This window comes from Rattus norvegicus, chromosome 20, assembly GCF_036323735.1.
Source record: "Rattus norvegicus strain BN/NHsdMcwi chromosome 20, GRCr8, whole genome shotgun sequence".
Taxonomy (NCBI): Eukaryota; Metazoa; Chordata; class Mammalia; order Rodentia; family Muridae; genus Rattus; species Rattus norvegicus.
The window spans coordinates 23,286,229-23,430,407 of record NC_086038.1 but is presented as its reverse complement, the minus strand read 5'-3'; the positions used below and the strand labels follow the sequence as shown (position 1 = coordinate 23,430,407).

At 37.4% G+C, this 144,179-nt stretch overlaps 1 long non-coding RNA gene across 1 annotated transcript; it reads left to right on the top strand.

Annotated features, from left to right (window-relative positions):
- Positions 1 to 35,452: 35,452 nt before the first annotated feature.
- Positions 35,453 to 114,107, top strand: LOC102552717 (uncharacterized). Its single transcript, XR_362201.5, has 4 exons — positions 35,453 to 35,612; positions 47,311 to 47,380; positions 73,177 to 73,259; positions 112,685 to 114,107. It is a non-coding gene; the product is annotated as an uncharacterized LOC102552717 (long non-coding RNA).
- Positions 114,108 to 144,179: the final 30,072 nt, after the last annotated feature.

Sequence of the window (144,179 nt, the reverse complement as noted above, 5' to 3'; positions counted from 1 at the left end):
TATATGTGAAATAATATGAATGATACTTTGTTCAAAATGTTCCCTGTCCTGCGTCTTCTAAGTGATGTTCTCATTGGCTTATTATACCATCAGGAAATCTCAGCTACCCCACCCAGCTCCCCTTCCACCAACAGCTACATTCTACTTGTAATAAATTGTCCCAGTTTCCAGGTCTTCAACTTCTCACTAACTGTATTCAAACCATTGCATTTTGTATTAGTTTCTTGACATTGTAACAAAATCTCCAAGAAAATAAGTTAAATAAGTTAAATGTGTTAGCTACATGTAAATCAAACAATGATAAAGTTTGCATCTGCATTATTCTAAATTACCACATCAGAACTTGATCTTCAACTTCTAATGCATGAATCAAAGTTATATTTTCTCTTCTCAGGAGAATAGACTTGCATTTGCTAATGCTTCCACCTCTCCATCTACCTAAGTCCTGTTGTGCCATAATGATCTCCAAATGTAGATTCTTTCTTGGAGTAGGAAGTAGATTCCTAAAACACAGGAAGAAAACAAAATGTACAAGACCCAGGAAGTTCAAAAAATTATATGAAAGTCTTGAGCCCAGGCTACAATTTAACCAGCTAAGCAAAGGGATTGTAGGGTAAAGCTCCCTTGAGTCATCATTCACCCTGGGGTGCTGTTGTCGTAAATAGTATAATTATCCACAAACCCTCACTAGCTGGCATCATCAAGGCATATGGCATTAGCGGCATATATTCATCTCAGTGTCAGCTGGTTCTAGGGCACCATGCCCGCTACCTCTAGCTATTCTCTGATCTCAGTGGTGGCAGCCCTCCTTGCTGTCTGCTGCTGAACTCTGCTCACATTCCCATCAACTTCCCCATGTGGTTAAAGTCACATGTCCCAGGTACCCATTAAAATCAAAACTCAATATGCTTGTAATTTAACAATCAGATATATCTCAGTAATTTATCTCAGTAAATTTACACTCCACAAAACATCCACACAATAAACTCAGAGTCAATTGAATTGATAGAATTTGCCCACCTAGACAAGACAAACTGTCCTATAATAATCCATCCTTTATATGATATTCATAACTACCTCTGGTTCATCAAAGCCGCACAGCAAATTACCGTCACCATCTTCCGTCTTGCCTTGCTGTTTTTCTTTTCCTCTCTCTCCCCTACCTTCAAAACTCTGTGCCCCCCCCCCCATTTTCACTGCCCAAACACAGGCCTGGCCTTAACTTGTGCCATCCCTCACCTGAGAAAGACAACAATATACAGGGTAGCACATCTGCTTTTGCTTTATCGAAGTTCTAAGTAATGCCTCACTAAAGCTCTGCAAGTAAGCCCAAATAAATGCTGGAGTTTGCCGAGCTTGATTTTGATGGAAATGCTCCTTTATCAACAAGAAGAGAATCTGATGAATATAATTAGTATTTAATTAATAAAGAATATTTTGATCCAGCACTAAATTTTAATAAGACATGGTTAAAAAAAACAATCAAACAACAACAATATATTTATGTTATATTATGTTATATTATGTTATATTTAATTCTTAACAAAGGAAGGACATGTAAATATAGTAGAGTTAGCAAGACAATAGAAATAACATGTATGGAGTTCTGTAACATTTGATTACAGAGTGTTTAGAAAAACCATTAGCAGGGGGAGAGAAACCACCTGCAAAATGACATTTCTGATACTTGCCTACAGACAAAGAATGAAATAGACAGGAAAAACATACTCATGTGATCAGAAAAAAATCTTCTTTGCAATTTCTTTTGATCATACAATTTGCCTATAGCACTGACAGAATTTATTTCATTCTAGCATTAATATGCATAAATGAGCTGACTGTGTGTGCATATCAGAATAATCAGTCACTCTGATGGCCTTCAAACACAGCCCTTAGGTAAACACAAGACAATTAGCGGAAAGCAAAATGTCTTAAAAGTAAATCTGTCAAGAACTGGCATCATATTTATGTAATCATTTTTCTTAAATCTACAATAAAATTCCTTCATTGATTTACTCAAAGATAATAAATCTTGACAGAAATTACTCTTTGAAAGTCAAAATATTCTTCTTCTGGGTTCAGTCATATTCCAAAATTCATATATTTAATGTATCTACTGCTACTGAGTGTCAATTATTAATTAGAAATTATCTTGGCTCCTACAGATTATCTCTGAGTGACACTAATTATTTCTCAGATTTCAAAAGATTTTTACTGTACTTGATTTGATAAATTTCCACATTCCTTTTTTAAAGAACACATTATAATATTGTAGTGCTTTATTTTTCTTTACATAATTCACATTAATCATTTGCTTTTTTCAAAATTGTCAGGAGAACCAACATACATCAAGGAAAACAGAAAAGATATTTAAGATTAGAATTCCTTCACTTCACTCGTGGTAATAAAGACTGCATAATGAGGGGAAGGAGGTTAAAAGCACTGTCCATTCTTTGAGCAGATAGAACTTGGTTCCCAGCACACTTATAGCCTTTCATGACTTCAGTTATAGGGAATCCAACACTGTATTGCAGCCTCCATTGGCACCAGACACACATCTGGTGCACACACATACATATGGGCAGCCTCTCAAATACATGAAATTAAAATGAATAAGCAAATGTACTTAGTGATAAACATATATATATATATATATATATATATATATATATATATATATATATATCAAGTGGTTCTTACAGTCATTTTTAAAGATTTATTTAATTTTTACTCACATTATTGATTCTAAATTTTTCCTCATAACATTGTTTAGTATCCATTCATAAAACTATCATGGCTGCTGTTAGAATTCACAGAGAAGGGATTATCAAGCCAGTCTTGTGAAGTAGTTAAGGACTGATAGATGGCCCTCTAAGACTACAAAATTCTTTATGAATTTAGGGTACTGTAAGTCTTTCAGTGTCCCATTATAGAAAATGTATGTAATATCTCTGAATCAAGCTCATACTTGCCACAAACCATATGCTCTCCAAACTACAGATACATAAACCACTGGATTTATTAGTTGCTTACAATGAGGCAAGCACTATTTCCAAAGAACTTAAAATATTTATGTTAGAAGGGCTCACAAATCACTGTGACATTATATATATATATATATATATATATATATATATATATATATATATATGCTTCAAAATCAGAGCTAGGACAGTTATTGATATATTCTAAATTATAATTATTGAGGTCTGGCCAGTGGGCTCAGTGCATAAAAATACTGGTCCACTGGACATGCAATCTTGAAGACATGATTTTTACTCTCAGGATGAATAGTTATTACCCAAAATTGATTCCAAAAATGGTGCTATGACCATACATGTGACTCTACACACACACACACACACACACACACACACACACACACACACACATACACACACACACAGTGGGGGGGTAAAGGTAGGGAGAGGGAGATAGTGAGAGAAAATAAATAATAATGTATGCAAAATAAAACAAATTAAAAAGAAATATTGGTCTCTTTTTCCAAGGATGTTTCTGCTCATTGAATCATTAATGCCCTTATCCTTGTTCTAATTATTACAGTTATATAATTAGGACATGAAAAAAACAGTTAAATAGTAGTTCCTAATAGCATTTAAGGTAGTTTTAATCATAAGTAAAATGACAGATTCTAAGCATCTTAACAAAGCATTATGAAAAAGAAATTCAAATTAAACAAATGTGGTATTTAATGAATATCTATTGAAGTAAAATCCACAAATTAAATGCTTGGCAAAGTATTGTTGGGGGATATTGTATTTGTTAAGGTTTCTATTTGTCATTGTAAAAATATAAAAATAAAAAAGTATGGGTTGTCTTTTACCCATCTTGGTCCACACCGCAGTGCCCCAAGATATCTGCTGGATATCATGGCGGAAACACATCCCAACTCCTCAGCAGCCAAGTGTCTCCAGGCGCCGCACACTTTCCTACACTCAAACTGTCACTTAAAAGAACACACAACACAATAATCTTAGATCCAATTGATAAGATATAATTGCCCATTTAAACATACAAAGCCCGGTACCATCCATCCCTTAGGAACATTGATAACAACCTGTAAATACACAGAGCAGAATCTTAACATCACCTGCCATGGCTTCTCACCCTCTACTCTTCCTGTCTCCTTTCTGTTCTAGTCTCCTCCTCTTCCTTCAAACTTCTCTCCCGCCCATCCTTCCTTCTCCTCCAATGACAGGTCTCCTCCTCTCCTGTACCTGCCCCTCGCCTGTACTTTACAAATTCAATGGGGAGGTGATTCTGGTGAAGTCACCTGAGTTCTGAGTAGTGACTAGGCAGCTGTCCTAGGGGCAGTGGAATTAGCATCAAAATACAGTAACTTCAGGGCAAACCACAACATCTATTGTTATGATGAAATGCCATAATGAAAACACAAGTTGGGGAGGAAAAAGTTTATTTGGCTTATACTTCCATATATTGCTTGTCATTGAAGAAAGCCAGAACAGAGAGGCAGGAGGTGATGCAGAGGCCGTGGGTTGGTTGTTCCTTTCTATGCTAGGCATCATGGCTTGTTCAATGAGCTTTCTTATAGAACACAAGACCATTCGTCCATGGATAGAAATACCCACAATGAACTGATATTCCACCATCAATCACCAAGAAAATTCCCTAAATCTGGATCTTATAGAGGTAAGAAAAATGAGCATAGAAATTCAAGTAATTCTGATGGCTAGAATGATGTTTTTGGAGGAAAACTTGATCAAAGGTAAAAAAAAAATCTATGTGAGATGATTAATATCTTACTACAACAGCAATGAAAAGGCATTTCTATAGAAATCAGGTTGACCTGATGAACAGTTATTTCCCTATTGTATGTAAAAAGAAGAGTTATTTTCATTGATATTGACTAATGTTGGATCAAATATTGACACAGACAATAATACTAAATACAAAGAAAAGGAGGTAAACTCATAATTAAATTTTAAATGTTCATCACAGTTGTAAGAGATACAAAAGGTCTAAAACAAGATTAATAAGATTACAAGAAATTTGTCATTATTTATCTAAAGTATATATAAAAATGTTTTCCCTGAAAATTGAAAATATAATATTTTGCTTATGAAACTTAATTTTTCTTTATGAAAAAGACACAACAGAAATGTTATCCAAAAGGATAATATGCAGGTCATATAAGAATACATTTGAAGATTGTCCAACATCTGTCCACCTGAGTGAGCGCATAAAACAAAATAAACCTGGCATATATTAAATATGATTAATCTCAAAACGTATTTTCACTATCTGTATGATAGTATAACACTCAAGACACACAAAGCAAAACTGTCTCTTGACACAGATATATGTAAAGACATATTCTGTAAGTATAAAGTGAAAATGCATGTATAAGACATTTATTTCATTTTGGTGAGATGCTTCAAAGAGGGATTCAAAGACACTAGAGTTTTGAAAGGTTGTGTCTCTCAGCATTGCTTCCCAGTATGTTTAGTTCCTATTTTGATAAGTAACTTCAAAAGGCAAATGAAATGAAGAGTCTGTTAACATTGTGATTATTTAAGTCCAACTGAATCCATATAAATCAATTTATCTGTAATTATTAGATACAACATTAATACAAGTCTTTGAGAGTTTTAAGGCCTTCCTCAGATGAGATGAACTTTACCAGGAGACTAAATGGTTAAAGAAATCAGCCGTGGATTCTGGTCTGCACCTCTACCAGGGCAGATAGGTGTCTCTGTCCCTCTCAACATTCCAAAGTCTGCAAGTCTCCCAGGAGATCTGCTGTAACCAGGGCAACAGGTGAGACACCTGTACAAATAAGCACAGTAACTGGGACCTCTGAAGAGCCCAGTGGATCCAGGACTCAGGACACACCTTCATGTTAAAAGTATTAGAGAGATTAGGAATTCAAGGCCCATACCTAAACACAATAAAAGCTATATTCAGCAAACCAAGATACAGTATCAAATTAAATGGAGAGATACTTGAAACAATCCCACTAAAATCAGGGACAAGACAAGGCGGGTGACTTTCTCTCTGTTTATTCAATATAGTACTTGAAGTTCTAGCTAGAGCAAATGGACAACAAAGGGAGACCAAAGGAATCCAAATCAGAAGATATCACTATTTGTTGATGACATGATAGTATACATGAACAACTCTAAAAAAATCTACCAGAGAACTTCTACACCTGGTAAACAACTTCTCGATATAAAATTAATTCAAACAAATTAGTAGCCTTTCTCTACACAAAGGATGAGTAGGCTGAGAAAGAAATTAAGGAAGAAACAGCCTTTACAATGGTCATGAATAGTATAAAATATCTTGGCATAACTCTAATGAAGCAAGTGAATTATATATATATGACAAGAACCTCAAGTCTCTGAAGAAAGAAGTCAAAGAAGACCTCAGAAGATGGAAAGATCTCCCATGCTCATGAATTGGCAGGATTAATATTGTAAAAATGGCCATCTTGCCAAAAGTAATCTACAGTTTCAATGCAATCCCCATCAAACTTCCTATACAACTCTTCACAGACATGGAAAGAGCAATTCTCAATTTCACATGGAAAAACAAAAACCAAAAAACCTTAAAATTCTTAGGGTAGTAAAAAAATTCTTAACAATAAAACAACTTCTGGGGAAATCACCATCTCTGACTTCAAGATATGCTACAGAACAATAGTGATAAAAATTGCATGGTATTTGTACAGAATCAGACAGGTTGATCAATGGAATAGAAGACCCACACATTTGTGGACACTTGATCTTTGACAAAGAAGCCAAAAGCATACAATGGAAAAATTACACATCTTCAATAAATGGTGCAGGTGTAACTGTCAGTCTGTATGTAGAAAAATGAAAATAGATCCATATTTACTGCCTTGTACAATGCTCAAATCCAAGTGGACTAAGGATCTTAATGTAAAACCAAATGTGCTCAGTACAATAGAAGATAAAGTAGGAAAAAAACACAAACTCATTGGCACAGAGAAATTTCCTGAACAGAACACTAATGACTCAGGCTCCAAGATCAAGAATCGATAAATGGGACCTCATGAAACTAAAAAGATTCTATAGGAAAAGACTCAGTCAATAGGAGAAATTAGCAACCTACAGATAGGGAAAAATTCAGTAACCTCACATTCAACATAGGGCTAATATTCAAAATACTTAAAGAATTCAAATAGCTAACCTCCAAAAAATATAAATAAAATAGCCCGATTGAAAAATGGGGCACAGGGCTAAACAGAAGATTTTACGTCTTGAATGGCAGAGAAGCATTTAAAGAAATATTCAAAGTCCTTAGTCACCAGGGAAATGCAAAACAAAATCACCCTAAGATTTCATCTCACACCAATCACAATGGCAAAGATCAAAACTCAAGTGACAATACATGCTTGAGAGGATATGGAGAAAGAAGAACACTTCTCTACTGCTCATGGGATTATAAAGTGGTACAACCACTCTGGAAATCAATCTGGAGGTTCCTTAACTGGAAATAGCTCTACCTGAAGACCCAGCTATACCACTCCTGGGGATATGCTCAAAAGATGCTCCACCATACCACAAGAACATACCACTATGTTCATTTATAATAGCCAGAAGTTGGAAAACCCAGATGTCCCTCAAAGAAAGAATGGATACAAACATTGTAGTCCATTTACATAATGGAATACTATTCAGCTATTAAGAATAAGGGCATCATGAGTTTTGTTGTCAAACAAATAGAACTAGAAAATACCATTCTGAGTGAGGCAACATAGACAGAACATGCATGATATGTACTCACTGATTAGAGAATATTAACCAAAAAGTACAGAATACCTAGGGTACAACCCACAAAACTTGAGAAGTTTAACAAGCAGAAAGGCCCAAGTAGGATACTTCAACACCATGTAGAAGGAGAAAGTAAATAGTCTCTGGAGACAAAAGGAGGGAGGGACCTTCATGGGATTGGGGAGGAGAAAATTGGAACAGGAACAGGAATTGGCTGGGCTAGGGGAAACAATATTGATGCCAGAAGTCCAGCACAATGAAGAGAAGTACATAACCTCGGGAGTGGGAAATGGAGAGACCCTGTAGAAAATATCAGGCACCTTGGAGGTGAGATACTCTCAGGACTCAATGGGAGTAACAGTTGATAAAATACCCAATGGTGGAGAGAATCCACCTCCAGAAGATAGACAGGGCTTCAAGTGGAGGGATGGGGTTACCATCCCACAGTCAAAATTTCTGACAGCATTGTTCCTATAAAAGAACTGCAGGGACAAAAATGGAGAAGAGACTGAGGGAAAGGAGGTCCAGTGACAGGCTCCAACTTAACACTTTACTGATGCTATAGTTTGCTTAGAGACAGGAGCCTAGCACAACTTTTTCTCCAAGAGTCCCAACAAGCAACTGACTGAGACAGACACAGATACTTACAATTACAGCTAACCATTGGACTGAAGTTGGAGACCCCTAATGTTGAATTTTCTTCTGAAAGAAACTGAAGAGGAGGGCAACTGCATAGGGAGACCAGCAGTCTCAACCTTTCTGGATCCCCATGAACTTAGAGACACTGAGCCCCAAAACAGCCAGCATTCAGGAGCTGGTCTGACTGGAAAGCAGAGGACTGTCTGGTCTGGCCTCAGTTGGAGAAGATATGCCTAGAGAGACTTGAGGTTCCAGTAGAGTGGCTTGTGGGGATAGGGAACATCCTCTTGGAAATGGGGTAGAAGGGAAGGATGAGGAACTGTGGAAGGGGGAACCAGGATGGAGGGCAATGGGCTAGATAGCTGGATTGTAAACAAATTAAAAAACAAAATGAAACAAAAGAAGAATTAGGAAAAAAATCAACAGTCCGTGCCCCAAGGTCTCTGGAGTTTGTTTTCTTTCACATGGATGAGACATAAAGGGCAGGGACACTGAGTAAGCAAAGTAATTGTGTTCAAAAGATCAGAGAACCCATAGAGGTTTCTCTGCTGAGCTTTATTTGAAGGCTTTTATGGGAAGTATAGTCAGGCTTCTGCAAATCCTCCACTAATTTTTTTGAGGTTGCTTAGTTCTCTGGGTATGTGGTAGATAGCACCAATGGGAAGCCCACAGGCCCTGTATCTGGCTCTCTGGTACAACCCCAGTGATGATGATGATGATGGTGATGGTGGTGGTGATGATGGTGAAGATGATGATGATCACTGCTGCTTAAGAAGTGCTGTTCACGCATAGGTCATACATTTAGCTTTCCTTGGTCCATCTTTGACTTTTGCCCTGTTAGTCAATGACCTTGACTCAATTACTTCTTATTGGACCTTAGTAGATAATGTGTGCTTAATTATGACTCACCATGCTATGGTGAAACCTCAGTGGTCCATCCTGAATTGTCAAATGTCCCATTAAGTCATAAAATTGGATTTCATGACATCCATCTATCATTAAGAAGGGAAATTAGGTTGATTTGACCCAAGCAGGTTCTGAGAACGTAGGTAAGAGATGCATATTGAAGGTTTCCAATGCCTCAGTATATGTCCCTGCTGTTCTGCTTTTTCTGATCTACATTTACAGCTTCATGGGTAATGTCTTATGGCCAGTGGCACTATGAAGAGAAAAATCAGGCTCAATTACAGATGTTTTTACATGAAACACAAATATCCAATGGGATATATCTGAAGTGAGGGGAAAGACAAACACACCACACTCCAGAACTCAGGAAGGGCAACTCTATTCAGTTGGCTGAAGAGGAGAGATGCCTGGATTTTAAGTCTATACAAATTCTGAGCTGTGTCTAGTGGTTTGGAAGAATAAAAATGGGAAATTGGTGCTAATGAAATTTGAGAATCCCATTGACTTTTCTGAAAGATAAGAAAGTAGTGAAGATATCTGTACAACATGTGGACATTCATGTTGGCAGAGGAAGATTTCTGCAGCCAAGAGAATAGGACAACCTGCTCTCTTTATTTCTGCAAAATTCCATGTAATTAGGTAATGATCTCGTGAGCCAAGTGGTCAGTTGTAACCACAGTGGAGTTTATGTGTACGCTTAGAGACATGGTCTTTGACTTACTGTAGTCAACCTGGAATAGCCCCTACTACAAGCTCAGCCCTGTATCCTATACCAGGCACTGTTGTCTGGAGAAATCTGCCAGCTACAGGGGAAGATGATTATGGTAAATCAGTTTTATCTGGGAAGTGGATGTGTTCTATTTCTACCGGTGTAAGCATTTATTCTGGATAATGGATGGACATTGCACACAATGCTTCTGTGCAAACTGCCTTTATGATATCATCTATCGTCATGGTTCTCCATGCGGCATTCAATATGGTCACATAACTCATTTCAGAACCAAAGTAGTGTAAAACTTGGCACATGCTTCTCATGCCCCAGATGTTCTATCATTCTACCTATATCTCATTATGAGTTTTGGGCATCATTAGGCTCCTCTCATTTGATCATGTTCCCTATATCTGGTCATGTTCTCTGCATCTTCCAACAGACAGCTTGTCAGAAGGCAAAGCACTTGAGAACTGACTTACAGTCCCATCTGAGTGACAGTGCTTTGCTGATTTGGTTTATGTCTTCTCTGAGACTACCTGTGCTGAACCAACATTTCACATGGACATGTTTTCCCACAAGGGTTCCCAGGTCCTGGAATTAAGGGGTAGAAGAGAAAGGAATGTTTTTCACTGTTGTGTATAATGACTCGTTAGAAAATTGCTGTTCCTGCAAATGTATGTTCTCCTGAACTTAAACATGGATAGAACAACAATACCACGTCTCTTGGATCTCTAGTTTGTAGATGGCAGGTCCAGGACTCCATAGACTCCATAACAGAGCCAGCCAATTGCCTATAATAAATCTCTTTCTGCTTTTGGCTCTGAGGCTCTGGAGGCCCCCAGCTACCACAACTATGCTGGCACCTGGAAGGCGAAGCCTTTTGTCTTTGGGTTTATTTTCTTCAGCAATTTTCATTTTAAACTGAGGATCTTTTTATATTGTGACATGTTTCATTTTCGCTCACAATCATTTTTCTTGCCTATTGTCCTTTTTTATTCAGTAAGAATGATTAATTGGTTCTTGCTATGGAAGGCGCCATACTAAAATGTGCAGGGAGGGAAAAAAAAACATTAAAAACTAGCTTTCGCATTTCACAGTGGGGATTTGGAAACCGTGAAAGAAGGATGATTTCTCAAGGAGAAATGCTTTGTGTAATAAAAACCATGGTTCATAATATCTATGGATATAAATGGATCATATAGGTTGACTAATAGCACATGCATGCATTATTAGTACTTGTCAGTTTTCTCATCCATGTAGAAATAGGTAGAAAAGCAGAATCTCATAGCAAAGAATGGTAAGCTCATCATTTTGTGTTTTCATGCAAAAAGAAGCATTATTGGCCTACTCTCTCATTATAATCCCCGGGTAGAAATAGATGAGCTAATGAGTTCACCAGGTAGTTGTGAGGAGGAGATTGTACGAAGTTTCATCTCAGGTTTTGAGTGGAGTTTTGAAGGAGATTCTTACACATTCTTTCCTCTCAGTAAAGATCCAAAGGCAACGGCACAATGTATAAATAGCATGAGAAAAATGACAGTTTTAAGTTTCTCCTCATAGCCCTAGAAAGGTGGTGGTTAGCAAGAAAGCACTTCCCGTGTCACTACCAGAGCATCAAATTAATTGAGCAGGACTGAATCTGGCCATGAAGTTAAGGCCAACGAGAGGATCTGCGAACTGTGTGGGCCTCCTGAACCAAGGGGTGATGGGAGTTGGTGTTCTGATGACTTATTCTTCCCACGAAAAGATGTGCTCCTTAGAAGAGGCTTCCTACCAGTGGTTCTTGGGGGAACAGTAAAAAAGACCAGTTATCTTGGAGGATTTCCTTCTGGTGAAATGAAGGCATAGGTGACAAAGTGCAATCCAGAAAAAGGAAGGTGCAGTTGATTACCATTGTTTTAGTTTGGTGTTTTCAAAATAAAACTGCTAGAGTTAGTGAATGATAAGTATACATTCTCAAGGACCCTGGTGTTCTTCCGTTCACAGCCAAATTCTCTGGAGCATAGTTTTTGGGAAGCAATTAAAAAAGAAAGAAAGAAATCCAGAGACTGTCCCACATGGGGATGTATCCCATATACAGTCACCAAACCCAGACAATATTGCAGATGCCAAGAAGTACGTGTTGACAGGAGCCTGACATAAATGTCTACTGAGAGGCTCTGCTAGAGCCTTACAAATACAGAGGTGGATGCTCACAGCCAACCATTGAACTGAGGACTAGGTCCCCAATGGAGGAGTCAGAGAAAGGACTGAAGGAGCTGAAAGGGTTTTCAACCCCCATAGGAAGATCACAGTATCAACCAACAAGACACCCCAGAGCTCCCGTGGGCTAAACCATCATCCCACGAGAATACAGGGATGGACCTCTAGCTCCATCTGCATGTATAGCAGAGGATGACCTTGTCAAGCATCAATGTCCTGTCAAGGCTTGAAGTCCCAGTGTAGGGGAATGTCAGGGCAGGAAGGTGGGAGGGAATGAGTGGGTGGGTGAGGGAGCACCCTTATAGAAGCAGGGTGGGTGGGATAACAGGTTTCTGGAGGGGAAACCAGGAAATGGGATAACATTTAGAATGTAAATAAAAAATGCAATTAGAATCCACCCCCCCAAAAAACCCAAAATGGAAAACCCCAAATAGAACATATAAACAAAAACATAGTGCCAATATTAAGATGCTTAAATCTCCTTTCTGTTTAAACTCAATTAAAAAACCCTTATTTTATCTCCTCATTGAGCTGACAAAATGGCCAGCTTCTATGTGATATCATAATACATATTTTGATTTATTGATTCTCTCCCTCCCACACCAGCACCCCACCCTGCCCCCTTCAAATTTTATCCCCCCCATTCCCTATTGTGCCGGCACCCTACCCTACCCCTGCATATCTCTCTCTACTTTATTCCCACCCCCTAGCACCCTACCACCTGCATTCGTCTACTTCCTCCTCCCCTACCTCACCCTTTCAAGTTGTCTTCTACTCTTCAACTTTGTTCCATTGTCTTTTCCAACTGCACTTCCTTAAAGCCTCTCATTTTCCAGTCTTCTGTTTCTCTTCTAGTTTCCTGGTCTTCACCATGTAGATATGCTTTGCAGTGAGTGGAAACGTATCTTCAGAAAGCATAATTCTTTGTTTTGAGTCATGTGACCTCACTTAATATGTTTTCCATTTACATCCATTTTCATTAACTCTGTGGCTGACTGCAGGTGTGTGTGCGTGTGTGTGCGTGTGCGTGTGCGTGTGCGTGTGTGTGTGTGTGTGTGTGTGTGTTTGTGTGTTATCATCCACTCATCTACTGATACACATTTAGGCTGTTTCCATTTTCTAATTAGTGTGAACAGAGCATTGCTAAACATGTATATGTAGGAATTCTATGCCTGGCAGTCCTTTGGGATTATGCTCTGGAATGGTGTAGCTGGGTCATGATGGTATTTCCAGTTTTATTTTATGAGAGCCTCAGATATTATTTTGTTTTATTTTATTTTATTCTACTTTTGCCAAAACCTATCTGTAAGCACAGAGCTCCTTTGCATATATTTCATTTAGAAACTGGGAAGCAGTTAACAGATTATTTGCATTTGATATTTTTAAGAGTCAGTTATTTTTGTGAAACATGTTCTAACTAAAAGTACTATGAGGCCGGAGAGATGGCTTGCAGGGTTAGCTGCACAAGGTGGAAACTCTAAGTTTGAATACCCAAGACCTACGTAAAGGGAAGTTTAGCTGTGCATGTTTGTTATTCTGGTTTAGCAGGGGAGAGGCAGGTCATCTCCAGGTTATTTTTTGCCTAGGCAGCTTAGCCTAAGTGCCCAGTTGTAGATTGGGTGAGAGACTGTCATTAGGAAATAAGGCAGAGTAATGAAAGAGAGGGCTTGCCTCTACACGCACCATGTGACTGCCCATTCCTACCAACAAACTCCTCACACACATGCAAAATAGTCATGAGCAGAAATAAGTGTAAAACCAAATTACACACACACACACACACACACACACACACACACACACACACCACACACTACACTTACTGGGTTTTCTACATCACTAATGAAATTGTCATGGAGCCCCTAAAAGTGATGGTAGGTTTTAGCAGTCTTTTGTATGGGAAAAACTTGAACTGTGTCAATAAAGACAAAGCATAGATTCAGCAAGATGTTAATACCTATCCCAGTTCGTCGGCCCATCGGTACACAAGCACACACATACATAATGTTCTATTTATACATAGAAAAAGGAAGTTCACATATGTTCACTTGTACACACACACAATTGTGTTCTCACAGCCTCACACATCAAAGCACACACTCTCAAGCATGAAGAATAGCTACACATATCTCACATACTCACATACTAAGATATTAATAATCACTCACACAAATATACATTGCCCACAGTAAGATACTTAAATAGCCTAAATCCTCCATGTAAACTTACTAGCTCCTTAAAGCCAAAGTACAGAAACAATAGTGGAATACTCTCAACATTTCACAGTAGAGGTACTTCGTAAATAATTTCTCTTTAAAGTGATGCACACTTTATTGCAACATACTTGGAATGTTCTAGTTTTCCTATGTAGAAGACACATTTCACATACTGAGTGATCATATAGCTACTCTCTTCACTCATAAGTCCCTACATCCTAGGTAGGTTACATATGCATATTTTAGGTTTAAAGAAAAAGTTATTCCGGCAGGTGGTGAATATTTTGGTGACACCACTTTCTTTGTGTAAGCATAACTCAATTAATTACCGACCTAGTTAATGATAGATACTCCATTGGTGGAAAGATCCCCACAGGTTCACAGCAGCTCAGACACCTTCATTCAGTCTTTCCCTTCCTGCTTCATGACGAATACAGGGGTGCACACACACAAGGTCTAGTTTTATTTTCGTGATGGAAGAGATGTGCTCAAGTTCAGGAATTATTGCTGCAAGCCATCTGCACCAAAGCAGTGCAACCTTTCCATGCAACGAGTGCATTGGTAAATATATGTTGCCACTCAACACAAGCTAGGGTCACCTTGGAGGAGAAACTTCGATGAGGAATTGTTCAGGTGAGATTGATCTGTGGACATGTCTGTGGTGGCATTTCCTTGATCACTAATTTGTGATAGGAGACCCCTAGCTTCTGTTGCCCCTGCTACCCTTAAACAGATATGCCTGGGCTATATAATCCATCCATCCATCAATCAATCAATCAATCAATCAATCAATCAGGTCTGGAGAAGGGGATATCTTATTTTGGTTCCTGCCCAAGTTACTGCCTTGACTTGTCCAATGAAGGACTGTGCCTTGGAAGTATAAGCTGATACAGACCCTTTTCTCCACAGAACTGTTTTTTTGTCATGGTGTTTTATAAGAACAACAAAATCCCAATCAGGACATCAAGGTAGGCCACCCTGCAACTACTTGGGTTTGAATTTTTCATAAACAATGCAGAAGCAAAAGTACCTCCAAAGGACAGCAGTCTTTCTGGAACATCAGGACCTAGACTGTTCACTGAATGTATTTTACAAATAGACAGTAAAACGAACTTGGCATTGTTGACTGGATTCAAACAGTGATAAGTATCAGGAAAGAACAAAACAGCTCTGTTCAAAGCAAAATGTATTCATTCTGATTTATTATGGAGGAATGGGGAACGTATGTTCTAATTAAGTTTTCGTTGTCATTGCCAGAATGAAATACACTCACCTTTCCCCAAATAGGGAAGAAATTCTAGATCATACTTCATCATCAGTCAAGGTAGGAACTTGGGGTACCATGTTCAGAGTCAGGAGTAGGGACAGAATAAATGCATGCATGCATGGGTCTTTTGACTGCTTGCTTGCATACTCACCTTCTTTCCTCTATTCTTTTGCTGCTCCCACCCATGCCTGGCAAGCGGTGCTGACCATGATGACCCAAGTCTTCCTCCTCCAATTAACAATCAAAACCATCTCTATCAGTCATACCCACAGGGCAATCTGAACAGTTCCTCCTTAAACTACTTTTGGATGATTCTATGTTGCGTCAAGCAGGCAATTCAAAATCGCCTGCACAAGGTGCGACATGTAGGGTTTTTGTTTCTGTTTGCTTGCCCCCATTTCTTGGTCTATGGGGAAATATATGTGAGAATTTTCTTGAAAATTACTCTCTTTGGATATATGTTCATCGTAGAAAAAATCCATAAATTAAAAATAAGTATGCTCTCTTGGTTTAGCTGAATTATATCCAGGGATGAGTTATACAGAACAGAGGGGAAAATCAACCATCTTTTCACACTTTAAAAAGGAGGTCTCTGTCTATTCCTAGTCAAATTATGAAATGATGCTTATATTTTTTGTGAATCTTTCCTCAAAAAGAAAATTCTGATGTGATTCTAGGACTTGTTCGTACCATAAAGTCACAGTGCTTGGTAATGATGAGGCAGGAGGGTTGCTGCAAGTTTGAAGTCAGTCTGAACTACATAGTGAATTTTAGGATAGACTAGTCTACAGAGTAAGTTCGAGGGCAGCCTGGGTTTACAGAGTGGGATTCTCCAAAACACACCTACCAGATACAATGAAAAAATGTGTGGCATATGCTGAAAAATGAAATCTGGGAAGCCTCTGCTTTAGTGGAAAGATTCCATGCATAAAGATATTGGTGTACCAACAGGTATCTGTTGTCCCTACAATGTAAAATAAGACCGCATATTATCTGTATTCACTTAGGAAAAAATTCGTGCTAATGTCAAAGAAACTAGAACTAATTGAGTAAATCTAAATTGGTTTTTGCTTTTCTGATCTAACATGAACTGGAAAATATTTGGTTCCAGGTTAATTGGTGGTTTCAAACTGTGGTTACTGTCAACATATCTGTTCATTATTTTTTGAATGCGGTTTGAGCACTCCATATTGCTACCTCATGGTTCTGTAATGGCCACTTTCTGGCCAACAGCTCCACTGTTTCAGGCAAGAATAAATGACAGGATTTGTAGCTGAAATTCTCCATAGTTACCGTCTCCTACTGATTTTCACTTTCAATTCTTATTAAAAAACAAAACAACATAAAACATGTAACTACAGACATTCTTGCCACCTTTTGGAAAGCAGCTAAAATCATTTAATAAGTTGTGCTAAAGGGTGTTATGAAGTGTATATATGATTCCAAAATTATAAAAGTGACATCATGCATTAGCAAATTTAAAGATATAACATAAAACTAAGGATTTTAAAATTGAGCTAAGGAAGGCTGTTATAATATGCATCGAAACAATTTACCTAGAAATATGCAAACTACATGAAACCAAAGAAGACTTTGGAGTGGAGACCGTGAAAGACGAGGAGGACTAGCTCTATACTTTTAAAGGCCTTTGGAATATGATTTAAAGTTGTGGGGAGAGTGTTGACTACTTAGTTCAAACATTTCAGATTTATTTATTTAAATGAGGTAATGATAAAAGGTTGTCCTCATTGAAGTTTAGAGCCTTGTTCCCTATTTAGGGCAGAATTTGGCTTGGCATTATTTCTCTGTACTCTTTCTTAGTATTATTTTATGTAGCAACAGGCAATTTTATAAGTACTTATTTTACCTTAAGGATTAAATGTGTCATTAGTATATTATCTGGGATGTAATTTCAAGTTGTTCAAGTGACATATCTTGAATATAATTATCAAACAAATATATAAGATACATGGTATTCATGTAAATACCATATTTACTAAACGTTGTCCTATTTATAGAGAGTTGATTTTGCAAACAAAAGTGTCCTAGGTTTGATGATTAAGGGGTGCATTGTTTTGAGGCAAACAAATTATGTTTGTTTATAATTTTCACAAATGTTGTAAAATTTATATATACAGATATGTCTCTAGAACATACATTGAAGATTCGCAGTGCATAAAGCTCTATATTAATGTAGCCACATTAATATAATTAATTAATTTAATTTTATATCCAGTTTTAATATGGTCCTGGTTTTGCTTTTCTGAATTAAGTTAACTTACATACATCATGCCCTTTTTCTTTTGAATAGTTTGATCTGTTAACTTGATGCAACCCAGAATTGCCTGAGAAGAGTTTTATTATGGATTATCTAGATTTTAGTGGCCTATGGAAATGTCTGCAGGGGATTGTCCTGATTATTAACTAATGTAACAAGATGCAGACTTTGTGGGAAGCACCATTCCCTAGGTAAGGCAAGGGGTCTTGAACAAAATCAGTGTGGAGAAAGCTGTGTGAGCGCAAGCCTCCTTGGGGTTTTTCTTTCTCTGTTCTTGACTGTGATTGACAGCTGCTTTCAGTTCTTTGATGTCTCTGCAGCAGTGAACCAGGACTTGGCATTGTGAAACCAACAAACCCTCTCTGCCTCTAGGTTGTTTCCTGTTAGGCTGTTTTACCACAGCATCAGGAATAAAGTCATGAAATTCTCACCCCGGCTCTTCTGTGTCTACGGGTTATTTTTAATCATGAGTTTAGAAGATTTTCTCCACACATCTTTTAGTGCTTTCCCTCTAAATGTTGTAACTTGTCCTTTTCTCCCTAATAAGTTTACATTATTGTAATTCTTGAAGTCTACTGTTTTCAGAATATCAATCTCATACCTAGCCATTCCTGGTTTCAATATTATTTTTATACTTGTTCTATTATTATTATTATTATTATTATTATTATTATTATTATTATTTTGTAGAATCTCCTTAAAAATGTCAAGCCTGAAAACTCATGGCATCTAGAACGAGCAATTTATCTCCTGTTTGACATGCTTGCATGTTGCATTCTTTTCTTTCTGTTTACCCTCTAGGCTAGCACTTTCAGAACAATATAATCCTCATGCAGAGGATTAGTTTTTGAGATGATAGTTTAATTACAACATTTCTCCCTTTCCTTTGCTCTCTCCAAACACTCCCATGCATCCCTGCAGTTCTCCTTCAAGTTCATGGCCCCTTTTGTTGCTCACTATTTGGAATACAAATGTATAGATGTATAAATGTATATATTCCCAAATATTACCTGTCCAAACCATTTAATGCTACATGTGTGTGTACTTTCAGTGTTTAGAACTGGACAACTATTGTGCTCTTCCATAGAAAGGTCTCTGCTTTGTTTTCAGCTTTCCTGAGTTATGAGTTACGTTAGGTAATTTGTGAGGGTTGAGAACTCCTGGGCTTTTCTCCCCTCTCCTTGGTATGTCCTCTCCTCTGGCGTCATCCTTGTTCAGTTCATACTTGAGCAGTCATGTTGGTGAGACTTTATGTGTATAGCTTCTGAAACTCATAGGAGACGGTCTCAGCCACTGCCCTGATCCTTTCTTTGGTTCTTACAATCTTTCCTCCCAGCTTCTGCAGTATAACCTAAACCTTAGGGGCCAGTGTGTTCTATAAATGTACCCCTGGGGATTGGGCTCTGTAGTTCTGTCTTTTGATTAGTTGCTCTCTTCAGTAGTAGTCTCCATGTTGCAAAGAGAGTTTTCCTTCATGAGGAAAGATTACACTTACCTGTGGATATAAGGACAAATATTTATGCATAGTTCTTATGGTTTATGCTGGTTTTGTAAATTAGTGATTGTAGATTCTCCTACAATAACCACGACTTCACTAGCACTGAGTAAGTAGTTCGCTATATTTCCAGTACCAGGCATGGCTTCCCTCTTGTCCAGCAAGACGAAAGTTCAATTAGAGAGTTGTTATCTATCACCAAGGTATGCCTTCCTCATGTATTCTTTATATTGGAAGGAATGATCGTCAACCTTTAATGTATTATTTTTAAAAGGCAACTTCTAGTGCTAAGCTTCATTGTGTTGAAATCAAGTTGTTACTTTCCTGTCTTGCCTAAATCACCACAATATGATACATAGCTCATGTCTAATAGCTGTTTGTGTGTATGAGAGTTCATGTGAGCATGCATATGTATGTATACATGTGTGTGTATGTGTGTATGTATGAATGCATGCATGCATGTAGTTTATAGGGTCTATTTTTCCAAGGAGACACTACACACATGTCGACTTATTCTAGATAGGGAACAGAAGACTTAATAAAGTAACCATTGCTTCAGAGTTTAACTTGGCAAACCAATGTGTTTATGGGGTTGCTCCAGGAGTATGGATGAAGAGTTACTAACAGGAGCAGACCTGACCCATAAGCAGCCTCATCTCTGTAAACCTCACTAAGCACAGGAGACGAGAACTCCTGATAGAGTCTTAGATCTCTGCAAGACTTTCAGGCTCTCCACCAGTCAGGGCCTCTTAAAGGCATTTGGGTTTCTCAGGCTCTTCTCTCTCCATTTGTTTGCTGCTTCTATAATGTTGACAGGATTCCTTATACATTTTGTAACTTTCAGTTTTTACAGATCTGTGACATTTGTTTACTTTCTGGGTCTCGAGGGAGTCCACAAGTGAAGTGTTTCAACTCAGTAGAGATTGCTATACAAATCCATATTTTAAAATATACTTATTTTTACTTTAACACTTTCAAAATATGCGTTACATTCACTTCCAACTCCCCAAAATATGTATTTTGAATGAAAGAGATTACTTTTAAAAAGAGTTCAATTTAGAATCCCTTCCTATGATCGGACTCTAGCAGACTCAATATTTAAAAGTATCCAGTGGTAAATAGCTTTGTTTTGGTGCAAAAAGAGATCTGTTCTCTTCCCTTCTAAATTTTATACTGGAGGCTCCCAAAGAAGGTCTCTCATGAGTCAGGCCTTATACTATTTCCAGCTAGATTGCTCTGTATCACCAGTTAAGCCCTTAGACAGTGAATGTGGAGATGGACACATCCCAACAAATGGCTCCTGCTCTCAGATTCAAAAGTCCCATTCCTTGCAACCAAGTCTTTCTGGTATGCCTCCGAGGCATGGCAAGTTTTTTCTTCCTATTGGCTAGCTATGCCCGCTTATCAATAATTCTAATCTTCTAATCTTCTAATATATATATATATATATATATTCTATTTACAAAATATATCCCACCCTCCTTTTTTTGAGACTTTATCAGCATCAACTCAGATCATTTGGACAGAATATTACTTTCTGTTTCCTGGTTTTGTTTTCAGTGAAAGTTAGATTTTTCTTTTTCATTAAGAACCTTACCAAGCTTTACAAAGGAATCGCCTCATTGCTGATTAGAAGTGAGCCTGAATTTTTTAAGATTTATTTATTTGTCATATAGAAGTACACTGTAGCTGTCTTCAGACACACCAGAAGAAGGCATCAGATCTCATTATTGATGGTCTTGAGCCACCATGTGGTTGCTGGAATTTGAACTCAGGACCTCTGGAAGAGCATTTAATGCTATTAAACACTGAGCCATATCTCCAGCCCCACAGTCTGAATTTCTTATCTTTCTCTGAACTGTGAATATATTTGTTTTAATACATGTTCATTATTGACTCGCTGCCTTGAACTTATGTTGTCCATGGAAATGTGAGGTTTTTCTCACGCTCCACTAACAGTAATATTTTGCCTTTAATCATTCTCCCTATTTAATAAGAAGCTTATTAGCAGAAGATGACCTTACCTGGTAAAAGTGAGTGGGAGGGGAGGCCCATAAGGCATCAATAGGAGGGTAGGCCCTTGGCCCTCTGAATACTTGATGTCCCAGCATAGGGGAATGCTAGGATGGTGAAGCAGGAGTGGGTGGATGGGAGGGGGAACACCCTCATAAAAGCAGGAAGATCAAATGGGGATTTGCAGAGGGGAAACCAGGAAGAGGGATAACATTTGAAATGTAAATAAATGAAATAACCAATTAAAAATGTCTTAGAAGGGTTTTGGGGGTTGTTCCTTCTTTTTAAGAAAGGGCTTAAAATTTTCTGTCTGTGCATTTTATTTTTAAGAAAGAGCCTTTCTTTTGTTCCTTTAAGACACCTGCGGTGTTAACCCTACATTAACAAAGTCTCAATTAGGTTAAGCTTCTGATTCCCTCCAAAACTAATTAAACTGGAGCTCTATAAATAAGAATTGCTGCTTTCCAGTCATGGCAGAACAGCTCCATTGAACAGACTCGTGTCCGTCCAGCCCATCCCTTGATCCAGGCCTGATATGAACACTACACACAGGGGTTATTAAATTCCAGTCACACCATGCTGTCCTCTCCATTTCATTCAGCGAGCATGAAAGCTGTGTTAGTGACCATAAAATGTGACAATAGTTTCTTTTCATAGCTAATAGAGAGCCAGTCCTCCATATATCCCCTGAACCGAGCCTCTGCTGGCATCTGGGACTATGAGTTTCTGGTCTACAAGGTGATTTTCTCAGTCAGATTTTGGGACACGTGTGATGCCTACTTGTGAATTTCCCTTTCTTCATTATCTCACTCTGGGCCTTTTGTCACAGCTTACCAGCTTCTTCTTAAAAGAACTTTTCTCAGCTGTCTTTGTTGAACATTATTTTTTCGTCTGCTAGGGAAATTCAACGAGAAAATAGAAAACTCTCTGCTCTTAGTTTGCATTTAAATGTTTGGTTCTTTGAGAACTTGTATCCTGGAGTGTAATATAAGTATAAATTGGTGGGTAACTTTTATTTTCTCATATGTCCATTTTTACTTATTGTGGACCAACATAGTAACTCATCCCTTTATCTTATTTAATTTTACATGTTTTTTGATGCCAAGTTATTACATATAATCGAATCAGTATATAGACTTTTTCTTCTGTTTCTTTTTGCTTTCATATCACAAATCCCGATCTTCCCCATTATGTTTCCTTCTTCTTAGTCCCCATGCCCACTCTTTTCTGATCATGGCTTAGCTTTATGTTCACATGAACCTACAAATAGATTGGCCATGCTTTAGGAAATAGAAACAAATGGTATTTTAAGTAAGACTGTTTTAATTAATTCTATTTCCTCTTCGTGTGATAAAATACTAAATCAAAGCAACTTAAGGGAAAGATTTATTTGGGTTACACTTCCAGGTTAACGGTTGATGGCTGTGAGGAAATCCAAAGGTCTGGAACTTGAACCGGATAGCCACAGAACATCCAGTCAGGAGTAGAGAGCAGTGGTTTAATCCATACTAATGCTCAGCTGACTCCCACCTATTGATTTGGTCCAGAGCCAAGCCCATGAAATGGTGTAGGCTATGTTCACAGTCAGTTGTCCAAACTCATTCAAGCAAATTAAGAAAATCCCTACAGTCATATCCAACTTACAATAGACAATTTCTCATTAAGAATCCATTGCCAAAAGTTATACATTATGTCAAGTGGACAAACAAAATGAACAGTAATAATAAGCATGTTATTTTTTACTAATAAGTTTATAATTATGAAATGTATGATATGCTCTATATGTTGCATAGAAATTTCATGTTATTACATATAAACACTATGTATAAATTTATATACATACAAATTTATACATATATCATACATATTCATATATGTATTATATAAGTTTCACATATATGAATGTAGGGAAAGTTCTTTATATTTTTGATACTGAGGGTTTTTTTATTGCATATTTTCTTTACTTGCATTTGAAATGTTATCCCCCTTCCTGATTTTCCCTCTGGAGTCCCCTATTACTTCCCCTCTCTCCCTCCCTCAATGAGACTGTTCCCCCACCCAGCCACTCACCTACTCCCTCCCATCTCCCTGCCCTGGCTTTCTCCCTACATGGGGGCATTGAACATTCACAGTGCCAACGGCCTTTCCTCATATTGATGTCCAGCAAGGGCATCCTCTGCTAGATATGTGGCTGGAGCCATGGGTCCCTCCATATGTACTCTTTGGTTGGTGGTTTAGTCTCTGGGAGCTCTGGAGGGTCTGGTTGGTTGATATTGCTGTTCTTCCTATGGGGTTTAAAACCCCATAAGTTTCACATACATGAATATAGGGGAAAGTTCTTTTTATTTTTGATATTGAGGGTTTTTTTAACCCCTAAATATGAGTTTTCCATTTATCAAATGTCTTGTGTTTATCTTAAGAGCTCTTCGGAATTTATTTATTTATTTATTTATTTATTTATTTTTAAAGCCTTTTGCTGTTGTGCATAGACTCTTTCATATTGTGTCCATACATACTATTGATATTTGTTTGTTCACTTCATGAACTACTAATTCATTAAATTGTAAGAAAAATGAAATTTCCTTTTCCATTATTCTTTTTAAAATTGAAAAATCGATTTTTTAATATAATATATTCTCTGATAGTTGTGCTGCCCCCAATTCTACCCTGATCTTCATGAGGTTACCCACCCAAATCTCATAGGAAAACAGACGTTAAGAAGGAGGAGGAGGAGGGGAGGCAGCTGCAGCAGAATAGGAGGAGGAGGAGACCATATTATACAAGCCTAACCCAACAAAACAAACAAACAAAGCAGAAGTAAGTACAAAGGATGAAACCTACAAAACACATACAAAGAGACATGCACAATGGCATGTACAGAAATCCCCCCAAATACATAAATACTAAACCATAATATGTAAGCAGAAGACATGTGGGGTAAGAAAAAAAAGATACAGAAATAAATGCCCAGACAAAGTATGAGATTAAAAAAAGAATTTGTATATACCATTGAGTTGGTGTTTTTGTTTTGTTTTGTTTTGTTTTGTTTTGCTCATGTATTTACTGAACATGGGGCCTGACCTTAAGAGTGGTTTGTCTATGCAGTGTGATTCTGTTGGAGAAAACTAACATTTCATTCCTGAGTGGTAATCACCTGGACATAGCTTCTAAGTTAGGGATGGAAGCTTGAGCCCAGATGCCCTGTTAGTGCTGGATCCACACTGGGCACAGACCCGTGCCCACCCTGTACATTTTGCCTCAGTCTCTGGTGTTAATAGGTGCATCAGTCTTGCTGTGTTAGAAGACCTTGTTTCTCTGGTGTTCTTCATCCTTCCTGGCTCTTGTAGTATTCTGCTTTCTCCGCTTCTTGGAACCCTGAGCTCTGAGAGAAAGGATTTGATGGAGTCACACCATTTACTACTGTGCTCCAAGGCTCGCACTCTGCACCTTGGCCACTTGTAGATCTCTGTATTTAAGCCCATCTACTTCAGCAGGCAGCTTCTTTGATGATGGCTGAGCAAGACATTGATCTATGAACATAGCAGAGTGTAATTCTTCATGATAAAACTTTCATATAGATATCATCTTTTATTTTTTTCAAATTTCCTCTCTGTTTCTGTATCTTTGCATACACTACTGGTCTAGGAGTAGTCTAGACAGTTTAATGTATATTCAGTTCTAACTTTTCATAGATATTTTAATCTCTTGTTAAATTATTATTTTTTAAACCATATAGTTTAGGAAATTAAAAAATAATCCACAAATTATTTAACACCATTTGATTGAGGTGTGATTCATTGTCCCTTCTTTTGGACCCAGGGCGCTCTGTGAACACTTTGAACTGTGTTCAGGGAAGAAGTAATGCTTACCTACTTCACAGACACCGTCTTTAAAAGGAATGGCATCCTTAAACCACAGTGAAGTCGAGGTAATCAGTCTCCAAGGGAGAAGTGTACAGGAGCACAGAGAATGGATTGCACACAGGTGATTCACGGTCTTCTAGCTCTCCCTGTGACCATAAACCACTATTGTCACATTTATGTGAGTGAAATTATTATCAATCTTGTAGGTGAGGCCAGACAGAAGATGAATTCTCCTGAGTGAGACTAGACTAGGATATGTCTCCCAACAGATCCCTTCTTGTTTTTCCTGGAACGTTATTTCAATAATAAAATGGTTATTATTTCAGCCGTCAAATGATAAAGTGGCTTGTTACACAATGCTAGCCAATCACAATGGAAATACTGGTATTTACTTTATTTCTTATCGCTTTAATAAAAACTTGCGTTAAGTCTTATCTATATTTTTCTGATATCAATTTTACCGAAATTGGGTTTTGTCTTTATTAGTTAATTCCATTTGTTTTCTAATTCATTATATTTTTATAATAAAATTTATTGAACTTTGTTTATATAGGAATGCTATATCATGCATGATCATTTGCTTACTGTCTGAAGACAAATTTAGGAATTACTGTAGGTAATTCCTTTGTTGTGATTGAAATGGGTCCCAGGGACGTGTGAGAAGCTTTACCCACTGTTCCATAGGACACCATTTTGCTAACCTTCAATGATTGCTTTGAGATAATGATTTTGTTGTCGGGCTGGGATTGTTGTTATTGAGTGGGAGTTCTAAGTCACAATTAGGATAAGACATTTGTCTTTGGGTTTCCATTGCTGAGAGGAGACACCATGACCAAGGCAACCCTTAAAAGGGACAACATTTAATGGGACTGGCTTACAAGTTCAGGTCTTCAGTCCACCAGCATCACAACAGGAAGTACAGCTGTGTCTAGGCAGACACAGTGCTTGAAAAGGCACCTAGAGTTCTGCATCCTGATCTGAAGGTAGTCAGGAGATCTGCAGGTAGTTCAGGCAGCTTGGAGGAGGTTCTCTTCCATAATAGGTGACCTGAGCATAGGAGACCTTCAAGACCCACCCCACACTGTGACATACTTCCCCTAACAAGACCACTCCCTATGGGCCAAGCATATTCAAAGAACCAAGACACTTAGGTATTGTGTGCTAGTGTGAAAAGATGTCTTCATTATGTTCTGTAAACTCTGTCATTTTTGACTAAACTATGATCTGGAAATTTCCATGTAGATTCCTCAAGGGAGAAATATTGAGAAATGAGGGTTTAAGTGAAAAAAATAGGTGTATAATAGCTAAGTAAACCCTAAGAATTTTTTGTTCTTGAAGACAGACATGAATTGTGTGTGTGTGTGTGTGTGTGTGTGGTGTGTGTGTGTGTGTGCGTGTGCGTGTGTGTGTGTGTGTGTGTGTGTGTGTGTGTGGTGTATTTGTACAGGTGTGCTAGCTTGTTCATAAACCTTTGAATATCAAAGGTCAACTTAGAATTTTTCCTCTTTTTCTTTTATCATACTCTACCTTAATTTTTGAGATAGTTTTTTGCACTGAACTCGGTATTTATTATTTCAGCAATGCTTAGAGCCCCATACTAGGATGTTAGTAGATACTAAGGACTCAAATTCAGGGTCTCATGCTTATACAACAAGCCCTTTACCCACTAAGACATCTCCCTAGCCCAGAACATGAAGATTTACCATTTGTCATCAAGAGAACTGAACAGAAATATATTTGACACAGTTTACTTTCATTGGTAATATATATTCAGCAGCGTCAATGTAGCTGCATATTTAGTCCTTATTTTAAAATATTGTTTATTTTAAAACATTCTCAAGTAGTTTTAAAATTAGTTCAGAAAGGTCTTTATGAAGGATTAAAGATCACTTTTTTTTTTAGTTGTCTTGAGTGACTTTAGCAAACATAGCATGCTCTCTTATTGGTTTGCCCTATAATAGTTGATCCAATCCTTAGCCTAGATCTTTGAGTAAGTGAATAAACCTGGTCTCTATGTAGAGTGTCAAAAACTCGCATAGGAGATCAGAAGGAGGGGAGGTTTCTGTAAGCTGGTAAGAATTTTCTTCATCTTATAACTATATACTGTTATATTTTCTTCAAAGAAGATGGTTTTACGTCACATTTTAGAAAGATTATAAGGCTAAATGTTGAGGTGCTTGCTTTGTATCCTAAAATAAATTGTTAAGGTATGTAAAAAGTGAAAAATTTGAACTAAGTGATGTGATATTTTATCTATCTAACTTTACTAGTCCTTCAATCCTCCCAGAGTTAGAAATGTGAGCCACCTTTCACCTCCTGCAGTTAACAGAGCAGAAGAAAGTAGACATGATACACATCTAGTCAAGGCTCACCCTCTTTTCTCCGTTCTGAGCTCACGGGGACAATACTCTTGGAATCAAGAGGTACGTTCAGAGCTAAACAAAGAATTCACAGCTGAGGAATGCCAAATGGCTGAGAAACACCTAAAGAAATGTTCAACATCTTTAGTCATAAGGGAAATGCAAATCAAAACAACCCTGAGATTTCACCTCACACCAGTGAGAATGGCTAAGATCAAAAACTCAGGTGACAGCAAATGCTGGCGAGGATGCGGAGAAAGAGGAACACTCCTCCATTGTTGGTGGGATTGCAGACTGGTAAAACCATTCTGGAAATCAGTCTGGAGGTTCCTCAGAAAATTGGACATTGAACTGCCTGAGGATCCAGCTATACCTCTCTTGGGCATATACCCAAAAGATGCCTCAACATATAAAAGAGACACGTGCTCCACTATGTTCATCGCAGCCTTATTTATAATAGCCAGAAAATGGAAAGAACCCAGATGCCCTTCAACAGAGGAATGGATACAGAAAATGTGGTACATCTACACAATGGAATATTACTCAGCTATCAAAAACAACGAGTTTATGAAATTCGTAGGCAAATGGTTGGAACTGGAAAATATCATCCTGAGTGAGCTAACCCAATCACAGAAAGACATACATGGTATGCACTCATTGATAAGTGGCTATTAGCCCAAATGCTTGAATTACCCTAGATCCCTAGAACAAACGAAACTCAAGACAGATGATCAAAATGTGAATGCTTCACTCCTTCTTTAAATGAGGAAAAAGAATACCCTTGGCAGGGAAGGGAGAGGCAAAGATTAAAACAGAGACTGAAGGAACACCCATTCAGAGCCTGTCCCACATTTGGCCCATACATATACAGCCACCCAATTAGACAAGATGGATGAAGCAAAGAAGTGCAGACCGACAGGAGCCGGATGTAGATCGCTCCTGAGAGACACAGCCAGAATACAGCAAATACAGAGGCGAATGCCAGCAGCAAACCACTGAACTGAGAATAGGTCCCCTATTGAAGGAATCAGAGAAAGAACTGGAAGAGCTTGAAGGGGCTCGAGACCCCAAAAGTACAACAATGCCAAGCAACCAGAGCTTCCAGGGACTAAGCCACTACCTAAAGACTATACATGGACTGACCCTGGACTCTGACCCCATAGGTAGCAATGAATATCCTAGTAAGAGCACCAGTGGAAGGGGAAGCCCTGGGTCCTGCTAAGACTGAACCCCCAGTGAACTAGTCTATGGGGGGAGGGCGGCAATGGGGGGGGTGTTGGGAGGGGAACACCCATAAGGAATTGGAGGGGGGAGGGGGATGTTTGCCCGGAAACCGGGAAAGGGAATAACACTCGAAATGTATATAAGAAATACTCAAGTTAATAAAAAAAAATAAATAAAATGCATAATGAGAGCATTAAAAAAAAAAGAGGTACGTTCCTGATTCAAGGGCATGAAAGTTAGACCTCAGTCTTAAATTCTGCTCAATTTTATACCACTTTTCAACTTTTGACTTCCCTGATGTATTGGCAGTATTCCTTACTAATCTCTACATTTCTAGTTATGGAATTGAAACACACCCTGCGTGTTTTGTCTTTTCTTCCTTTGAACCCTGTTGCCACTATCACTTCCAGGCTAATAGGAAGTTGTCTGCATGCCACAATTACCTCATTCCAGGGCTCGTCCTGTCAATCACTGGGTCATATTGCCTATAACTTCATATCATCCATTTTCCTTCAGAAAATAAATCTGACATAATTTTTACACTTCTAATGTCCATTCATCTCTTTAATTTTCTGCAAAATAAATTCCATGCATTTGTGCAACTTTCTCTTACCTAACCCAGATTTCTTCTAAAAAGTACATACCGACCTTAATTCACATATATTTTATGGCCTTTAGAAAGCATCTCACTAATTTCATTTCAACTGTAGTAAGTTATTCCCTATGGCCTATTACCTTCCTAGCCATATGTTCCGTTATTAGCAATAGTGGACTCTATATGGTTTGACTTGTAGACTAGGCCTCAATACAAATTAGAAAGCATTTGGTTACTCCCATGATGTTCACGCCACTAGTGCACCAGTGGGCATGTCTTACCACGCCAATAATTATTGTAGCTCATAAGGTTCATGGCTCAGTGTGATTGAAACTTACTTTTCTCCTCTAGAGACATGCTCACGTCTTTGAGTTCTATGAAACCTAGCCAATACACATGGAGTTTCCAGGTCAATACAAGCTTAATTTGTCTTTGATCTATGACTTAAGTATGTGATACCTTCAGCAAAAAGGTTTTACCATTATATTCTGGAAGGCAACTAAGAACGTTACATACCTTGTATTGTTTGAATACTGCACATACTGAATAGCAATTAAAAAATGAAATAATTCACTCTTGACACTTGGCTTTTTATTTGTTAATATTTGTTGTCTAGCACAGGTATGTTGGCTTTGTTATAGGTTAACTATCTTTTATTTCTTTAATGAATTTATAAGGATTTATTTTAGGAAGACTTTATAGTAATGGGTTTGTGTATGAATGTTTTGTTTTATGTTAAATTTAAGTCTTCTGTCAAAGTAAAGACTTGTAACACATTTTTTGAGGTAACTTACAGCTTTCATAGAAACTAATATGGATTTTTACCAATTCTATATAGGAAAAAGCTACAAATATTCCGTTAGTATTTTCAAAATTTAATTTTAAAAAATTATCAGCCTTCTCAAAAGTTAAAGTTAATGTTTTAAAAAAAACAGTGTCTCTGTAAGGGAGAATCATTATATTTTTGGAAAAAGAAGCAAATAAAGTGGTTTATTTTTGTACAAAGTAAGTTTAGAAACATTCTCCCTTCTTCTTTTGAAGAGTCATGGTACATTTCACTTTGTGGAATAGTTCCTACTACCAAGAAAATTGTTATTCATTCTTTTATTCTAACATCATCCCTAGATCATTGTAATTACAGAAAACCCAAGAATATTGCATAAGAATATTGTTGTCTCAAGAGTCTTGAGTAAATAGGCAGCTGGTTACAGTACACGTAACTGCTTCTCCTTCGGTGGAGGACCATGACCAATAATAGTGTTCAAACTAGATTACACGATAATCTGCACATTAAAGTTTAAGAGGAATTTTTATCTATCAAAGCTGTACTGTGCTGGTTTTCTGTCAAGACTGAGACTACAGCCATCCAGCTGCCATCTGCTTCCTAAACACATTGCTATTGGAATACAGCCACACACATATTTGTTTGTGTGTTTTTCATGGCTGTTTTCATGCTGTGCCTGAAGAGTTGAGAAACTCAAAAGTCTAAAATATGAGCTGATATTTGTCAGAAAGAAGTATGCACAACTCAGATCATACATACATAATATATATGTATATATATATATATATGTATATATATACTATTATAGTATTTGTTGTGGTGCTGCCATAAAAGGCAAGGTATATTCATAAACAGGCAACATGTATATTTTGAAAACTAGGTGTAAAGCTATTTTCATGCATGTGAAAGAAGTATGACCCAGAAGGGAAGTTCTGAGCTCAAATATCTTTTATTTGATGGTAGAGTCTCTTGCATGTGACCTTGAAATTTAAAGATAGGGAACTTTCATAAGCAGTATCTGTTGTCCCAAGGCCATTATTAAATTCAATGATACACTTGTAAACTATCTAATTTAAATTTTACTGGGTGTTAACCTTAGTATACAATTATGCCATCTATTCTGACCTTTTAAATACAAATGCCATGCCCCTGGTTGTAATAAATGACAAATGAAAAGTAATGTCTCCCATGTCTCTTATGTATTTTGGTATTAAACTATTAGGCTTGTTTCAAAAGGTCATCTTATAATTTGTAGAATATGACATTTGTTCTGTTTTATATCAGTTTAAATAAATGTTTATTATATCTGTCTATCAAGAGGCATATTAAGATATAGCTTCTGAGGTAGTAAAAAGAGAAGATATATTTGTACAAAAGAAAATAAATTGGTTTTGGATAAAATGATGCAGTAAATATAAATATCAAGTTCTTATAAAAATAATGTCTCACAATAAATTGTGTAGATCTCTGGATGTAAGATGCTTTTTATACAAGTAAATCACATCAATAAAAGGAACATAGACAAAAATGTATGCCATATGTAAAAGAAATATAAGCATTTCAAAAGTGTTTTCCATTATTTTTATTTGAGAGTAGTTTGACAAATTTTAGACAAAAGCCTACTTTTCTTATTAGGAACTTATTATACACACATTTTTTTACAAAATAAAAACATTTTAACACTTCATTTAATAACAGCATGATTAAGTAGTTCCTTTGACTCCAGTGGAATTGATAAATTTGGCAATCCTTTTTCTGATATGGGATGCTATTTGAAGAGTCTTTGAGCAATCACAAGGATGAAGTGAGTTTAGAATTTTGAGCATATTATGTGCAAAACTGGTTCATACTCTTCCAAGCATTTAACTTAGCTTATCAAAATAAGGGACAGAGTATTCGTCCTGACAACAATAGAACAGTCAAAAATAAGAATCAGTTGATATCTTCCAAGTAAATATTTCTTTTCTAAAGAACAGAAAAAAAAAACGTAAAAATGTAGAAGTAGGTCTATATATTTTATTTTCAGAGAGGTTATATTTGGCCTTAATTTAACATATTCAATTTGTCCATTTTCTAGACATTTGTAGATAATGGGGCAATGAGAAGTATGTGAAAATTTCTGCTTATTGTATTTATCTGTGACTTTAAGTATGTCGTCCCGGTTTGAGAACAGAGTCATGGGCCATCACTAGGCAACCTTGGTAAAGCTGAGATAAGCAGACTTAGGAAGTGTGCTATTCAGACAAGAGTCTGAGGGACTCTACCTGACCAGTGTGGTAATCAAACATTTAATATCTCAGAGCCCAAGTGTGTATCCCTGGATCCTGCCAAAAGGTAAAAGCATAGAATGTGAAATTATTCCCCAATGAATAAAATATGATGACATAGTCAAAACTACTTAAAAATTAAAAAGGGGAGGCAGGATGTCCCTTATGCTTAATTTATTTCCATGTGGACCATATCATTGCAGTTACCACATGGTGAAACACCAGGATGCTGTGGAGGAGGGATTAGGATTGTGCCTTTTGCCGAATTCAGCAAAAGGCATCAAAAATATTATGTATGCATGTCTCTGTTATTTTACTCTGTCATTTAACACACATCTATTTTATGCTAGAGGTATAAATGTATACTTTTTAATAGAGGAGAAAGGAGTTATCGAAGTGTTAGAAAGTGTAAAATGTGGGGTGTTATTAGGTTCTTTCACAGGCTAAAATAATGTAGTTCATCTTGTCTTGAAAGTCAGGCTAAAGGAGGCTAAATGGAAGATACCAGGACCTACAACAGCACTAAATGATTCCATGTAAAGAATATAGGGTACATCTTTCTGAACTATTTTATGCCCACACAGAGGGTTTATATCAAGCAGAGGCTATAATAATCTTGCAGTACTTATGATCCAGGTGCTTGCATACAGTGAAATTATAAATATGATTCGTGGCCCCCTACTCTGCAGATTGCTTATTTATTGAGGTGCCTTCTGCCACTTTTCCAGTGACAGTAGGTAGAGTTTGGCCAGGCCTGCAAAGATGTGGCCCTGTAAATTATACAGCCCTGTAGACAACCAGTTTAAACTTATCTTTTCAAATCAGAGTTCAAAACACTGATAATGAGATCTGGTAACAGACAGATGAAGACTTAATAAGTCTATCATTTTTCCAGTCTTACAATGTTGGTAGCCATTCACTTTGAATATATTTCCTTATGGAGAGTAGAGGAAGACTCATAAGACTCAGAAAAGCCAAGGAAGTATACGAGGCTTCAGATCTCAGCAATTTGTAAGATTCACCCAGTGGTACAAAAGTAAAAAAGAGCTGTGAAGGAGAGGAGACTGAACCAAGTCGAGCTGCCTACCAACTATGCTGCCTACAAATTGTGCAGGGAACTGTAGAGATGCGGTTGCCGTGAGCTGCTATGCACAGAGCTGTAGCCTCTTCAGTCAGGCTCTGCATTTATCATCCATGATCTTTTAAATGACCCTTGACCATTCTGGTTATAGACATAGACCAATACACTTGTTGTTTCTCCCAAGACAGACTGGGTGGAATTATTTCCGCAGAGAGGTGTGTTTGTTGATGTCTCCTAAGGAAAAGCCATGTGACAGCCACACAGCTAAGAAGAGATGACAGATAGTCCAATTTCAAGCTCGGAGCTTATCCTCTCTTGTGGCTTATTCAAAGTTAATCAGAGATATGAGCCATAAGTGTCCTAAAAAGAGTACCATTCCCGTGCTGAGAATCAGCCAATCAAAGACCAGGTAGAGTGAAGGTAGAGACTAGAGCAGACCAACTGCAAACATAAATGTAGTAAGAAATTTGTGTAAAATGCCAATAATAAGAAAGGTCCACTAGAAACGGATGTAATTGTTTGCGAATGAGTGATTTCATCTGCAAGACCTCAGGGCGCCTTGTTCTGCAGCATGTGTGTGCTGACCTTCTGTTCTGCAGCATGTGTGTGCTGACCTTCTGAGTTGTCCTATTATGCTCCTGTTGAAATTCCAGTTCCCTCTTCATTGTCAGCCTGGGATTGGTTACCACAGAATCATCCTGGTGTGACCACTTAGTGTTGGTTGCCAGGGTGACCAGCCTGATGTGTTCAGAGGGTATCATTATACACTTGGGAAACTTGATGGAATGCAAATTATAGCTCCTGTAGAGGTGAGGCCTCTCAGCTTCACGTGGTATTTCCTGGTGGGGGGAGTCAACAAATATTTGAGATTATTAAGTTTCAGTTGCATTTTAATAAGCTAATAACAGCATCTGACATGAATACATTGGTCCTTAACATGTTATTAAAACCCTTACCTTGTAAATACATAATGTAAGTTAAAATATATCATTTAAACTGGTTTTATCATATTTCATACATGTTTCTTTGATAGCTGACATTGGTTTTAGATAATCTCTGAAAATTTAGATGTCAGTCTCATATTGAGCATCAGCTCTTCTGTCTGTTGAGTCTTTTTTCTGAATTCTAGGTCTTGTCATTAGACAGCTTAGATCATAGGCTTGTGTCAGCCTATTTCACTGTATGCCTTTGCTTTCTGTCTAGATTTATTTGTGTTTGGCTTTATTCATTTTTTTCATTAACACTTGCTTTTCATTAGTTTTCTTCTTTATAATTTGGCAGGAGTCGCTCCAATGATAGATTTATAGTAATGAATACATACTTAAATACAGTGCCTGGCACAGTGCCATCTTTGAAGTAATTAAATATTCTCATGGCCAGGGAAGAATTTGATTTTCATAAAGATAACTGTACTTTTTCTATATTTATTAGATGGTTGAAGAAGAATAATGATACTCTTAATGGGGATGATTAAAATGATCATAAGTAAAGTTTGCTTGCCCTTTGGGTAGCTTTCTAGGACATAAAGTCATAATGATTTTAACATTTTAGACTCATCAGTTGTCCATAAGGATGTTACATTTCATGAATGTTGTGGTTTGCCTTGGAGTTCTCCCTGAATTTGTAAAATAAAGGCAAGAGCGCGAGATTTGGGCAGAGGGAGGAGTCGGGAGTGAGAGGGGGATTAGATTCAGAGAATAGGGTGAGAGAAGACAGTTGGCGACAGTTGAGCCAGTAGAACCTGAGGAGGGGGGGAGGATTGGACAGTTGAGGGAGTTGGGAGAGGAGTAAGGAAGATAGGTGGGAAAGGGACAGTTTAGACACAAGATGGGGAACTGAGAAAAGTTAGAGGAGTCAGGGGAGGAGAAAGGAAAGAAGCAAGGAGAGAGTCGTAGTGGGAGAAGAAGAAGCTGGAGACTCGGCAAATAAAAGGTGCAAGGGATGAGGGATTTGGGAGCTAGGAATAGGACAGTGTAGGGTGGATCTGCCCAATCTAGACGCTGGATTGTTTTCACATTAATTGAGTTGCGTTTTCTTTGTACGGGCCGATTCGGGTTGGAGAGGAAACAACAACACATGTGTCTTCAAAAGTGTGATCTAACTAGTCTAACTAGAAGCAAAGCAACACTTTCCTAACACTTCAGTAGAAGCTGGTGATACCACAAGGTAGAGAGTTTCATCAATATACACTAAAATCAAATTTGCTTACAATAATGAAAAGATTAGTGTTTGTGAAAGGAGAAGGGAGAAGGTAGGACTCCTTAGGGAAACAAGACAGATTTTGACATGGATCCAACAGAAGTAGAAAGGGCCAACTAAAGGGGATGTTGAAGCCAGCACTACCTTGTTAAGATTTTCAAGCTCTGGGCTGCCCAGGGATAATCAGGGCCTCTAGCAGGGCTCCTAGTGGCAACTGAATCTGGTCTGAAGGACTTCTGAACATTACTATAGAAGGGCAGCCTTCCCATCAGAGAGACTTAGGTGGCACCTCTAGTTGTCTGCAAACTTAGAATAGACTCTCTTTAAGATGTTAGCTGTGGATGCTGGCGAGGATGGGGAGAAAGAGGAACACTCCTCCATTGTTGGTGGGATTGCTGACTGGTACAGACTGATTCTGGAAATCAGTCTGGAGGTTCCTCAGAAAATTGGACATTGAACTACCTGAGGACCCAGCTATACCTCTCTTGAGCATATACCCAAAAGATGCCCCAACATATAACAAAGACACATGCTCCACTATGTTCATAGCAGCCTTATTTATAATAGCCAGAAGCTGGAAAGAACCCAGATGCCCTTCCACAGAGGAATGGATACAGAAAATGTGGTACATCTACACAATGGAATATTACTCAGCTATCAAAAACAATGACTTTATGAAATTCACAGGCAAATGGATGGAACTGGAAAATATCCTGAGTGAGGTAACCCAATCACAGAAAAACACACATGGTATGTACTCATTGATAATTGGATATTAGGCTAAATGCTCAAATTACCCTAGATGCACAGAACACATGAAACTCAAGAAGGATGACCAAAATGTGAATGCTTCACGCCTTCTTTAAAAGGGGAACAAGGATACCCTTGGGAGGGGATAGGGAGGCAAAGTTTAGAACAGAGACTGAAGGAACGCCCATTCAAAGCCTGCCCCACATGTGGCCATACATATACAGCTACCAAACTAGATAAGATGGATGAAGCAAAGAAGTGCAGGCTGACAGGAACCAGATGAAGATCTCTCCTGAGAGACACAGCCAGAATATGGCAAATACATAGGTGAATGCCAGCAGCAAACCACTGAACTGAGAATGGGACCCCGGTTCAAGAATTCAGAGAAAGGACTGGAAGAGCTTGAAGGGGCTCGAGACCCCATATGAACAACAATGCCAAACAACCGGAGCTTCCAGGGACTAAGCCACTATCCAAAGACTATACTGGACTGACCCTGGGCTCCAACCTCATAGGTAGCAATGAATAGCCAGTAAGGGCACCAGTGGAAGGGGAAGCCCTTGGTCTTGCCAACGCTGAACCCCCAGTGAACATGATTTTGAGGGGAGAGCAGTAATGGGGGAAGGATGGGGAGAGGAACACCCATCTAGAAGGGGAGGGGGAGGGATTAGGGGCATGTTGGCCTGGAAACCGGGAAAGGGAATGACAATTGAAATATAAATAAGAAATACTCAATTTACTAAAGATGGAGAAAAAAAAGATGTTAGCTGTGATAGATCCAATGAGATACTAACAAGTAGGTATATTTTGCTAAGAGAAGGGTAACAGAGTCAACGTTTTGTGAGAGCTAGAACCACCTAAGAAATTATAAATCACTGGATTCAAGAGAAAGAATAGAGAGGACAGGTGCTAAAGAGGTAGACAGCTAAATCAGTAAAAATGGGTACTGTTCTCAGAAAGGACCAGAGTTCACTTCCCAGCACCCAGGTCTGGTAGCTCACAACTGCCAATAGCTTTGGCTCCGGGACATCTGATGTCCCATTCTGGACTTCAATAATACCTGCTCCTACTTGGTCTTTATCATATTTTAAGGCTTTTTTTTCTCTTCTTGTGTTTGTTTTGCTTTGTGGCTCACTAAGTATGACTATAGCCACTTTCCTGGAAACAAATATGATGCTGTTTATGTCCATATCACTTAATAGCATTCAATGTCAGTATAAAATGACTAGAAAAATTGTAAAATTGGATTGAGGTAAACTCAAGATGATTAAAAAATTAACTCTATGCTAGTAATAACTGATCTAGTCAACCAATATATAGGCATTGGAGCTTTAAAAAATCATGAAGGTTAGACAAAAATACAATTTGCATTGCCCAATAACTTGTAAAAACAGCTGAATGCTCATTTTATGAATTCCCTTCTCAGGTTCCACCTCAATGATTTTCAGTCACTAAGTAGCATCACTGAGCCATGAAATATTCTCCCCAGGCACACGGAGCTCGCCAGACTTTTCCTGCACAAAATATTGATTTCATGATTAAACTTTCTATGAGATAAGAACTCAAGGTCTGAGCTGTAGACTTTTCACATTGTCCTGTGTTTATAGTTTGAAAATGTCTGAAAATTGTCTATTTCCATTAATAAAACATAGAGCTAATGTTCTATCATGCAGGAGATTGGATTTACTCCATAATTCTGATGGCTTACAAGTAGCAAGTAGTTTGTAAAATTCGTGATTATATTAAATACTAAAACTTTATAACATGCCCCTATACTATGATTTACACACTGGAAAGCTAAGCCTGAAAGCAATCAGGAGGAATGATTCACATATGACTCCTTACGAAAATGCTAACTGTTTTTCAGGCTATTCTGTTTGTCTGTTCTCATAATACATACCAAGTATGCTGTTCAAAACGCTAAGTTTCTAATTTTATCATTCATTATCTAATGCAATTCTAGTGACAGGTGTTAAATAAAGTCTGGGATGGGATCCATGTTGGTGTCTTCACTAATTAGCATTCCATAACACTTGAGAGCTCTTTCTTGATCTGAAAGTCTCAGATCTCCCTTCTATTTATATGTGACGCAGTTGATCACGAGACCAGGTGACATTCATTGCTCTAAGTGACTGATGACAGGGCAGTTCGTTACAGCAGCAGGAATTTTACAGGGGACTTTTTCCCTCTCCTGTCAACATTTGTCAAGATTCTGGACATGTGACACAGTGAAAGATGCTAGGAAAGAATGCCCCATCTCCTGAGACAACAGAAAGACTGACAACCTTAAGCTCACAATAGATTCTAAGATGTAGTAAACTCTTCTCTATTGCTTTAAATCTGAGGCACCTAGAACAGAGTTTAAATGTATGTTACATTCTATTTATTTTCCTAAACATGAAAACACTTCACCTTATATGAAAAAGAAATACAATACAAAGAAAATTGATTTGTAATAGGTATGTATAGTCTGGTCAAAGGTGCGACTATATACTTGGAGCCTAACCCCTTGGCATCTACCAATATGCATGTTACAAATATGCATATGTGACTGAAATGGAGGAAGAGACAGGAGGAACAGAGAGAGAAGCCATGCCAGGACAATATGGAAGCTTACATTAAGACTCCACGCTGCACCTTTACAGGTTGTTATGAATGTTCTTAAGGGATGGATGTGTATTGGGCTTTGTATGTTTAGGTGGGTAACTATCTTATCAATTGCATCAGAAAAAAAGAAAAAAAGACAAATATGCATATGCAATATGTATTTGAGATAATCGTTTAAACAATTTATTATCACGTTCATCATTAATATATCACAGCATTGCATCCAAACTTATGTTAACTGACCATACAATCTGTCATCCAAACTAATTAATTAAGATAATAGAGGGACAAATCTCGAAGTAAGGAACCCGGCCTGCACTGGAAGAACCAGGACAGATAGAGATGAGCTCACTTGAGATGAGCTGATACACTAGAGCTTTCCATTCACAAGCCATTTTCAATAAAATGATTACTCCCTACTTATTTGTTTTCTGTCAGCTAGTAATGCAAATAGCACTATGGCAGAGAAGTATTTAAATGCCTTCATCTGCATTAGGCTCATGCATATTTATTTCCCCACAATTTGCATACTTTAGACCCAAGATATTTTCCCTCTGTCTTGTCTTTTTTCCCCAAGTTTTGCCTTCTTTGTTGCACAGCCTGTGAGGGTTGAGTTCTATCCCTCTCTGTTAGTTACCAATCTCCTGAATCGCATCCTGTATGTATGAGAAATAAGCAAAGCAGTAAAGTCCTGCTTGCACACAAATACATTGAAATGTATTTAATCTCAGCACTTGAGAAGCAGAGGGAGATGGATTTCTGTGAGTTCAAGTTTAGCCTTAGTCGATATACGAGGAGCCAGTCCCACACAGTAAGATCTTATGTCTGAAAAAAAAAGAAATAAAAAAAATGAAATAGTGTAGTCTGGTCAAAGATGAGACTATGCACCTGGAGCCTAACATCTTGACATCAAGAGTATCTCATGATCTAAGAGTGTCCATACAGGACCTATTCATTGAGGAAAAGAAACATGTATCATACATCAATGTAAAGGAAATCTAGCCTGTACTTACATTGTCAATTGATTGCAGCCCATTTTTTTCAGAATGAAATATTGTATTTTTCTCAACTCTTTTTTATGTTTTAAAGATTTATTGATTATACATGAGTTTTCTATATGCACGTATACCTGTGTGGCAGAAGAGAGCCTCAGATCCCATTATAGGTGGTCGTGAGCCACCATGTGGTTGCTGGAAATTGAACTCAGGACCTCTGGAAGAGCAGCCAGGGCTCTGAACCTCTGAGCCATCTTGCAGCTCTTCTCAATGGTTGCTCATTGTCCCCTTAAGCTATCCCATTAAAAATAACTTTCAAATTTTAAATGAACACACATGCAGAAGGATTACTAACACTTCTTTCCATTGGTTTATGGCTATACACCAGCCAAGTCGTACACTCGGCTTGTATTACCCTGAGGTACACAGCCTTCTAGATGTTCTGTCTTGATATATGCTTCTATGAATCTATAAACAAGACGGGGGAAATGTTGGAAGATTCATCATTTCTTAAATTTTCTCTAAGGAGATAGTAAATACCATGTGTCCTTCACATTTTATTGTCCAGGAGAAGAAGTTTTATGTCTATGCCTAAGTTAAACAGGTACAGACTGGGCAATTTTTCCACAGAGAAGGTCACCAAACAATACATTCAGTGGACTTGACCTGATTGCAGTGGCATGCATCTTCTTGACCTTGCTATCAATAGTTCTTCTATCCTATGAGGCTAATCAGAAATATGTGAGCCTTCCTATTCTCACATGATTATTATTTCTTAGAGTAAGTCAGTGGTCATTGAGCTGAAAGACTGTTGTTTTCTAAGAATAGAGTCAAAGGTGAGATTCTGATTCATGAAAACTAGATGACCCCTTTAAAGTCTATTTTCATTTGTCTATTTGGCATGACATCTAGACTCAGTTTTGGAACCGTAGGTAGAGGTCTGCCAGTATCCCCTCTTAGCATTTAATTAAGTATATAGTTCGGGGGAGGGGAAAAAAGTACATAGCTCAATCATTTCCATTAAGGGGATATCGCACTTTGAATCATATCGTGTCACAATGAATCAAACCAAGGTCAGGCATCAGACAAGTAGAGACAGATGTATGTCCTGGGGTCTGGAACTTTTCATATAAACTAATTTACAGGATTCAAGACAGCTAGCTAAGTCTGCTCACTTGTTATCCAGGAGGTTCCTGTCTCTTGGTATAGGATTTTGTGTAGTCCTATCTGACATCTTCTCTTACTTAGACATTTAAGATAAAGAGCACTGATGTGTTTCAGTATTGACTGGAAGAATGCTATTTTGGCCCACGTGTTTGTGGTGACTCCAGTAGGAGTTTTGAGTCTCCCACAAGAGAGAAGTAGACCAAGTCTGATGTTGCTGTTTCTTCTGTCCATTGTCAGTGTGGAGGGCATTTAAGCAAACGTGTGAACACATGGTTAAAATGCTTAAAGTACAATTCAGAGGACTCAAGTTTGAATCCTCAAAACCCACAAAAAGGTTGGGTGCACAACAAATCCACCTGAAACTCCAGACTTTGAAGATAAAATCAGGGAATAATCAGAGCAAGTTAGTTAGCCAAGTAGCCATTTTGATGATTTCTACGTGGAACTGAGAGAGCCTGCTTTAATATAGTTCAAGACTACTTAAGCATGATTTCTAATATCAACCCGTTCTCCACATGAACTGGCAGAAGGACCAAGTCAGCACATGTATGCACATTCATGTAAAACATGAATACATGCACACACACACACACACACACACACACACACACACACACACACACCAACAATGGGAAAATAAAGAAATTTTAGATGCTATAAAATTTGTTATGTCTGTAAATATTTTCATTCTCTCTCTTCAATTCTGTTTCTTTGGCAAAGTCATAATTAATGATGCTAATTTATTAAGTTTCCTAGTTTGCATAATGCTCGTTCAGGAGTCCTATACTAAGGCATTAAAAAAGACCAGCTACTTTACCTGCATGTCACTTGTGTGCTTCAGAACCTATGTTTGGCAAAGGACTATTTTAGTGCCCTATCACTTCTTCAGCACTGATGTGTTTTCAGTATTGATTGGAAGAATGCTGTTTTGGCCCGAGTGTTTGTGCTGACTCCAGCAAGAGTTTTGAATCTCCCACAAGAGAGAAGTAGACCAAGTCCGATGTTGCTGGAGGGGCAGGTTACTGTGGGGAGTCTCTTTCTGCTATTGTCAATGGCCACTTTCTGTATATCCTCAGTAGTCCTTGATTTGCATTCTTGAAGAACACTGTCCCAAATTTTAAACCAAGGGGTATCATGCACATGGAGATATAAGGTTACAACACAAAATTTCTTTCCAGTCAGCCTAGATTCTGCAACAGTCGCTCTAGAATCTGCCTTTATTATAATCTTCTTTTACTCTCAGAGAGTCCTTCACTGTGGAGACTTTATCTTTTTTTCTTCTGTTACTTCTTGGAATCTCTATACCATCCATCTTGGCAATAAGTGTCTCCATGGATTCTAAAGCAGAAGATTGACATTATAACTTCTAGACTATAAACCAGTGACCAGACTGCATCTTGATACTTGCTCGGTTTTCCAGATGCTAGTGACTCCCATGAACTCTAAATCTATTGTCTTGTACAGAGCTGCCATTAAGTTGCTTAGGAAAGCTGTAGTGTATGAGATTAATACAGTTATCTTGACCTTTTCAATACAGGATTTGGTACCACTGGCATATTCCTCTTGCAAGAAATAGTGGCTTTCTCTGTACTTAGTTCTCATCAGATGTCATGTGCTAAAGAAGCTGAGACCCCTTGACTGTCTGGGAAGCCACTTGTGATTAACTGAGAGTGACAGCAATTGTGTACAAGCTATACTAATGGCTTTGCCACTGTTCTCAGTAAAGGAGGCTCAGTAGATGTTGATGATTTCATCCCTCCACTAGGCTATCTCTGATATAGTAAGGACCCAAGAGTATCCCAATTAGCCAACATTGATGCATTTTTCTAGGGTTCAGGCTAAAGAACTCTAAGAATCTTACCTAGATATCACTAAATGATAGAACTCCAAGAACCTTACCTTGATATCTCTAAATGATAAATCAAAGTCACATATGTCTTCTTACGTAGTAAGATCACACTCAGGCTTCACAAGGCAAGACTCTTCCCATGTGGATTTTCCAACTTCACTGACAATACAGAACTTACATTTTAATTTTCAAAAGGCTTGAAAAAGACTGTCACTGGACTTTGGACTTCTCAATACATCCCAGGTGAGTAATATAATTAGGATGCTGAGTAAGGGTTTGAAAGAACTCCTATTTAAATCAAACATGACAAATCTCAAAGTAGGCTTTTGGAATACTTCAGTGGTTCATTGTACACTGCCCTTCCCAAAAAGATAATCATGTTACCCTTTCTTCTATTTGGAAAATGTATCAAAATCTTTATGTTTATGTACAAAGTCTTATTTTAAACCAGTTCTTCTGCTAGAAATAACATCAACTTAGATAAATAATGTCTCCTCTTTTACAGTGCCTAAGATCAAAATAGTCTTATTCAGACACTCTCTACCATTGATTCAGCTATGCCTACGACATCATTTCAAGTGATTTCAATAAAACTTACTCCCCATACTTATACCTTATCATTTATCCCAGCATTTCATACATGTTTTTATATTAAGATATAATTTACAAGCAGTAAACTTCTCTTTTTCATAATATAGGGTTTGATGGCTGTGACAAATGTATGCCTTCATGTATCTGTCATCAACAGCAAGATAGAGGACGTTTTTATTCCAGCATAAAATTCCCTTGTGCCCAATTGAAGTTAGTCTAAGCCCTATAAATCCTGATGTCATTTGTTTTCTGCCTCTATAATTTTATCTATTCCAGACTGTCAGTCACATCAAGTCACAATGGAATTTTCCAACATTAGAAAGTATTAAAGCTTAAACAATGTTAATATTTATTGGTTTCTGTTGAAAGATATTGCTATCAATTTGCCTGAAGTCAAACATTTTAATCGATACAATTAAGGGCCATTATTTCATCAAAGTAAATGTTAGCAGGATTTTTTTTTCCTAGTTTAATTTAGTATGGAAAAAAACCTATTGCAAGAGTGAATACTGCAAAATCAGTTTAACAAACCAGATGTCTTTAAAAATTCTGGAGGATGTACAGTAATCTCAAAAGATAGGCTGGCACTTTGACTTAATTTTTTAATCACAAAAAATTGTTATATTTTTACTGGTGTTGAATTGTCACCTTGAGAATTAGCATCCCCTGGGAAGGAGATATCAACATCTACCTATGCAGTGAAGGAGTGCTTCTTCCCTCCCTCGCCCACAAGCAGGAACTGAGCTTATCCAAACTCTGTAGCAAAAGCTGTATCTGGTACTTTCAGGTCATTATAGAATCTGTGTATCAGGAGAGTGAGAAGAAATTCTAAACTTAAAATATACTCTTCGTGGCACTGATATTTATTAAATAAACAAGATGATGCTATCAGTAAAATTCTGTAAAGGAGAGGGAAGAAGAAGGTAAACAAAACAAAAAGCCAATAATAAGCAAGCAAGCAAGCAAACAAACAAACAAAACAAAACAAACCCAAAATTTGTTTATACTGCTGGGAAAGAAACAGCATAAGAAACTCTGGAGAACAAATGGGTGTCTGTTAGATTAAAGAAACAGGGAACTGTAAATCCACACTTTGTACACTTTTTTTATTGGACATTTTATTTATTTACATTTCAAATGTTATCCCTTTTCCCAGGAAAGAAAATACCAGTCTTTTTCTTTGTCTACTCAAATTATAATATATAGAACAAATTTTTTCATTTTTTCTTTTTCTTTTCTTTTATTGGATATCTTCTTTATTTATATTTCAAAAGTTATCCCCTTTCCAGGTTTCCCCTACATAACCCTCCCATCCCATCCCTCTTACCCCCTGCCTCCATAAGGGTGCTCCCCAATTCACCCACTCATTCACTCCTGCCTCCCTGCCCTGGCATTCCCCTACACTGGGGCATCAAGCTTTGACAGGACCAAGGGCTCTCCTCCCATTGATGTTTGACAATGCCATCCTCTGCTACATGTGCAGCTAGAACCATGAATCCATCCATGTGTACTCTTTGGTTGGTGGTTTATTCCCTGGGAGCTCTGGGGGGTGTGTCTGGTTGGTTGATATTGCTGTTCTTCCTGTGGGGTTGCAAACCCCTTCATCTCCTTCAGTCCTTTCTCTAACTCCTCCATTGGGGACCCCATGCTCAATTCAATCGTTGGCTGCGAGCGTCCGCCACACTTTGTATATGTAGAAAGTCCATTTTCATTCACTTCAAGGACATGAGTGAAGATGTCCTTTACAGGTATTGATTTAAAGAATGCTATTTTGGTCCACATGTTTGTGGTGACTCCAGGAGGAGTTTTGAATCTCCCACATATTACAATTCCACATTTATTCTATTACACCAATTAATTGAGAGACTCTCTCCTGGGACCTTCTTCTGTGTTCTAGCCTTAATTTCTTTCCTATACTGACATCACTTATGTAACACCTTGACAATTTCTTTCTGTTACCTGGTGCCTTCAACCACTACTTTATGGATTCTTTCTAGCTGGTTCTTGACTGAGGTTTAATGGAAACTTCATCCTGGTCCAATCTGGTGTACATTTTTCATACACTGTATGGAAGGGTGTTGGGGCCAAAAGCATGAAGACTTTCCACACATCAGCTTCCATTCCTGTATATAAGCTTGTCTTAGAGCTCTCTGAGAACACAGCAGCCAGAATGTTGAACATCAGAAGTTCTGATACCTTGTCTGGTCTTAATAATCAAGTGATCACAAGGCCACCTTGAGAAGACACCTACATAAGTGGAGGCTTAAAAGACGGGATGCCCATTATACTGTTGTCACCCATTGTTAAATTTTTATCTCTTTTTGTCTTTGTCAGCTTAAATTTACAGGGAAACAGTGTAGTTTCTTTACTAGAATCGAATTTGGATTAAAATAAATACAGGGAACTGTAGGGAAAGAATCTATGGAGGCTGAACACTTACTTACTCTTATAAAAATATTCAACAACCTTAGTTTCAGATCAGCATTGCCAGTCTGAATTATTCATACCCACCACCTCACTGTTGGCATGACTTGTATTATCAAAGGGAATTAAAACCCTGGGGCACAACAACAGAGAATAAGACGGCATTCAGCCTAATTGTGTACCATGGAAGGTGAAATTTTAAAGCCAGCTTTCTACTACACACACACACACACACACACACACACACACACACACACACACACACACACACAGTTTTCGAACCTGTCAAAGAACCCATCAATCACACTGCTGACCCTTGGCTTTCCCTGACTTTCCGTGACTTTGTTCTATCATATTTCTGCATTACCAGGCTTCCCCTGATTCTCACACTCTCCTTTCATCCTGTTCCTATTCTTCCTTTCTATTATTTTTCATTTGTGACTTGAAAACAATCTCTAACCACTTGCTTTAAAATGATTTTTATGTGAAATAGATTTATTACATACATATATTCACTCTTTATCTCAAATATCTCACCATATTTAAAAACATTAGACCCGTTATAAATAGTGTATAGATGTAGTGTTCATTAAAATAGTAGATAAGGTCATAAAAATGTTGCCCTTCTCCAACTCCAAAGCAGCAAGTATCATTGTTTTATATCATTTAAAATGTATAGACTTTTATCTAAGTAGACATCCAGGATTTTGCCAAGATTAAATTAGCAGTAAACTTAAATATACAGTAACAGAAGATCAGAGCTATTTGAATATGGTGAGGGGGATAAATAACTTATAGATATTTCATATGAAATGGAAGATGAGAATTAAAAAATTGCACTGTGGTCTCATTATATGTGCTGGTTTGAATGAGAAATGTTTCTGATAGGCTCAGGTGTGTTCACCCTTGCCCTCTAGTTTGTGGAGATTATAGGAACTCTGGGACCTAAGCATTGCTGGAGAAAGTACATGACGTATGGGCTTTGAGATTATAACCCCATCCTGCTTTCTTTTTTATGTTTCCTCCTTATTCATAAAAATGTAACCAGCCTGCTTTGAGCTCCTGGAGCTATGCCATACTTCTTTGCTGTGAGGATTTTCTCCTTCTGGAAACTTAAGGTAAGTAAGCTCTCTCTTACTCAAGTTGCTTTTGGTCATATTTTATTACAGCAATATAAATGTAAGTATTACAGCATAAAATAATTTAAGTATGTGTTTGGTAAAATAAAAATAAGATGCAGGATGGTATTTAGAAAATAACAAAGTGGATGTGCTGTGTTAATAGATGGAGTCCATGTACAGAAAATTTCTGATTCATACAATATGCATATAATATTAAGATAACAAGTAGGGTTATGATGTCTGTGAGAAAAAAGGAAATGGATGAATGTATATATATATATATATATATATATATATATATATATATATATATATATGCAGGTATGTAAATATCCAAACACACATATAAAAGTCTATCTATCCATCTACCCATCCATCCACCCATCGTTCTCTCTCTCTCTCTCTCTCTCTCTCTCTCTCTCTCTCTCTCTCTGTGTGTGTGTGTGTGTGTGTGTGTGTGTGTGTTTTATGGTTGTTTCATCCAAATGAACACAGGAACTACTTATGGGAGAAACACTCACCTTGAATAATGGTTTCAGGGAGTTTTAGTCCTTCAGTGCAAGGACAGCAGACCAGAACAACTCAGTGAGCATGGTAAGAACATGTGACTAAAGAGAGCCGTTTGTAGCAGACCTGGAAGCAGCAGCAAGCAGGCTCAGGATGAGGAGGTCTAAGCTATCATCTTCAAAGACCTGTCTCCAGGCCCAGCTAGACACTAGTCTTCAAATATCCCATAATCTTTCAAAATCTTTTCATGGACTGTAATGTTATTGCTCAAAACAAGAAACGAAGGAGTTCCAGATTTAAATGATAACAGTAGGCCCAGTAGGCCAAAATATAGGAAAAACTGAATTATTTAATTTTTCTAATATGATTCAAATGTTTGATAAACAATCTCAGTAAAGTGGCTGGATATAAACTCAAACAATTCAAACAACTCAAACAAATTAGTAGCCTTCCTTTATAATAATGATATACTGGCTGAGAAAGAAAAATAAAAGAATTTTAAAAAGATAAAACATGCAATTAGTAGGAAATATTTGTGAATGTAGGAAATACTTGTGAATATAGATACTTGATGGAGAAAAAATTTAAATGAAACCATAGGAAAAAATACATTTTTTAAATTTGATTGCATGTAAATTAATACTGGTGAGATCACAAACAAAATACAGATATTGGTAATAGCACAACGAAAACATATTTCAGAAGAAATGTCCTAAGATTTAGATCACTCATATTTAGTTCCCTTTACAGTCTGCCGTTCAAATAAGTATTTGTTGTTTACTTTGCAAAAATCGACTTAGGATAAGGTAGCAAGAAAAGAAGATAAAAATATATTTATTTGGAAGAAAGACTCAAGTATAGTGACATGAGATATCAAGAAATAGCGTCAAAATTTATCACATTAGCAAGAATAGGAGAATTATAAATATTGAAATTCTTGCAAATGGTTTATGTCTTCAATCTGCTGCAGCCTTTCCAAATGGAATATTCACACTTTAGAGATGATGCCTGAAGAGAGAAATGATTTTAGAAGTTTCTCATAAGAAAGACATTGTGCATATGCAGTGTTGTTTGAATATGACTGACCCAGGGAATAGCACTATTAGGAGGAATGGCCTTGTTGGATCAGGTGTGTCACTGTGGAGGTAGGCATTAAGGTCCTCCTCCTAGCTGCTTGGAAGCCAGTCTTTTTCTAGCAACCTTCAGATGAAGATGTAGAACTCTCAGTTTCTCCTGCACCATGCCTGCCTGGATGCTGTCATGCTCCCACCTTGATGATAATGGACTGAACCTCTGAACCTATAAGCCAGCCACAATTAAATGATGTCCTTATAAGACTTGCCTTAGTCACGGTGTCTGTTCACAACACCCTAACTAAGACACAACACACACACACACACACACACACACACACACACACACACACATTAGCTAGATCTCAACATTCTCATACATCAGTTACTTAGTCCTACATCTCATGTACCATACATGTTGTAATACTAGATATTAATTAAAATGAGGAAAGAGCAGTGACACTAGCACTGGACCTGCATTTGGTATTTGAGTCTTATATTTAAGACTCTTATATTTTAGAAACTAGAATGTCCCTCATAGATTCTTGTATTTGAATGCTTGGTCACCAATAGGTGGCACTGTTGGAGAGGTAGAGTCTCCCCTGAAGAAAGATATCACCAGCAGTTGGCTAGGAGTGTTGCTATTTCCACTTTCTGTTTTCCCTCTGATTCATGTTCACTTTATCATTCCCACCATAATCTGCCTTGGTGGTTGTGCTTTATTACAACAACAGAGAGGATACGATGGAGGATATGGCCTGCATAAACACTAAAAATTCATTTCCTTGAGAGAGCTAATTATCCAGTACCTTTTTGACATGTAGTCAAGTGAACATTGCTGCTCACTAAGACTCAGGATTGTACATGTCTATATCTCTCCTTTGCCTTGGGGACTTCCCTCCAGCTTCTTAGGCCTCCTGTTCCAAGACATTTCAGGAAAAAAGAGCTTTGTATTGTCATCTATTCTATTTCAGTTGAGTTCTGCATTATCAATAATGCAGAGACAAATCTCATTTGCAAGATCACAGATAGGTGGTAGTGTACAGTTCACACAGCAGTGTCACAGGGAGGCTAAGCAAGCCTATTCCGTGAAAGCTGGAGAAGTAAAATTAAATGAGCCCATTTGCTACATTTTAAAAATTAATATTGTAGTAAATATTTCAAATGACCCTGAAGATGAGCCCTGTGGTCCTATCTACACCATCTGCACTTTTGATGATGGGGGATTGCTATGTTTATCTCATGCCATATGTTAGCTCATCATACAGCCCTGTTAACCATATAACCTTGTTTCCTTAATGACTTTGGCTTGGTTGGATGTAGAGGTAAGAGGTTGACTCATAAGTTTAGTATGAGAATTCAGTGAAGAAAAGTGTATAAATGAAACACCACACTTGACCCATACATGCTTAGTCAACTGGGGCTCATACTTGTTCCTTAGATTTCCAAGGCTGACTTCTTTCATTATATTGTACAGCACTATGGAGAGAACAGTATTCACACACGAAGGTATGGATGCTACTAGATTCTCAGTTAGTGCTGATGAACAAATTGACAGACAGGAGTATCAGGTGATTATTTTTCATTTTTGTTTTGTGTTTTCTGTTTTGTTTTTTTTTTTTTTTTTTTTTTTTTTTTTTTTTTTGTCCGGAGCTGAGGACCGAACCCAGGGCCTTGCGCTTGCTAGTCAAGCAATCTACTACTGAGGTGAATCCCCAACCTCTTTGTTTTTGTTTGTTTGTTTGTTCGTTTTGTTTTTTGTTTGTTTGTTTGTTTTGGGGGGTTATTTTTGTTTGTTTGTTTTTTATTAACTTGAGTATTTCTTATTTACATTTCGAATGTTATTCCCTTTCCCGGTTTACGGGCAAAGATCCCCCTAATCCATACCCCTCCCCTTCTATATGGCTGTTCCCCTCCCCATCCTCCCCCCATTACTACCCTCCCCCCAACAATCACGTTCACTGGGGGTTCAATATTAGCAGGACCAAGGGCTTCCCCTTCCACTGGTGATCTTACTAGGATATCCATTGCTACCTATGAGGTCAGAGTCTAGGGTCAGTCCATGTATAGTCTTTAAGTAGTGGCTTAGTCCCTGGAAGCCGTAGTTGCTTGGCATTGTTGTTCATAAGGGGTCTCGAGCCCCTTCAAGCTCTTCCAGTTCTTTCTCTGATTCCTTCAACGGGGGTCTTATTCTCAATTCAGTGGTTTGCTGCTGGCATTTGCCTATGTATTTGCTGTATTCTGGCTGTGTCTCTCAGAAGAGATCTACATCCGGCTCCTGTCGGTTTGCACTTCTTAGCTTCATCCATCTTGTCTAATTGGGTGGCTGTTTATGTATGGGCCACATGTGGGGCAGGCTCTGAATGGGTGTTCCTTCAGTCCCTGTTTTAATCTTTGCCTCTCTATTCCCTTCCAAGGGTATTCTTGTTCCCCCTTTTAAAGAAGGAGTGAAGCATTCACATTTTGATCATCCATCTTGAGTTTCATGTGTTCTATGCATCTAGGGTAATTCGAGCATTAGGGCTAATATCCACTTATCAATGAGTGCATACCATGTGTGTTTTTCTGTGATTGGGTTACCTCACTCAGGATGATATTTTCCAGTTCCATCCATTTGCCTATGAATTTCATAAAGTCATTGTTCTTGATAGCTGAGTAGTGTTCCATTGTGTAGATGTACCATATTTTCTGTATCCATTCCTCTGTTGAAGGGCATCTGGGTTCTTTCCAGCTTCTGGCTACTATAAATAAGGCTGCTATAAACATAGTGGAGCATGTGTCTTTTTTATATGTTGGGGCATCTTGTGGCTATATGCCCAAGAGAGGTATAGCTGGGTCCTCAGGTAGTTCAATGTCCAATTTTCTGAGGAACCTCCAGACTGATTTCCAGAATGGTTGTACCAGTCTGCAATCCCACCAACAATGGAGGAATGTTCCTCTTTCTCCACATCCTCACCAGCATTTGTTGTCACCTGAGTTTATGATCTTAGCCACTCTCACTGTTGTGAGGTGAAATCTCAGGGTTGTTTTGATTTGCATTTCCCTTATGACTAAAGATTTTTAACATTTCTTTAGGTGTTCCTCAGCCATTCAGCATTCCTCAGCTGTGAATTCTTTGTTTAGTTCTCAAACCCATTTTTTAATAGGCTTATTTGTCTCCCTGCGGTCTAACTTCTTGAGTTCTTTGTATATTTTGGATATAAGCCCTCTATCTGTTGTAAGATTAGTAAAGACCTTTTCCCAATCTGTTGGTTGCTGTTTTGTCCTAACCACAGTGTCTTTTGCCTTACAGAAGCTTTGCAGTTTTATGAGATCCCATTTGTCGATTCTTGATCTTAGAGCATAAGCCATTGGTGTTTTGTTCAGGAAATTTTTTCCAGTGCCCATGTGTTCCAGATGCTGCCCTAGTTTTTCTTCTATTAGTTTGAGTGTATCTGGTTTGATGTGGAGGTCCTTGATCCACTTGGACTTAAGCTTTGTACAGGGTGATAAGCATGGATCGATTTGCATTCTTCTACATATTGACCTCCAGTTGAACAGCACCACATGCTGAAAATGCTATCTTTTTTCCATTGAATGGTTTTGGCACCTTTGTCAAAAATCAGGTGCCCATAGGTGTCTGGGTTCATTTCTGGGTCTTCAATTCTGTTCCATTGGTCTATCTGTTTGTCTCTGTACTAATACCATGCAGTTTTTATCACTACTGCTCTATAATACTGCTTGAGTTCAGGGATAGTGATTCCCCCTGAAGTCCTTTTATTGTTGAGGATAGTTTTAGCTATCCTGGGTTTTTTGTTATCCAGATGAATTTGCAAATTGTTCTGTCTTACTCTCTGAAGAATTGGATTGGTATTTTGATGGGGATTGCATTGAATCTGTAGATCGCTTTTGGTAAAATGGCCATTTTTACTATATTAATCCTGCCAATCCATGAGCAGGGGAGATATTTCCATCTTCTGAGGTCTTCTTCAATTTCTTTCTTCAGAGTCTTGAAGTTCTTATTGTACAGATCTTTTACTTGCTTCGTTAAAGTTACACCGAGGTACTTTATATTGTTTGGGTCTATTATGAAGGGTGTCATTTCCCTAATTTCTTTCTCAGCTTGTTACTCTTTTGTGTAGAGGAAGGCTACTGATTTATTTGAGTTAATTTTATACCCAGCCACTTTGCTGAAGTTGTTTATCAGCTTTAGTAGTTCTCTGGTGGAACTTTTGGGATCACTTAAATATACTATCATGTCATCTGCAAATAGTGATATTTTGGCTTCTTCTTTACCAATCTGTATCCCCTTGATTTCCTTTTGTTGTCTGATTTCTCTGGCTAGAACTTCAAGAACTATATTGAATAAGTAGGGAGAGAGTGGCAGCCTTGTCTAGTAACTGATTTTAGTGGGATTGCTTCAAGTTTCTCTCCATTTAGTTTAATGTTAGCAACTGGTTTGCTGTATATGGCTTTTACTATGTTTAGGTATGGGCCTTGAATTCCTATTCTTTCCAGGACTTTTATCATGAAGGGGTGTTGAATTTTGTCAAATGCTTTCTCAGCATCTAATGAAATGATCATGTGGTTCTGTTCTTTCAGTTTGTTTATATGATGGATCACGTTGATGGTTTTCCGTATATTAAACCATCCCTGCATGCCTGGGATGAAGCCTACTTGATCATGGTGGATGATTGTTTTGATGTGCTCTTGGATTCGGTTTGCCAGAATTTTATTGAATATTTTTGCGTTGATATTCATAAGGGAAATTGGTCTAAGGTTCTCTTTCTTTGTTGGTTCTTTGTGTTGTTTAGGTATAGGAGTAATTGTGGCTTCATAGAAGGAATTCGGTAGTGCTCCATCTGTTTCAATTATGTGGAATTGTTTGGATAGTCTTCTATGAAGGTCTGATAGAATTCTGCACTAAAATCGTCTGGACCTGGGCTCTTTTTGGTTGGGAGACCTTTAATGACTGCTTCTATTTCCTTAGGAGTTATGGGGTTGTTTAAATTGTTTATCTGTTCCTGAATTAACTTCGGCACCTGGTATCTGCCTAGGAAATTGTCCATTTCCTGCAGATTTTCAAGTTTGGTTGAATATAGGCTTTTATAGTAAGATCTGATGATTTTTTGAATTTCCTCTGAACCTGTAGTTATGTCTCCCTTTTCATTTCTGATTTTGTTAATTTGCAAACACTCTCTGTGTCCTCTCGTTAGTCTGGCTAAGGGTTTATCTATCTTGCTGATTTTCTCAAAAAAACCAAGTTTTGGTTCTGTTGATTCTTTCTATGGTCCTTTTTGTTTCTATTTGGTTGATTTCAGCTCTGAGTTTGATTATTTCCTGCCTTCTACTCCTCCTGGGTGTATTTGCTTCTTTTTGTTCTAGAGCTTTTAGGTGTGCTGTCAAGCTGCTGACATATTCTCTTTCCTGTTTCTTTCTGCAGGCACTCAGCGCTATGAGTTTTCCTCTTAGCACAGCTTTCATTGTGTCCCATAAGTTTGGGTATGTTGTACCTTCATTTTCATTAAATTCTAAAAAGTTTTTAATTTCTTTCTTTATTTCTTCCTTGACCAGGTTATCATTGAGTAGAGCATTGTTCAATTTCCACGTATATGTGGGCATCCTTCCCTTACTGTTATTGAAGACCAGCTTTAGGCCGTGGTGGTCTGATAGTACGCATGTGATTATTTCTATCTTTCTGTACCTGTTGAGGCCCGTTTTTTGACCAATTATATGGTCAATTTTGGAGAAAGTACCATGAGGAGCTGAGAAGAAGGTATATCCTTTTGCTTTAGGATAGAATGTTCTATAAATATCCGTTAAGTCCATTTGGCTCATGACTTCTCTTAGTCTGTCTACGTCTCTGTTTAATTTCTGTTTCCATGATCGGTCCATTGATGAGAGTGGGGTGTTGACATCTCCTACTATTATTGTGTGAGGTGCAATGTGTGTTTTGAGCTTTAGTAAGGTTTCTTTTATGTATGTAGGTGCCCTTGTATTTGGGGCATAGATATTTAGGATTGAGAGTTCATCTTGGTGGATGTTTCCTTTGATGAATATGAAGTGTCCTTCCTTATCTTTTTTGATGACTTTTAGTTGAAAATTGATTTTATTTGACATTAGAATGGCTACTCCAGCTTGCTTCTTCTGACCATTTGCTTGGAAAGTTGTTTTCCAGCCTTTCACTCTGAGGTAGTGTCTGTCTTTGTCTCTGAGGTGTGTTTTCTGAAGGCAGCAGAATGCAGGGTCCTCGTTGCCTATCTAGTTTGTTAATCTATGTCTTTTTATTGGGGAGTTGAGACCATTGATCTTGAGAGATATTAAGGAATAGTGATTATTGCTTCCTGTTATATTCATATATGGATGTGAGGTTATGTTTGTGTGCTTTTCTTCTCTTTGTTTTGTTGCCAAGACGATTACTTTCTTGCTTTTTCTAGGGTGTAGCTTGCCTCCTTATGTTGGGCTTTACCATTTATTATCCTTTGTAGTGCTGGATTTGTAGAAAGATATTGTGTAAATTTTCTTTTGTCATAGAATATCTTGGTTTCTCCATCTATGTTAATTGAGAGTTTTTCAGGATACAGTAACCTGGGCTGGCATTTGTGTTCTCTTATTGTCTGTGTGACATCTGTCCTGGATCTTCTGGTTTTCATAGTCTCTGGCGAAAAGTCTGGTGTGATTCTGATAGGTCTGCCTTTATATGTTACTTGACCTTTTTCCCTTACTGCTTTTTATATTCTTTCCTTATTTTGTGCATTTGGTGTTTTGACTATTATGTGTCAGGAGATGTTTCTTTTCTGGTTCAATCTATTTGGAGTTCTGTAGTCTTCTTGTATGCCTATGGGTATCTCTTTTTTTTAGGTTAGGGAAGTTTTCTTCTATGATTTTGTTGAAGATATTTACTGGTCCTTTGAGCTGGGAGTCTTCACTCTTCTCTACCTATTATCTATCTTCTCATTGAGTCCTGGATTTCCTGTATGTTTTGGACCAGTAGCTTTTTCCGCTTTACATTATCTTTGACTGTTGAGTCGATGTTTTCTATGGAATTTTCTGCTCCTGAGATTCTCTCTTCTATCTGTTCTATTCTGTTGGTGATGCTTGTATCTACTGCTCCTTGTCTCTTCCTTTGGTTTTCTATATCCAGGGTTGTTTCCATGTGTTCTTTCTTGATTGCTTCTATTTCCATTTTTAATTCCTTCAACTGTTTGATTGTGTTTTCCTGGAATTCTTTCAGGGATTTTTGTGATTCCTCTCTATAGGCTTCTACTTGTTTATTTATGTTTTCCTGGAATTCTTTCAGGGATTTTTTGTGTCTCCTCTCTGTAGGCTTCTACTTGTTTATTTATGTTTTCCTGTGTTTCTCTAAGGGAGTTCTTCGTGTCTTTCTTAATGTCCTCCAGCATCATGATCACATATGATTTTGAAACTAGATCTTGCTTTTCTGGTGTGTTTGGATATTCTTTGTTTGCTTTGGTGGGAGAATTGGGCTCCAATGATGCCATGTAGTCTTGGTTTCTGTTGCTTGGGTACCTGTCCTTGCCTCTCACCATCAGATTATCTCTAGTGTTACTTTGTCCTGCTATTTCTGACAGTGGCTAGACTGTCCTATAAGCCCGTGTGTCAGGAGTGCTGTAGACCTGTTTTCCTGTTTTCTTTCAGCCAGTTATGGGGACAGAGTGTTCTGCTTCCGGGTGTGTAGTTTTTTCTATCTACAGGTCTTCAGCTGTTCCTTTGGGCCTGTGTCTTGAGATCACCAGGCAGGTCGCTTGTAGCAGAAAATTTGGTCTTACCTGTGGTCCTGAGGCTCAAGTTTGCTTGTGGGGTGTTGCTTATGAGCTCTCCGCGGCGGCAGCAACCAGGAAGATCTGCGCTACCCTTTCCGGGAGCTTCCGTGCACCAGGGTTTCAGATGGCATTTGATATTTTCCTCTGGAGTCAGAGATGTGGGCTGAGTGTAGACTCTTCTGGTGTCCCAGGCGTGTCTGCCTCTCTGATGGTTTAGCTCTCCCTCCCACAGGATTTGGGTGCAGAGAACTGTTTATCTGGTCTGTTCCTTCAGGTTCCGGCGGTGTACAGGCACAGGGGTCCTGCCGCTCCTGGGCCCTTCCCCACGGGAACTCAGAGGCCATATACAGTTTCCTCTTGGGCCAGGGATGTGGGGAGGGGTGGGAAGTGTTGGTGGTCTCTTCCGCTCTGCAGCCTCAGGAGTGCCCACCTGTCTCGGAGTTGAGCTCTCTCTCTCCCACGGGTTTGGGAGCAGTGAGCTGGAGTCAGGGAGCGTGACATTGGGACTCCCGCTAAAAACCGGAAGTGTCTTGTTTTGTTTTGTTTTTTAGATTTATTTATTTATTATATGTGAGTACATTGTAGCTGTCCTCAGACACACCAGAAGAGGGCATCAGATTTCATTACAGATGGTTGTGAGCCACCATGTGATTGCTGGAAATTGAACTCAGGACCTCTGGAAGAGCAGTCAGTGCTCTTAACCACTAAGCCACCTCTCCAGCCAAAGGGTGATTATTTTTCAATGGTGATGATAACAGAACAACTGATTTTAAAAGTCTACCTGCTCAAGTTTCCTTTGAAATCACTCAAATATTTGTGAAGTGTCAGATACCTAGAGAGTGACCTGTATGAGAGGATAAATTAGAACTTCTACATGGTGCCAATTCTGGGCAGAGTGTTTTTACAGAGTTTAGATCATTTTGCTTAAAAGCAATATCATTCTAAAATGTATACTTAGAAGTGTAGTCCTTACACTTTATTATAAAAGCTTTTCTTTAACACCAATGAAGACCATCACACAAAAGTCACACCTGGTTACAATCCAGAGACCAGCAGATCATGGGAAGCCAGTCTCAGTGAATTTATCTATACCGCATTCCTGCATCTCTGGATCAGGAAACATTGCTAAGATGGACAGAAAGATTGCAGAAGCCAGGATACATGAAGTGTGCTGAGTGGTCTGGGGTTGGAGAGCACTATGCAACTCTGTTGCATTCCCAGTGACCCCTTCTTCCCTCTCTAGAGCCTCTGCTTCTTCCTTAGCATAAGGAAAAAGGTCCCATTCCACTATTCCCTTCTTTCATGATTCACTGCCTCATCACAAATCCAAAACAATAGGTCCAACAAACTATACATTAAAACATATAAAACTATTATCAGAAGTAATCATTTTCGGGAAATCCCACACCCGCGGATCCCGGCCCGCAGCAGCTCTCTGCTCCCAGACCCCGTGAGAGGGAGACCCAACCGCCTGGTCAGGTGGGCACTCCTGAGGCTGCAAAGCAGAAGAGACCACCAACACTGCTCACCCCTGCCCACATCCCTGGCCCAAGAGGAAACTGTATAAGGCCTCTGGGCTCCCGTGGGGGAGGGCCCAGGAGCGGCAGGACCCCTGCCTGAGACACCGCCGGAACCTGAAGGAAACAGACCGGATAAACAGTTCTCTGCACCCAAATCCCGTGGGAGGGAGAGCTAAACCATCAGAGAAGCAGACAAGCCTGGGAAACCAGAAGAGACTGCTCTCTGCACACACATCTTGGACGCCAGAGGAAAAAGCCAAAGACCATCTGGAACCCTGGTGCACTGAAGCTCCCGGAAGGGGCGGCACAGGTCTTCCTGGTTGCTGCCGCTGCAGAGAGCCCGTGGGCAGCACCCCACGAGCGAACTTGAGCCTCGGGACCACAGGTAAGACCAAATTTTCTGCTTCAAGAAAGCTGCCTGGTGAACTCAAGACACAGGCCCACAGGAACAGCTGAAGACCTGTAGAGAGGAAAAACTACACGCCCGAAAGCAGAACACTCTGTCCCCATAACTGACTGAAAGAGAGGAAAACAGGTCTACAGCACTCCTGACACACAGGCTTATAGGACAGTCTAGCCACTGTCAGAAATAGCAGAACAAAGTAACACTACAGATAATCTGATGGCGAGAGGCAAGCGCAGGAACCCAAGCAACAGAAACCAAGACTACAAGGCAACATTGGAGCCCAATTCTCCCATCAAAACAAACATGGAATATCCAAACACACCAGAAAAGCAAGATCTAGTTTCAAAATCATTTTTGATCATGATGCTGGAGGACTTCAAGAAAGACGTGAAGAACTCCCTTAGAGAACAAGTAGAAGCCTACAGAGAGGAATCGCAAAAATCCCTGAAAGAATTCCAGGAAAACATAAATAAACAAGTAGAAGCCTACAGAGAGGAGACACAAAAAATCCCTGAAAGAATTCCAGGAAAACATAAATAAACAAGTAGAAGCCTATAGAGAGGAGACACAAAAATCCCTGAAAGAATTCCAGGAAAACACAATCAAACAGTTGAAGGAATTAAAAATGGAAATAGAAGCAATCAAGAAAGAACACATGGAAACAACCCTGGATATAGAAAACCAAAAGAAGAGACAAGGAGCTGTAGATACAAGCTTCACCAACAGAATACAAGAGATGGAAGAGAGAATCTCAGGAGCAGAAGTTTCCATAGAAATCATTGACTCAACTGTCAAAGATAATGTAAAGCGAAAAAAGCTACTGGTCCAAAACATACAGGAAATCCAGGACTCAATGAGAAGATCAAACCTAAGGATAATAGGTATAGAAGAGAGTGAAGACTCCCAGCTCAAAGGACCAGTAAATATCTTCAACAAAATCATAGAAGAAAACTTCCCTAACCTAAAAAAGGAGATACCCATAGACATACAAGAAGCCTACAGAACTCCAAATAGATTGGACAAGAAAAGAAACACCTCTGGTCACATAATTGTCAAAACACCAAACGCACAAAATAAAGAAAGAATATTAAAAGCAGTAAGGGAAAAAGGTCAAGTAACATATAAAGGCAGACCTATCAGAATCACACCAGACTTCTCGCCAGAAACTATGAAGGCCAGAAGATTGTGGACTGATGTCATACAGACCCTAAGAGAACAAAAATGCCAGCCCAGGCTACTGTATCCAGCAAAACTCTCAATTAACATTGATGGAGAAACCAAGATATTTCATGACAAAACCAAATTTACACAATATCTTTCTACAAATCCAGCACTACAAAGGATAATAAATGGAAAAGCCCAACATAAGGAGGCAAGCTATACCCTAGAAGAAGCAAGAAAATAATCGTCTTGGCAACAAAACAAAGAGAACGAAAGCACACGAACATAACCTCACATCCAAATATGAATATAACAGGAAGCAATAATCACTATTCCTTAATATCTCTCAACATCAATGGCCTCAACTCCCCAATAAAAAGACATAGATTAACAAACTGGATACGCAACGAGGACCCTGCATTCTGCTGCCTTCAGAAAACACACCTCAGAGACAAAGACAGACACTACCTCAGAGTGAAAGGCTGGAAAACAACTTTCCAAGCAAAGGGTCAGAAGAAGCAAGCTGGAGTAGCCATTCTAATATCAAATAAAATCAATTTCCAACTAAAAGTCATCAAAAAAGATAAGGAAGGACACTTCATATTCATCAAAGGGAAAATCCACCAAGATGAACTCTCAATCCTAAATATCTATGCCCCAAATACAAGGGCACCTACATACGTAAAAGAAACCTTACTAAAGCTCAAAACACACATTGCACCTCACACAATAATAGTGGGAGATTTCAACACCCCACTCTAGTCAATGGACAGATCATGGAAACAGAAATTAAACAGTGATGTCGACAGACTAAGAGAAGTCATGAGCCAAATGGACTTAACAGATATTTATAGAACATTCTATCCTAAAGCAAAAGGATATACCTTCTTCTCAGCTCCTCATGGTACTTTCTCCAAAATTGACCATATAATTGGTCAAAAAACGGGCCTCAACAGGTACAGAAAGATAGAAATAATCACATGCGTGCTATCGGACCATCACGGCCTAAAACTGGTCTTCAATAACAATAAGGGAAGAATGCCCACATATACGTGGAAATTGAACAATGCTCTACTCAATGATAACCTGGTCAAGGAAGAAATAAAGAAAGAAATTAAAAACTTTTTAGAATTTAATGAAAATGAAGGTACAACATACCCAAACTTATGGGACACAATGAAAGCTGTGCCAAGAGGAAAACTCATAGCGCTGAGTGCCTGCAGAAAGAAACAGGAAGGAGAATATGTCAGCAGCTTGACAGCACACCTAAAAGCTCTAGAACAAAAAGAAGCAAATACACCCAGGAGGAGTAGAAGGCAGGAAATAATCAAACTCAGAGCTGAAATCAACCAAATAGGAACAAAAAGGACCATAGAAAGAATCAACAGAACCAAAAGTTGGTTCTTTGAGAAAATCAACAAGATAGATAAACCCTTAGCAAGACTAACTAGAGGACACAGAGAGTGCGTCCAAATTAACGAAATCAGAAATGAAAGGGAGACATAACTACAGAAATAGAGGAAATTCAAAATTCATCAGATCTTACTATAAAAGCCTATATTCAACAAAACTTGAAAATCTTCAGGAAATGGACAATTTCCTAGACAGATACCAGGTATCGAAGTTAAATCAGGAACAGATAAACCAGTTAAACAACCCCATAACTCCTAAGGAAATAGAAGCAGTCATTAAAGGTCTCCCAACCAAAAAGAATCCAGGTCCAGACAGGTGTAGTGCAGAATTCTATCAAACCTTCATAGAAGACCTCATACCAATATTATCCAAACTATTCCACAAAATTGAAACAGATGGAGCCCTACCGAATTCCTTCTACGAAGCCACAATTACTCTTATACCTAAACCACACAAAGACACAACAAAGATAGAGAACTTCAGACCAATTTCCCTTATGAATATCGACGCAAAAATACTCAATAAAATTCTGGCAAACCAAATTCAAGAGCACATCAAAACAATCATCCACCATGATCAAGTAGGCTTCATCCCAGGCATGCAGGGATGGTTTAATATACGGAAAACCATCAACGTGATCCATTATATAAACAAACTGAAAGAACAGAACCACATGATCATTTCATTAGATGCTGAGAAAGCATTTGACAAAATTCAACACCCCTTCATGATAAAAGTCCTGGAAAGAATAGGAATTCAAGGCCCATACCTAAACATAGTAAAAGCCATATACAGCAAACCAGTTGCTAACATTAAACTAAATGGAGAGAAACTTGAAGCAATCCCACTAAAATCAGGGACTAGACAAGGCTGCCCACTGTCTCCCTACTTATTCAATATAGTTCTTGAAGTTCTAGCCAGAGAAATCAGACAACAAAAGGAGGTCAAGGGGATACAGATCGGAAAAGAAGTCAAAATATCACTATTTGCAGATGACATGATAGTATATTTAAGTGATCCCAAAAGTTCCACCAGAGAACTACTAAAGCTGATTAACAACTTCAGCAAAGTGGGTGGTTATAACATTAACTCAAATAAATCAGTAGCCTTCCTCTACACAAAAGAGAAACAAGCCGAGAAAGAAATTAGGGAAACAACACCCTTCATAATTGACCCAAACAATATAAAGTACCTCGGTGTGACTTTAACCAAGCAAGCAAAAGATCAATACAATAAGAACTTCAAGACACTGAGGAAAGAAATTGAAGAAGACCTCAGAAGATGGAAAGATCTCCCATGCTCATGGATTGGCAGGATTAATATAGTAAAAATGGTCATTTTACCAAAAGCAATCTACAGATTCAATGCAATCCCCATCAAAATACCAATCCAATTCTTCAAAGAGTTAGACAGAACAATTTGCAAATTCATCTGGAATAACAAAAACCCCAGGATAGCTAAAGCTATCCTCAACAATAAAAGGACTTCAGGGGGAATCACTATCCCTGAACTCAAGCAGTATTACAGAGCAATAGTGATAAAAACTGCATGGTATTGGTACAGAGACAGACAGATAGACCAATGGAATAGAATTGAAGACCCAGAAATGAACCCACACACCTATGGTCACTTGATTTTTGACAAAGGTGCCAAAACCATCCAATGGAAAAAAGATAGCATTTTCAGCAAATGGTGCTGGTTCAACTGGAGGGCATTATGTAGAAGAATGCAGATCGATCCATCCTTATCACCCTGTACAAAGCTTAAGTCCAAGTGGATCAAGGACCTCCACATCAAACCAGACACACTCAAACTAATAGAAGAAAAACTAGGGAAGCATCTGGAACACATGGGCACTGGAAAAAATTTCCTGAACAAAACACCAATGGCTTATGCTCTAAGATCAAGAATCGACAAATGGGATCTCATAAAACTGCAAAGCTTCTGTAAGGCAAAGGACACTGTGGTTAGGACAAAACGGCAACCAACAGATTGGGAAAAGATCTTTACCAATCCTACAACAGATAGAGGCCTTATATCCAAAATATACAAAGAACTCAAGAAGTTAGACCGCAGGGAAACAAATAACCCTATTAAAAATGGGGTTCAGAGCTAAACAAAGAATTCACAGCTGAGGAATGCCGAATGGCTGAGAAACACCTAAAGAAATGTTCAACATCTTTAGTCATAAGGGAAATGCAAATCAAAACAACCCTGAGATTTCACCTCACACCAGTGAGAATGGCTAAGATCAAAAATTCAGGTGACAGCATATGCTGGCGAGGATGTGGAGAAAGAGGAACACTCCTCCATTGTTGGTGGGATTGCAGACTGGTAAAACCATTCTGGAAATCAGTCTGGAGGTTCCTCAGAAAATCGGACATTGAACTGCCTGAGGATCCAGCTATACCTCTCTTGGGCATATACCCAAAAGATGCCTCAACATATAAAAGAGACACGTGCTCCACTATGTTCATCGCAGCCTTATTTATAATAGCCAGAAACTGGAAAGAACCCAGATGCCCTTCAACAGACGAATGGATACAGAAAATGTGGTACATCTACACAATGGAATATTACTCAGCTATCAAAAACAACGACTTTATGAAATTCGTAGGCAAATGGTTGGAACTGGAAAATATCATCCTGAGTGAGCTAACCCAATCACAGAAAGACATACATGGTATGCACTCATTGATAAGTGGCTATTAGCCCAAATGCTTGAATTACCCTAGATCCCTAGAACAAACGAAACTCAAGACGGATGATCAAAATGTGAATGCTTCACTCCTTCTTTAAATGAGGAATAAGCATACCCTTGGCAGGGAAGGGAGAGGCAAAGATTAAAACAGAGACTGAAGGAACACCCATTCAGAGCCTGCCCCACATGTGGCCCATACATATACAGCCACCCAATTAGACAAGATGGATGAAGCAAAGAAGTGCAGACTGACAGGAGCCGGATGTAGATCGCTCCTGAGAGACACAGCCAGAATACAGCAAATACAGAGGCGAATGCCAGCAGCAAACCACTGAACTGAGAATAGGTCCCCTATTGAAGGAATCAGAGAAAGAACTGGAAGAGCTTGAAGTGGCTCGAGACCCCAAAAGTACAACAATGTCAAGCAACCAGAGCTTCCAGGGACTAAGCCACTACTTAAAGACTATACATGGACTGACCCTGGACTCTGACCCCATAGGTAGCAATGAATATCCTAGTAATAGCACCAGTGGAAGGGGAAGCCCTGGGTCCTGCTAAGACTGAACCCCCAGTGAACTAGACTATGGGGGGAGGGCGGCAATGTGTGGAGGGTTGGGAGGGGAACACCCATAAGAAAGGGGAGGGGGGAGGGGGATGTTTGCCCGGAAACCTGGAAAGGGAATAACACTTGAAATGTATATAAGAAATACTCAAGTTAATAAAAAAAAAAAGAAGTAATCATTTTCTCTTTGCAACTTCATTATCTTAAGTACTTAGTCATTAGTAATGGAAATCTTTTAAATAAGCCATAAAATATCTGTGGCTATGAGAAACCACAAAGTAAACTTCACACCCTCAAATTTTCATATGTAAAATTTGTTATAATGCGCACAACATAGAAAACTTAATCAATTGGACACAAATCCATTTATGTATTACATTTGCCCATCATTCCCACAGAAGTATTAGGTTTTCATTTAAGCTTTAAAATTAAATTTGGAGGTTGAGGATTTAGCTCAGTGGTAGGGCGCTTGTCTAGCAAGCGCAAGGCCCTGGGTTCAATCTTCAGCTCTGAAAAAAAAATTAGACTACCATGGCAGTAGTCATATGTTGCATAACTATTAAAACAATAAATCACCATCCCTTTACTATATAATATATATATATAATGAGATTATACATACATTATATGTATATATCATACATATCAAAAATAATTCATAAAAGTGCAAACAATTTAAAAATACAATAAAACATAAAATTTGAAATTGTCACATTTACCTAAATACATATCCTGAAAATGGTTACTTATTTCTACAGCACTATAGAATCAGTATTCCATGTACACATATTCATTCCTTGTGCCGCCCAACACTCTGTATTTATGGTAGGGTCAAGAAAAATTTCTACTGATTGAAAGAATAGTCTTGGAAATTAAGACACAACTAGTTCATATGGCCAAAGGATTTAAGGTCTATCAACATCCCCATCCTAGACAGTTTCCAAGGCAAGAACCTTGCCCACTGCAACAATTGGTACTTTATTCCTTTATTGTGACGGTTTCATCATAGGACACTCCTCTTATATGTCTTTTTTAATAAGAGAATAAAATAGTATTGTATTATCTTGGAGGTTCTAGTAATATCTATTTTTAAAATCCCAGACTTTATTAAATTGCCATGGTTGAAATAGCAAGGAATTATAAAAGTTGGCTCTGAGCATTTTTATTAGTATTTTTGTGGCGTTCATCCCAAATGGTACATCTATCAGCCCCACAGGAATGAAGTTATAATGCCTAATAGAAGTGAAAAGTGTGTCACTTTCCCCAGATGTGGCAGAGAAAACTCTGACATGTCCTTGTTCAGAAAGAAGAAATAAATATTTGCTTCGGCTATGGCAACCTCTTTAGAGACCATAAATCCCGCACCTATTTTATTGTGTGCTGCAATGTTCCATTCTTTCTTCGTAAAGTAAAAACCACCTTCCAGGCTGTCTTGTAAATGCAGTTTCCAATTCATTTAAATGACACTTCCTCATCTATTATTCCAGCTCTATTATGATGCGTTATTTGTAGTTTGCTTATTATATAGCATTGTGTCTCTCTAAAAGTGAAATTATCAAAGGAAAAGAGGTAGGATTTACTTCCTGTTAGATCCCTACTTCTATGTACAGAGCGTAATCCCTCCAGGCTAGTGTGCTATCATGTATGAATTATGTGTTTAGAAACAAAGTTGTCTATTTCCACAGGAATCTGTTTTATGGAATAATCTATAGATGAGATGCAAGACTAACTTCCCACCTAGTATTTGGCATATGACCCCAGGTAGACGAGTGTCTGTCTCAAAATGTTGTTTCAGTTACTTAAAAGCCATGATGCTCTCAAGTTGGGTAAGGCAACTCAGTAGATGGAAAACGTTTCTAGCAGAAGCGAAAAGGAGTCAGAGATACTCCTATTTTCATTGTTCCAACCCCTTTCTTCCACTGAATCCTAAGCCAACAACAATAACATAGATGAAAAAACCTAGTGCAGAGCCTTCCATGTTCTGAGGCTGTTGCTCCAGTCTTTGTAATCCCCACTCCCCCATTCCCAGCCCTGGCCTCTTGATTCTGGCAGACATCCTCTCCTGGTGTCTTCAACCCCCCTGGCTCTCACAGTTGCTCTTCATGGGATTCCCCTAGTTCCAAGGGGAGGGATCTGACTGAAGCCTTCAATTTAGGTTGTCTATCTTCCTATTCTTTGGCTGTGGGTCTCTGCATCCTCTCCCAAGTGCTGTATGATTCAGCCTCTCTGATGACCATTGCACCAATCTGTGAATAGAGCAGAATACCATTAGGAATTATCTCACTGAACTTTTGTGAGGGACAGTTGTGTTTGGGTCTACTCAAGGTCTTTGTGCTATCCAGACTCTGGTTTTTGTATCTAATAAGATAGACACATACCTCATGACCTGGGCATTGGTTGCATGGGGTGTCAGGTAACAATGGGCTGCAGCAATGGGGTAAAGGAAGTCGAGCAAAGCCTAGTACCTAGAAGTATATTTGGGGATTTGGTATCAGGAGAGTGGGGTATCTAAAAAATCCTGATTTGGCATGAGACATGCTGGTCTGTTAGGATAGCTCACAACCTGAGGTTGACTGTGTGTGTTTCCCTTAGACATTTTTCTAATAGCATATTTTAACCTCAGGGACACTGGGATCCCAGTGTCAATGCTCTTTTTCACCCTAGAGGTCAGGATTGCCAGGACCAGCATGAGTTTGTCAAGGTTTTTCTATGACCCACACAGCAGGAGGTTGTCTTTCTTTGTGGTGAAAAGCAAGGGTGTTTTAAATTTCATCCACTCATGAACAAAGTTTCAACCAAGAAATTTTTCACAGTGCCCAAAGTGTCTCTATATTTGTAATACAGATGTGTCAATTAAATATTTACTTCAAATAAACCATCATTTGTTTTCAAACAGAAAAAAAAAAAGAATCATGATGCTTAGTCTTTCAGCCATGCCCAAACTACCTAAGTGCTATTATCAATACAAACTATAAGCACTGGCAGCCAGATATGCATACAGTTGTAGTTTTGTCAACCATGGTACATTTTTAGTAATTTGAGTAATCTCAGTCAAATAGCCCTATTTACATTATTGGAAGAAAACCCATTTTTCTCTCTTACTTCTGTATGATTTCCAAATTGAAAGCCACAGAACATGTTTTGTTGTAATTCAGAATGGCACTAATTTATACAGTGTATATAGCCTTTAAAAAACAATTTTGTAAACCATCTGACCTGAGGTCATTCTCAGTAACTTTAAAACTCTGCTGCAAACATCAACCTTTTTATGGGCAATAAACTTATTAAGATATCTCTCACAAGAAAGCATATAAATATCCAAGGGGTATAGAAGATATTCAAGTTCACTTCTCATCAGGGAAATGCACACGTAGGCCAGAAGTGTTGTTGTTTCACCTCAGTAAGAATGGCTGTAGTCAGAAGAACTAAGGGCTAGTGAGGATGAAAAATAAAGGAAACCTCTGTATTATTTAGGGGAATTGTTAATCAGTGCATCCACTGCACAGTGCAAAGATCCTCAAAAGTTTAGAGCAGATCTAATATATGGTAGACCAATCTCTGCCTTCAGTGTATATCTAAAGGCCATGAAATTAAAGCACTGAAGAGATGGTCTCACACCAAACATTCATTGTGGGCTAATTCACCATAAGTAAGAAATGTTAAGACCCAGAGGCATTCCCTTCATTATCTGTGAAAGTAAAATCTGTCATCATCCATGACGTCATTTGAAAGGCTTTAGACACTACCAAACTTTTGTATGGACAAAAGAATAATGAGACATATATACACAGTAGGATACTACATAAAATGCAAGGAGAAGGTACAAAAGAAATCTTGGGATTTGTGACAGCATGGGTGGACATAGAAATCATTGTGTTACGGGGATGTACACTAGTCTCAAAGAATACAATTGCATAATTTTACCTGTGTGGGATGTAAACTCATCACTGTTGTAGCCGCTAAGGATAGCTTGGAGTTACTAGAAAATTGAACAAGGAAGAGAATAGGCAACATGAGAATCCACAGTAAGTTTTAGACCGACATTAACTTTGCAAGGCTAGGGCAGAGCAGGATGTCCCAAGAGAATAGATTTGAACTGTGTGACTCACAGAAAGAAAGGTTGGAGTACTGTAACAGATTTGGGAATTATCACACACACACACACACACACACACACACACACACACACACACACACACGTGTGTGTGTGTGTGTGTGTAATCAAAGATCAGATAATAAAAATGTGATGTGTTTTAAATTTTTATATATGTTTGACATATTTAACATAATCACATCAGTCCCCCTTATTTTCCTTTATTGCCTCTGAACCCTTCCATGTAACCTTTACCTTGCTGTCTTTCAAATTCATGGCTTTCCCTCTTTAATTATGTGAGTGTTTGTATGTGTGTGTGTATATTCCTAAATATATAAATGTAACCTGTTTAGCCCATATAATTATATATATATATATATATATATATATATACATATACATATAGTGTGTGTGTGTGTGTGTGTGTGTGTGTGTGTAAAACAACAATTAAAAAACAGGTCATGAATTTAAAGTGTGTGAAATAGAGAAAGAATATATGAGAGGGTATGGAAATAGTAAGTGATGTAATTACAGTATCAGAAATAAAAAAGTATTTAAATTAAACAAATAAAATTTAATTCAGTTATATAAAAAACCTTTTTGGAGAGTAGATAACATGATAAAATAAATACATATATTTTATGTAGAAATACAGTTATTCAACCAACAAGTCTCTGAGAAACTGTTCAACATGAGCAATTTGAAGCACCCATTTTGATGTAGATACTAAAAGAGAAAATCTACAAGCATTTCTGAAGGAAATTTATCACTTTACATGAGAAACATATTTATAAGAACTTATAGAAACAAATTGACAAATATAAATTGCTTCTTAAAATCATGATCAAATTGTTGTAGAGTCTAAGGCCAAAGTTCAATGAATACCTTAGGGAAATAATTTCAGCCTGAAAACTGTAGACCTGCGTCTATGTTTTTGCACAGATATTGCTGGGATTCTTCTGTCAGCAATCAGAAACTGGGGTTAAGGGTGAATATTATCACGTTGGAGGACATCCCTTCCTGTAGTAGTTCGGCTTGATTTGATGTGACTTTTAAAGTGGAGTGAGATAAGGCAGGTAGACCCAGCAAAGCAAACAAACAAATATATATATGTATATATATATTTACATATATATGTGAATACTTGAATATTCTGGTTTTCCTTTAACATCTAGTAAAGATACTGGAGTACTAGAGCCTTCAGCTTAAAATGAATACATCAACAACCAAGAAATGTAGTGTTAATTCCATTGAAGACAGTAGAAATTCACATATGATTGGCCACAGTTATTGTGATATGGCCATAAATACATGTAGGAATTTAGTACAAGTTACTTTATGTATTGGAAGGTCAACTATGCTTTTCATTTTTAAAAGAAATCATGTTTAAAGGGAGAGTCTTCCATATTCTTTCTTATCAGTGGTTATACCCTAGCTGACAAAGTGTTAAGTCTGGATTTTGAATTTATTTTTTCCACTCTCATTATATGACTACTTTAGGTATGGATTGATAACTTCTTTTGTATCCCAGATTTCTCAAGTGTACAGTGGGATGACATTATATATTTTAAAGGGTTTTTTGACAGATAATTTGAATATATATGTATATCTTTGTATGTGTATATGTTTATACTGTAGACGGATATATAGACATATATGCTGAATTGTATATATTTAATATATATTTGTCATTATATATATTTTGTTATATATTACATTAACTTAAATTAGATGCAGTACTATTATTAGGACTTCTCTCAAATTATACATTCATCAAATGTTTTCTCTATTAAAATTTGGAGCAATAATTGATTGCATATTATTTTTGTAATTCTGACTTCTTATTTTTTAATTTATATTATTCATTTTTTATGTGAGTTCAAAAAGTGTCTTATGACTATCACATTTTCAACCTCTCTATATGTTAAAGGATAATGAAAGATATGACACATCCCAAATAAAGAAATATTGGTCTTTTAGAAAACCAGAAGAGACCTGCTTTTATACATGTGAGATATCACCTATCTGAGCATCTTAGAATTTCTGCTTTATAGACAATTATGATTCTATTTAAAAGCTAGAGAAAATGAGAGTAGGAATTCCCTTCTCAAAAGGTCAAAAGGTAGAAAGCAAAGAATACAATTGAAGTTTCTGAATTCTTCCTCAAGAAGCCTTATCACGAAGCCAACCCTAGGATTCCCAAGGCTTCCTAATTACCAGAATTGGGGAAGACTAAACTTTCCTTTAAGAGTGCCTCTGACCTGTTATACATTGTCCATCACTCTGCACTTCTACAATCCTGGTTCTTTCTTTAAAGCTCCTTGTAAATCTCAGTGATATATATGACTTTCCCTGGTGTACAGTAGAATTGTATAAACTTAGTCAGAAGCTACCTCGACTGCCCAAGCATTTGAAATGCACTGGATGCGTGTGACAGTGAATGAAGACAAGGGGGTAATAAGTGCTATTTGGTTCATTGTTTTCTCATATTACCAGCAGAAAGACCTGGCTATGTAAACTAGGAGTTAATAGTTCTATTGTCTGCACCAACAGCTGACTATTATATATTATTGACACCCACTTAAAGGGTGCTTGAATGAAATGTGGACTCTACCAATTTGTTCCAGAGAACAAAAGTGATCCATTGATGATAAACTCATAGCTCATTGTTCTCACTATTCTGTCTTGAACATAGGAATGCCCAGACACTGTTCATTATGTCTTGTGGACAACAAAGGTACATGTTGCTTTTGCTATACTGACAACAAAATAAATGTATTGCTGTATTTACACTTCAGTTTTTCACAATATTATCTTCACTTTCTATGACTAGACATTACAAAACATCCCTTCCTTATCTTATAAGATTTCCACCCTTGTTCTTTCAAGCTGGTATCAGTTTTACTTTTCCCCTCCCATCCCAGCTTTATAATATCTAAGTGCTGATACAATATACAAATTCTCCCACGGTGCTTGGGATAAAGGATAACAAAGTGATAAAATCAGATATACATTGGTTTGGAGTTTATAGAAACAGACATTGCATATCTACATTAAGGCTGGTGTCATGGGTATCTACAACAGTCAGAGGTGCTTTTTAACCACGTGTGCTGTTAACTTCTTGAAACCACATATATATACTTGCATATATGTTATTTAAGTGTTTGTGGAACTCAGGGGTCATTCCAATATTTTAATTATGTTCTAACCAAGGCCTGGGTTTTTAATGAAGGGAATTATTTTTATTATAATGCAGAAGGGTAATCTTTATATAATAAAGCAGTGCAATACATAGGAAAGACTTTAAATATGCAAAACATACAATACATTTATAAGAATTATCAGAGACATTCACTAGGGGTATGTGAAATAGTTAAGTATTGCATAAAATAATAAAAAGTGTTGCATGTATGGAGAGAAGAGGAAACATTCAGGAAAAGCTATGCTGGTTTTGTCATAGGCAAAGAAGAATTTAAGAGGCTCCATTTAGCAAATGCCATAACTTCTGTCTATTTTAGACTTGAATAAAAACAAATCAGCCCTGAAGAGGGTTTTGTGGTTGTTTTTGTTTCGTTTTCTTCTTCTACTTTAATATTGATTACTTTAACCTCATCACACAATTTCTAGAGTCCCTCTAATTATCGTATTATAGGCAAGAAGGCAGATATGCAACGAGGAAAAGTAACTTCACAGGCACTAATCATATAGCCAATAAGTGGTTAAGGAAACATAAGGTTTATCCATTAAATACTGATGAGCCTGTGTTTTCAGGGGCAGGTGATACATTAAATGAGAAAAAATGAGGAAATAAAAATCTCACAAAAAAGAAATAAGAAGTAGATGTATTGATTACTTTCTTCTCAATGTGACAAATGGTTGACCACACACACAGTTTAAGGAAGAATTTGTTCTCCCTTGTAGCTGTAGAAAATATCATCCATTTAGAATAAGCAAGACTTGACAACAGTGGGGGTGAGTAGGAAAGGAGGAACTGGGTGTCTGATGGCCTTATTTCAACAGTAGACAGGAACCTATGAGAGAGCAGGAAGCGGAGCCAGGTCATAGGACTACTTCCTCTAGGAAGGCTTTGCCACTGAAGGGTCCCATAACTTTCCTAAACAGTGGCTCCTTGAGGTACTCAGTATTCAGCAAAGGAAACTATGGGAGATAGTTCTCCTTTAAGCCAAAGTAAGAGGCACAGAAATAAAACTCATTTCTCATTCGAATTTAAGTGGCTCCCTAATTAGAGCATGTCTTCAATGACTTCTTCCTTCACTGTGTCTATGAAAAGATAATTTACAGCTACCTTAAAAAATATAAAATTTTCATCAAAGAACCTATTTTCAGACTGTCCTCTCCTTTTTCAAACTTCAAGGGGTTTGTTAACAATAGGCCTTCCTGCCGGCCATTGTCTTCTTTATCATGCAAGGGTATTGTAATCTACTCTCATTAAAATGCCAATTAAAATTCTGATAAAAGACAAAATGAAGTAACACTGTAAGTCATGTTAAATAATAATAGATATTAACACCTTTCACTTGTGATTATGAGCCTTGACCTTACTAAGTAATAGAAATTCATGTTTTCTTTGCAGCAAATGACATGAATGGGAGACAAGTTGCTGACCTTGCTATAAGAACATCACTGGAACACCAAGTCAGAAAGCAAGTGGAAGAAGTGAGCAATGATTATGGATTACTCTGGGCTTTGGGCTTTAATCAGTGAAAATGAAATGTGCAGTTGCCATAGACATGATTAGGGCAGAATGGGAGCACATGCACTGTTAGTGACTATATAAAACATGTCTGCGGTAAAAGTGTTAAAAGACATTTTGTCAGCCTTTTAGACAATTTTCTCTAAAATTGTCTAAGGAACGTATCGATTGATGAACGACTAAGTTCAAATACTTTTAAATTAATCTGATCGATATTGTATTCATATATTAAGGGATTCAAAACTGTATTAAGACTTACTTTAAATTTCTTCATTTCCCTTAAACAGAAGATGCCAGAAATTTTGCTGTGAGGGACAATTTCAATTTGCCACTTTTGTTGGACAGGTTGTAGGCTTTTCTGGTATGGAATAATAAGAAAATACTTTGGCTCTTTGAAAGTCAGCGAAGACTCTATGGGCTAGAATTATAAAGTCACTTCCGCTTTTCTTATACTAAATGAACACATGAGGTAATCATAATATGAAAGAATTAATAAGGTTTATCGAGTAAACAAACTTCCAGGTACAGAACACTAATATTACCTCTCAATTGAATACTTGCATATATGTGTGTATATAAGTCAGTTAATTCTGATTAGGAAAATTAACATAATAAATGACAGCAGTGCTAATGGTGATTATAAGCAAATAGCACATATCTATATTGTTTATTGTTAGCCAGTGGCTTAAGTTGTGAACTCTATATGCATCATATATATTTAGCAACTCTCAGTTGAGAATGCAGATTTTTACACTGCTCTTTGTGCGCACATGTATTTCCCTCAGGACTTCTCATTTATGTCCCATATACAAGTGAGTCAATGCATATACCTTAGAAACTAGAATTCTGATCAGCATTCCTATGTGTCAGGTGTATATATATAAGCAGACTAGTAATACTGGCATTCTATGCACTTCCCCAGAAAAAAATATTTAGAAAAATTATACACATACAATTACTTGCATGTCCTTTTCAATATTAATGAGATTAATTCTAGCATTCATTTCCACAAGATTTGAGCACCCGAAAATATATATTGCATGATATATAGTTCAGTTACTGATAAATAATCACTTTGTTAGCTTATAAATAATTTTATTTGTTTTTAAATCACAAAATGCACCATCAAAATTTATTACTGATATTAAGTCATGAGTTTTTCATGTTTCTGTATGAAATTGATATTAAGGGAAATATGTAAGTATTTAAGAACATTTAACACTAGGATCTTAAAATTCTATATAATTGCCCCTCAAAAGGTATGAGCTCCCATCTTTTTAGTTGTTTTAGAAATTAATACATGAGTAATGTATTTATGTCATTCTTATATCTTGCCTACTCCCTGTATTTCCATGTCTCCCCCATTCCCTTTCAAATTCATGACCCCTTCTTTAATTTTTCTTCTTACATGTATACATACACACAGTATGTATGTGTGTGCATTTGTGTATGTGATTCCATTTATTGCATCCAGGGATGGAACTTTGTAAGATTTTGCTCTTACTTTACAGCTTGTCTCTGTGTTAGTGTTGTTGTTTTGCTGGTCTTGGTTAGGCTATTGAACTACTCATGTTTCACAGGTACATCTTCCCTTTCATATATAGAAGATGCTATCTTGTAACAGACATTCTAGGCCTTTGTGTCTTACAGTCTTTCTGTCCCATCTTGCATGAGGTTCCCTGAGTATTAGGTACTGGCACTGTATATGTACCAACTGTGGTTGTGTACCTCATGGTCTATTTTTCTCTACATTTTGACCCATTGTAGATTTCTATGATAGATTACATCTGCTGCAAAAAAGAAACTTCTTTGATGAGAGCTTATCGGTATAGTTATTTTGAATACAGGATAAGTGTTTACTCTGCAGTTAGAATTTTTTAAAATATATATATTATATTCTTCATAAATTTCTTATCAAAATATTTCTTTATAAAATCTGTTTAGCATAAAAGCAATGGGGATCTGTAGGCCTTGAGAATCACAATTGCCATGGGACTATCCAAACATACACAGTCCACAGCCCACATTTCAGGAGTTATTTATTCTCCTCCTCTTCCTCATCTTCCTCCTCTTTCTCTTCTTTCCCTTTCTGCTCCTCCTCTTCTACCTCTTTCTCCTTCTCTTCCTTCTCCTCTTTAGTCTCCTTTCTTCTCTTCCTCTTCCTTCTCTTCTTTTTCTCTTCCTCCTCCTCTTTGTAATTTGGTTCATCTTCTTAGAGCTTTTTGAATATTCTTTGTATTTTCACAACATTCTCAGTATGCAATATCCTTTTCATATCTCACCTTTTCCTCAGATTTCTAATTGTATTTATTTTTATTTGCTTAGATGATGGTTTATCTGGTGGGATAGTTCAGACATATTATCTCAACTTTTAATATCCTGCATAGACAGAGTTATGCTTCTGCTTCTGGATTTGAGCCTTATATAGAGCAAAATGAGAGGGTAGATAGTAATCTTTTTGGGGCAGTAAGATTTTTCGTAACTTCCTTCTTCCCTTTCAAAGCGAGTTATTGTTTGTCTCCTTTTCCTTCTCCCTGTCTTCCTCATGTTTTGCCATGTCTTTAAGCTTTAACTTCTCCTTTTCTGCCCCTTTAAATTTTCTTCAGAAATTTGTCAAAATTGTTGAATGGTTCTTGGTGTTTAACTTGGAAGGTCTGTATAAAGAAAGCATATGAAGACATTTTTCACTCAGCTTTTTTGGGGGAGCTCCTTTACTCATGGTAACAGAGGTGTTTACCAGTTGTGAGCTTTTGTCTTGGGAACCCTCAGAGATGGTCTCTTCATAGTATCTTAAGTAGTGTTTTGTCGCATTCAGTCATGTTTCACTAAGAGTCCAGATTTTGCTCAGAAAACACTCAGTCCACTTTCTGTCATGCTTTGAGTATTCTAAAATATCACCATGAAGAAATTAGTGGATTGTCAAGTGAAGAAACCTGGATGTAACTGTGATTGTGTTTTTTACTTCTAATCTCAGAAGAATAGACAAAGCACAATGCCTCTCTTCAATAGAATAAATAAGCTTTAAACCATCAATTAGTTTAAGGTATGTAGTGCTATCCTGTTATATAATATTTAAGTATTAAGTCATGTGATTCCTTTGTTTTGTTTTGTTTTTCAAGTTCTTTAGTGTGATATATTTTGAGAAAATATTTTTTTAGATACACCATATGTTTGTAAGGGGCAGTGGAAATTAAGCTTCAGAAACTCCACACTGCAAAGAAACTATTTGCCAAATTTAAGAGTTATATGAACTTTGGCCTTCTATTTTAATCCTACAAAGTAACTTAAAAGTTAGCCATAATTGGGTTTTAAGATGCATTCTGATTATATTGTGTTTTTCAGAAAGTAATCCATACCTCCTGCAAAATTTAAAAATATATTTTTAAATGAATGTGTTTTGAATCTCTACCAATAAATCAGAAAAGTATATGAGTATGTAGCTTTTAGAACATTTTGTAGGTAATAAAGTGCTACAAAGTCAGTCAGAACTTGAAATAAAATTTCAGGGAAGTCTGATGAAATGTGAATTTGCTTCCAAGTCCCCTGTCATCAGCTTTAGTAAACAGCTCTATAAGAGTCTTTAAGAGGCTAACTACCTACCTGCTTTGGAACATCCCCAATTAAATTAAAAATATCTACAGTATTATATATTTCCTTCTGGGATTGTTATACTTTTTTAAAAAGTTTAGCAGAATAAGAAAAAAACATTAAAAAGACTTGAGGGATTTTAGGTCAAACTTAAATGTCACCATATCCCCTATTTGTCAGGATCATAAAAGGAAATGTTGAGATTGGGTTTAATTTTAAAATGAATGTGTAATGGTTCCCACTTCAGTTTTCTCTAGTCTTCCCTCTGTTATGTCAGGAGTAATGGGATATCAGACTGGAGCAGGGCAATGGGTCACCTATTCCAGTCTTCCTCCAATAGCTTAAACCTTTTTAGTGTACTCCATTCAAATACTGGCTTTCTCCTGTCTACCTCTTCACTTGAGTCGCTTCGTCTTAGAAAAATTCTGTCTACTGGTTAGCTATTTTTATCTACTCCCCAATTTATTTTCTGAAAGTGTTTTATTTCAAAGAAGGAGGAGGAAAAGGAGATGAAGAAGAGGAGGAAAAGAAGAGGAAGAAAAAGAATGATTATTTTCTACTGGACAGCATAATGCCATATGGTAGATCTGCATTTAGGATTTAAGAAAAAATTGCACCAACATAAACTGTGGTTTACTGCTGGATCTACAAGCATTTCTATATTATAGACACAGAGGTCCCCTAAGACAACATACTGACATTTGAAATGCTGGAAAAATATATTCTCCAAAATTAACTCTCTCTTATTCCATTTTCCAGTCTTCCAAGCTCACAATGCAAAGCAAATGTCAGTTAAAAATCTTCATATTAGGAAGCAAAGGCATTCAGATCATCTGGGAAGGCTTACTTGTGGGAGCAGCATATGACCCTCAGGGTTCACAGGAGAAGATATGAAATGAGATGAAGGCTCCAGGCAATGAGGAATAGAGATGCTGCTGTTTCTTCGAGTCAGAGGGCACCTCTTACAATGGTGGCAAAGGGCAGGAAACGAAGGTTATGTATGATGTATTGAGTGGTACCTCTCTAAAGATGTGGAGATGAGGTAACAGGCCTCAATTTAGATCACCATGGAAACATACTTCTGGGGGTGTTTTCAGAAATATTTAAATGAAGAGAAGTGACTCAGCATGAATGTGGGTTCCACTGACCCTTAGAGTTTAGTCTTTGATTGAACAAAAGGAGGAAGGTGGTAGAACACCAGAATTTCCATTCTGTTCATAGTCAGAATGCAACTAATTGCAAGAAGGGCTGCATCCTCAAACAATGACCTCAGATGAACCAACCCTTCCTTAATCTTGATATGTTAGTCCTTAGTCAAGGATCATCTGTGGACAATAGCTATATATGCCTTACAAGCATGCAATGTAGAGACCTAAATTCCATTTGAAGGCAAGTAACTCATGTATCGTGAAAATCTGAAGATGCCATACGTATTAGAAATAGGCCCTTTATATCATAAACTGTCAAATCATATTTTTGCTGCTTTTTGTTTCCTTGTTTGTTTGTTTGAGTCAAGGTCTCATGTAGCTCAGGCAGGTTTTACCCCTCACTATGTGACAAGGACAGGATTGAGATCATGTTCTTATCACATACAAGAATCTTGATATAGCAAAATGGCTGCTCCTATCATATTCAGACACCTCCTAGAACAGTGCGATCTGGTTAGAAGGCCACCATACCCTTACTACATGCCTCTTGTGTCAGAAAGCACAAAGACCACCAAGGATCCAATTTCAATATAATCACATTAGGGTCTCTTTATTACAAACTCGAGTTTGGACTTACTCACTGACCACCCACAAGATGGTTTGGCGAAGCAACCCCAAACTCACTGGGACATGGTTTTATTGGTAATGGGCACAAGTGTGGGGTTATCCGTCCTGGCAAGTATTGAAAGACTATTGTAAACTAACAAGTTTGTGCTCTGAATGCTCTGAAGCAAGATCATATACAAATGGTTTGAGAGTATATTTGAAACAATCAGACTAATCTTTGATCAGCTGTTGCTAGAAAGTAGCTAAGGAGAAACTCTGGGGTATGGGCCAAGGATAAGCCATGGGGTTCTTGGTGGGACTTGGGTGTAGCTTGGGTTCAGCTGTGGGTCAAGTTCTCTGGCATTGTTGTTGTTGTTGTTGTTGTTGTTGTTGTTGTTGCTGCTGCTGCTGCTGCTGCTGCTGTTGCTGTTTTTCTTTCGTAAAGGAGGCTGGTCCCAATATGGCGTCTCGCTCTAATCTCATACAATGAGGGCTAATTGGAGGACACACAAAGTGACAAATCAGAGAAAGATTTGAAAGAGCGAATCAGAGATAGGATATACCTAACTCTCATGGGAGCATATGGGAAAGGGAAGCATACCATTTAAGAGAAGCAGGGAGTCAGATCAGTGAGTTGAGAGTTGAGTCAGTTAAGAGTCAGTACAGTGAGTGCAGTGTGGTAGAACTGAGTTTATTTCCGAGTTCAGTGCAGGTCAGCAGAGGCAGTTGAAGCCAGAAAAGGAGCCAGAATATTAGAACAAATGGCCAGAGTTAGTTTGAGACCACGCAGAGGAATTTAATGAGAAGCTGAGAGAAGCCAGCTGAATCACACATTTTGGAGTAGAGTTTGAGCCAGAAGAGTTGAATTGAACCAGTCAATGATACTTTATAAAGAGATAGGAAGGGTGAACTTATACAGCAGAGTCCTGGAGACTGAACATATTCTAGGCCTAGCTTAGCAGCTGAGAGCTGGAAACTAGAACCTTCAAAGTCTGGGCTTGCAGAAGACTAGATTGTATAGAGGATAGATGGTTCTAGGCCAAGGCCTTGGTTTAGTTAGCTAGAAATGCTCTGGGCTCAGCTCAAGTCATTTATTCATAAAGTTTGGGTATGGCTCTCATCTATTCATTTTATCTGAGGAAATCAAAGTAACACTTACATTCACATTACCACCTCTGTCTCCTAAATCCTGGGGCTTGGGTCTGTATTCACATGGTTGATTCATGTCACTTATTTTTTAATAGACCCGGAACACCTTCAGATTAATTTGGACTAGGGTATTTGGATTATTTTAAATTCTATTTCATTTGATATTTTATCCCTTTATCATAATTTAGCTTACAAACAATAAACACATCGCATGGCTAGCTTAAGATTGTCATTCAGATACTTGCCCATCCTGCACTCTATAAATATTAGTAAATTACACAATAAGAATATATATTAATAAACTGCTATACAAACTGTCAATGTTTCTTTGGGGTCTCCATTCTCACTATTGATTACATGTTCATATAACTATCCTATAAAATTATTATGATAAATTTGAAACAAGAAAACAAATTCAATTTATATATTCTTTCACAGTTCATGTATACTTTTGTTTGACCTCTGTCCTCACCAATGACTTAATCTCACATTTTCTTTCTGTTCTTTATAAAAATTTGACTGCTCTTACAAATGCAGCTGCTTACATGTAAACACATGTACTTTATAGGTTTGGATTCACACATGAGGGAGAATATTCAGTTGTTAATTTGGGTCACCTGGTCCAATATTTGATTTTCTAATTCCAACAACATTTTTACAAATTTCGTGACTTAATTTATTTACAGTTAAAGAATATTCCATTTATTTTTTCGGAGCTGAGGACTGAACCCAGGGCCTTGCGCTTGCTAGGCAAGCGCTCTACCACTGAGCTAAATCCTCAACCCCAATATTCCATTTTCTATATAATACATATATTTAAATTTTAAGTAGCACAAAATAAAAAAATATTAAGACTAAAGGCGGCAATCAGGATTTCTCCATCGGGATCGATATTTATTGTCATAGTTATAATTGACTGGAAATGAATTCAGGCTGAAATCGCATAAAAGGTAGTTAGGTGTGGTGGTAAAATTCTGGAATGCATACCAGTATTTCTGTGTTAAAGAAAGATTAAGAGTTTAGAATACTGTGCAGTGAGTTGAAAGCCAGCCTAAACTACAGGACACAATCTTCAAAACAAATAACAAACAAAAAACCAACCAACCAAAAATCAAAAACAAAAACAAAAACAACATACTATGAAGTATAATAAGCATTTTCTGGAATCTGTTTCTGAACTAATTTGACTTTTTTTTGTTAGAGTGCATTAGCTATGAGTAATGAGTAGTGGAAATGTCTGAGGATTCTCTAGGACACATATCTATGAATTACTCTATCCATCAAAGAGAACATTATAGTTCTTCTAAAACTTCCAATGAAATTTAGATATTAATTCTGATTTTTTTTATGTGCTGTATTCACATTGTGGTCTGGGACAGATGTGATATACTGACTAACTTTGTGAGTATAACATGTTTGCCCTTTTAAACTGTCAGTGAAACTTTCTTCTCCAGGACAGTGTGAGTCACTGAAGAAATGTCTAGGAAAAGGAGTAATGGAGAATGGAAGCTATGGAAGGACTCCCCCAAATTACGCAATGGTTCTCTAATTCTCTAAATGTGTTGGATGGAATATGGAGTCAGAGTTGATTTCCATTCTTAGCAGCCTCTTACTCTTAGCCCCATGGTTCCCTTCATCATCTCCCTGAATAATTATTTCTTCTAAAAATTCCTTAAAAAAATCGGTCATGTTGACCTAGAGTCACATACTTTTAGGAAAGAAGGCTTTCTTCTCTACCTTTCATTGCTCATTTTCAAAATCTTAATCAAAACAGAATATCATCCTTTCTGGAGTTTTACAACGACTCTAGATAATTCAGGACTCTGCCACAGAATTCAAGAGACTCTGGATGTAGGCTGACATTGAAACATGCAATCCATGCATGGTTGAAGGGTTAGATGTAAGAACTGGTAATTTATTTGAGTATTGTCAGAGCCCGAGCATCCTCATAAGGACATTAGTGGTATCTCTGTTAAATATTAGGCCAGTTCCACTGAAACATATGTGTTTGTTAGCAACCGTGCATTTTCAAGTGCGAACTATCTCACAGACAAGTCCAGTGAACAGCTGTCATTGTCCTTCTGCTGCTCATGGCAATCCTGTTACAGCTTAGCAGAAGGCATTCTTGGCCAACACTCATCTGAAAAAATCTTACTCATCAGGATCAAGCTTAAAGAAAACCTATTTATTTTATCTTTAACTATTTCTCTTATATGTGATGTCAAGAAGTCATTTACAGGATTATAGATTTGAAAAGGAAGAATAACATATTGTAGGAATTTCTATCTTTGAGGATTGTATAGCAAGAAATATTTAAAAACAAAACCATATCTATTCTATAATTTTTTGATTGAGATTGGAAATAAAATTCAATTCTAAGATAAAATAAAGAATACTTTTGGGGTGGGATTTAAGCCTGTGGTAAATCTATTGTTTTATTTTAATTTAATTACCATTTATTAATTTCAGCTTAAAATGATGTAAACTTTGAAATGATACAAAGAATAAAAATAGCTTTGCTGATGTAAATAGAGGGTAAGAAAAATGAGTACACTTGGCCTGGAGAGATACCATAGTGGTAAAGAGCACTGGCTGTTGTTATAGAGGACATGTTCCCTGCATCTGCATGGTAGCTCACAACCAACTGGGATTCCAATTCCAGGAAGTCTGGGTGCCTCCTCTGACCACTGAGCACTATGTGCACATGGTATACAGACATACACATCCAAGTACACATGTACAAACAAAAAATAATGCATTTAAACAATGTGAAGAAAGATGTGCTGAAAATAGATGGCAGATTAGTGCTCACAATTAGTTATTTATGTCATCCCTCCAAAGGCTTAAGGTGAATTGTGGAGGGGAAGGAGGTAGAAAGAATGCAAAACCCTTATAACAGGGTGAAGAACATGAGAACCAGAACAAAGACAAAATTGTGACAAGTTGTTGCGATCATGAACTTGGAGCCACTATGGACAGCTACAGGGGATGTATATTGCATGCATTGAGGGAAGACTAAGTAGGGGTCTTTCCACTACCTACTGGAATATTAGCTACTGACAGATTCAAGGAAATGGGGGCATAATTATCTTCAGTAACATGAGCACTGATAAGTCTGACAGGTTCCACTAGCTGGTTACACTTAAATGTCCCTACAGGTGGGCTCTGGTGGATCATAAAACAAAAAAATCAAGTCATGAATCTTGGAACAAAGCTGAGAGGGAGGGTAAAGGTGATAATTAGAAGGTGATAAAAGGGGGTGTGCAGTAAAGGATAACCAACATGGATTATATGTGATGAAATTATCAAATAACAGAATCCTCCAAAATGAAAACATCGTATCAAATATAGCTATTTTCCATTTTAATATTACCCCAGAGCTTCTCATTCTTACCCCAGAGCAATTATACTTGATTTTTATTTTGTATATAAGCTACCTGTCTTTTCAACTTACTCTACCAAAGAACCTTATGGTATCCTTCCCATGAGCCTTTGCATATACTTGTCTGCCCAGAACAAGCTTCAGTGATTTGTCCCCTAATAGTAGGTGGACCTTCTTTAGTTCTAGGTTCAATGAGACATTTCCATGCTGGTGTCTTATCCTCATTACACTTTCTCCTCACATCACACTGTTATCATGTGTAACCTGGGGTGTTATTTTATAATTATTTTTGAGCTTATGTCATTCCTGTCTAGAAAGTTCTAGAAACTTTACTAACTTGCATTCCTAATGTGTGACAGAAACTAGGGAGTGACGGTAAACAAATATGCATTTAATATAAAAATAAATAAAATGAAGCTTGTTGGCAATAGGGTAAAATAATAATCAAATTCTATTCTATGAAATGGAAATTGAACTATCACTTTTAAATACTGCTGCTGGGAGAAAAATTTAATACACCTTTCTCAAAGCTAAACTGATTGAAACATTGTCCTTAAGAATATTAACAAGATCTTCTATGCAGCATAAATTCAGACACTTTAGAAAATAGATAAAAGTTTTTATAAGCCAAAGTAGAAAAGGAATGATAAAGTCCAAAGAAAAATTTGGAAATATCAACAGTTATTTGTGAATGTACACACCCAAACAATTGTCACATTTTAATAGACATATTATGGGCAAAGCCAAGAAAATTTTCTAGCAGTGTAAATATTTCCAAGAGAATGTTAATAAATCACATATAATGATGGGGTTTAGACATGACTAAATTTACATATATATGCATATGTATATGTTTAAGTCACATTAATGTGATTGATTCTGAAGAGAAATATATCAAAATGTGAACAGCACTATTTACAATGGAGTTTATTCACAATTTATTTTATCATTGTGTGTGTGTGTGTGTGGGGTGGCTGCCTGTGCCATACAGCATGGAGGTTGGAAGACAGCTAATTGAAGTCAATTCTCTCCTTCCATTATGAGAGTTAAGAAAAATGTAACTTGGGACATTAGGATTGTTACCAGGTGCCTGCACCTGATAAGCTGAATCAGAATTTACAATGATTTTGTTGTGAATTCCGATTTTATTTTGTATTTATTATTCCAAAATATTACTCATTTGCTATTATGATTTTAAAGTAAATCACCCAGTTTTTTTTTTCATACTACAGACTACATTCATGAATTGGTTCAATACAGAACTGACAAGATTAATTCAAACTGCTTAGTTATATTCAGTTTCTAGGACTTAATTCCTTCCCCATTTTCTATGAATTCCTAAATTCTATAAGGAACCTTATACAGGTTCACTAAAAAAAAACCCTCAAGATTCATATCTTCTACATATTCTGATTTATATACATTTATATTACCTAAAATCAGTGAAGCAAACATAGTCGTGATTGTTAAATGCCAAGGCATAGAATCTCAGTATTCCTCCCACTGCCTCATATCATATCTTAGAAAATGTCGATAGAGCTAGGGTTGGAAACCATCTAGGCATAGAATATGCAAGGTGTGGGAGCAGCTAAAGATAACTCTGTCCCACGAAGCCTCAAAAATACTTGAAAAAGCTCTGCAAGTTTCTTATTTTTAAATTACTTTTTCTAGAGAAAATTGTACCTATTTATTTTTATATTATGATATCACTTACTGGGCGGGGTCCTTTAGTGTATGAATTTTGATGGCTGTGAAGATAGTCATTTGCTAGATTTTTAAAAGAAATATTTATATAATTTCATTCAACGAACGAACCATTGATGTATAATTATTATAGATAATAATTCATTAGTTACATAAATCATATTAGAAGGAAAAATGTTGTTATTATATAAGCTATGAAATAATACAGTCCAGATAGTAATGCAGACTTGCAAACCAAACCTAAGAGCACATCTGTCATAATCAAGGGGGATTAATCTCAGCGATGCAGGGATAAATGTATAAATAGATAAGTGTAATCTACCACATAAAAAGTCTGAAAGACAAAAGCCTTTTCATTGTAAACTGGATGCAGGAAAATGTATTTGGCAAAAGCTAACATCCATTCATGATACAAGTTCTGGAGAGACTAGGGACATGGAGAACAGAATGCAACATAAGAAAGAATATTTATAACAGCCCCTAGCCAATGTCAACCTAGACAGACAGAAAATCAAAGCATTTTCACTACATTTAAGAAAAAGATGAGCTTGCCTACTGTCTATATTCCAATTCAGTATAAAACCTGAAATCTTAGCCAGAGCAAAAAGATAAATCAAAGAAGATCAATGTGATTCAAATCAGAAGGAAGGGGTCAAAGTATCTTTATTTGCAGTTGATAAGATTTCTACAAATTAATCCTAAAATCTCTACCAGGAAACTTGTATATTTGATTAAGTCTTTTAGCAAAGTAACAGGATACAAAATTAGCACACATGAATCGGGAGCCTTCCAAATGACAAATGAACTAAGAGAGAAGTCAGGAAAAAGTAGTCTCGAAAATAATTAAATAGCTTGTGGTAACACCAGCCAAGCAAGTGAAAGATTTGTACAATAAAAATTATAAGACACTGAAGAAAGAAATTGAAGAAGATATCCATACATAGAAAGATCTCCCATCTTCTGGAACAGTAATAATATAGAGGAAGTGGTAATCCTACAAAAAGGGTTCTACAGATCCAGTAAAATTGCCATCAAAATTCCAAAATGCTCTTCACAAAATTTAAAAGTTCAATTTTCAGATTCATATGGAAATATACATATATATATACTTGCACACATGCGTGCACACACACACTCAATATAGCTAAAAATAAATCCTGAATAATAAAAGGACTGGTAAGAGGTATCACCATGACCACTAGCAAATTGTAACCCATGGCTATAGTAATAAAAATAAAACAGCTTGGAATTTATAACAGGAATACATAGAAAGAACAACTATAAGCAGAATTTGATAAAATATAACATAAATATACCACATATTATCAAAGTAAAATATTAGCTTTTAAAAAGACTACATAGTTAATTGAACATAGTAAAAAAAATAATGAAAGGCTCAGTAAAGTAGAAAAGATAGAAACAGATATTAGAAACACACAAAGAAGACTGTATTGTTTCATGTTAGAACTTATATGAAGTAATAAATAATTTATGGAAACATTGCCATCTCAATTAAATTATAAAAACGATGAAGTTTTATCTGAGTACCTATAGAACTAGCAACTCCTACATGAATGTATATGCTCATTATGTAATGTAGAAGTGAAATTTTTCTAAAATGTTTCAACTGGACATACATGTGACAAAAGGAGAACAAAAAGACAGAAAGAATAGATGTATAGGAAGGGAAGGGAAAGGGAAAGAAAAGGAAAGGAAGAGGAAAGAAGGAAAGAAGATATGGAGTAAGGGAGGGAGGAAGGGCAGAGGGGAGGAGCTGGTGAGCAATAAATTGAACAGAGGTTTTACAGTTCACAAAAATTAATTCAAAATATCATAGGACATAAATGTAAAATGTAAAACTAGAGATCTCTTCAAGTATACAGATCATCTCTTAGATACAACAGAAAAGAAACATTTGTAAAATAAATAAAAATGTAGCCTTATTAAAATTTCTGAGAAAAATTATATTGACAATGCAGCCTAAAATTTCAGAGATGCAAATGTGAAAGATATCTCTTATAATAGACTATTATTCAAATATATAACCTAAATATTGGAAGACATGATTGGAAAAGATATCTCAGAGTGAACAGTTAACCACATATACAAAGAATAGTAAAACCAACTCCCAACTAAAAGATGGCCAAAGGTATGTCTCACACAGACACACACACACACACACACACAGACACACACAGACACACACAGACACACACACACACACACACACACACACAAATCCAGGTGATCAAATATCCCATTTCTGGGATGCTATCACACAAAACACTGGAGAGAATCTGGAACATGGTGGACAGAAATGAAAAACAATACAAGCAGTTTGGAATAATATAGTTTCACAAATTCTTACAAAATCATCCACATACTTTCTGTGCTATACAGCAACCAGTCACATTCACTGGAATCTAAACAAAGGACTTGAAAAATACACTGTTGCAGAGACCCACACAGAAGTGTTCACAGTTGCTTTATTCGCAGTAGCACATTTCTGAGGCAAGGAAGATATTCTTCAGTAGGCGTCTTGGTTAGGGGTTCTATTGTTGTTAATGAAGGAGGTCAGGGCAGGAATTCAAAGGCAGAAACCTCAAGGCTGGAACTGGAACTGAGACCATGGGGAAGTGCTGCTTACAAGCTTTCCCCCATGCTTGCTCAGCCTACATTCCTACATCCCAGGACCATTTAAAGCTGAAGAGTAGCAACACTCACACTGGGCTGGTTGCTTCCACATGAGTCATCATTAAGGAAATGCCCTACACATTTTCCCAAAGGACGATCTAGAGAGGCATTTTCTCCAGATTAAGATTCTTCTTTCTGTACAACCTTGTTTCATGTTGATATAAATACTAGCCAGCAGGATGGGTAAGTAAACAAGTGATGCAGCGTCAAAAAACCGGAATAGAACCGGTCCAAAGGCAGTGAAGTATCTTAGCTCATTGTCCACAGAAACCAGAACATTCCTCAGTATTAAGGTGAAACAAGCTAACGAGGTATAATAAGCTATTGTAACAATTTTAAGCTGGTGATAATAAGCAAAAGAAGCCATACAAATAAGTCCAGGTTGTTATGGGTCAATTGGGAGAATTGATCTCTGAGAGGATCTTGTGGTGGTCTCAGCTGTCACAATGATACAGTTTTTCTCAAGTAGTTCACAGAAGCACTGTCCTTAGACCCACCTCTGCTTTAAGGAGCCTACAAAACAAGGTCTGTCCCCTCTTTCTCTCTCTGTCCCTCCCGCCCCCTTTCTCTCTCCCTCCCTTCCTCTTTCTTGCCTGCTCCCATATTCTCCCTCTTTCCCCTGCTTTTTTCATGCTGGTAATTCTCATTCCAGAGTGCAGGTCAGAATCTTAAAGAAAGTGAATTCCCTGAGCCTCTGTCCCTGCTTATTTTTGAGGCAGAGTAAAATTTATAGGGAGTGGTACTGACCTCAACTGTAGCAACAATTATTCAGAAATTAAATGAGATTAAATAAAAGATGTTACATATGCAGTCATCTGTGCAGTCTATATTTAGTAAATTGGGGTCATCATTATAAGGTGAACTTTCTAATGTGCTTTAGTCTTCTAAAGCACTAACTTATTCTCATTAATTATATACTGGAAAGACTTGGAAATCCACCCCAGCATTACTGATAATTCTAGATAGTTCTGTATGACAATTTATTTGAGTCTCATATTAAATAGGTAATTTAGCTCCATAGGAAAATCCTCCCAGTTATGCTTTGGAAGTGCTCCTTTACGTTTAAAACCAAGAGTTAACTCATTGAACATATTGTAGGTACCATTCCTAAATCATAAAAAAGGTAAAAAAAAAAGTTCTTTCAAGTATGCTGTATTTTAGCAAGGAACTATGTGTTAATGGTTACATTTACAATGTCTGAGAAAAGTTGAATATAGTGCTTTAAATTCCCCGCTCCCTAATTCTTTCAATATTCTTAACAGCCCATTTATTCTCTTGTATCATGAGAGTTCCATTAAACCAATACATTAAATTATCTCCCTGAAATGTTTAAGGCACTTTTAAAATAAAAGCTGACTTCAACTTTTTGGAGAGCGGTTGTGGCTGATATTGAAAATCAGAATAGAGCTTGTAATGGAATTCTTCACACAGCACAAATGTCTCCAGTAACCTCTATAATTAACAGTTTAATTGTAACTTGAGCATCAAAGGACATCCATCCTAGTACTCAGCTTATGAATAAAGTATGGAGCTCAAATCACACAATGAAGTGTTGAGATTTGTAGAACATACTACATGTTCATCTCAATTTGAAAAATTTATGAATATTAGCAATAATTTATACCGTCTGATACCAGGAAGAATAATGTAAGTTAATTTGGTTTCCATTACTCATGAAATACATGCTATTGTGAACATACAGATCACATTGAAGAGGAAAGCAAAGGACATGAATTAACCTATTCAAATTGAGAAAACAATCAAGTGTTAGAACAAAGAAATGAATAGAAGCAATCTGCTTGTAGAACAGAGCACTCTGAGTAGTATGTTTTTTGCTATAAAAGATGTCAATCACAAGCTTGATTATTTATATGAGCATATTAAGTCATATTGCAATATTATTACTTAGAAGGTTTACTATGGTTAGGAAGATTCCAAAGGTACCCTAGTTTTGAAAATGCCCTGACCCAAACTTCAGTTTCCCTAACATAGTAGACCATTTTCATTGCTAGCGCAAAATATCTGAGAATGAGTAGGTTATGAGGCAAAAGCGTATATGTGCATCTCAGCTTTTGAGGTTGAAAGTACAAACAACCTTATACTAGGTCAGGTGAGTGATCCTCTGTCTACGTCACATCAGAAAAGGTTGCACTATGACAGAGTCAGAGAAGAAATGTCACACGAAAGGCAGGAAGACATGAGCTATGGAAAGGGCAGTGTTGCTTTTGAAAGATAACTCACTCTTATGGGAAATAATAAATATTCCCTGGGAACCACCAAAATGGCTTCCCAGAGTGGTTCTTCCAGTGACCCATTTGACACTATTTTTTTAAAGGTTCTGTCATCCCTCAGTAACACCATGCTGAAGATCACATTTGCAAATCACCATCTGCTCGTCATACACTGGAGAGACAGCCAAATCAGAGCGTCACATGCCTGCATAGTATAAATGTAAAATTTAATGTATTTTTTAAAAAACACTGTGTTGAGAATAACAAAATGAAGAAAAGAATCAGGATTTTTTTTTAAAAAAAGGCAACTTGAAAAGGAAGAAAATGGCTACATCACATACAAATAAATATCCTAATGCTTTATTGAAAATGCTATCAAGAAGAGAATCTAGGCTGACTTCAAAGTGCTGGATTTTAAATGAGCTATGGCACTTTCCGGGCAGTAGGCACTCACAACGAAATCACTAAGGAATAGTTTGCAAAATATTTAACAATGTTCAAATTCACAGTGTGAGATATTTCAATTATTCAGCTATCAGCTGGAACATAATACTCACTGCAGTTTCATGGAAAACCAGAAAAAGTGTTATCAACCACCCAGGAATATTTTGAGGATCTTTTTCATGTGATTAAAATATGATTGTTCTTTGGAGGAAAAATTCAAACTTCCCTGGCTAAAAAACCTACTGAGTAGCAAACTTGTAGGACTCATGAGATGACCTCATAATCTGATATTAATCTATATAATTAAGAGATATAAGATAATGTATGCTGATAAATATCATTAAGCCCTTACATGACATTGGATCACAAGTCCTGAAAATTTCAAGATATCTCATTTTTAATGGCCATTTATGAGCAAAACTGTAGATAGTTGAGGTAGGCTTCCTTCTGAAAGTTCATTAATAACACTGAGACTATACTGTGATTGTGCTGAGCAAGCACCCAGTGTTTTATTTCCTTGTTGGTATCAAATCACAATCTTTAGAACTAATAAAGACCTTCAGGATTCAACTAAATGCTAGCTAATAGCACATTTGGACACAAGCACCAAAGATTTTGTTTCAGTTTATAGATAACAGCTCTCTCAAAAAATTAAAAACTGTAGGGAAGAGCATATTAACTGTTTATCTTACTGGTTAGCCCTGAGAGCATTTATACAAGTAACACTATACAGACTGAGCAGTTTGTACTACTTAAGTATTTAGAGGACATGGATTTTATACAAGCCAAGAACAGGTACCTGAGAAATTTTAAGGGAAGAAAGAGAAGAGGGAAATGATATGATTATATTATAACCTCAAGAAATTAAAAAGTAAAAAGAATGTGTCTAGAAATCGGAGAAGCTCTAAAAATATGAACATCAGTAACTGCAAGATAGATTCACATATAAAAATGATGATTACATATTGCATATATTATGTTTATACTATATATAATGTATACATACTGATTATAACATAATCATATATTAATACAGCTATAGTTAATCAAAGATATGGCACCAATTCATTTATATACATATAACAAGTTTAAAACATTAAAAAAAAATCTAGATTATAAACCCTTTTTGGAAAGAAGGAAATCTGTTTAATTATTTAAACATCTGGTTAATTTCTTCATAGTATAATAACTTAAGTAAAAATTGATTTTACATACATTTATAAAATATAGCCTATGTTTAAAGCCATTATTTAAGTGTATACAAATATGCTAAAATTAAAATGAATCAATTTCCTATTATTGTTATATATAATTCTACCACTTGCAATAATTGGTGAACATAGTTCAATTATATTAGCAAAACTTCTTTATTAGAATATCTCATTAAAAATATACTATGATCTAAAACAAACAAACAAACAAAAACCAATGATTAAGTGGGCAGTAGTGAGAACCTGGTAGAATTGGGCAAGAACTATAATTAAAATATAGTATATAAAATATATTTTTAATAAAAATACTTTAAAATACACGTTTAAGAAAATAAAATTATGGTATCTTTATTAAAGGATTATAATTTGATACCTGCGTAGAAACCACTTATCAACTAAGTGAAGAACTTAGGATGATTCATTAGACTGATTTAATTACCATACCGATAGAGCTAGAAACTTTTTTGATTTGACTTAGTGCCTCATTGTGGTAAATCTCTGAGGAGAAAACAGGAACAAAAGAATTGCACCTCAACACAAGAGAAAACTTATGAAAATCCAGTAGCCAAGACAATTTATGAGAAATGAATTTTTTTCTTTCAAACCAAGAACCAAACAAGGGTGTCCCCTTCTTTTAACCTTATTTGACAATATAAGTCATCCTGTTTAATACAACATTAAATAAAATAGACTTAGAAAACTGTATATTTCATATCTTGTTTGTATTCTTAGTAAGAGCAATAAGGAAAGAAAAATTGTAAATGATACAAATAGTAATAGAGAACAGAAAATGTGCTGAAAGAAAATATGAGAGAAATAGCAACTTTTCAACAAATAAGGCTGGGAAAATGGGGCATTGGCATTTAGAATAATGGCAATCCTGTCTCTCGACTCATCCAAAAAAATCAGTTTGAAACTAGACAAAACAAACCTAAGAGGCAGAGACACTGAGTTTGAAACTAATAGAGACAAATAGAACAATACTTTAAGTTATAAATATCAATAGTCCTATAAAATTTACGCAAGGAATAAGAATTTGTGGAGGAATTTTAATCTAGCAACATGGCTGTTCCAACAAGGGATCACTTACAAAGACCTAAGTCTATGTAATCAGATTGGAATGCAGGCATGCCTTTAGCACATACCTTTAATACCAACATAACAAATCAGAGAAAGATTTGATAGAATGAGTCAGAGATAGGATATGTCTGACTCTCACAAGAAGAGACAGGAAAGAAGGAAGATTTAAGAAAGCAGTTGAGAAAGAGCGGGGTGGGTGGGCAGGTTTACTAGGACACTTTTACAGTCACAAGTTGTAGGGGAAGTCAGAATGAGGCAGAGAATGAAGAAACAGAAGATTAGAACAAATTTCCAGTAAGTTTGAGGCTGAGCAGAGCAATTCAGTCAGAAGTCAAGAGAAGCCAGTTTGAGTCAGTCAGCTGGGAGAGAAAGAAGTTTGAGCCATAACAGCTGAGTTAAAACAGTCAACTGGAGTTCAGAAACGATCTAGAAAGGATGAGCTTACTCAGCGGTAAACAGTAAAATGACAATTACATCTGACTATTAAAAGTTACATTTACAAGCCTTAACAGATAAGATTGCATGAAGTCTGTACAACAATGAAAACCATTATCAGAATGAAGAGTTAGCCTTTATAATGCAGAAGACATCCTGCCTCTTTTCTGGTATTTTATGCCAAGGGAACATGCACAAAGAAAAGAAAGAGAGAAAGAAAGAAAGAAAGAAAGAAAGAAAGAAAGAAAGGAAGGAAGGAAGGAAGAAACCAATGAAATAAAGAGAATAAATAATCCAACGGATAAGCAGACTAATGAGGCCTGTAAATATACTTTAAAATACTTAATACTTTAGAAATTAAGGTATTATAAATAAAAACCACTCTGATATTCTGTTCATCTCACTCAGAATGATTATAACATGTTAGCAAAAACTATTTTAAAAGGAGAACTTTTATGCATTTAGTGATCAGTAAAGATAGTCCTAAAAATAGAAGAAGGAAACTAATCAGAAAACACATATGTTAGGTACAAACCTGAAAGGACTCAAGTCAACATACCATAGAGACCCCTTTTGTCCACGTTTATCAGGATGCCATTCAAAAATGGGCAAATACAGAATCAGCCTTTGTGCCCCTGACTGGAGAAGAAAAGTCATCCTGTTTAATACAACATTAAATGAAATAGACTTAGAAAACTGTATATTGCATATCTTGTTTGTATTCCCGTTCTACTTGGGCAGATGACCATCAGGAAGGTAAGGATATGTAGTAAAAGGTAAAGAACATAAATGTGAGCAAACATAATACCTACACATAAAGCAATGTCATAACAACACCCAGCATTCTAAACATTTACTGCTGATCCCAAACTTTTACATTATTTGACTTTGGGTATTAGAGATTGAGCCTCAGGCCCTATCTTTGTGCCAAGTTTGAATTTTTTTGAGTTAAATTTTTTCTTTGCTTTGTCGTTAGGAAAAGTTTGCTAAATTATATTTACATATTTTATCTCTAAATCTTTCAAAGGTTTATGTTTTTTAGACCAACTATTTACTTACTCATTTCTTCACAGAGGGAATCAATGTGATTTAATTAAGAAATAATTGACACAATGCTCCAGTAAGTTAAGAAGAGCCAGATATGGGCATGGAGTCTTTGAGGTTGGTTAAACTATAGAACTTGTATCCTTTCTCTGCTACATATTCTGGGGAGGAATGTCTTTTTCATCACAAAGTAGGAACCTGTCCATTGTAACATCAACACAGAACTATTGTTGAAACAGTAAAAATTTAAGGTTTTTCTTTTTTTCTACCTCTAGTGTACCATTAGGAAATTTTAGAAATTTAGAATTTGGTATTTTTGAAAATTAATTTAGCAGTTTATTTTAGGAACTTTTAGAAAGGCTTATGTGGTTAAAAAACTGTAAACTGTTTCACAATGGGAATTATACTTTTAGGCAGATTGATTTTCGGGTATGTGGTTGAATCTAGTGGGGCAGGATTGTGGTATTTGGGCACAGAATAGATAGCAGTTACTTTCTATCATTCTGATTTTTTCCACAATCCTACATGCCTTGTCACATTTTCTCTCTCTACTCAATTTAAAGGTTTAAAGAAATAGGGTTAACATCCTGAAAAAAAATTCTAAGGAGAAGTCTGACCATTAAAAAAATTGTTCAGCAGAAACGAACCAAAATTCATTTTCTATGGACTGGGGACTGCCTAAAATGTTTTCAATATTATCTGATCTGAAACAATGGCTCATGGAAGTGGATTCCCATGTGTGATTGATTATCTTGTGACTAGACTGCAGTCTTTACTGCATTTCATAGAACTGAAAAAAAAATCAGCACTGGGAACATGTAGGATGATGTCACAGGTGAGGCAGGCACAGGAGAGAAGAGGTCTGTCATTGGATGAGAAGGATGGGCAAGAGAGAAGTTTGAAGGAAGAGGAGGAGACTAGGACAGAAAGGTAGAGACAGGAGAGAGGGAGAGGGAGAAGCCGTGGCAGGACAATATGGCAGGTGACGTTAAGATCTCGCTCTGTGTATTTACAGGTTGTTTTTAATGTTCTCAAGGGATGGATGGTACCGGGCTTTGTATGTTTAAGTGGGCAATTATATCTTACCAATTGGGTCAAAGATTATTGTGCTGTGTGTTCTTTTATGTGACGGTTTGAATGTAGGAAAGTGTGTGGCGGTAAGAGACACTGGGCCGCAGACGAGTTGGGATGGGTTTCCACCAAGATACCTAGCAGATATCTTGGGGAACGGCAGTGCTGGACCCAGCGAGGTAAAATACAACCATACTTACATTATTTTTATATTTTTACAACAACAGGAACATAGTTATTCAGTACTGTGGTTATTTGGGGAAAAATTGTAAAAACAAAAAGGAACAAAATAAACATTGAATGCAATCGTAATCACATTTTTAAAAAAGGTATTTTGGAAAAACCACAATAAGCACACAAGATACTTACTTCACAGGTATAGCTATAGCTTTTGCATTTTATAATTTTAGAAATTTTCTAAACTGTCTATGGTGTTCATTTTAAGTTGAAAATGAACACCATCCACTTAATTCAAGAATTTGTGAGATTTATTTTGTTCTGTTGAACAGCCACACATCTCTATTCTTGTTTGTTTGTTCAACTTAACTTTCATGGCTATAATTTTATAATATTTTATTCATTTAATTTATACAGGATGCATTTGGAAGAGATGGATAGTGTTGAATTTATGTAACCATTATATCAGTAGTATAAAATAAAGTGAATGTAATCTTTACATACAAACTCTCCTTGAGCCCAAAGGGAAAATGAGCATAGAAAGTAAAAGGTGAGAATATAGAGGGAAATCAAAACAGTATAGAACGTGGACGTCGTTAAACCTGTGGTAAAATTGCATAGCATGGAGACATATATATATATATCTTTATAGACATATATATCTTTAATCCGGGTAGTCGAGGGTGGGGAAGCAGGTGGATCTCTGTGAGTGGGAGTCTAGCTTTACCTGCATTTTAAGTTCAGTATAGTCAGAACTACAAGGTAAGTCTCTGTCTCAAAAACAAAAACTTCAAAAAATGTAATATGAAGTGGTATAAAAAGCTTATGCAGGCTCTCCTCCCTTCAAGAAGGGCTGATATGCAGAACTATTTGACTGATATATGATGATACGCCTCCTTCTGTTTTACGTGATTAAAAACCCAGTTTGTGTTGGAAGAAGAATTTCCTACACAAGTAATTCAAGGACTGGATGGGAATGCAAAAAGAACAAAAACAAACACCAGACACTGTGTAAATAATATGAAGGTTCTACCTTTAGCTTCTTAAAGAAATCCCGGCAAAATGGCTCGGGCAGCCATTAAGAGCAAATCCAGCACTACAAAGGATAATAAATGGTAAAGCCCAACATAAGGAGGCAAGCTATACCCTAGAAGAAGCAAGAAACTAATCGTCTTGGCAACAAAACAAAGAGAATGAAAGCACACAAACATAACCTCACATCCAAATATGAATATAAAAGGAAACAATAATCACTATTCCTTAATATCTCTCAATATCAATGGCCTCAACTCCCCAATAAAAAGACATAGATTAACAAACTGGATATGCAACGAGGACCCTGCATTCTGCTGCCTACAGGAAACACACCTCAGAGACAAAGACAGACACTACCTCAGAGTGAAAGGCTGGAAAACAACTTTCCAAGCAAATGGTCAGAAGAAGCAAGCTGGAGTAGCCATTCTAATATCAAATAAAATCAATTTCCAACTAAAAGTCATCAAAAAAGATAAGGAAGGACACTTCATATTCATCAAAGGAAAAATCCACCAAGATGAACTCTCAATCCTAAATATCTATGCCCCAAATACAAGGGCACCTACATATGTAAAAGAAACCTTACTAAAGCTCAAAACACACATTGCACCTCACACAATAATAGTGGGAGATTTCAACACCCCACTCTCATCAATGGACAGATCATGGAAACAGAAATTAAACAGTGATGTCGACAGACTAAGAGAAGTCATGAGCCAAATGGACTTAACGGATATTTATAGAACATTCTATCCTAAAGCAAAAGGATATACCTTCTTCTCAGCTCCTCATGGTACTTTCTCCAAAATTGACCATATAATTGGTCAAAAAATGGGCCTCAACAGGTACAGAAAGATAGAAATGATCCCATGCGTGCTATCGGACCACCACGGCCTAAAACTGGTCTTCAATAACAATAAGGGAAGAATGCCCACATATACGTGGAAATTGAACAATGCTCTACTCAATGATAACCTGGTCAAGGAAGAAATAAAGAAAGAAATTAAAAACTTTTTAGAATTTAATGAAAATGAAGATACAACATACTCAAACTTATGGGACACAATGAAAGCTGTGCTAAGAGGAAAACTCATAGCACTGAGTGCCTGCAGAAAGAAACAGGAAAGAGCATATGTCAGCAGCTTGACAGCACACCTAAAAGCTCTAGAACAAAAAGAAGCAAATACACCCAGGAGGAGTAGAAGGCAGGAAATAATCAAACTCAGAGCTGAAATCAACCAAGTATAAACAAAAAGGACCATAGAAAGAATCAACAGAACCAAAAGTTGGTTCTTTGAGAAAATCAACAAGATAGATAAACCCTTAGCCAGACTAACGAGAGGACACAGAGAGTGCGTCCAAATTAACAAAATCAGAAATGAAAAGGGAGACATAACTACAGATTCAGAGGAAATTCAAAAAATCATCAGATCTTACTATAAAAACCTATATTCAACAAAACTTGAAAATCTTCAGGAAATGGACAATTTCCTAGACAGATACCAGGTATCGAAGTTAAATCAGGAACAGATAAACCAGTTAAACAACCCCATAACTCCTAAGGAAATAGAAGCAGTCATTAAAGGTCTCCCAACCAAAAAGAGCCCAGGTCCAGACGGGTTTAGTGCAGAATTCTATCAAACCTTCATAGAAGACTTCATACCAATATTATCCAAACTATTCCACAAAATTGAAACAGATGGAGCCCTACCGAATTCCTTCTACGAAGCCACAATTACTCTTATACCTAAACCACACAAAGACACAACAAAGAAGGAGAACTTCAGACCAATTTCCCTTATGAATATCGACGCAAAAATACTCAATAAAATTCTGGCAAACCGAATTCAAGAGCACATCAAAACAATCATCCACCATGATCAAGTAGGCTTCATCCCAGGCATGCAGGGATGGTTTAATATACGGAAAACCATCAACGTGATCCATTATATAAACAAACTGAAAGAACAGAACCACATGATCATTTCATTAGATGCTGAGAAAGCATTTGACAAAATTCAACACCCCTTCATGATAAAAGTCCTGGAAAGAATAGGAATTCAAGGCCCATACCTAAACATAGTAAAAGCCATATACAGCAAACCAGTTGCTAACATTAAACTAAATGGAGAGAAACTTGAAGCAATCCCACTAAAATCAGGGACTAGACAAGGCTGCCCACTCTCTCCCTACTTATTCAATATAGTTCTTGAAGTTCTAGCCAGAGCAATCAGACAACAAAAGGAGATCAAAGGGATACAGATCGGAAAAGAAGAGGTCAAAATATCACTATTTGCAGATGACATGATAGTATATTTAAGTGATCCCAAAAGTTCCACCAGAGAACTACTAAAGCTGATAAACAACTTCAGCAAAGTGGCTGGGTATAAAATTAACTCAAATAAATCAGTTGCCTTCCTCTATACAAAAGAGAAACAAGCCGAGAAAGAAATTAGGGAAACGACACCCTTCATAATAGACCCAAATAATATAAAGTACCTCGGTGTGACTTTAACCAAGCAAGTAAAAGATCTGTACAATAAGAACTTCAAGACACTGAGGAAAGAAATTGAAGAAGACCTCAGAAGATGGAAAGATCTCCCATGCTCATGGATTGGCAGGATTAATATAGTAAAAATGGCCATTTTACCAAAAGCAATCTACAGATTCAATGCAATCCCCATCAAAATACCAATCCAATTCTTCAAAGAGTTAGACAGAACAATTTGCAAATTCATCTGGAATAACAAAAAACCCAGGATAGCTAAAGCTATCCTCAACAATAAAAGGACTTCAGGGGGAATCACTATCCCTGAACTCAAGCAGTATTACAGAGCAATAGTGATAAAAACTGCATGGTATTGGTACAGAGACAGACAGATAGACCAATGGAACAGAATTGAAGACGCAGAAATGAACCCACACACCTATGGTCACTTGATTTTTGACAAAGGAGCCAAAACCATCCAATGGAAAAAAGATAGCATTTTCAGCAAGTGGTGCTGGTTCAACTGGAGGGCAACATGTAGAAGAATGCAGATCGATCCATGCTTATCACCCTGTACAAAGCTTAAGTCCAAGTTGATCAAGGACCTCCACATCAAACCAGACACACTCAAACTAATAGAAGAAAAACTAGGGAAACATCTGGAACACATGGGCACTGGAAAAAATTTCCTGAACAAAACACCAATGGCTTATGCTCTAAGATCAAGAATGGACAAATGGGATCTCATAAAACTGCAAAGCTTCTGTAAGGCAAAGGACACTGTGGTTAGGACAAAACGGCAACCAACAGATTGGGAAAAGATCTTTACCAATCCTACAACAGATAGAGGCCTTATATCCAAAATATACAAAGAACTCAAGAAGTTAGACCGCAGGGAAACAAATAACCCTATTAAAAAATGGGGTTCAGAGCTAAACAAAGAATTCACAGCTGAGGAATGCCGAATGGCTGAGAAACACCTAAAGAAATGTTCAACATCTTTAGTCATAAGGGAAATGCAAATCAAAACAACCCTGAGATTTCACCTCACACCAGTGCGATTGGCTAAGATCAAAAACTCAGGTGACAGCAGATGTTGGCGAGGATGTGGAGAAAGAGGAACACTCCTCCATTGTTGGTGGGGTTGCAGACTGGTAAAACCATTCTGGAAATCAGTCTGGAGGTTCCTCAGAAAATTGGACATTGAACTGCCTGAGGATCCAGCTATACCTCTCTTGGGCATATACCCAAAAGATGCCTCAACATATAAAAGAGACACGTGCTCCACTATGTTCATCGCAGCCTTATTTATAATAGCCAGAAAATGGAAAGAACCCAGATGCCCTTCAACAGAGGAATGGATACAGAAAATGTGGTACATCTACACAATGGAATATTACTCAGCTATCAAAAACAACGAGTTTATGAAATTCGTAGGCAAATGGTTGGAACTGGAAAATATCATCCTGAGTGAGCTAACCCAATCACAGAAAGACATACATGGTATGCACTCATTGATAAGTGGCTATTAGCCCAAATGCTTGAATTACCCTAGATCCCTAGAACAAACGAAACTCAAGACGGATGATCAAAATGTGAATGCTTCACTCCTTCTTTAAATGAGGAAAAAGAATACCCTTGGCAGGGAAGGGAGAGGCAAAGATTAAAACAGAGACTGAAGGAACACCCATTCAGAGCCTGCCCCACATGTGGCCCATACATATACAGCCACCCAATTAGACAAGATGGATGAATCAAAGAAGTGCAGACCGACAGGAGCCGGATGTAGATCGCTCCTGAGAGACACAGCCAGAATACAGCAAATACAGAGGCGAATGCCAGCAGCAAACCACTGAACTGAGAATAGGTCCCCTATTGAAGGAATCAGAAAAAGAACTGGAAGAGCTTGAAGGGGCTCGAGACCCCAAAAGTACAACAATGCCAAGCAACCAGAGTTTCCAGGGACTAAGCCACTACTTAAAGACTATACATGGACTGACCCTGGACTCTGACCCCATAGGTAGCAATGAATATCCTAGTAAGAGCACCAGTGGAAGGGGAAGCCCTGGGTCCTGCTAAGACTGAACCCCCAGTGAACTAGTCTATGGGTGGAGGGAGGCAACGGGGGGAGGGTTGGGAGGGGAACACCCATAAGGAAGGGGAGGGGGGAGGGGGATGTTTGCCCGGAAACCGGGAAAGGGAATAACACTCGAAATGTATATAAGAAATACTCAAGTTAATAAAAAAAAAAAAAAAGAGCACTTCCAGAGGGGTTCAGAGTTCAGCTCCCAGAATCCACCTCGGCATGAAAGAACCACTGGGCTATCCAATGCCCTCCACTTTATTGCTATGAGCACTCACACATGTAAGGCACACAGAGTCACAGACAGATATGGATAGATGTGCAGGCGCACACGCGCATGCGCGCGCGCACATATACACACACACACACACACACACACACAAATAAAAACCTCAAAACAAGAATCCTTTAATTAAATAAAATCCACAGAAGAAAAGTTGAAATAGTTTGCCAATTTTTCTGTCCTATTTCTTTCTTCATGAAAAACGTATACATGCCCATGGATGATATTCTCTGTCCATTTTGACAATTAATTATAGTTTAGAATACAGTGACATTTCACATATTTTTTAATGTCATTTGTGTAGAAGGTGCCATTTATGTTGACTGGTGCTAAGCTCCTAACAGGCACTGATTAAGTCACTAGAAGATTCTTTGAAGATGTCCCCTTGGTGGAATCAGATGCCAGATATTAGCAGAAAAAGAGAATTATGATTACCATTTAGGAATCTTTCAAAGGGAAAGTGTGACTTGACCCAAGAGAAGGCACAGACTTATTGCAGTTAAATGTATTGTGTAAATATCTAAGGCAAAATCATAGCTCACACTTTCCTATGCTGTATTTATGAGCAAGAAGCTTCACTTTAGGACATAGGGAGATTTAATGCCTGTGACATTTAATGTATATAATATTAATAACTAGCTTTTTACATCATGTTCACAAAATGGACTATTGCATATTATTTATGAATTATAGCTGTGGTACAGATGTTTCAGGTCTTCTGAAATATCAATCTTTTCATATTCACATTAAAGACAAGGAAACAAAATTATTAAAATTAGCTTGTGGGCACAAAAATATCATGTTAGCAAAGGGTAAATTTTCAACTGTCTCAAAAGCTCCTAACAAGCACAATATAAATGCTACTAAATTAAAAAATATATATAATTAAAGATATTTAATGTTAGACTAAAAAATGAAGTTTTCATAATTCATAGCCTTCCTTATAAAAAGGAAGTACATCGCCAGTTTTGTTTCACACAAATTTAATAGTTGTAAGAGTACAGATATATATTATTATATGTAATTATATAATACAAAATAATTATACACTATGTATAAAACTTACATATATAACATATACAACATCACATATTTTATATAATATATGATGAGTCAGAACCCTGTAACAGGTATTGGTGATGAGAGAGATTAGTGGCCAGCATCCACTTTTATATAATTAATAGACATCTCAATTAGCCATTTGTAAGGTTTCTTTAAGACCTAAACTATATCTACTATATATAAATGTAATGAGAGGAGGAGGATATAGAAGAAGTAGGGGGAGGGAAGGAAAAGCAAAAGAAGGAGGGGGAAGGTCAGCCATATTCATTACAAAGATTGATAAGCCAAAAATGTTGGTGGGATTGCAAACTGGTACAACCACTCTGGGAATCAGTCTGACGGTTCCTCAGAAAATTAGACATAATACAACCTAAGGACCCAGCTATGCTACTGCTGGGCATATACAAAAAGATGCTCCAACATACAGCAAGGACACATGTTCATAGTAGCCTTATTTATAATAGCCAGAAGCTGGAAAGACACCATGTGTTCTTCAACAGAGGAATGGATACAGAAAATGTGGCACATTTACATAATGGAGTACTACTGAGCTATTAAAAACAATGACTTCACGAAATTATTAACCAAAGGGATGGAACTAGAAAATATCATCCTGAGTGAGGTAACCCAGTCACAGAAGAAAACACAAGGCATGTGCTCACTGATAAGTGGATATTAGCCCCAAAGCTCAAATTACCAAAGATACGATCCACAGACTGCATGAACCTCAAGAGCAAGGAAGACCAAACTGTGGATGCCTTAGTCCTTCTTAGAAGGGGGAACAAAATATTCATGGGAGGTAGAGGGTGGAAGGGACTTGGGAGGAAAAGAGGAGGATGATGGGAAAAGGGGGAGGGACCAGGTATGGGAGGAGACAGGGATGATATACAGAGGGTCAGGAATTTGAACAGAGGCGTGTATCAATAGGAGATGGGGAACTTGGTGTAGCCACCAGCAAGTACCAGATGGTAGGAAAGCAAGAGGCTCTCAGGACCCGAAGGGGATGAGATTAGCTGAAATGCCCAACAGAGGGGAGGGAGAACCTGTAGAGACCAAATCTAGAGGTTAGGTAAAGCCCCAGGTTGTAGAATGGGGCCATCCACTCATCTCTGAGCTTTCAACCCAGAATGGCTCCTGTCTAAAGAAAATCTGGGGACAAAGTATGGAGAGAGACTGAAGGAAAGGCCATCCAGATGCTGTCCCATCAGGGGATCCATCCCATAATTTTGATCTTAGCCATTCTGATTGGTATAAGATAGAATCTCAGAGTTGTTTTGATTTGCATTTCCCTGATGACTAAGGACTTTGAACTTTTTTTTAAAACTGCTTCTTAGATTTGTAGAATTAACATACTAAAAAATGGCCATCCTACCAAAAAATCTACAGATTTGACACAATCTCCATCAGAATTCTAACACAGGTTCTCATAGATGTGGAAAGAGCAATTCTCAATTTCATATGGAAAAAACAAGACACAAGATAGTAAAAATAATTCTTAACAAAAGAACTGGTAGCAGAATCACCATCCCTGAATGCATGGTATTGGTATAGAGACAGACAGGTCAATCAGTTGAATAGAATTGAAAACCCAGAAATAAGTCCATATACCTATGGTCACCTGATCTTCAACAAAGAAGTCAAAACCATAAAGTGGAATAAAGAAAGTATCTTCAATAAATGGTGCTGGCGTAACTGGCAGTCTGTATGTAGAAAAATAAAAATAGATCCATATTTATTACCTCGTACAAATCTCAAGTCCAAGTGGATCACGGAGCTCAATATAAAACCAGATACACTGAATCAGTTAGAAGAGAAAATGGGAAAGAGCCTCAAACTCATTGGCACAGGAGGAAATTTCCTAAAGAGAACACCAATGGCTCAGGCTCTTAGACCTACAACTGATAAATGGGACATCATGAAACTGAAAAGCTTCTGTAAGGCAAAAGACACATTCAATGGGACAAATCAGCAACCTACAGAATGCAAACAAATCTTCACTAACCCCACATCTGATAAAGGGCTCATTTCCAAAATATATAAAGAACTCAAGAAGCTAACCCCTGAAAAGCCAAGTAACCCAATTACAAATGGGATGTAGAGCTAAACAGAGAACTCACAACAAAGGAATCTAGAATGGCTGTGAAGCTAACTTTTAATTATGGGCTTTGAGAAAATATAATTAATAAAACATAATTCCCATAATCTCTGTCTTAGTTTTACTGTGTGGTATAATTTCCAGTCACTTCTTTGTTGGCTTTAGGTCCAGCTCTCCATCCTTTGGAAATGTCCCCTTTTTGTCTAAGCACCATGAGGCCACTGTTACTCCTTTCTCATCCATCATTTCTATAGCAGCCTTTTTTGGGGGGAGAATTAAAAGTGCCTATATTATACTCTTTCTGTAGGTAAAAAAAAAGTGGAAGAAAAAAAGATTTGCCATTCATTTGCACAGGAGCATTGTTGAGAACCAGACTAAGTTCTCTTTGTTTAGCAATGTAGGAAACCATTGAACAATGCCTCACACTGGAGGTGGGCTTGGCTCAGCTCCTCTTCCCAATCTATGCTAAATACATGGGAGGCTGGCTTTCTTTTAGTCTACAAAAATGTGAAAATTCCTTCCCATCTTCATGCATGCATTCTTTTAAGCTTCTTTTTCCAAATTATAGCTCTAAAGGGAAAGCCCTTCATATATGAGTTTCTGTATTAAAATACCTTTTAAGCAAGGGATAGTGGCATACACCATTTATCTCCATGCTTGAATGATAAAAACAGAAGGGATAAGAGGTAAGTTTATTCTTGATTATCCTGTGAATTTGAAGGCAGCCTTAATATGTCAGATACTGTTTCAAAAAAAAAAAAACATAACCAACACAGGCAACACCTAGGCCAAGTATCTCAGTGAAGGACTTAAAACTAATGGTCAAATGGTCAACATTCCTGCAAATCTCCTTTGAACTAAGAACCCATATTTCATTTGATTTCACTTAGGTGACCCTATGGAATGCAATTTTGAGTTCTGGTTACCTAGACTAAAATAGTTGTGCTAAAAGTCTGATTTCTGTTGAGTCCAAATTGCATTTCATATGTCCCAAATCTTGGAGTACCTTCTAGCACCTTTATACCTTCTAAGGTATAAAGAAGTCTTTGAAGGATTTGGTGTAATAATGAACTGTTATGTCATTTCTAGGTCTCTTTAAGGCTTTACCTTAAAGCCACAATCTACCATGACCTCTGTATTGGAACAGAAGAGTTAGAGGGGAGAAAAAGGGAGAGCCAAAAGTCATAGTAACACTCTCTCTTTCTCTTTTTTTTTAAATCTTTATTAACTTGAGTATTTCTTATTTACATAGAGATTGTTATTCCCCTTCCCAGTTTCCAGGCCAACATCCCCCTAACCCTTCCCACTCCCCTTGTATATGGGATTCCCCTCCGAATCCTCCCCCAATTACCACCCTCCCCCCAACAATCACGTTTACTAAGTGTTCAGTCTTGGCAGGACCAAGGGCTTCCCCTTCCACTGGTGCCCTTACTAGGCTATTCATTGCTACCTATGAGGTTGGAGCCCAGGGTCAGTCCATGTATAGTCTTTGGGTAGTGGTTTAGTCCCTGGAAGCTCTGGTTGGTTGGCATTGTTGTTCATATGGGGTCTCGAGCCCCTTCAAGCTCTTCCAGTCCTTTCTCTGATTCCTTTCAACAGGGTTCCCGTTCTCAGTTCAGTGGTTTGCTGCTGGCATTCACCTATGTATTTGCTGTATTCTGGCTGTGTCTCTCAGGAGTGATCTACATCTGGTTCCTGTCGGCCTGCACTTCTTTGCTTCATCCATCTTATCTAGTTTGGTAGCTGTATATGGGCCACATGTGGGACAGGCTCTGAATGGATGTTCCTTCTGCCTCTGTTCTAAACTTTGCCTCCCTATTCCCTGCCAAGGGTGTTCTTGTTCCCCTTTTAAAGAAGGAGTGAAGCATTCGCATTTTGGTCATCCTTCTTGAGTTTCATGTGTTCTGTGCATCTAGGATAATTCAAGCATTTGGGCTAATATCCACTTATCAATGAGTGCATACCATGTGTGTTTTTCTGTGATTGGGTTACCTCACTCAGGATGATATTTTCCAGTTCCATCCATTTGCCTATGAATTTCATAAAGTCATTGTTTTTGATAGCTGAGTAATATTCCATTGTGTAGATGTACCACATTTTCTATATCCATTGCTCTGTTGAAGGGCATCTGGGTTCTTTCCAGCTTCTGGCTATTATAAATAAGGCTGCTATGAACATAGTAGAGCACGTGTCTTTGTTATATGTTGAGGCATCTTGTGGCTATATGCCCAAGAGAGGTATAACTGGGTCCTCAGGTCACAATATTCTGAGGAACCTCCAGACTGATTTCCATAATGGTTGTACCAGTCTGCAATTCCACCAACAATGGACGAGTGTTCCTCTTTTTCCATATCCTCGCCAGCATTTGCTGTCACCTGAGTTTTTGATCTTAGCCATTCTCACTGGTATGAGGTGAAATCTCAGAGTAACACTCTTTTTTTTTTCTTTTTTCTTTTTTTCGGAGCTGGGGACCGAACCCAGGGCCTTCCGCTTGCTAGGCAAGCGCTCTACCACTGAGCTAAATCCCCAACCCCTCAGAGTAACACTCTTAATGAAAGAGTTGTCTATCACCTCAGACTTAGAGCTCAGGAATATGTTAACCAAAGTCAATTAACTTCTCTACTTTGGACAGCTGAGAACTGCTACCTCTTTTCCACCTCATGATATTGTAGCTATTCACACTAATATTTGTTTACTAACTGTAGATTCTGACCACTTTCAGGCTATCTCCACCTTCTTAATTTCATAGACTTATGGAAGGCAAATGGAGACAATGAGGAAGGAGGGTAGGTTAAGAATGGGAATAAAGAAAGGGTCTTTCATGGGAACAGCTCTTGTAGATACCTACCATTGTCCTTTACTCCATGGTAACCATCCGTCTATCTCTCATTTGGGTTCCCAGAAATAGACCAGCTAGTACACCTGACATGGACAACTTTACTCTCAATTTGGGTATATTTGGAATCACCCGTGTCTTAAATCATAAAGACATACAGATTTTAACCCATTACCTAGATTCTTTAAAAATATATAGATTAAAAATGTCGATGAAAACTTTCTTACTCTTTTCAAAGCTGAAACCAGTCTGCACTTTTGGTCTCTACCATGTTTCTGATGGTTTTTGGTAACTCTAGCTCGAGAGCTATCACCCAGGCTGAGATTTGTCAAAAGTCATAAAGCTCACCTAAAAGAAGAATGATTTTGGACTAGGCATGTACAAACGAAACTACAACTCTAAAATCACATCATCTCAATGGGAGAGTAGAGACAAAAGCATAGACAAGTTTCAGTTTTTGGGATAGTAAGAAAATCTTCATCAACTTTCTTAATCCTTGTATCGGCGTATATTCATCTACTGGTAACTATGGTCATGAATTTAAGTTGTTATATCACATAAGATAATTTCCTCAGGTTTTAAAACTAAATGTTAATTTAAGAGGACAGAATAAACTTATATAATTATCATACATAGCCTTGTTATCATTATAAGAAATTTTAAGAAATTTAAGCAGTTGAAATAAATATTAAACTATTTCATCCCAAAGTGAAAGTGAGTTTGAGTTTTAACAGATTTCATAGATTTAGAAAGTGCTGCTCATAAATGTCATTTTGAAAAAATGTCTCATATAATTTAAGCAAGTGGTAAAGAATGTTTTTATTCATTTAAGTAATTCAGAAAATTGCCACATATGAAATTAAATGTGTCATCTTATAAAAAAAGTGTGAAATTCCTTGCGTTTTTAATTTTATGGACTTGGGGATTTCAATTTTAGATGAAAAGTAATATAATATATAGTAGGAAAGTAACTTGTGCTCAATAATAAGAATTCAAATCAGATAAAGAGAGCTTTGAGAAACATAATACAAAAGAATGATCAGTAGCTTTCCCATTGTACTTGCCTTGAAAATTTCTGCCAAGTAGTTTGTACACTGGAGATATACATTTAGCTCAGCAAGCAATAGACTTACCTTAGGAGATGTTGTCTATGTCAGTCCATGATATTTAGCCAAAGCTTTCTTTTTATATGAAATGATACCGTAATGGATGAAAGATAGTACAAATCTTACATAATTAATTGTTCAAATATGTTCCATACTCAAGTACCATGGAGTAGTAGTCGGAATCTTTTCCTTCCTAAAAAGTATTTGAAACATGGTGCCATTCAATCAAATTTTTTATCAAATGTATCTTTTCTGTAACTCACCCACTTCTCTTACATTATTTTATCTGCATCCATAGAATACCCATTTATGTTACATTTCTACACTTTGAAGAATAATGTATCCCTTAAGGACAACAAAATCATCGCCATGTTTAAAAATATTTTTATACATATAGAAAATATTTATAAAACAAACCATCACCTATATTGATACTAAATAACACTTGATGGAATAATTATCTTGTGCACAATTATTTACTCACTAACTCTATATGGTATCATATAATATATGAACTATATATTTTCTATCACACTTGGAAAAGTAAAAGCAGAAGACTAAATAGTTAATGAAACATGGATCTTTTAGGAGGAAGCACTGCTTCTGAATGTTTATTTTGATTGTTTCTATTTTGTCTGTTTGTGCTTTGTTTGTTTTATAAAACTGCTTCAAATAACTTTTAGTTACCCAGGATTAAAAGAAAATCTTAAAAAATTAGCAGTAGGATGTATTTTTAGATCTGAATTTCTACCTCTCCTGTTTTTGCTTTTGCACTACTGTGTCTGAATAATAAATGCTAATCCTTGAGCGTAATATAGACATTCAGTTGTCCTCTGTTCTGAACTGTGGCCTCCAATGGTAGCTCTTTTACTCTAATACTATCCTGCCTGGAGAAGTGATTCTATACCATATGCAGTTGTTCTTAACTTTAGAATAGATGTTTGGGCTTGTGACTGCCAAACACAACTCTCATTCTCAATGGAAGAGTATGTTCTGCGAGGTGGTTTTATTCTGCCCTAAGTATGACTGACCCCAGCACAAGGTCACAGGTTTCTCATTTCATATCATAGGTCACCTTGTGAAACTCCTCCCTTTGAGTGGTCAGTGGCAATTTGATAAACTTCAGTATTTAGAATCTAGAAGTAAAGTAACTTGTTTCTCTAGATACCTGATTTCACTGACTCAAGGACCTTCAGCAGTGACCACCATGGGACACATTAATTGATGACTTGGCACTCTTTTGAGCACTCATTGGTTGTGCCTAAGCATACCCAAAAAGGTTAATAAGAAAAACGTTCAGTCTCACTCCTACCACTTTCGTCTGAAACCTATAAGAACTAACACCCACTCTGCCATTTAGGTCTGATCTCTCCTCAGAGTGCCTGTGTGCTGCTTTTTGCCGGTCTGTCTGTAGTGTTAATCTCTCTTATAATAAATCTCTTATGAAAAGAACAATCCATATTAGGGTCTCTCTTAAGCCCAAACTATAGACACAGAACCTTTTACCTTCAATGGCATGTTTCATTATGGAGTGTTTTATATGAAAATTTGAAAGCAGAGGAAATATGTAATCAATGCATTTAGCAAAAACAGTGGAGGCAAGTGGAGAAATATCTGGCATGGATCTTAGTGGTTAGCTAAGATTATCTGATAGTCAAAACAATGTTAGGTCATATAAATATAGCTATTAAGGATAGCAAAAATATTTAAGGCAATTTTGATTTTAATCTGCCTCATCCCTACTCTTTCCAAGCACAAAACTGGAACCCACCAATTAGGCATTTGGACTTTAACCCCAAATGGGAGTATTTAAAGTAACTTCCGTTATACGCTGTTCTATCTACCAACTGCCTTTATCTGAAAATTGTATTATCATTTTAAAATAATTACAAGAACATTTTAGTTTGTAGTATGAATCACGTTCCTCGGGAATTCGTTTAAATCTAGAAGCAGAGGAAGGACAATGGAAGCTGTTCAAAGTAGCTTCTCTATCAGGCCAAAAGGGAGATGGTTTATCATCGTCACGGTGCGAGCTGCAACCCTTTTCCAGTTGGGTGGGAGCCACCAAATAAACTGATCTTGCTCAGCTGTGAACAGTGCTGACTCGGGTCTTAATAAAGCTAGCAAGTATCCCTGCTCATGCAAGCTATGATTTAGATCCAGTACAACCATTAAAGCCTCTGAAAGTGATGACTGGGGGCCCTTTCAAGAGGTCACTCATAACTCATTCCTTGAAGAGCTTGCGAAGCAAAACTTTCATGCCTTTTACTTTTGGCACCTATTGAAACCCAGTCTCGAATCGACATAAAATTAACCAAATCTTTGATTCCCTTTTGAACAGCCAAAGATTTTCATAGTGCTGTTCATTTTCGGATCAAAATCATGTGTGGAAGAAAGTATTTGTGTGTTCATTGCGAGTTCTCTGAACGTCTAACAAAAGGCGTTCTGTGCTGGCTTTCAACATGCCAGGTTTGGGGAGTGTGAAATGTATCCTGACAGGTTAATTGAAATCGCTATTGAGCATGAAGGGGAAACACCTGTAGCGAAGGGAAAGCGCAACAATGAAAGCCGAGCTTAGATTTCTCAAAGAAAATCAGGAATTATTACTGGATGGCAATGGCTTAATGGGCAAAGTGGGACAACTATCTTCAGAATTTGGGTAAGAACCACTGCCGACCTACTTTTTTCTCTGTAGAGCTTCCGGGCAACTTTCTTAGATTTCCTGATCTCCAATTGCTTCTTTGGCTCTACTTGTTAATATGTTATGAGAGAAGCTGAAGAAATAGGTCAGTGGTAAGAACACTCATTGCTCTTTCAAAGGATTGTGATTCGGTCACCAGCGTCCTAATCAGGCGGCTAACAAGTGTCCCTAAACTTATCTCTAGAGCATCTGAAACTCTCTCTGGATTCTGTTGGCATTTACACAGCATGTGTGCCCTCAATCCCTGCATACACACACACACACACACACACACACACACACACACACGCAGATATGTACAGATATACACACAAAGTGTTATAAATGTAAAGAAAATAGAAGAGAAAGCATACATAGACCGAGGCACTTTTTACGATTCAATTAGATTTGAAAAACATATAGAAATCAGAAGATTTGAAATAAGAATCTGAGCCTCCATTTGTAATCTTTAAGAAGCAGGGCAAACTGTTGTAGCAAAGTGGCTGCCTCAGCATGAGAATGCAGTACTCATGTATGAAATTCTTAAAAAGGAAAATCAGTTAAAAGGGAAAGCATAATAAGCGAAGTTAGAAATAAAAATCTAACAAGAAAGTAGGTATTTAATTGGAACAAGAAGATGAAGATACCGATGGGTGGAAGGAGTGTAGCCTATCATGAATTACTTGTCTGCTTCTAATTGTCTTCATAATTAGTATCTATTAAAAATATCCTGCTTCTCTGTAAGGTGGCAAGAACCTGAGTAGGAGTAGGAAGTGAGTGAGTGCAGACTTTCTGTCTGTCCATCTGTCGAAGCTTAGCTGGGTTAAAGAAGGCTGTCACCTTTTTTCTCTTCATTATTTTTACACATTAAAAATTGTTATATTCGTTTATTGCTATACGTGTTCATGGCTGGTGGACTACTTATGGGAGCCAGGTTTCTCCTGTCCTGGGGATCTAATTCAAGTCCCTAGCCTCTCTGTCATCTCACCAGCCCATTTCTATCCTCTTCCCTTTGTTTTCCATGGCAACATGGATGTACACACTGCTGACAATACATAACAAAATGAAACATCTTTCAGTCAACGTTCACTTATCTTTTTCTGGAGCATTTAAATGTAACCCCTCTTTCTCTTGGTGACAGAATGCTCCGCTGTGAATTTTCTCAGCTGAGGGACACTTTTATTTCACTATCAAAAATAAATCTTTGATCACAATAGAACAGAAAGATTTTCATAAACTTTGAAAAAACTACACAGAAAAATATTGAGTGATTTTTATGGCATAAGAATAATAAAAAGAGAAAGTAATAAAAGTAACCAAAACCTAAATTTTTTTTCTTACGCTAAGCAACTTGGCCTAGAGACCATTTAGAAAACGACTTCAATGAAGGAGTTGCTATAATGAATTAGAACATTAACATTAGGAGTCCTGGGTTCAGAGCTGAAATGTTATTACTCTTGCCATTTGCAAAACTTGCTTAGGGCTTCATTTTTGAGGCAAATGAAAAGAGAATTTAACGCCATTTCCTTCGAAGACAGTAATGGAATCCATTCATCTACCCTGCCATGCTGAACTCAGAGATATGTGCTTTAAAGATTATACTTACAACTTCAAGTGCAAGCTGGGAGCCTGTCCCAGGGAAAAAGAGCGTATATAAACTGAGCGCACTAACTCTTCCATTATTTCAAAATAATTTCCACAAAAATGTGAAATAGTACATATTTATTTATTTATTTATTTATTCATTTATTTATAGCATTCATTCATGGAACATGGTCCTCTCATTCAGACTCTTCCCTTCACTACTAAAGAAAGACAAGCAAGGTTTCAGATTCTTCTCATTCCCTGTTTCTGTAAGTAACATCACTTTCGGGGCTGGAGAGATGGCCCAGTGGTTAGGAATGCTTGCTTGTTGACTTGCTAAGGCATAAAGTTTGGTTCCTGGCACCCATGTCCGGGAGCTCATAATTATCTTTATCTCCAGCTCCCAAGGATCTCATGCCCTCTTTTGGCCTTCACAGACACTTGCACACATGTGCACATATACACAAAGAGATACAGAAGCATGAATAAAACTAAAAGAACTCCTTTAAAGTATAAATTAGCCTTCACAAAATTCAAAGTACCTTTAGATTCAGGACAAATACATTTATTCGATGTTTTAATTATAAGAATTTTTGTAATAAATATTGAAAAATAAACATTCAAAATATAAACCTGTTTTTCATCAAATTTGTTAAGGCTGAATTAAATGTTTAAAGCAGACAACTTTAAAAGAGTAAACTATTTATTAAGGAACACACAGAAAAATTACCTAAGTTGTACCTCTTTAAGAATGTTAATTTGTGGGCTGGGAAGATGGCTCGTTGATTAAGGTTGATGAATGCTCTTCCAGAGGTCCTGAGTTCAATTCCCACAACTACATGGTGGCTCACAACCATCTGTAATATCTGATGGCCTCTTCTGGTGTGTCTGAAGACAGTGACAGTGTACTCATATACATAAAATAAACAAATCTTTTTTTAAAAAGTAAAAAAATAAAATTTAAGCAAGCTCCAGTTAAATGTCGTTCTTATAAAGAAAAAAACAGAATTAATTTGCTTGGCTGGAGAGATGGCTTATAGTTAGGATATGAGTTCTGTTTCCAGCATCCACATGGATAGCTCATGCTCAGTGTTACATTACATGCTGACTCAATCTTTGTTCTTTCATTGAGAGAATTATGTCCACAGGCATGTCATACGTAGTGACTCTTGTGCAGTTGTTGATCTTGTGCTATGGCCAATAGTTCATGACAACATGAAGCACAGGAAATATTAAAATAGAACCATTGTTTGTTAATTTTTTTATCATCAGGCTAAGACTTTACATGTGCTACATGATCAACTTCTTATACATGCAGGAAACTTGATTTGAAAGGACCAGATTTGTGGTCAAACTATAGAATCCTACAGACCACACGGGTGTTCTATAAACGTTTTCTATTTATAAACAAAATGTAGGAGGAGATTATTTTTGTCATGACAGAACACACAGGTACACACAATTTATCCCAGTTACCCAGGTTCTGAAGAACCCTTGAGAGACCCTTGGTCTGTGAAGACTTGATTCCCCAGTGTAGGGGAATGCAAGGGCAGTGAGGTAGGAGTGGGTGGCTAGGTAGGAGAGCACCCTCATAGAAGCAGGGGGAGGGGGAGATGGAATAGGGGGTCTCTAGAGGGGAAAGTGGGAAAGGGGAGAAAATTTGAAATGCAAATATATAAAATACACAATAATTTAAAGACGAAAAAGAAAACTGGAAAGGCAAAAAATTAACATAAAGTAATTAAAAACAAATAAACAACAAGAAAGAAAAATAAACAAAAGAATTATTTGGTTAAAAAAAAAACCTAAACCATCTTGTGATTATAAACAATGTCTGAGGCACAGATTCCCAGGCCATTGTTCTGAGGGAAAACATTGCTCAGCCACATAAACCATTAAAATATTATTGTGTAAGTTACTGCTTCCATTTTCCAAATTCTTGTCCAATGTTCCTGGAGACTGCTGGTATATTTTTATCTGAGTTCAAGGTGATGCAAATAATTACTGATAATTTCAAAGGCAAGAGACAGTCCTTAATTTTAAATATATAACTTGGAAGTGAACTCTATGACTTTATACCTTTCGAAGAACTTCTGTCTTTGTCTAAATGTTTTATGAAAAATAATAGCTATACATTAACTTCCCACTACCTGGATAGAGCACGATTACCTCTCTTTGCTGGTTGACATATGTTGACCCTAGCTGACAGTGTTGAACAAATGGATCTGATTAGTGCCCAGTGATATAATAATCACAGACCACACCGCAGAGGTGAAAGGAAGAACATGCATTTTCTCAAGACATACTTAAATGCTGCATTATCTCTTATTGTTATATTTTCATTTCATAACTCACTGAAAGTCATTTCTCTGTGGGAAAGTACAGAAACTAAATTTGTTAATGCCAGTGAGACAAAAGTTGACAGAACTTCTTTTGACAAACATTTTGATATTGATGGTTTCCCTTTAAAAGTCTTGTTACCCACTACAGTTTGAGGTACACAACACCATTATAATTTTGCTCTAGTTTTCCACACTAATGGATGGAGGAAATTACTTGTAGCGATACCAAAGTTATAAAGATGCACTGTGAACGTCTATAGTAAAGACTAGTCTATGGTAAAATCTCTGAATATACTTATTCAGAGATTAATGGGATTATTGTTTTTGTGATAGATTGTGTTCCATACAGAAAATCATAAATAGTGAAAAATGTGGATGCGCCTCATTGTAGAACTCTACATTTTTTCAAGCATACATCATCTTTTGAGAAATTGCTACCATCATCCTGGTCCTTTTAACTCAGAAAATTCTTTACCCTGCTGTTTTAGGCAACTTTATGATCTTTTTATTCAGTGTTATGAAATATATATAATCTCAACCCCTGAGTATGTATTTATACTACATTGCTATTATCCTATTAAAGTATAATTTATATGTCATATTTTTACTTAAAACTTCAGTACAAATGGTTTTATACTTTCCGAATTTTGCAACCAGTACCACAGTGATTTCAGAACTCAAAATGAAGCCAACACCCACCCATATAACACATGGCCTTGACAGTCCTGTACTGTTTTACTACTATTGGTTTGAGTTTCTCCTGTTACATACCGCCTACCTGACATCATCATCTCTACCAGGTAGGATTCACAGTTCTATAAACAGAAGTTCTTTTATAGATCCAAGCCTATGATTGCCCAAAGTCTGAGGGCTAGACCAGTAAACCCAAAGTCTTGAGACATTAAACTCAGAGTGGCATATTGCTCCAGACTTGAGCAGCCAGAGAGGAGTGGATCTGGGCAGTCAGGATGGAAATTTATTTCTCTTGCACTTAATTGTGAACAGTCGAACACTTAGTATCCATTTTAACTCTTGTCTTCCAAGTGCACTAGACCCAACAGCAGCAGAAGCATGATGAGGAGAGGAAGAAAGGAAGGGTGGAAGGAAATAGCAAGATGGAGAGGGGGAGGGGGAGGGGAAGGGGGAGGGGGAGGGGGAGGGGGAGGGAGAGGGAGAGGGAGAGGGAGAGGGAGAGGGAGAGGGAGAGGGAGAGGGAGAGGGAGAGGGAGAGGGAGAGGGAGAGGGAGAGGGAGAGGGAGAGGGAGAGGGAGAGAGATCAAAATCCCCAACAAAACATGTCTCGGGTGCTAAAACCCTTAGCACCACACACAATCTATATGTTACATTTCTTGGAACCTGAAAAAATACAGACTCTCATATCTTGATAGTAGATGGGAAAACGTGAGAAAATAAACCTAAGAATGTAATGTAGTCTACTCTTGGCTATTATTAAGTACAGATAATATATATTGCAACTATATGACACAGCAAAACATACTTCAACATATATTTTTTTGTATTTTAAAGTATATATCTATATTTCAATACACATTTCAAACTGTATATATATCAAAGTATAAATATATGTATACATATATATATATATATATGAGTTTATTAGTTTTATCATTCACAGAGTAGACAAAATATATTGGAATGTTTCATTATCAATCTGTATAATTATTTGCCTTTCCTAAGCAACATATGTGGCCTGGTGAACTTTGATTTAAGAGGAATGTGGTCATGATTAATGCTACTTCACAGGCATGCATATGTCTGTGACTGGGCAGTCTTTGTATTAGTTGTTATATAAAGAACTATAAAGAGTAATGTCTTGGCCACCTATGTGTAAACTGTTTGCACAAATAGAGGCCCAAGTCAGTAGGAAAGGTGGGCACTTGCTGTGAGTTTGGCTATGTAATCCTTTCTTGTTGCTATGAGAAATAAAGTTGATATATCTATTGGTGCAATTCCAATTTATTGTATATCTATAATATAAAACAGAGCCTCAAAATTCCAAACGATAAGAAATTAGACAACCCAGTCAAGTCACGAGCCAATGGAATGAGGAGCATTTTCTCAAAACATATGACCCAAATGATTGATTAAAAAAAAGTTTACCTCCAGCATCCATTAATATAATTCTTTTATAACTCTAAAATGTTGTCCAGCAGGTGGAAAGAAAGGAATCTTAAACTCTGAAGGGATGCAAACTAGAATAGCCACTGGGGAAATTAATTAGGTGTGTGCTGGGAGAACTCAGTTCTCGATATTGGAGTTACTGGTAAGTTGCCCTAGTTTCAATAATATCTCCCCCATGCTCATGCGGGCAACACCAATGAAATACAGTGAGCTATGAAAAGACACGAGACATGGAAGTAGGAGGGGAAATTGCTTCAAAGAGATTTGGAGACAGAGGAAGGGAAAAAAGAAAATAATTGGGGAAAATAATGTTACAAATACGTGTGTGTGTGTGTGTGTGTGTGTGTGTGTGAATTGTAAAAATCATTTTAAAATAGTATTTTAAAATAATGGTTAAAAAGGAAAAATAACCGACCTAATTTATGGTTTCTTGGCATATTTCTCTCAAAGCTACCATTTGCACAGTGATAATAATGTTAAATTGGTGTTAATATGAAAGATTTCTTGTGTATCAGAAATCAAATGTAAATATTCTTCTCCATGGTTTTTGTCATCAGCTTAGTGGTAAAGTTCATAGCAAATAATCAGAAGTAATTTAAATCTGCCACAATAAGTGCAAAGGACAAGGGAGAGCTCGCTTTCGCTAGGTGACACCATCTATATCCATTTTCAGGCTGTTGGGAAGCAGGAAGCAACATGGGGGTAGATGTTTTGCTTTCAAGGATTGAACCATCTTGCCCAGAGGATCGGCTGAAAAAATGAAGAGTTTGTCTTACCCTTTGCAGAAGTAATAGATATATGGATATAATTATCTACAGTTAGGCTGTTCTGTGTTTTTCTCTCCTCTTTAAAAATTTGCTGCATGGGGTTGAATATCTTGTATGCATCCTTTCTCTTTTCACCATCATTTCACAGGTGTATGCATGTGTGTGTGTGTGTGTGTGTGTGTGTGTGTGTGTGTCTGCCCATACCATGATATACATATAAAGGTCAGAGGACATGTTGTAAAAATCACTTCTTTCCTTCTACCGTGTTGAGTTGAGTCCGGAGTCCTAACGATCAAACGCAGGTCATCAGTTTTGGCAGCAGGTTCCTCACCTGCTGAGCCATATTATTTTATGCTCATTTTATTTTATTTTATTTTGAAGTTAAAAACCAACAGTTTACTTAAAGTCATATTAAGTCAATGATTTCCTTATCACTCTGTTTAAGGCTTAACCTCAAGTGTTTCGACTGAGACATTTTCATAAATTCAATAGAATTAGTACTGCAGAATCTTATAGGTATAAGAGATGTAGGTGTCCTTTTCTAAACCAGGAATACTTTCTAGACAGTGACTAACAGGGACAGAATTCTGGCCAGAACTTTTTAAGGCAACTTCTTCCCCATCCTTCTGGTTTTTTCCCTTTTCTCATACAGAGCTGTAATTCCCATTGAAGAACAGTGAGCACACCATCTATCTGTACCTGCCTACTTGACTTCTTGGCCCAGGTATTTCATCTCAGTCCTCCACTCTCCTATGACTATAAATGCTACCAAATATAAGTTTTATGTCTCCCTTCTTTAGAATCTCACTCTCTACAGTTAGGCTGTTTTACACAGCTATTTACACAGCTGTTTATACTGGCTTATTTGAATCTATAACAGTTAGGACAAAGCATAGTCCTCTGAACACACACACACACACACACACACACACACACACACATATATATATATATATATATATATATATTCCATGTGACTGTGAACAACCAATTCTCCTGCCACTGGTTCAACCTACCTCTATCTATATCCACATTGTAATAAGTGTTTTGAAGTCTTAAATCTTAGGAATTCCATAGTAACAAGCAGATATTAGCAGTAGAATGAGTTTCATACAGTAACAGAATCTATCTCAAAGCAAAGAGTAGAAAGAAACCTATCAGAAGTATATGACGCCTGGTGGCTGCCGCCGCAGAGAGCTCATAAGCAACACCCCATGAGCAAACTTGAGCCTTGGGACCACAGGTAAGACCAACTTTTCTGCTGCAAGCGACCTGCCTGGTGAACTCAGGACACACAGAGGCAAAATTCTTCTAGGACCGGACACTTCCGGTATTTAGCGGGAGTCCCAAACCAGCGGATCCCGGCCCGCAGCAGCTTTCTGCTCCCAAACCCCATGGGAGAGAGCCCTCTCCGCCTGGACAGGTGGGCACTCCTGAGGCTGCAGAGTGGAAGAGACCACCAACACTGCCCACTCCTCCCCACATCCCTGGCCCAAGAGGAAACTGTATATGGCCTCTGGGTTCCTTTGCATAAGGGCACAGGAGCAGCAGGTCCACTGTGTCTGAGACACCGCCAGAACCTGAAGGACCTACCAGATAAACAGTTCTCTGCACCCAAATCCCTTGGGAGGGTGAGCTAAACCTTCAGAGAGGCAGACACTCCTGGGAAACCAGAAGAGACTGCACTGTGCACACATTCCTGATTCCAGAGGAAAACACCAAACGCCATCTGGAACCCTGGTGCACGGAAGCTCCCGGAAAGGGCGGCACAGATCTTCCTGGTGGCTGCCGCTGCAGAGAGATCATAAGCAACACCCCACTAGCAAACTTGAGCCTCAGGACCACAGGTAAGACAAACTTTTCTGCTGCAAGCGACCTGCCTGGTGAACTCAAGACACAGGCCCACAGGAACAGCTGAAGACCTGTAGATAGGAAAAACTACATGCCCGAAAGCAGAACACTCTGTCCCCATAACTGGGTGAAAGAAAACAGGAAAACAGGTCTACAGCACTCCTGAAACACAGGCTTATAAGACAGTCTAGCCACTGTCAGAAACAGCAGAACAAAGTAACAGTAGAGATAATCTGATGGCGAGAGGCAAGGACAGGTACCCAAGCAACAGAAACCAAGATTACATGGCATAATCGGAGCCCAATTCTCCCACCAAAGCAAACACGGAATATCCAAACACACCAGAAAAGCAAGATCTAGTTTCAAAATCATATTTGATCATGATGCTGGAGGATTTCAAGAAAGACATGAAGAACTCCCTTAGAGAACAAGTAGAAGTCTACAGAGAGGAATCACAAAAATCCCTAAAAGAATTCCAGGAAAACATAAATAAACAAGTAGAAGCCCATAGAGAGGAGTGACAAAAATCCCTGAAAGAATTCCAGGAAAACACAATCAAACAGTTGAAGGAATTAAAAATGGAAATAGAAGCATTCAAGAAAGAACACATGGAAACAACCCTGTATATAGAAAACCAAAAGAAGAGACAAGGAGCTGTAGATACGAGCTTCACCAACAGAATACAAGAGATGGAAGAGAGAATCTCAGGAGCAGAAGATTCCATAGAAATCATCGACTCAACTGTCAAAGATAATGTAAAGCATAAAAAGCTACAGGTCCAAAACATACAGGAAATCCAGGATTCAATGAGAAGATCAAACCTAAGGATAACAGGTATAGAAGAGAGTGAAGACTCCCAGCTCAAAGGACACGTAAATATCTTCAACAAAATCATAGAAGAAAACTTCCCTAACCTAAAGAAAGAGATAGCCATAAGCATACAAGAAGCCTACAGAACTCCAAATAGATTGGACCAGAAAAGAAACTCCTCTTGTTACATAATAGTCAAAACACCAAATGCACAAAATAAAGAAAGAATATTAAAAGCAGTAAGGGAAAAATGTCAAGTAACATATAAAGGCAGACCTATCAGAATCACACCAGATTTTTCTCCAGAAACTATGAAGGCCAGAAGATCCTGGACTGATGTCATACAGACCCTAAGAGAACACAAATGCCAGCCCAGGTTACTGTATCCAGCAAAACTCTCAATTAACATAGATGGAGAAACCAAGATATTCCATGACAAAACCAAATGTACACAATATCTTTCTACAAATCCAGCACTACAAAGGATAATAAATGGTAAAGTCAAACATAAGGAGGCAAGCTATACCCTAGAAGAAGCAAGAAACTAATCAGCTTGGCAACAAAACAAAGAGAAGAAAAGCACACAAACATAACCTCATATCCAAATATGAATATAACAGGAAGCAATAATAAGTATTCCTTAATATCTCTCAACATCAATGGCCTCAACTCCCCAATAAAAAGACATAGATTAACAAACTGGACACGCAACAAGGACCCTGCATTCTGCTGCCTACAGGAAACACACCTCAGAGACAAAGACAAACACTACCTCAGAGTGAAAGGCTGGAAAACAACTTTCCAAGGAAATGGTCGGAAGAAGCAAGCTGGAGTAGCCATTCTATTATCAAATAAAATCAGTTTTCAACTAAAATCCATCAAAAAAGATAAGGAAGGACACTTCCTATTCATCAAAGGAAAAATCTACCAAGATGAACTCTCAATCCTAAATATCTATGCCCCAATACAAGGGCACCTACATACATAAAAGAAACCTTACTAAAGCTCAAAACACACATTGCACCTCATACAATAATAGTAGGAGATTTCAACACCTCACTCTCATCAATGGACAGATCATGGAAACAGAAATTAAACAGAGACGTAGCCAGACTAAGAGAAGTCATGAGCCAAATGGACTTAACAGATATTTATAGAACATTCTATCCTAAACAAAAGGATATTCCTTCTTCTCAGCTCCTCATAGTACTTTTTCCAAAATTGACATATAATTGGTCAAAAAACGGGCCTCAACAGGTACAGAAAGATAGAAATAATCCCATGCGTGCTATCAGACCACCACAGCCTAAAGCTGGTTTTTCAATAACAATAAGGGAAGAATGACAACATATACGTGGAAATTGAACAATGCTCTACTCAATGATAACCTGGTCAAGGAAAAAATAAAGAAAGAAATGAAAGACTTTTTAGAACTTAATGAAAATGAAGGTACAACATACCCAAATTTATGGGACACAATGAAAGCTGTGCTAAGAGGAAAACTCATAGTGCTGAGTGCCTGCAGAAAGAAACAGGAGAGAGCATATGTCAGCAGCTTGACAGCACACCTAAAAGCTCTAGAACAAAAAGAAGCAAATACACCCAGGAGGAGTAGAAGGCAGGAAATAATCAAACTCAGAGCTGAAATCAACCAGGTAGAAACAAAAAGGACCATAGAAAGAATCAACAGAACCAAAAGTTGGTTCTTTGAGAAAATCAACAAGATAGATAGACCCTTAGCCAGACTAACGAGAGGACACAGAGACTGTGTCCAAATTAACAAAATCAGAAATGAAAAGGGAGAAATAACTACAGATTGAGAGGAAATTCAAAAAATCATCAGATCTTACTATACAAGCCTATATTCAACAAAACTTGAAAATCTGCAGGAAATGGACAATTTCCTAGACAGATACCAGGTATCGAAGTTAAATCAGGAACAGATAAACCAGTTAAACAACCCCATAACTCCTAAGGAAATAGAAGCAGTCATTAAAGATCTCCCAACCAAAAAGAGCCCAGGTCCAGACGGGTTTAGTGCAGAATTCTATCAGACCTTCATAGAAGACCTCATACCAATATTATCCAAACTATTCCACAAAATTGAAACAGATGGAGCACTACCGAATTCCTTCTATGAAGCCACAATTACTCTTATACCTAAAACACACAAAGACCCAACAAAGAAAGAGAACTTCAGACTAATTTCCCTTACGAATATCGACCCAAAAGTACTCAATAAAATTCTGGCAAACCGAATCCAAGAGCACATCAAAACAATCATCCACCATGACCAAGTAAGCTTCATCCCAAGCATGCAGGGATGGTTTAATATACGGAAAACCATCAACGTGATCCATTATATAAACAAACTGAAAGAACAAAACCACATGATCGTTTCATTAGATGCTGAGAAAGCATTTGACAAAATTCAACACCCCTTCATGATAAAAGTCCTGGAAAGAATAGGAATTCAAGGCCCATACCTAAACATAGTAAAAGCCATATACAGCAAACTAGTTGCTAACATTAAACTAAATGGAGAGAAACTTGAAGCAATCCCACTAAAATCAGGGACTAGACAAGGCTGCCCACTCTTTCCCTACTTATTCAATATAGTTCTTGAAGTTCTGGCCACAGCAATCAGACAACAAAAGGAGGTCAAGGGGATACAGATCGGAAGAGAAGAAGTCAAAATATCACTATTTGCAGATGATATGATAATATATTTAATTGATCCCAAAAGTTCCACCAGAGAACTACTAAAGCTGATAAACAACTTCAGCAAAGTGGCTGTGTATAAAATTATCTCAAATAAATCAGTAGCCTTCCTCTACACAAAAGAGAAACAAGCCGAGAAAGAAATTAGGGAAACGACACCCTTCATAATAGACCCAAACAATATAAAGTACCTCAGTGTGACTTTAACCAAGCAAGTAAAAGATGTGTACAATAAGAACTTCAAGACTCTGAAGAAAGAAATTGAAGAAGACCTCAGAAGATGGAAAGATCTCCCATGCTCATGGATTGGCAGGATTAATATAGTAAAAATGGCCATTTTACCAAAAGCGATCTACAAATTCAATGCAATCCCCATCAAATACCAATCCAATTCTTCAAAGAGCTAGACAAAACAATTTGCAAATTCATCTGGAATAACAAAAAACCCAGGATAGCTAAAACTATCCTCAACAATAAAAGGACTTCAGGGGGAATCACTATCCCTGAACTCAAGCAGTATTACAGAGCAATAGTGATAAAAACTGCATGGTATTGATACAGAGACAGACAGATAGAAGAGTGGAACAGAATTGAAGACCCAGAAATGAACCCACACACCTATGGGCACTTGATTTTTCACAAAGGAGCCAAAACCATCCAATGGAAAAAAGATAGCATTTTCAGCAAATGGTGCTGGTTCAACTGGAGGTCAACATGTAGAAGAATGCAGATCGATCCATGCTCATCACCCTGTACAAAGCTTAAGTCCAAGTGGATCAAGGACCTCCACATCAAACCAGATACACTCAAACTAATAGAAGTAAAACTAGGGCAGCATCTGGAACACATAGGCACTGGAAAAAATTTCCTGAACAAAACACCAATGGCTTACGCTCTAAGATCAAGCATCGACAAATGGAATCTCATAAAACTGCAAAGCTTCTGTAAGGCAAAGGACACTGTGGTTAGGACAAAACGGCAAGCAACAGATTGGGAAAAGATCTTTACCAATCCTACAACAGATAGAGGCCTTATATCCAAAATATACAAAGAACTTAAGAAGTTAGACCACAGGGAGATAAATAACCCTATTAAAAAATGGGGTTCAGAACTAAACAAAGAATTCACAGCTGAGGAATGCCGAATAGCTGAGAAACACCTAAAGAAATGTTCAACATCTTTAGTCATAAGGGAATTGCAAATCAAAACAACCCTGAGATTTCACCTCACACCAGTGAGAATGGCTAAGATCAAAAACTCAGGTGACAGCAAATGCTGGCGAGGATGCAGAGAAAGAGGAACACTCCTCCATTGTTGGTGGGATTGCAGACTGGTACAACCATTCTGGAAATCAGTCTGGAGGTTCCTCAGAAAATTGGATATTGAACTGCCTGAGGATCCAGCTATACCTCTCTTGGGCATATACCCAAAAGATGCCCCAACATATAAAAAATACACGTGCTCCACTATGTTCATTGCAGCCTTATTTATAATAGACAGAACCTGGAAAGAACCCAGATGCCCTTCAATAGAGGAATGGATACAGAAAATGTGGTACATCTACACAATGGAATATTACTCAGCTATCAAAAACAACGAGTTTATGAAATTCATAGGCAAATGGTTGGAACTGGAAAATATCATCCTGAGTGAGGTAACCCAATCACACAAACACACACATGGTATGCACTCATTGATAAGTGGCTATTAGCCCAAATGCTTGAATTACCCTAGATGCCTAGAACAAATGAAACTCAAGACGGATGATCAAAATGTGAATGCTTCACTCCTTCTTTAAATGAGGAAAAAGAATACCCTTGGCAGGGAATAGAGAGGAAAAGATTAAAACAGACACAGAAGGAACACCCATTCAGAGCCTGCCCCACATGTGGCCCATACATATCCAGCCATCCAATTAGACAAGATGGATGAAACAAAGAAGTGCAGGCCGACAGGAGCCGGATGTAGATCTCTCCTGGGAGACACAGCCAGAATACAGCAAACACAGAGGCGAATGCCAGCAGCAATCCACTGAACTGAGAATAGGACCCCCGTTGTAGGAATCAGAGAAAGAACTGGAAGAGCTTGAAGGGGGCTCGAGACCCCTTATGAACAACAATGTCAAGCAACCAGAACTTCCAGGGACTAAGCCACTACCTAAAGACTATACATGGACTGACCCTGGACTCTGACCTCATAGGAAGCAATGAATATCCTAGTAAGAGCACCAGCGGAAGGGGAAGCCCTTGATCCTGCTAAGACTGAACCCCCAGTGAACTAGATTGTTGGGGGGAGGGCGGCAATGTGGGTAGGATGGGGAGTGGAACACTCATGAAGAAGGGGAGGGGGAGGGTTTAGGGGGATGTTTGCCCGGAAACCGGGAAAGGGAATAACTCTCGAAATGTAAATAAGAAATACTCAAGTTAATAAAAATAAAAAAAGTATATGACCTTTTCCCTTTCACACACAGACCTATACATTCACACACACACACACACACACACACACACACATACACACACACACACACACATACACACACACACACACACACACACACACTCACCGGGTCTCTTGGAACATTCTGAAAATATGAATCTTGGAGCTACCAAATGAACCACTGTTATTAAATGTGCTAGCTTCCTAAAGAGTTAGAAGTCCTGACCTGACAGCAGGAGTGACTACATCTATTTTCTCCCAGGCTTTTCAACCAATAAAGCAGATCTACAATATACAAATTAAAATGTATTCAAAACACACAATGAGAAATGATTGCATTAATAAAGCTAAGAAAGTTTAGGGGGCAGAAAATTGGTCTTGAATGATTGACAAAATGGCACACAATTTAAAGGGTAGGGAAGGTTGGGTGAATTGGTGAAGACTTGGCAGAGATGCATCAAAATGCATTTTATGAATCACTTAAAAATAGATAAAAACCAAGTATATAATACATCACTGACAATTAATGTTCATGATTTTGTACATTAAGACTACCAGTAATTATAATTTAGAATTTGTGCTGTTCAAACAGTATTCTCCTTTTGTATCTTCCATAGTCTTTGTTCCAAGGAGCCCATCTTGTAGGGGTTGGTTCTGATGCTTAGTTCAGGTCCTGAAGATCCTGTTCCCTAATTAGTTTTTTAATCAGAAGCATGAATCAAAGAATATATTGTATAATTTGAAACTCCACACAAAGTGAATTTCATAGTGCTAGAATGCTCTAGTCCTCTATTTTATAACCAAAGTCATTTTACATGCAAACTTCATGTTGAAATATTATCATATTAAAATACATAATAGCATAGAAGAGAAGCAAAATCATAGATAAAATGGGAGTATCTTGGCTGTAGAACAGAGAGCAGAGGTTTGAGTCATTTAGACTTATGACTCACAAGATTCAAAGAAGTTCAGTTTTGTAACCTTTTCATTTTTAATTTTATTTTTCTTGGCTATTTTATGTATTTACATTTCAAATGTTATCCCTTCCCCCCCTCCCATGCTCCCTCCCTCCTCCCCGTGCTTCTATGAGGATGTTCCCAACCTCCCACTCCTACCTCAACTCCCTAATATTGGGGAAACAAGACTTCACAGGACCAAGGGCTTTTCCTCCTATTGATGCAGGACAATGCCATCCTCTGCTACATATGCAGCTGGTGCTATGGGTCCCTCCACGTGTACTCTTTGGTTGGTGGTTTAGTCCCTGGGAGCTCTGGGTGGTCTGGTTGGTTGATATTGTTGTTCTCCTATGGGTTTGCAAACCCCTTTAGCTCCTTCAGTCTTTTCTCTAACCCCTCCACTGGAGTCCCTGTGCTCAGTCCAATGGTTAGCTGCAAGCATCCTCATCTGTATGAGTAGGGCTCTGGCAGAGCCTCTCAAGAGACACCCAAATCTGGCTCCTATCAGTATTTGGCATCAGCAACAGTGACTGAGTTTGGTGGCTGTGTATGGAATGGATCCCTAGGTGGGGCAGTCCCTGGATGACATTGCCTTCAGTCCCAGCTCCACTCTTTGTCCCTGCTCCCTAATTAGTTCTTTATCAATTGATAAAGATGCTAGTGGCCAATGAGCAGGCAGGCTAGAGATGTAAATTAGAAGGAGATTTTGCCCTGCTATGGAGGGAGAAAGCCATCAGCATTGTAAGATCTTCCTCAACTAGACCTTGGGGAGCAAGCAGGAGATTTCAGACCAACTGAGTTGAGGGCAGATTTAAGGTGCTGATCTAGGACTAGAGGTAACTTGGAAACTAAAGTTGAGGGCAGACTTAGAGTGCTGAAGTGGGAGTGAAAAGAAGGGCATGGTAGCTGAGGAAGGCTTAAAAGAGCCTGGCCGAGCTAAAGCATATCAAAAATAAGTGTGTGTGTGTGTGTGTGTGTGTGTGTGTGTGTGTGTGTGTGTGTGTGTCGGTGCACTTCATCCACGGACCTGAAGGAACCTGGGTAGGGCTGGTAGCATGTTCCACCCAGATGAAAGCAGGAGGATATAGTAGGAACTACACCCTACACATGCTCATTATAGATATCTTTTCAGCACACTGATATTACTTAAGTGCTATGGAAGTTGTGTTTGGGGTATTTTGAGAATCCCTACATAATCACATAGTATTTATCTTCAAGACCAATCTTTTTTCTGCCCAAGTGTTCTTTGCTGTGTTTCTTCTACTAAAGAGGGATTGACTTCCCAGGGTTATACTCTTAGAGAAAACCAAATTCCTCTTTCCCAGACGCTAAAATTGTCAATAATATATATTCCTTTATGCTACAGACAGTGAACAAAGTTTTCTTTTTCTTAATTTCTAGCCCAAATTCAGCAACCATGTCCATTTTAAGAATATAAGGATTTCATTGAGGCTTTAATTTCCCTAATGATTAATAATAACGAGTGTCTTTTGATACTCATCCATTGGGATGCATTCTTAGAGAGAATGTGTTGTTAGATTACTTGCCCATTTTTTTCCCTGTGGTTAAAAAATTCATCATTATTAGGTATCCGTTTCCTTTGTAAAGGCAAACCCCCTGCCTAGCATTTTCTATTCGGCTCCATAACATTCATCTCCATTCCTGAGCTTTCATGTATTGCTTCATATACCAACCTCTTGTCTCTTCCACAAGGTCTTTAAAAGCAGGACCATTAACTACTCACCTTAACACTCTTTCTAATAGATGGCCAGTGAGGGCTTGTTATTTATTTCTGTACCTTGCTTTCACACACCTAACACAGTTAAGGTCCTCAGCAGCTATGGATTGATTCAGATGACTCAATCTTTACTAGGCTGGGGAATCGGACATGTTTTACAAAGCTGTTGTCAGATGGTGCATATCCCAGGCTTCCATGTGATAAGCCAGTGAACCGTTTCCGGAGTTAGTAAGCCATCAGTTTCCATTTCTTTGAGCTTGTCTTAGTTCTGTTCAGTCACTTCCCTTCCTCCCTAGTGTTTACTTTTCAAATATATGAGATGCTATGGTCTTGAATGGGATTGAAGTTTCATTGTGTGAATACTTGAACAGGCACCTTAAGAAGGGCAAAATAAATCTTCCGAGCGCAGAAAGGGAAGATGACGTTTCTCTGTAGCCATGGCTTCTTTGCTTCCAGAATGTAGCTAACTGCCAAAATCTCTTCTAATGCTTACAACCTTCATCTGTATTTAATTTATCACCATGGGGTTCAGTTGTAAGAAAATTCAATTCATCTGAGTGCATTCTAACAGGTTTACTGTTTATCATTGCTTTTTTTTTTTTTTTTCTGGAGCTGGGAACTGAACCCAGGGCCTTGCACTTGCTAGGCAAGCGCTCTACCACTGAGCTAAATCCCCAACCCCTATCTTTGCTTTATTATAGAGATATTGGGCTTGAAAACTTCACCTCCTCTCCTAAATATCCATAAACACAAATAGGTTGCCTGAGTATTTCAAAGGTTTGGCGTTTTACATTCTGTGTTAAAAAGTGAACTAGAATTGAGATTATAAAGCAGTGGTTCTCAACCTGTCTAACACTGTGACCCTTTAATATAGTTCCTTATGTGGTAGTGACTCTCAAGGATAAAATTATTTTTGTTGCTACTTTATACCTATTTTTTCTACTGTTATAAATTATAATGTAAATATTGGATATGAAGGATATTAGATATGTGCCCCCCCCAGAGGGGTTGTGATCACAGGGTAAGAACCACTGATAATATAAAAATAGCCTATGCATCTTTCTGCTTCTCTTAACAAAAACACTAAAAATTCAAGAGACACTACCTCCACTCACTATAAAAGCTTCCAAACAAAATTTCCATTGAAATATCATCATTTTCTGTTTTTCAGAGGGAGTTGTGAAAAGATCCTCCTCCACCCTTCCCACAAAGAAAGATGCTTAGGAAGTGATTAATATATTCGTACAGGGAACTGGGAAATAGCCTACTTCAAAACTGAACACAAATAAAAGGCAGAAAACTCTACCCAGGGAAATAACAAAACAGCCATTGAACATCAAAGTAAAACAAATGAAATGAAATCTGTCAGCATTCTTTGTCTTCTCCTATTGAGCAAAAATATTCAATATCTGTAAATTTAACTTTTATTAGCCTGAGGTAATCATTGTTTTGGTGGCTTTCTGCTTAATAAGCTCACCCTTGCTAGCTCTTTCTAAACTCTGGCTGTCTGGTTCAACTCAGATGATTCAGCTCAAACTCCTCCCCAAATTGACTGATTCACATTGACTTCTCTCAGCTTCTGATTGAATTGCTTGGCTTGGCTTAACACAAACGCTGTCAGTCTGTTCAAATCTTCTGGCTTCTTATTCTCAGTCTCTGGCTCCTTCTTTCTTTACCCACAACCTGTCTCTATAAAACTGTCCCAGTAAAACTGCCTTTTACCTCTCTCTGCCCTGCCCTGCCTTAAGTAGCCTCTCTTTCCTTGCTGTTCTCATGAGTATTGGTATATCCTATCTCTGACTCATTTGGTCAAATCTTTCTCTGATTCATCACTTTGTCTGCCCCCCATTAGATGTCACTTTCAAACATGGCTACTTCCTTCTATAAACTAATTGTATTTTCATTGCTAGGAATTAAAGGTGTGTATTAAGGGTGTATCTGTATTCCAGTTAATCATATGTAATCCAGAGTATGTCTGCATTACAGCTGGACCACATGGACCTTGAAGATCTTTTGGATGTGATTCCTTGCCAGAATAGCAATGTTACTGGATTGAAACTCCTTTAAATATCTTTTTTTCTGATTATATTTGTATTTATTGCAATGTGTATATGTTCCTTTGAGAACTTCTATTTCTATTCTTTCTTATGCTTTGATTGTTTCTATGAATTATACTCTATAAAAAGTTGTTTCAATTTTATTCCCTTATTGTGGTGTGATTTATCATTGCAGGATGATCATTATTAGTAATATGTTTTAAATTGTTCATAATGTAATTACCATCAAATATTGTGCTGGTGATAAATAAATCTTGTTTTTTACCACAAAATTTCACAAACTAAAGAGATCTCTCAGTACTGGCTTCTATATGTATTATAGGCCTTAGTCTCAAAGAGGAGGAAATCCCTCCTTTCTGTCACTAAACCTGTCAAGAGACTAGCACTTGAATTGCACAGATTTAGAGACTTCTTTTTGGATTCCTTTATAAAACTCAAATTCTCCTAAATGTCAGCACAGAACTTCAAGGGGCTCTTCCTGGTATTATTTTCTCAGTTCCTAAAAACAGATATTGTTCCCACTCTACATAACTACAAGAAGGAAGAGCATTCATTTGTTTCTGTTAAAATAAGGAAGAAATCAACACCAGAGGAAACTAATGGCGTCCTGTTTTCTGTTTTTCAAATCTTCCACATTGGGTAAGTTACTCTATTTTCTCAAAAAGTTTCTGAATGAGGATTCTACATGGGCAATCTGGAACTTAAGGGTTTGATCAATGTTAGTGAGTGTCAGGTATTAACTGATGTGATAGCACCATTCTCATTTGAAATAGACATTTGATTAAAAGTCATATTTAGTCAGTTTAGCTTATATTTTTTTACTTCACTTCAATAGTTTGGATCTTAGTGCTTGTGTCTTAGAGTCTTTGTCTCCAGCTTGGGGCTATCGGGAAAATGATAACCTGGAGGGGATGAGGAAAATTTTGGTCATAGCAGCATGTTCTAAAAGGGAATTGTGGGACCTTTGCTTCTTTTTTGGAGCTGAGGACTGAACCCAGGGCCTTGTGCTTGCTAGGCAAGCGCTCTACCACAGAGCTAAGTCCCCAACCCCCATGTTTGCTTCTTTTATCTCCTCCTTTCTATTGCATACTGGTCACCATACAGACAATTCTTTTTCTGGTGAGCTATCGTCCCAGGAGGCATAACCACAGACCCACAGTCATGATAGCACCTGAGCATCACTTGAAATCTTTGAACAGTTATCTAAAGCACACACCTGCTTGACCATTATAAGTTAACATCGTCACAGAAAGATGCTAAACGCACACTTTATACAACATCTCCATAGATTTCACTTGTTTTCCACATATCCGGCAATGTTGCTGGCTTCACTGGGACAATGGCAAGCTTAAGTATACAATGAATACATTAGAAATGGAAGTTTTAAAGAAGACTTGCCTAAGTTTATAATACTAGGTACAATGGTGGTGCCCTTAAAAAAGAAAGACAAGAGAAATTTAAAAAAAGAAACGTGCCTTTAGACCAATGGTTTATTCCGTATTATTTATCTTCTGCCAGAGATCTTTAGCTGTAGATTCTCTTATTTTTCTCATGTCATGTATCTTTTATCTCTGCCACCCAAAATATCCAAACTAATTTTAGAAGTATCTTTATGTCTCTTACTTACAAGAATCTACAAAGCGACCTGGGTGAGAGATGAATTACTGCTTAAGAGTTTAAGAATACACTGAGAGACCCTCATATTTAAGTAGCTGTTACATTTTAGCTAAATAAACAAACAAACAGAAACAAATAAATCCTTCAGCAGTCATTATTATTTTTTTTTTTGCCTCTAACTTTTTTTTTAATTAACTTGAGTATTTCTTATATACATTTCGAGTGTTATTCCCTTTCCCGGTTTCCGGGCAAACATCCCCCTCCCCCCTCCCCTTCTTTATGGGTGTTCCCCTCCCCACCCTCCCCCCCTTGCCGCCCTCCCCCCAACAATCTAGTTCACTGGGGGTTCAGTCTTAGCAGGACCCAGGTCTTCCCCTTCCACTGGTTCAGCAGTCATTAAGTCACTATACTACTATTTAAGAAAACATGTGAAGGTCATTAAAATAAGATTTTAATATAATTTTATATTAAGTGCTGAAAAATCATGAAAGGTATTTAATAGTTAAACGTATCTGATGGCTCGGCAATTTAAGCTTAGTGATCATTCAAAGCACTGGGGTGTAATTCCCAACACCCAAGGCTCAGGGTTCAAACTACTTACATCTCCAGTTCCAAATGCTCTCCTGGCCTCTGTGTAAATACAGATATGTACACATGGATTCATAATACATAAAGCATCCACATACAAGTTAATAATAATAATACTGATAATAATAATAACCTTATTTTTAAATTGAAAAGAGACCCTCAATAATACATTTCCTGTTAATATATTCTATTTTTCTCAAGTGATGAGTTCAACTCATAATGAAGTTGGATGCTGTGAAATATGTAAAACAATGGACTGCAAGATTATTTAGTCATTAAAGGCCATTGGCAAAAAGGACTGGGGCCCTGAGTTTGATCCCTAGAATGTAAAAGAATACCCACACATAGGATCATACACACACACACACACACACACACACACACACACACACACACACTTATCAGAAATCAATAAAGTTGCCTACATGGTCAGATAATTAGCTACAGAGCAATGAAATGTGCAAAGTCTATATGATTTTGGGTGTTTAAATGACCTTTTAATACTTTGATTTGAATCAATAATATACTGATAGTCATCTAAACTTGAAAACATCTGATGAGTCTATGGATACAAAGGGGATATTTCAAATATATATTTATATGCTTTTATTTCAATTGTGAAAGGTCTTAAAAATCTCTCAGAGGGAAGATAAGTAGTCCTCTATTGATAGATTTTAAAAAATGGATTGATACATTTTATTTCATGTGTATATTTTAAGATGAAATCCCTTGGCATGCCTCTAAGACACCTGTATCCTCTCTCAATCTGTCACTCTGATGAGTACTTAAGGACATTAACACAAGCATGCCTGACCTACAATTGTTCATGTTTTATTGCCAGGACATCTGGCAGCCCATTACTTATAAGAATCTTTATCCTCCATGTAGACTCCTTTCTTTCATTTTAAGTGTTTAGTTTATATGATCCTATGAAGTCACTAAAATATATGACTTTAACATGCATACAAATTTCTCTACTTTCAATTCCCAATTGTTCAATAATTTTCTAGTAGTTTTGTTGAGCTACATTGTGGGAGCCTCACACAGTCAATGAACAGAACAGTGTATCATATTTTTTTCTACTAAAGCTGTTACCTTCCAGCATTTTTACACCTAGAGTTGATTTATTTTCATCTCTCAAGCTTTGAGTCATCACCTTTGTGCACATATTCTATAAAATACTAAGTGGTTGAGTACAAAAACAGAGGATTAAATACTCAATGAATTAATAAAAACAGATTTTACCTAAAAGTATAAAAGAATCCCACTGTGATAATAGTAATGAACTTCTACCAGAAACATGGCTTCATCTGTCAATCTTCCATATGTCTGTTTATTTTTAAACATATAAGAGTCAGGGTTGGGGATTTAGCTCAGTGGTAGAGCACTTGCCTAGTAAGCGCAAGGCCCTGGGTTCGGTCCCCAGCTCCGAAAAAAAGAAAAGAAAAAATACATATAAGAGTCAAAATTTCAAATATTATCATTGAAACTATAAATACTTTCAAAGCTCCCATGTTCTTGGATTATAATCCTTCTTCCCTCTCTGTTATTTGCTCAAAAACACAAAAGTATATACATACACACATATGCACATACATATGTGCATGAAAAGTTTGCAGATTAGATAGAGTTGCATATTAAGTGCTTGATATAAATAACAATTTTATCATATGGAAGTAATATATGAAGTAGAATCTTTCAAAAATTAATATGTGAGATGCACTGTTACTTTGTACTTTGTACTTAATGACTCCTGCAGATTGTATTTACTGAAAAAAGAATCCAAATTAGTGTTAGTAAAATTAGCAATTTTAGCGTAATTTCTATATGCCACATGTGAAGTGTGCTAAGAATATCTCTATTTTATCCCCTAACTACCAAAAGCGATGATAGCCAAAGTTAGCCTCATTTTAAAGTGATTTTTCTTTAGAAATAAATGACAAATATGCTAACACTGTTAGTTTAAGCCTCATAAAACTCGGTGGGGGGTAAGTTTACTCTAGACAAGAAATGACCAACATGTGTACACTACAGATTATTAAAAGATAAAATAGCTCACTATAAAACTGATGCACAGATAATATGAAGATTTTTTTATGTTGACATATCCAGCAATGAATTAGGTAAGAAATAGTATTCATGTCCAAATTTGGTTACAGAGACTTCTAATTTTCTGAGATATTTTTCTCAGCTCATATAGTGAAACCATCATTATTCTGAAGACATGAAGTGATTAACCAGTTGTCACAGGACTGATCTCAGGGTTGTATATGAATCTGTGGGCTTCAAAAGTATGTACCAATGCCTGTTGATTGAAATAGTGATAAGCATTGAGGTCTACTACCTATATCATCAAACAGAACTCCTGTTTGTCAACTTGTCACCCTAGAGGTCTCTGGACTCCACAGGCATACGTGTTAGTTTCCTTGCAGTTTCTAGGTTATCTGTACAGCCTCTAGGAAAGGACCAACAGCGTGCTACTTCCTCTCCCAGTGGGCTCCACAACTCTGCAGCAACTCTCAAACTCACATACTTCTGCTTCAGCCAACCACTGCAAATCCAGTGGGCATTCAAAACTTGATTTTATACAACTTCCCCAAATTCTTTGTTTCTTTAAAGCTTCATTTTTACCTTCTGTAAATGGTGATTGAGTCATCTGTCACTTTAATTTTTAAATGGTGACTAATTCATTTTTTAATCTTCATGGTCTCCAATTGACTTTCCTGCATGGATGCTTCCTCTCCACCATAGCGTAGAAACTGATGCACATCTGGATGGAGGAGTGAAGTGACAAGTGTTAAAGGATCCATGGTTGATTCCTTGAACACATATCAAGCAGCTTAACACTGCCTGTTAAGTTCAGCTCCAGGGAAACTGAAACCTCTTGTGTCCTCAAAAGGCACCTATACTCATGTATAAACACACACACACACACACACACACACACACACACACACACACACACACACACACAGAGAGACTTTCAAGTCTACTTTTAAACATTACTGCCTTTACTTTTATTCACAAACCCTTGATTTGTATTTAAAGTCAAGTTTGCACGGCCACAGCTGTTTGCATGAAGTTCTGCTATTGGCCTAAAGTTGGTATACAGAGATTTGCAACTTTAAATATAATTAGGAGATACAGATGTTAAATGTGATTTTCTTGAGAATAAATATATTTTCATTTACTTTTGCAACTTGGACTTATCTAAACGTAGTAGGTGTTGGCTAATAGTTTCATTAAACAGCTAAAATACTGGCCTACTAAAGCAGTGGTTAAAGTTAATTTTCTTAATGAAGCTATAGTATGCAGAAAAGGGAACAACGACTATAAAAACAAAGAGACAATGCTGGGACACAAGGTGACTATTTCATGAAGTAAATGTGTTAAGGGTAGGCTTAATATGTTTTGTTTAAATTAAAACACAAAATGAAGATGTAAATGCCATATTTTCTATAGCAATACTGTACTCTTAAATCTACTTACAATGTATGTTCATACTTTTCTTTAATAATTATTAGTATGTACTTATTAATATTATAAATTTGAAATACTTTAAAGATTATATAGTAGAGCACTGAGAGATTTGAGTGTTTAATATAGATTCTAAAATACTTCAATGAAGAAATTTTACAGTTGGGACTATTTAGACAACACAAGAGTCTTTTGATTTAATACAATTGCTTTACCAATAAAATGGGGAAAACACATTGTCTAACTGTATTACATGATTGCTGCTGGAACTGTTCTAGCATTGCCAGTATAATTAAAAACTGCTATCTTAATAATAAACACTACACTATTTATTAAAACAATGACAACTTTTCAAATCACAATTATCAAACTGTATTATGAGTCTCTCTTTCAATTATTAATTTAAAAATATTCTCATGCAAATTTTCTAACACAATTGAAATGATCTTCAAACTAACCAAGGAGAAGAATTTGCTAAGGGAGGAAGAGAAATTCATCAAGGTTTGGTGTTAGGCAATGAACAGCTTTCTAAAAGCTCTACTTAGGCTAAGAAGACAAGTAACTGAGACCTGTATCAGAGATGTGGTTCTGGAACTGCAGTATGACACGCAGGATTCTGTCATTAGGGGAAAGAAATAAACACAGTGTGCTCAAAAACGTGAGTGATCAGAACAAAGACTCAAATGCAAGATAGCTGACCCATTACATTTTATTAATATTTAAAGATATAAGGAAGATATTCGGTAGGGACTGTGATGCTACAAATGTATATGGTTCTTTGATATTCTAGTTAGTCAACTCCAAAATACTGTCTGAATTTTAAATCGCTGGCTACATATAATTCAATATCAAATATGTGGCATAAATATTTTAAGGTAAAAGAAAACAAACATGTACTTGATTAGCAATTGTAGTGTCATATAAGGACATTCAATTACAGGGTAGTTCATGTATAGGAAATAGACTTCAGAATATTTTTTGATTGAACTCAGAATAGAGCAACAGTAGTTTTAAGTGAATAGCATGATTTTCTAAGGGCCATTCTGGTCCAAACCAAATCAACACCCCTAAACAAATCAAAACACAGAGTCAAGACCATAACAACTAGAGACATAATTTCTATGAACTGTTGGACTGAGGTCTAAGTTGTTTTGAGTACTGGCTTGACACTAAAGATCTTCTACTGGACCACTTTTGTTTCACTAATTCATTTAAATGATATTTATTATTTCAACACTCTGCTCTCATGCCATTAGCAATCAACATAGAAATTAAACATTTGCAATTCCATATTAAACAGTATGTAACTTATATATAATATAGTTAATCAAAGATAATTTCTACATTTAGTATCAGTGACTGTAAATTTAGCTCTATTACCAAAATTCTTGCTTATAGCATTTCTTAGTTATTTAAAAACTGAGGCAATATTTCCCTTTAAGGATATATCTATATATTTTTAGTTTTAATAATATATACACATTAAGAATTCATCACTTATAAAAACAAAGCAATCAAAGGGATCAGCTGAGACTTTGGGACCAGCAGCTGTCATCCAGATGAAAGTCATCTTGGCTATTGTTTTTCCTGGGTTTCTATTGCTATAAAGAAACATTATGACCAAGGCAACTATTACAAAGAATAACATTTAATTGGGTCTGGCTTACAGTTTCTTAAGTTTAGTCTATTATCACCATGATGGGAAGAATAGCAACGAATGAACAGGAAGACATTACACTGGAGAAGGACCTGTGAGTTTTACATCTTGATACAAAGGCAGCAGCAGGAAACTGTAATTCCATACTGGGTAGAGCATGACCAGTGAAATCTCAAAGCCCAACTGCACAGTGACACACTTCCTTCAACAAGGCCACGCTTACTTCAAAAAGGCCAAACCTCCTAATAGTGCCACTCCCCATGGGGCAAACATTCAAATACATAAATCTATTGGGGGTCAAACCTATTCAAACCACCACAGTCAGCTAGTCTTGTGATGATACCTCTAGGTCCGTGGTTGACAGTCTTCCTAATGCTGTGATCCTTTACTAAAGTTCCTCAAGCATTCATTATGCACAAACATAAAATTATTTTCTTTGCTACTTCACAAGTGTAGTTGGGCTACTGTTATGAATCTTAATGTAAATATATGATATTTGGTATGGTCTTAAGTAACCTATGTGATAGGGTTACTTGACACCAAAGGGGTCATGACCCAGATGTTCAAAACAACTTCTCAAGGTAAATTCTGGAAGAACTGAGTTTGTTCAAAGAGCATCCATCTCCACACAACTGCCTGCTAGAGATGTGTAGTAGAAGTAACTTCATGATGGTGTTAGCAGTGGCCCAAGATTTATGCTTAATTTGGATCTCCTGTCTGACTCTTTATGGATCCTTTGTTTTTCTTAGTCATACTGTAAGACTTTGATAAAGTTATATTCATTTTTCTCTAGATTATACTTGCAAATATTTAAAAGCAAGGGCATACACCAGGAAGTATTTGGATAAAGTAAGTCCAAAACAATAATATATATAATGTGAGATAAACTCCACATTTCTTAGTTGTATTTCAATTTATGTCAGTCTATTGCATTTTCACTATTTCTTATTAGTTTTGTGGTCTCTAATTCCTTCGTGTCACCACAAATATCTCATATCTCCATGTGACTTTTTAACAACCTTGCAGACTAAACAAATTCTCTGGAAATAACTTTTTTTTCTATTATTTGGAAAATGTTCCCATGGGACCAAGTGAGAGAAAACTAAGAATACTAAAAATGACCTATTTTCAGGTTTCATTAACTCGTTACCCAAGAGCAAAGAGACTATCATTTCCTTTCACGTATTCGATAAGTATCATCTTTATCAAAACAGAGCTTTCTAAAAAAATTTATTATTTCTTGTGTGTTTGTAGGTGCCTGTGGAGACCAGAATAGGGGATTTGATTTCCTAGAGATGAAGTTAAGAGGTGGTGGTGAGCAGAAATACATACATGCTAGAAACCAGAGTAGAATATGTTGGAAGAACGGCAATTACTCAAATCATGAGTTTTTGGTTGAAGAGAAACTTCGCCACTTTTCTTTAATACCCTGTACCAAAGCTGTTCTTGACAGCAGTTGAGGATGGGGTGAGGTGAGTAAAGCAGATGAGTAACAGGAAAAAGAATCCTGACCATTAGGCCTGGAATAGACCCAATTGTGTCAGATCAGTTGAGGTGGCATTGTGACTGAGCAGAGAAGGGAGTGTGCACTTCAAGATTATCAAGGGATGAGTAGAAGTATGGGGCTTTTTCTTCTGAGTAAGGATGGCAAACAGTAATCAATTCTTCAGGTGCTTTAGTCATGCTTGTTGCAAAGGCAGATGTGGAGCATGAGGAAATCACTCTCTTGGTGAAATGAGACAGCTGTAGGAGAAGGATATAATGCTGAAGGAGAAAAATGCTTCCCACCTCTGCAATCTGTTTGCTCTCAAGGGATTGATGAGACAAAAAGAGTGTCTCTTTTGATTTCTTGGTGACACACTTTTCCAGGAATGTTGCCCCATCAGACATTAGAAGATACCTTTATATTCTCAGTTTATATATGCTGATGATAGCTGGGTTCTATTCTTAAAAAAGTACTTTCAATGAGGGACACAAAGCAGACAGTGAAAGTGAAAGAAGTTAACAATGACTTCAGTGTGGGGCTAGATACAGCTGAGGGCTACTCATCAGTCATCAATGGTAACATGAATGGTGTAACGCAAAACCCAACTGAGTTAAACAGCATCTAACGAGGGCTCCAATTTCTCCAGTCTGACGTTGATGCTCATAAATCTCAATGTCAATGAGAAGCTGGAATCATTGATCAGGATGGAAATAAACGAGCAAAGTGTTTCAGGAGCCTACTCATTGTAGATGCGTACCATGGAGCAAAAGGAAAGAAAGAACACACGTGCGAATGGAGCACTGCACACACAAACTGAAATACAATAGTGTGTAACATGCATTGAGATTACCATAAGTAGTAATCCGGGGACTTTTGTTCTAGGCAAAACATTTAATATTGTCTGAACCTTAATCTTACTAATGAGAACAAAGAAGGCATTGAAAGTCAATGAGCTTGCAAAGGCCCATGTTTCTTTGTTGAGAAAGAATCTTGGGATTTGATTTTAGAAGACTATTTACTGAGACTGATGTTTAAACCACTATTATAGGATGGATTGTATCATTCCAAAATATTTATACTGAAGGAATGAAGAGATGGACCTTCAGAAAATTCCATGCATGAGGATCTGAGTTTGAATTATAGCACACATGTGCAAGAATTCATGTGTGGAAGTTGTATCTATAAGCACAATAATTGGTGTACGGGCAGAAATAGGCAGATCCCTAGAGCTTGCCAATAAGCAGCCTGATTGAATCTCTGAGATCCATCATTCACTCTTTCAAATAATAAATTAGAGTGAATGTACAAGACACTTAACATTGGTTTGCTGTCTCCATGGGCATGTGCACATCTGTGCTTGCCTGCATACAGGGAGATACACATATACACCTGATCTTACACACACACACACACACACACACACACACACACACACACACACACACCTATATTGAAATCCTAATAACTAGAACCATAATGTGACTGTTATACTTGCATAAATATGGACCAGGATGAGGAAGCTAGAATGTGAGGATTAAGTTGGTCAGGGAAGAGAATGAGGGGTAAGGGAGGGAATACAGGCACAGCCAACTATAAGGAAGAGCCATTTAAGAATTCATATGGAAACCCAATAAAGAATTGAACGTGTGTGTGTGTGTGTGTGTGTGTGTGTGTGTGTGTGTGTGTGTGTAGAAAGCCCCAATTAGACCAAAATATACTTCTGATACTGGAAACTGGTTACGGCTACCTGAGCTACTGGCCAAAGGGATTCCTTGAAAATCCCCAAATAACCCAGCGTAATGCCAAGGCCATTGCTTGTAACCTACACAAAGATGGTAAATCCAAATTGCTGAAATAACACCTCTGTAACTCACTGAATATGAAGTAGTTGAGCTCATGGCTACCTTCACATGTATAGACTCACGTTCATGAAACTGGAAGGTTTTCTGCGCATTGCTAGAGAAGAAAGGAAAGACCAACCCAGCTACAAACTTATTTACAGCAGTGACTTGTGTGTAAGCTGCACCGGTATAATACTGACACAGTGACTGCAGTAACTAGTTGTGTTACTATTGTGTGAGTAACCAAACACTATCTGATTGAGATTAGGTCTCATTCTGTGAGAATGAACCCTAGCTGATACCACCTACATGGCCAAGAACCTGAGACTAGCTAAGGCACAGACCTAGGAGAAAATCAAGCACTCTTGTTCTCCCAAAGGAATGTAGTAATAAAATGCCTCCTGATGGCATTCTCCTACACTCATAGATAAGTATCTTGATTAGCCAATATCAGAGAGGCGTCCTCCTGCGATAGATGAGAACAATACAGAGCCCCACAACTGAACAATGTGGAGAAAGTGAAGGCTCCTGGAACACCCAGTCCAAATTAAGATTTCTCCATTAAATCCCTCCCCACGGGATCTAGGGAACTCGAAAGAAGACAGGCAGAAAGTTTGTGAGGGACAATGGAGATGGAAGACACCATGGGAACAAGGCTTTCTGGAACATAACAGGAATGAGACACATATGAACTTATTGAGACTTTGGTAGCGTGCACAGAGCTTACACAGTTCTAACCCATGTGGGGCTCCAACACTAAAATGGATATAAACCTTCATCCCTAGACCAGAAACTATGTCTAATTAACAACTACTCATAAACAAAAAAAAAATGGTTTCTCCTATAGAGCTTCACGGGGTACACAAACCACACGGCAAGCAATAGATGGCCAACACAAAAACAAACTCAAATGCTATTTTTGAAGAATTTTTGTCTCAATGCTTTTTGTCCTTCTTTGGATTTTTTCCTTACAGATCTTTTGCTTATATTTTATTGTTTCTGATTCTGATTTTCTGGGTTGTCTGGGAATGAGGGCACATGTGTTCTAGCATCTGTGTGTGTTTCTTGTGCTTTTTCTTTGACTCTGTTATTTTCCCTGCTTTCTTATGTATTTGTTTGTTTTTCTTATTCCAGTTTGCTTTTCTTTTGTATTATTAATTTATAGATGTCTATTTTCTAATGGGAGAAAGAAAGTGTGGAATTGGTTAGGTGGGGAAATGGAGCTTTGAGAGGCATGTGGGAGAGGAAATCATAATCAGAATATAATATATGAAATAATCCATTTTCAATACAAAAAGTAATCTTTAAAAAGAGGTAAAGTGAAGTGCTTAGGGTGGTATTAATATAATAAGACTTCTGTGTTTATTGTAGAAGTCTAGGACACACACATACTGAGAAACCTAATACCATGACAGAGGGAATTAACCCTTCTCCAAGGCCAGGAGTATGGATGCAATAGGAAATGCACAGCACTTAGATGAGTCCTTTCTCACAGACTTATCTTTTCCCAAACTGAAACAACAGTATTTTTCTATCTTTCAAATACCCCCTCTTTATTTTTCTATGGGGTTCTAATCAAGGCAGCCAGTGAGTGTGAATTATTGCCCTGGAATCCCCATAGAGACTTAATAAACTATGGAAACCACTCTACTTATGCATCTCACTTTGTGTGCTAAAAACCTAAGAACAAAATCAATGCACATGAATTAATGCAAGAGAAAATGGGTACATGTCATTATAAAATAAGTTTCAAATGTCTCCCATGCCCTGCAGCCAGAGGAAACAACATTCCCTGTAGAATTATGCTGGCAGGATACCTCAGAATCAACCTGTGCTCTGCCTGGGGCAGGAAGGAAAGTGAAGTCCCTGCGTATAGAATCACTTCTACACTGTTTAATAAAAAATACTAGGGAGAAAAGATAATTTTGTGTCACATATACTTAGTATATATCTGACTTTCGCTCATCTAACTCAAGATCTCAAACTTTTATATTTAGTAACTATATGTATAGGTTTAAAATGAGAAAAGTCAAGTGTTGACTGAATGTTATTCTTGATATTGTTAATGCTGCATTTATGCAAATACCTGGCATATAATAGATACAGAAGAGTTAGTATCTGTAATTATTCTTATTATGAAAATTATGAGACAAGGTTTATATGATAAATGAAGAAAAACCACGATGCACTGTTTGTTTCCTGTCAACTTGATGTGTTCCTAGACATATCTGGAAGTGGAGATCTTAATTAAGAGAGTACCTTCATATGACTGGCATGTGCACATGTCTGTAGGGCATTTACTTGAGCATTGGTTGATGTGGGGAGGCCATGCTTGAAGAAAAGGTAAGATCCAGCTGAAAGGCATTTTCTCAATTAGTGATCAAGAGTGGGAGGGCCCGCTGTGTTACCATCCCTGGGCTGGTAGTCTTGGGTTCTGTAAGAAAACAATCTGAGCATTCGACAAGAAGCAATCTAGTAAGTATCATCCCTCCACGGCCTCTGCATCATCTCCTGACTCCAAGTTCCTGTCCTTTGTGAGTTCCTGTCCTGACTTTCTTTAGTGATGAACAGCAATGTGGAAGTGTAAGCTAAACAAACCCTTTCCTCCCAACTTGCTTTTTGGTCATGATGTTTTGTGCAGGAATACAAACCCTGACTAAGATAGTGTTCATCACAGCAATAGAACCTAACTAAAAAGTACAGATATGAAATATGTGTCTAACAAGTACTTTAGAAATTTTTTTTCTTTTTTTTCCCATCTTTATTAACTTGGGTATTTCTTTTTTTTTCTTTTTTCTTTTTTCTTTTTTGTCTCTCCATCTTTATTAACATGAGTATTTCTTATTTACATTTCGATTGTTATTCCCGTTCCCGGTTTCCAGGCCAACATCCCCCTAACCCCTCCCTCTCCCCTTCTCTACAGGTGTTCCCCTCTTCACCCTCCCCCAATTACCGCTCTCCCCCCAACAATCATGTTCACTGGGGGTTCAGTCTTGGCAGGACCAAGGGCTTCCCCTTCCACTGGTGCTCTTACTAGGCTATTCATTGCTACCTATGAGGTTGGAGCCAGGGTCAGTCCATGTATAGTCTTTGGGTAGTGGCTTAGTCCCTGGAAGCTCTGGTTGGTTGGCATTGTTGTTCATATGGGGTCTCGAGCCCCTTCAAGCTCTTTCAGTCC